This window comes from Vulpes lagopus, chromosome 4 (genome assembly GCF_018345385.1).
Source record: "Vulpes lagopus strain Blue_001 chromosome 4, ASM1834538v1, whole genome shotgun sequence".
NCBI lineage: Eukaryota > Metazoa > Chordata > Mammalia > Carnivora > Canidae > Vulpes > Vulpes lagopus.
Window position 1 is genome coordinate 42,887,318 of NC_054827.1, and position 118,350 is coordinate 43,005,667.

The 118,350-nt window shown below is 44.1% G+C and overlaps 1 protein-coding gene and 1 pseudogene across 6 annotated transcripts; both read right to left on the bottom strand.

The window, feature by feature from the left end:
• Positions 1–12,607: 12,607 nt before the first annotated feature.
• Positions 12,608–98,687, bottom strand: ACTR3B (actin related protein 3B). 6 transcript variants are annotated; one of them, XM_041752695.1, is made up of 12 exons: positions 98,544–98,687; positions 79,549–79,604; positions 64,124–64,248; positions 63,159–63,269; positions 52,856–52,951; positions 51,156–51,263; positions 48,340–48,483; positions 45,015–45,188; positions 43,168–43,260; positions 15,473–15,598; positions 14,075–14,158; positions 12,608–13,509 (listed from the first exon to the last, which is right to left on the bottom strand). In XM_041752695.1, exons 1-12 carry the CDS (start codon positions 98,585–98,587, stop codon positions 13,414–13,416), a joined length of 1,257 nt encoding a protein of 418 aa, XP_041608629.1. In that variant the 5' UTR covers positions 98,588–98,687; the 3' UTR covers positions 12,608–13,413. The 6 variants fall into 6 exon arrangements, with proteins under 6 accessions (XP_041608629.1, XP_041608635.1, XP_041608631.1 ...); XM_041752701.1 differs by lacking the exon at positions 79,549–79,604; XM_041752697.1 differs by lacking the exons at positions 63,159–63,269; positions 64,124–64,248; positions 79,549–79,604 and adding an exon at positions 53,831–53,908 and having other exon boundaries at positions 98,544–98,616.
• Positions 59,932–60,032, bottom strand: LOC121490219 (annotated as a pseudogene).
• Positions 98,688–118,350: the final 19,663 nt, after the last annotated feature.

Consider the following 118,350-nt stretch of genomic DNA (forward strand, 5'->3'; position numbering starts at 1 on the left):
TGAATAAATAAATAAAATCTTTAAAAATAAATAAATAAATTTGAAAGCATCAACAGATTCTACTCTTGCAAGATTCAGGGCAGATATTTCTTAAAACCCCCTTCCAACCCAACTCTGCTGAATGGACCCACTGCGTTTTCAGAGTATTCTATCCGCAGCCAACCAACGCGCTGTGCCAGCGGCCAGTTAGGGTACTCGGCTCTGAAGGACAGCCCCAACGCGGCCCAGCTCCAACACTTACTAACAGATGGCTCTTTGGGGATCAAAAGACAACCCTGTAAAAGTAAAAAAGTACATAGATGTTGTTTGAATGGATCAATGCTCATATAAACTCTCACCTGAAATCTGTGGACACCAGGGTTGAAATCCTGTCCTGGCTTCACTTTATGAAGACAAGCCTCCCTGGGTAAATGATTGCTACGCTCCGTGACCGCTCGGGATGCTGCCAATAAAATTTGTATATGCTCATCTTCACATATTTTTAAATTCTGCACCTTCCAACTTCTCTGATACAACCATGGAGTTTCAGCCAGATAATCGATTCGTACAAGACCCAAAGGAAAATGAAATCGAGTGGAGAAATGGGAGTAGGTCCACCGCTTGGGAGTGGCCCTGTGACCGACACTGTCTCTGTGCCATGGTTCAAAGCCATCGGCTTGGTCCATAAACTGCATGGTCTGCCCTCCCCTTTAATCTCCACCCTGGCTGAAAATTAGGATTCTAACAGTGAACTCTGAGAACACACTGCTGCTCACCTGCGGGGAGGTAGAGTGGGGGAAGAATAAGCAGGTGATGGGGATGAAGACTGCACGTGCTGCAAGGAGCCACAGGTGTCTCAGGGAAGGGTTGAGTCACCTGAAGCTAGTAACGTTGCTAGCGAGTTAATAGTAATGCTGTTAACTCATTGGAATTAAGATAAAAAGTTTGTTTTTTTAAAGATTTTATTTATTCATGAGAGACACAGAGAGAGGCAGAGACATAGGCAAAGGGAGAAGCAGGCTCCATGCAGGGAGCCCAATGTGGGACTCGACCCCAGGACCTCGGGATTATGACCTGAGCCAAAGGCAGACACTCAACCACTGAGCCACCCAGGCGCCCCTAAAAAGTTTTTTAAAATGATTGCGATTCTAGGGGCATCTGAGTGGCTCAGTGGGCTAAGCATCTCAGGTCAGGATCCCGGGATCAAACCCCAAGTCGGGCTCCCTGCTCATCAGGGAGTCGGCTTCTCCCTCTCCCTCTGACAAATCTTTAAAAAAAAATTTTTTTATGATTATGGTTCTAGAGAACAGGGACTATGTACTCTACACCTCTCCAGATGCCATGGGAATTTGTACATCATGAACAAACACTAAATATGTTTTAATAAACGAGTGATTCCAGAAGGAGCCCCACAGGTGGTTATAGTTTTCACCTAAGGGAAAAAGAAAGCTGCAACATGCCTGTGGCCCAGTCAGTACCAAAAGCAAATCATGGCAGAAGCCAAGTCATTGCTCAGGGCTGACGATATGTGTACACACCGAGGCTGAAGTCCAGCTGGGGGCAAAACGTACCCCAGGATGTGCATGAAAAGTCAAGAGACAACTTTTTAACTGGTTCTATTTACATGTAGGAGCTGCTCACAGAGGCAGCAGCTTTATTTCCTTTAAAAGTCAAACTAAGGGGGCACCTCGGTGGCTCAGCAGTTGAGCATCTGCCTTTGGCTCAGGTCATAATCCCGGGGTCCTGGGATGGAGCCTGCTTCTCCCTCTGCCTATGTCTCTGCCTCCCTCTGTGTCTCTCATGAATAAATACATCTTTTTAAAAATGATTTTTTAAAAAGTCAAACTAAGCCCCGAGTTTCCAACACGACCAACATCCAGAGCATGACTGCTTCCTTTCCCTTGGCCGGGCAGCTCAGAAGCCCACCCAACGGAGGGTGCCAGCCAGTGTCTGCCAGCCTGTGCTGCTGGGCTGGCCCTGGACACCCCCCCCCCCAGGGGCCTCCCATGCACCTCGCACCACTGCGGAGCCGGAGACCCGCTTCCCAGGCCCACCCCACCGCTCCTCTACTTGTGCTCAGGGACTCGCCCACCTCATTCCAGAAATGTGTGAAATCAGACACCCCAAGGGACAAACTTTGCCAGTGGGGGGCTGTGGGGGCACAGAAGCAGTGGATAAACGCTTCATCCTTACCCGCTGGGGCACGGGTGATTCTGAGACATGGCCAAATAGATTCCTGGGAACGCTTGGAATTCTGACCCAACCATGCAGTCAACAGCGAGTGCTTACAGGGTTTGGGGTCCCCACGAGTACCCTCGGTTTTGACAGTTCACTGGAAGGACTCACTGAAATCTGTTATGTTCCCACCATGGCTTCACTAGAGTGAACAGACACAGCCTGACAGCAGCCACGGGAGGAGGCCCAGGCAGGTGCAGAGCACGCGGGGGGAGGGGCATCCTTTCCCCCGGGGGCCATCCTCTCTCTCCTGGGGTGGGGGGTCCTCTCTTGGGCATGGGGGGTGGGGAGAGGGAGTCCTCTCCCAAGGGAGCCATGATGAGGAAGCACGGCTAGCTGAGGTCAAAGTACAGCTGACATCCCACAAACAACCCCTACCCAGGGTGGGAAATGTGGGACATTCTTCAGGAGGTTCCAGTTGTCTTAATGCCTTGCTAGAGGGAAAAACAATCTTTAACTTGACGATGGCAAGGCCTCCAGGATTTTGTAGGTCCTCCTTAGCATATGAAAATCCTTTTGAAATCTCTATTTATGCTTGCTTCCCCCAACCCTTGGGTATATAATGAGCCACCCTTATGGGGCAGCCACTCTTCGGCCCACGGTCCTGTCCCTCTGCTTTAATAAAACCACTATTTTGCACCAAAGATGACTCAAGAATTCTTTCTTGGTCATGGGCTCCGGACCTCACCTATATTCCAGAATTCATCAGGTGTGGATGGCGCTAACCCCTCCCGGCACCCACATGTGGCAGTCGCAGGGTACTGCCAACCCCAGCCGCCCCAAATCTTTGCGCTCAGGGACACATCCACGACTCTCAGGGTCCAGCCCCTCTGGAGGTCAAGCTCATGCCATGTGACCCAAGGCCCCACCCCAAATCCCACTGTCAGCAGAGACCATCTGGTGTGGCCCCAGGCCCCGGGGGCACAAGGACAGTCCACCCAGCGGGACATTCAGGTGGCTCAGAGACCAGGGCAGAGGCGGGACCTCTGTGGGGTCAATCCCCTGCAGTGCGAAAACTCCCCAGGAACTAATACAGGCTGCTAGGCACGTGGGGCAGCAGGTGCAACTGGGCACCAGCCCTGAACCTGGGGACACCTGAGCAGTGCAGGCAGGAAGAGCCCAGGACGGCTGCTCTCATTTATTATTCAGGTATAAAGTGTAATGGCTCCACTTAAGAAAATGTGTCTTCCAGCACATAATTGTTTCTCTTCTCCTCTGTGTTAGCAGCAGACTCGTGGAGCAATCAATCGTGGCCCGCACACCCCAGGGCATCTCCGTGCCCGAGTTGCTCGTCCCTCTGGTGCTCCTCTGGGGGGACGCAGCACCGGTAATAACGGGCAGCATTAAGAACCGAAGAAGGAGATCCCCGGGTGGCTCAGCGGTTTAGTGCCGCCTTCAGCTCAGGGCCTGATCCTGGAGTCCTGGGATCGGGTCCCACATCCGGCTCCCTGCATGGAGCCTGCTTCTCCCCCTGCCTGGGTCTCTCCCTCTCTCATGAATAAATAAATGGAATCTTACCAGAGCATTGAAGCAAAGTCACCTCCATCTGGGGAGGGATTCGCTTTCTGTGGCGGTCCCCCCCACCAGGTGACAGGTCAGGACACAGCACCATGCCTGTCCTTCCTGCAAGCTCTGCGTCCAGGGAGGCCACAAGTATTTTGCATTTTGTTTCTGGGGAATTCTGGCCTTAGGTGAGGGCACCCACGGCTGCATCGTGGGCCGTGCAATCACACAGGACCCTACACTCAGGCTCAACAATTGGCTTTCACTGTGTTGAAATTCTGGGGCACCTGGGTGGCTCAGCGGTTGAGCATCTGCCTTAGGCTCAAGTAATTATCCTGGGGTCCCGGGATCGAGTCCCACATCGGGCTCCCCGCAAGGAGCCTGCTTCTCCCTCTGCCTGTGTCTCTGCCTCTCTCTGTGTGTTTCTCATGAATAAATAAAATCTTTTAAAAAAAGAAATTCTGAATAATTTCCATACAAGGGGCCCGTGACCGGTCACCAGTTGCCCAGGGGGCTGGCCAAAGGCACTGGTATTGACTGTGTGCAGACAAGGCTGTGCCTGTGGGGATGGACCCAGGGGATCCCCTGGAGGAGCAGAGGTATGGAGAGGCAGCCCCAGCACTGGTGCCCAGGAGCCGTAGAGAAGGGACAGAGGCTGCGACGCAGCCTGCACGGAGCCTCCCGTCCGCTGGCTTCAGAGAGGCCAGGACGTAAGGTCTGCACCCTCCAGAGACCAGAGGAGGAGGAAGAAGCGAGTGTGCCCCAAACCTACACACCCGACCCCAGAGTCAGACACGCGCACCTCCTGCGCCTCCCAGCCCTGCAGCCCAGGAGCTCGGGCTGCGTTCCTAACAGCTGTAGCCACAGAGCCTCTGCACCCCAGACACTGCACCAAGGCCCTCCGTAATCCCCACCCCCACGCGGTGTGCCTCTGGCCCCCCCCCTCGCCCCCATTCACAGGACTGGGTAATGTGGCAAGGCCCATCCCGCTGCGGCCTCAGGCCTCCAGGGAATAGGTGGTCACCGTCACCCAAGGAACCCAAAGGGCGCTTGTGGTGGGTACTCACTACGAGCGTTCACGGATCCTGTGGGTCGAACTGCCTTCCCTAACACTCCTCGGATGAAGCCCAAACCCCCAGCACCTCTGAACGTGAGCGTATTTGGAAACAGGGCCACTGCAGATGTGACCAGTTAGGTGAAGATGGAGTTACACTGGAGGTGGTGGCCCTAATCCAGGGTGACTGGTGTCCTCACAGGGGAGTGCAGATGCCGACAGGTGCAGGGGAGTGCCGTCAGGGAACGGGGCTTCTGCAGCCACGAGCCCAGGGACCACTGAGACCACACCGTCCTTCCCTGGCGTCCACAGGCCAGCCCGGCCCGGTCACATCTGGATCTGGGACTTCTGGCCCCAGACTGAGAGACCAAGCATTTCCCGCGACTCCGCCCCGCGTGGCTTGCTTTGTCCCGACAGTCCCAGAAAACCAAGCCCAGGGCTGTGGTGATCTTCCAGGAAGAGTCACAGGGTGGCCCCCATCATACCCATCTTAACAGGACTCGAGGAAGGGGTTCCCCGGGACCGTGCTGCGCGCCAGGAGCAGAGGGGGGCCAGAAGTCGGCACCCCGTTTTCTCTGAGGCCCTGTCACCGGCTCTCGAGGCCATGGTCAGGAATCCAAATTCTTTCTGGGGAAAGCGTGTTATAGAGTAGAAACGCCTCAACTGTTTCATTTAAACAAGCAACAGCGGCCTTACAGCACAGACTTGGGACTGGCACAGTCAACGTCTGAGTTTTGAGTGATGACGCATAGAGACTGGACCAACCCTCCCCCCCCCACCCCATTTTCCAACGTTTCATCTCTCCAGTTCAGAGCACACACATAGGAGCCGTCAAGAGCCAGACTGGATGTGACAACAGAGCCACCAGCCAGGAAGCCAGGCCACAGTCCGCAGCCCTCGACCCCAAACGGCCGGACTTGGTCAGTAACTGGCGGCTGCCCTGGCTCTTCCCCAACCTGTCCCCTTCCCCCAGAGCCACGCACACTCCCTGGACCCACCCACCCCATAGGGACCTGCTTCCAGTTGGCCCCCCGTGTCCCTGTGCCCACGGCCCCCATCAGGGCACACCTGAGCCCTCCTAACTGGGGGACCGTCCCAGCCCTGGGCCTGCCTCCACGTCCCCCCCGGGCACCTGCGATGACCGCTGACACCCTCTGAATAAAACAGCCGTGACTGTTCTCATACAGTTCTTCCTTGGTTTCCACCCCACAAAGCTCGCCTTCTTTACCACAAATTATTTCTCCCAGAATTAAAAGGAGAGCAGTTTTCATTTTAAATTTTCCTCCACGTTCTGCAGATGCTGCCATAAATAAATAAATTTTCCTCCTTAAGAATATTCCCCAAATATTCGACAACTTAATGTAGAGAAAACCAGGGTTCTCACTCAGGGACCAAAGATGATTCAGCACAACATCACGTCATCCTTATCCTGCTCGTGAAAGGGGGTTGTTTTCAGCAAAAAGTAGAAATTAGACGTCACGGCGATTACCACCTGGCTGATACCATAGGAATCGCTGGCACCTCTAAATCCTGTCCCTTTGGGGCATTTTGCGTGTATTTGAAACAGAATTCCAACAAATGGAAATGATGACCTTAAGGAACGAATGTGCGGTCTGAAGGCAGTAAGACCGAGTCCGCGTTATCTCAGGTGAAACTGCAAGCAATGCCGGACAGCCCGTGAGGTTCATCTTTTGGCAAAATACCAAAATGTCCTCTGGAACTGAAATGTTCCTACTTATCGCCAGTGACCATCAGAACCACGATTATGATCTCTCTTCGCAATAAAAGTAATGTTCCAAAGGGGAAAAAAAATCCTCTAGAAATCTCAACTTCTCAGGATGCCTGGGGGGCTCAGCAGCTGAGCATCTGTCTTTGACTCAGGAAGTGATCCCGGGGTCCCGGGATCGAGTCCCACATCAGTCTCCCTGCATGGAGCCTACTTCTCCCTCTGCCTGTGTCTCTGCCTCTGTCTCTCTCATGAATGAATGAAGGAGTCTTTAGAAACCTCAACTTCTTTCTCACTCAACCATCCGCCAAGGGCAGGAACACAGCCAGCTCCCCCTCTGAAGGCAGCTGTCCCAGGGGGACCCCAGGGAGACAGGTCTCCCAAACGGTGGCCCCTGGAGCGGGGGGCAGCAGCCATCCCTGGCCTGGCACGAGGTGACAGACACGAAGGACTGGTGCCCCTCCACGGTGCTCCCGTGCAGGAGGACACGGTGCTTCTCAGCCCAGAGCTCTTGAGCACTTGAGTGTAGAGACACAAGGCTCCATAAACCTGTCTGGCCCTGGAACTCACTCCCCCTACCCCTGCTGTACCGAGCACACTCAGGTCCCACCACAGCTCACCAGGAGCAGGGCTGGTTCCCGTACACCCCAGCAAGCCTCACGCCCACGCACCCTGGGTCACAGCACAAGTCCTCAAGGGGACACAGTCATCGGGAGGGTCGGGGGCGGCGAACAAGCTGGTGTAACGCTCTGTATTTTGTCATCCCACAAACCATTTCATCCGTGATAAGGTGGTGAGAACACCCAGCCCATTTCCTGCCCACACAGGCCTCGAGCATTGCCCCTGGGTAGGGACTGAGCACACAGAATTCCAGTACTCACAGCCCCAGGCTTTCCAGAGCAATCCATCGCAAAGGCCGAGTTTAGGATTTAAGAAGAGAACTAGAAGCTCAAAAATGTGTATCTTTTAGTGTGAATGTATCGATGATTTCTATTTATTTTTTATTTATTTTTTATTTTGTTTTTAGGAAAAGCAAAAAATAAAACCCTGAAAAACTGTCCTAGGTTGTGGCGGTTAAGCCTTACCAAGACTGTTATTCCATATCACGTAGCTCACTTCCTCAGGTGTCACTGTGAGATCGGGCTCCTGCTCATACGGCATCACAGACAGAGACTCCTCAGGGCACTGGCGCTGCAAACTCATCCCACACATCCCTGCGCCTGGTTTGGTGGCCGCACCTCAGCGCACACTGCCACCTGGAAACAACGCTGTTGATAAAGTCTCTGGGCAGGTGCTGTTGGCTCTTTAAAAGCTGCTCAATTGTCGAAATAAGCCAATCGGAGAAAGACAAATACCAGGTGATTTCATGTGTGGAATTTAAGAAACAAATGGGGGGGGCAGTGGGGGGACAAGCCGGGATCCCTGGGTGGCTCAGTGGTTTGGTGCCTGCCTTCGGCCCAGGGCATGGTCCTGGGGTCCTGGGGTCAAGTTCCACATCGGGCTCCCTGCATGGATGGAGCTTGCTTCTCCCTCTGCCTCTCTCTCTCTCTCTCTCTCTCTCATGAATAAATAAAAATAAAAATCTTTAAAAAAAAAAAGACAAGCCAAAAAATGGGTCGCAAGGTGGGGGGGAGGTGAGAGCAGGGATTACAGAGCACACTCATCACGATAAGCATTGAGTACTGTGCAGAGTTGTTGAATCACTATATTGTACACCTGAAACTAATATAACCCTGTATGTTAACTACACGGGAATTAAAATTAAGACTTAATTAAAAAGGGGCTCCTGACTGGCTCAGTCTGAAGAGTGTGCAATGCCTGATCTCATGGTTGTGAGTTCAAACCCTACTTTGGGTGTAGAAAAAATATAAAAAAATAATAAAACAATTTTTTGAGATTTTATTTATTCATGAGAGACAAAGAGAGGCAGAGACATAGGCAGAGGAAGAAACCGGCTCCCTGCGGGGAGTCCAATGAGGGACTTGATCCCAGGACCCCCGGATCACGACCTAAGCCAAAGGCAGATCCTCAACTGCTGAGCCACAAGCATCCCACAAAATGATAAAATCTTAAAAAAAAAAAAAAAAAACCTTAATTTTAAAAAGTTACTCAACAGTCAAACAGGACATGAGCTGTGTTTTTCTAGAAGGTTTATAATGCTGCTCATCTCCACCATTAGGAGCCATTTAAGTCGTGTGTCCTACCGCAATAATAACATCCTCAACTCTCGGAGACCGGCAATTCTATCATGCAATTATGTTTCGATTACCTATAAAGTTTAATTTACTATGGACATAAGACCTAATGCATAAACATCAAAATGTACTAATTCAGCTCAAGAAGACAACCACACAATCCAAAACCCAAGTTCATAAACTAGCCCAACTGAGACGATACCCGTCAACAGAGTATCACCAGTCACCTGCACCTTTCTAGCTTATTTCTCTAGCTAGCTTATTTCTTTTTTTTAATATTTTATTTATTTATTCATGAGAGACACAGAGAGAGAGGCAGAGACACATGCAGAAGGAGAAGCGGGATCCCTGCAGGGAGCCCGATGCAGGACTCGATCCTGGACCCCCGGATCACGCCCTGAGCCAAAGGCAGATGCTCCACCACTGAGCCACCCAGGCGTCCCACATCTCTTCTTTCCACCAAACTCCCCTTCTGGGAGTGGGGACCAGAGACCCCTCTGGCCAGGTCACCGTCAGCTCACCAGGTAAGGGGGAGGGTAGATGGAGACAGAAGTGACCTGGTGTCAATGGGACCAAGAGCCTGGGGCTGTGAACTCAGGATTTCAAGCGACCTGTTCTCTGCTCCATCCCCCAGCAACACTGCACTAGTAACACAGAGCACCCCTCCTGAAACACTTCATCATCAGGGCGCAGGCACAGCTGTCAAGCACAAAGCAGAAGCAGGAAAAAAAGATTATATTCAAGACCAAAGTACACCTGGTGGTAAACTATTCAACATTTATCTGCAGTAAGTGCTAATGTAGCCAAGGGTAAATTAAGTGGAGCTCTGATCAATTATTACAGCTGATCTGACCCCTTAATATTGAAAACATAGCCAGGGCCTATCATTTAGGTTTTTGACATCATAAACCCTTAGGTTTCTAATTATTGACTTTTTAACAATTTAAAATTATATTCCTTTTTATCAATTAAAAATTCTGAAACTTTTGGTAGCAAATCCTACTAAAGTAATATATATTTGTGCCCACCCACACATAATTAGAAGTCTTCCATAGAAGCCCAAGCTAAAAACCAAAGGGTAAACACCTGAGAAATCAACCAGGGGATAAAGAGCTTACTTTTGAGCTGTAACACAGGGTAAAGAACTGGCATTTCAACATGAGAAAACTCCTTCCATGATACCAATATCAAGCTATAGTTTCTTCTCTCCTTTTTAAAAAGATTTATTTCCCTCTGACCATGTGAAATTGATGTAATTGCCAATTAGAGACCCCCACAATTATTTTGCCAATCAATTTATATTTCTACTTAACAAGCCTGACAGCAACTTTTAAAAGAAACATCATGAAATATTCTTCAATTAAGTTAAGAATTATTTAACAGATAAATATTCTTAATGGGGCTCTCTTGTGGTTTTAAATAAGCTGTGCACTTGATTAACCTCACAAGCTTGTTTGGCACAACCGTAATTTTTACAAATGAGATAGAATGGAGGGATCATAAAGAATGAATTAATCACAGAATGATCGGTACTTCAGTCACATGAGAGCTCTTTGTTCATATTAGTTAAGTTGGAGAATGAACTGGCTATTGCTACCATAAAATACACCCAGACCTTCCAGATTTCTGCAGGGCGGTTTCTTCCACTGGCTTCTTGGTAACGGTGCCAACAATGACTGCCGTGGAGGGGAGCCTGCACCCCGAGACCTGCTACAGCATCACACGTCCACCTTCTTGCTACACAGAACACCTACCAGAGCTACATTTTAGACTGAGATTTTATTAGAAGTCTTGAGGTAATGATAGTGTCCCAGACACTCAAAAACCAGCTTTCATATAAAGTTACCCAAACACATAATGCTTCTCAGTAGAGAGCACACACAGCCTGGGAAAACCAGGGAGGAGTGTGTGTGAACAGGAATCCAGTTCAGTATTTACTGTGCACTTACCATGTGCTAGGCAGTGGAAGGTTCCGGGGTCACAAAGGTCAGTCCCCCGATTTCAAGAACCTCAGTCTGGGCAGGGAGGTAGGGCATCTCTGGTGCATGGACAAGGAGAAGCTGGCTTGATAGGAGAGGTCAAAGGCAGCTTCGTCCAGAAGGGATGCTGGGGCCCTCCTGAGAAAGGGAACCCTTCTGGGAGCCGGTGGTTCCAGGACGCTGGCACCATCAGTGGTACCGAATCTCAGTGCATTCAACTAAAGCTCATCTGCAGAACATGCATGACCCAGACCAAAGACATCCTCGTGTTGGTTGTAAAAGGATGGCTCGCAGCACAGAGCTGGTTGGGAAGACAGCTGCTGAACAGGCGGCACAGGGAGGCTTTTAGGTGGATAATAAAAGTGATTCAATTACATCAACAATGTGATCTTAAAAGGCCAGGTAATGTTTAGATCCTACGACTCCATACAGAGGGCTTTTTAAGAAATATTTTCCTACTGAAAGTTCTAAAGGCCATTTAGCACAGGAACCTAAAATTCTTTTCTCCCGCCAAAACTGTTTTTTAATGCAGTTGTGATGAGTAGGGTTCTCAGGACACAATAATTGCTTTATAACAGAATAACAATGGCTGAAATTTATTGAATACTTACTATGGGCCCATTGTGGCTCAAAGTGCTCCAACAACTCTTTTTATCTTACTTGCCTTATGAAATACAACAGTCAATGCACATGACCAAACATACATTGGCAAAGCATTATGAACAAAAATGAAAATAACTCAACATCAAATGTCCTTTATGATAGCTTCCTAGAACACATTCCTCACCAAGGGGTTTGGATTAGACGGGGAATATTTGATAGCTCCTTGTGGCCATTTCCAATCTCTTTTTATTCCAGTATCTTATGGGAATCATTCGAGAGACCCATGCCACCGGGTCTGACTGCCCCGCCCCCACCTGGTTGGGGTTATCCTTGCACTTTTACTAGGATGGTTATGAAAGCACACTTTAGAACAGACGGAGCAATGACTCTGTTTCCTAGCTGGGCTCATGAGCATGTACTGAATTTTTCAGCCATGGTTTTCTACCTAGAAAATGGGGATCATATAATTCTGATGTCCTAGGGCTGTTAAAACTGAATTAGGTCATGTGTAGTCTGCACTTAGCAAAGTCCCACCTCGCACAGCGCTCTTGCTACCATGTGTCGCATGCACATGCGTGTCTGAAGGCAGAGAGCAGCCCGAACTCGGTGTGATCAAGACACTGGAGAAACCATGAGAAACCAAGACAGTCCCGTGATCCTGAGAAGCAGCAAAGCCCAGGGGGAAACAGAGAAACAGTTCAGACAAAGTAAGAACCAAGGGGTCTGAGACTCTCCAGTGGGAAGACAGAGAGTCTGGGGTCACTGACCATCAATCAAGAATAAGCAGCAGGGACTGCCAACTGCATGGGAAACTCAGATCTCACCAGGCTGGGCAGAGAATTTCATTATTATTCTCATACTTGTTTCTAAACTTAAATAATAGAACTAAATGTTTCTTTATGAGGGCAAATTTTCAGAGAATAAAACCTACTTCATGACTTGGAAGAAATAGCGTAGATCATAGTTTGTAAAGTAACATCAGTATGACATGAAGAATGGAGCAACACTAACTCTCAATTTAGCAAAGGATCTTTCAAGCCAGCGACCAACTCGGCAAACGTCAGAACAGCTACTAGCAGCTTAGCAATGACTGTGAATTCCCAGGAAGAGGCACTGGAAATCCGCAGGGGCGCCCGTCATGTGGGCATCCGCAGTGCTTCTGGGGACGCGGTGGTGGCTGAGGATGGGCCGTCCTTGTCACTCTGGGAAATTTCCTTCCCCAAACTTGGTACCTATCACGAGATCCTCCTGTGAGGTGAGGTCATTCTTTAAAAGAAGTAAGGACACAAAAGGGAAAACCAAAAGACGGGCACAGCACAACAGGAAATCTTTATAAAGAGTCTAACCGCTTTTATTACAATGGTGCAAGGCAGCATTTCATCCAACAGTCACCAACAGCAAACCGGCATCTTCTATAAAACAGTTCCAGAAAGTTCAAACAGGAAGATGAAAAGATACATTATCTGTAATGATTCTCATACAACAGTGTTTAGTGTTGAAACTTCATGTCACTCCAATAAAGTATAGTCAGTGTCTAGCAAACATGTGGCAAAAAAAGTTCGCTGTTTTATTTTGTTTGCCTACACACATATCAGAACATGCCTCACAATTAAAAACGTTTTTTTACGGCACTCCATGACACCAATATCTATTCGTGCTTAGGATCAGCCAGTTGTACCAAATACCAGAAAATACAAAATGATAGGAAATATAAACATCAATTTGTATTTCAAGTTTATAACATTTTATTTACAAAAATAGGCCGGGGGGGGGAAGGGTCTGCAGCCCCATATTCTCTCCTGGGGGGACTATTTTGCGTCATCTTCTGAGTTTTTTTATTTCCTTACAATTTTGAAAGTCGAAGGTGAATTCCTTCAGAATTCAATTCACCAACTAGAAGCTGGGGAGGCGGGGAGGCAGGGAGGTGGGGGCGGGCAGAGGAGTGACAGGAGGGGACGGCCGTCGGACAGCGGGCACACGGATGGCGTGCACTGGACTGCCTCATGCACTTGGCGACGCAAGCACGCTTCTCGACATCGACACCAGACGCCATTATTTACAGGAGCTGCGGTCTTGTCCGGGCTCTGACAGAACCTGCTCACCAGCACGACGGGACCGGGTGACCGTGTCGAGGTAACGCTAAGACATGACTCCAAAGACAGGATTGTGACGGCAGATGCTGGGGCCATACTCCTCGTAGTCCTTCTTGGTGTGGCACACCTGAAAGAACTCGGGCTGGGGTTGGGGGGGGAGTGATTAGCAAATAGGCCTTTCAGGAACAGGTAAGACTCATAAACCATGCCACAAGCAAGGGATTCTCCTGACCTGACACCCCTGCTCCACGGCCAGAGCACTGCAGGAAGGCTTGTGCCCCTCTGAGGGCCTGGGCTACAGTGCTGGAGTTTATTTCATTTCTTTAAAATATATCCAACTTCCACTTGGGATCAACTACATGCTCACCCTAATGAGCAATTTACTAGTTATTCACAAATTTGAGGAAAAAAAGGAATAATTGCTTTAAAAAGTCACTGGAATTAATGATTAATGCAAGACATCTGAGGTTATTTCTGGAATTCACTTATCCATATTACCTGTAACCCCTAATTAGCAAGGATGAATCCTGCTGTGCAGTGGGAATCACCACTATGTTTTATGTCTCTTAGAACTACAAGTGCCACTGTTGAGAGCCATGCACAATTAGAACACACGCTATTTATTTAACCTTCACAGGACAGTATTTATTCAAACTCAACAAAGAACGCAGAAATGAAAATACAGAATAATCTAGAAAAGGACTTACAGTTGAGGCCAGCATTGAGCCTCCAAACCACACTGCATAGCGCTGCATATGATGTGTTATCACCTGAACCTCCACAGGCTTGGGCTAGAAAGTAGAGTAAGGAACAGTTACCTCCCAAGGCAAATGACAGGTCCTCTAATAGCCTCTCAGCAGAAAGAGGACGCTGTGCTCAAGGTGCTGACCAACGTGGGGCCTCTGCCTAACCCGTGGCACGAGGCCCATCCCTTATGTTCAGCCACATGTGGCCTCTGAGGAAGGCTCTGAGCAGCTCCTGCTGTGACTCTGCCCAGCCCCCAGGCCCCAGGCCCCCAGCCCACCCCCAACCCTGGCCCCAGCTCCCCTACACTGCCCAACCCCCAGCCCCCAACCCCCAGCCCAGGTGCTGCAGAGAACATAGCACAAAAGTCAAAGAGGGCTTATCTTTCACCATGCTGAAGGCATTTTAAACAGCAAAAAATCCAAGCCATTAACCTGATTTTTTTTTTACTAAACAAACAAGATATGTTAGCATCACAGAGCCAGTCCCAAATACCATCAAGTGTCCCAAAACTACTGTGAGAAATACCCCTTTGTCAAGAGTGTGCATTTGCTCTCCCGATCCCATACCAAAGCCCAATCCAGCTCACTAAGGGTGATTATCTTAGAGGAACACATGCTATGGCCCTGCTACTGTCAGTTATCTCTGTTTAATGAGAACATTTCTGAAGTACATCAAAGACCCTCCCTGTAAACTGATCCCCTTTCCCTAGATGCCCCTCATCACACAACAGGCCTGATCCCCTGCAATACAAAGAAACTCTGCAGGCAGGACAGTGGCACAGGGGGTCAGCTTGGCCCCGAGGTGGCTGCAGCCAGCCCAGCAGGTCCACCAGCCTTAGCGCTTACACTCCTGGTAAGCTACACTCCTGGTAGCCGTTCAGGTAACAAATCTCTGACTGTAATTCATAGTGCCGCTGAAAGACTGATGAACCTGTGCCTACTTTAGGCCACAGACAGGGGACCCTGCTGGTACTCTGTGAGAGGGAGAGCTAGCGGCCTGGGGGGGGGGGGGGGGGGAGGAAGGAGGGAGGGAAAGCCTGGGAGGAAGAAGGGAGGCAGGGAGGGCCTGGGAGGGAAGGAAGGAGAGCCTGAGAGGGAGGGGGGAGGGGTGGGTAAGCAGGCCCAGGAGGGAAGGAAGGAGGGAGGGAAGGAGGGAGAAGAGCCTGGGAGAGAGGGAGGGAGGGAGGGAGGGAGGGAGGGAGGGGAGGAGGAAGAGTCTGGGTGGCAGGGAGGGTGATCAGGCCCAGGAGAAAGGAGGCAGGGAGGGAGGAGGGAGGGTGAGCAGGCCTAAGAGGAAGAAAGGGAGGGAGGGCCCTGGGAGAGAGGCCAGTCAGGTCTCAGGCCCCGTCCCCCTCCTACCTTGATTCGGCCCCCGCTCAGCTCCTCACTGAGTCTCAGCCTGGCATCCACCACCCGCTTCAGATCTCTCTGCAGCCGCCGACCAAAGTCCCTGAACATCGTGGAGCCTCCTGAAAGAACGACATTCTAAAAGACACAAGCAGAGGGGTTTCCTTTGATGACATCACCCCCACTCTGGCCTGGCACCCGCCCCACTGCTCCCACCACCACACCGCAACCATGCTAAGGTGGCGGTAGGTCGGAGCAAAGCCTAGGCAAGCAGGGTGCAGGTGCTCTTGGCACCCATCACCCAGCAGTGGCCTAGGGTGGTTCTCCACACACTCCCTGGACAAGAGCGTCACCAGCACTGGGCCAAACTGTGACTAATACACCAACTTGCTATGATGACCTAAGGCCACATTAGCAGTCTCTTTAGTTATTTTGCCTTAATAATTACTGGGGGGAGGATGGGCTTTCATTTACTATATGAACTGACTTAGAGCCGGGGACAAAGGTGCCTTGGGGGCTGCCCACTGGCCTCCCCCCACAGGCTGCTCAGTGGCCAAACAGTAGCCTGGGCGGGAGGAGAAGGGGGGCTTGTGACATCCCCTATCAGATTTCCAGGACATAAACGTCATGTGCTCTTGGGCTACAGGATATTGTTTAGGACACGAAAGCAAAAGTGAGTATATCTGACAACCTTTTTTTTTTCTTTTAACAGAAAACATCACTTGAGAAAGCTGTATACATGGAAAATGAAGCGACCCTTCCTGGAGCCAGGAAGCCCTAGCTGAAGATCCTGCGTGCCCACTGAACGCAGGAGAGCTGCCCGGCTCCCCCCAAGGTCACGCCCGGAGCACTGGGGTGACGGCAGGACTCCTCAGGGAGCTCGCCTCCCCAGCTGTCATGGAACAGGAAGGGGGAGCCTCCCCTCCCATCCCTGCTGACCCGGTCACAGGTGACAGGACAACACCGCGCTCCTGAGCCAGTGCTGAGGGGACCAAGACTGCCCCGTGTTGCTGACTCAAGTGGGCCACCTTAGACCCTGCAGAGGCTTGGGGCTGCGTCTCCTGCCTGGGGGTCTGCGCCACAGAGGTGGCACCATCATGACCCCTCAGCGGCCGGCCCGTCCACCAGCACACGCCCTGCGGTCACCAGGCCAAGGCTGCCAGCCGCCTTAGCTGGGGACAGGCCAGGGAAACTCAGGGAGCAGCCATAAAACTGAACCAACATGTTCTCACATCTCCAAAGCCTCACGTACACCTACTTTTAAGAGAGGATCCATGGGCGCCTGGGCAGCTCAGGGGGGTGAGGGTCCAACTCTTGATTTCAGCTCAGGTCAGGGTCTCAGGGTCTTGAGATCCAGCTCTGCTTCAGGCTCTGCGCTGCGCAGTGGAGTCAGCTCAAGAGTCTCTCTCTCTCTGCCCCACCCCCTGTTCACGCGCCCCCGCTCTCTCTCTCTCTCTCTCTTTTCTCTGTCAAGTAAATAAATCTTAAGAAGAGAAAGAGAACCTGAGCGTGGCCTTTACGGCCAGGAATGAGGGGTGATTCTGAGCTAAGGCGTGCACGGCCCTCCCCAGGAGCAGCCCAATAGAAGCCCAGGCCCTAAGCAACACCAGGGTGTGGCCCTTGCACCCCCTCCTTCCAACCTCCTACTGAAAGGAAAATGACGCTGCCCTTGGCAGACCCCTGAGCTGGGGGGGCCTCCCCAAAGAACACCCAGTAACAAACACACCACATGAAACACCGGTAAGGACTCCTTGCCCCCCAGAATTGTGCGCACACAGCCAGCCTTCACCCGTGCACATCAGTGTGCGTAAACTTGTTTGCTCTCAGAAAACCGTGGGCTCCACGCCCAGGGAGCCCAGCCTGCTGCCTCTTCCGTATCGTGAGGGGCACTCGTCCACTGACACCACTGCCACCCGCCCCCCCACAGACACACAGACTCAGGCACCTGTCTGTTCCCCACAAGTTGCAAACCCTGATGTCTCGAGCAACATCCTGCCCCACGATCCACGTCATGAAGAATCACTGTCACACTCCATCTCCTTGGGGAAAACTGTGTCAGGAACAACAGGAGATGGTCTGGTTCCTGTCAGAGTCCAGGGGCAGCCACCACAGCCGCAGCTACAGATACACAGACTTGGGGTCACCCAGGTGCTGACGCTCATGTCCTACACCCCAAGAGGTGAGGTCCGCAGGACCAAGTCCCTGATAGGGCAATCCCAAATAAAGCAGAATGATGGTCTTCTGACCCCATCTCCTGTCAGAGAGGTGTTGTCACCTGGTGACACAAACCACTTATCTGTTTGCCGTAAACAATCACAACTTGAAAGCACTCTTAATATTTTGGTCATCAGATGCCAGAACAAGCCTCAACTGGCAATGGTCCTGCTTTCTAAACACTGGTCAGTCCAGCTGGCCACCTTCTGGAAGGAAAGCCCTCAGCTGACATCAAGGAAGAATTAAGCAAGAACTGGGGGAGGGGCAGGGACAGCATATGCCCGACAAGTGACAATTCTAAGTGTGCCTTTAGCGATTAGTTTTTTGCTATTGTTTTCCAGTTACTTTTATTTCTAAATCCCACCACAGACAACTCCTCTAAAACCTTTCCAGGCTACATCTGCTACAGGCCTGCTCTGCGGCAGAGAGCTCAAAGCAACCACGGGGTATGCGGTGGCCCAAGGGTTCCTGAGGTCAACCAGGCTGTCTGTGAGCACCCCACCGACCCGCCTCGGCGTGGGCAAGAGGCCACAGTGGCCCCTCTGTGAGTTCATCCAGCCCTTGAATGACTATCAAAGATATGGAACTGCTTTTAACCAAACACCCAATAGTATCGGCCAAGAAGGTTGATATGAGTTGATATCAACCCAATCTCTAAATCAGTGGCTGTTCTTCTGAGGGGGAACCTGAAGGACATGTAGGGCCTTCCCGCTTCTGTCAGACAACTGTCAGTCAGGTTCCCCACCTTCAGAACGGGCCAGGGACGGGGCCTCACATGGAGACAGCGCATAAGATAGTCCGTGAAGGCCTAAGGCAGCTTCTCTTGGTTATCAGGGTCAGGAAAACTTACTGGCTTTGACCACATGCCTCAGAGGCCCTGTGCTCCAGTGATAGGCCTTCCCTGATGTGTGGACAGAAGCATGCTGTGTCCACTCTGTCCTTGTCCCACCCTGCTGTGCTACTCGGTGAGCCCCATCTTCCCTCACCTTACTGCTCTCAAACTCTGTCCTCAAACTCTGCTGGCTGAGGGGTGGGCGGGTGGCAAGCTGCTGGGGGGCAGACAAACACAGGGAAGCTGAAGCACAGAGAATGGGGCAAATAGCCAGACAAGATGAGGTTACAAAAGAATGCCTCATCTTTCTTTGAATTCCTTTTTTCCCTCCTCCCTTCCCGGCACAACCAACCTCGACAGCCTGGAGTCAGCTGTAAGCATCAGGGGCCTCCTACGCTCTTCCATGCACACCTGTTCTCACAGGGGCCAACAAGAATACCTCGTGGAGCAGAAACTGTAACTGGGTGGGTTCATTCACAGGCTGGAAGAAGGTGTCCGAATCTCTGGAATCTAGAGATTCTCAAAGGGGCCTGAGATCTCAAAAAAGCGAGAAGATGTAAAAGATGAAACTTTAAAACGCAACTTCCTATCACTGTGGAGATTTACATTTTAAAAAGTTAAAACTTTACATCTCTTGAAAGCATCTTAAAGTTGTTCATTTCAGATTTTTCTCTAAAAAGGAAATGTTTGTTTCTTACATAAGAAACTGCTCTGTGACTGAATCTTTGTTATTGCCTGAGGTGCCCAGGAAGGTCCCCGCGAGGTCAAGCTGTGGATGCACTCAACCGGCAGTGATGTGGCCCCACGAGCAGGGTCCCTGCACCTAGCGGCACTCCCCCCAAGCACCCACCCACCACCGCTAAGGGGAGCTACATATGTGCACCCACCCAACAGGCCCCTGAAAGAGAGATGAGACATTTTGGGAGCAGGCATCCATCTCAAGAGGATCTGTAAGGCCAGGTCACACCCAATGACAGGTAAAAGACAGACAAGCCCCTTTTCCACTGCTCTGCTTGTTATCTGGAATTACTTCGTCCTCATTTCATAATGGGTTGGAGCTCCATCCACACCATTATTATACTCTGTCACAGTTACTATGGTCAAAGTCGGTGAACTCAGACACCACACAACATAGGGAAACCTGAAGAGAATACCAGCGTGAATGCCGACAAGATCAGGATAGCCCTATCCATCAGGAAGATTCAGGAGAAGTCAGAAAATTCAGAAAATAATGTTATAAGCGCAGAAAGTACTCAGGAAATGATAGGAATGTGGAATAGGACACATAGCAAAGGAGCAGAACTAAAAAGACTGAATCAGGGGTGGTCTGAACTCAGGTTGTACTGAGATTTACTTACATAGAACGCTCTGTGTCAATGTATATTTAAAGTTCACGGTACGACCAGAGATGAAGAAAAGCAAGTCCCTGAACTAAGTCAAGTCAGTTAAGACACTCAAAGGGACAAATGGTAAGACAAAACACCAATAGGTCCCCCTGGTGGACAGGATGACTCTCACTGACCATGGGAAATGGGCAGGATGGCTCTCGCTGACCATAAGTGGACAGGATATCTCTTGGTTTTTTTGTTTTTTAAGATTTTAGTTATTTATTCATGAGAGACACAGAGAGAGAGAGGCAGAGACACAGGCAGAGGGAGAAGCAGGCTCCATGCAGGGAGCCCGATGTGGGACTCGATCACAGGACCCCAGGATCATGACCTGAGATGAAGGCAGACACTCAACACTGAGCCACCCAGGTGTCCCCCCAGGGTGGCTCTTGTTGATCATAGCAATGGACAAGATAAATCCCACGGACCATGGTAAGTGGACAAGATGGCTCTCATTGACCATGGTAAATGGACAAGATGGCTCTCATTGACTATAGTAAATGGACAGGATGACCCTCACTGACCATGGTAAGTAGACAGGGTGGATCCCACTGACTATAGTAAATGGACAACATGGCTCTCATTGACCATGGTAAATAGACAGGATGGCTCTCGGGGACCAGAATAAATAGACAAGATGGTTTTCATTGACCAGGACAGGTGGACAATATAGTTCTCATCGACCATTATAAGTGGACAAGCTGGCTCTCACTGACCACAGTAATGACTGAGGATGGCTCTCATTCACCAGGTCAACTAAGTATCACTTTATGAGACCTTACTGGCTATTGTGATTTCACTCTAAATCTTTCCCCATTTCTGCCCTAGAAGAGATCATCTGTATCTAGCAGATTATAAGGCTTCTTCTGTTGATTTTGTTGTGGGAGAAAATAGATTAAATACAAAATACAGTACTTGGTAAAACACAGCTAGGTTGACACTAAGTCCCAGGAGTGATGCCTGAACTTAACAATGATTCTATCTTCTTGACTAAGGTATACACAGGGATCTGTGCACAGGGCTCTTAATAATTTTAAATCATCACATCAATCAAACTAGTACTTCATCTAGAATGACCATTTATTTTTCAAGTAAATTTCTACTTACATTTCAAACAAGATAAGCACAGTAAACTAGCTTTAAAAAAATCACTGTTAATGGTTATTTTAATATATTTGATCCTACTTTTTTGGAAAAGACAAACAAGTTGATATAATGGATTTTTTTTTTACTTTTTATTTGAAAAGAAAAAACTTCATTTGGAAATAAGTAATTTCAAGGTAGCAAAAGTGGTACACACCCTTTATTCAGATATACCTGCTGCTAATAACACTTTACCACATCTGCTCCATCATTTGCACTCTTCTTCTACACACACACACACACACACACACTTTTTTAATCGTTTGAGAGTAAGTTATATGCATTATGGTCCTTTATTCCTGAATACTTCGGTGTGTATCTATTAAAAATAGGGACATTCTCAGGGAGACTGGGTGGCTCAGTTGGTTAAGTGTCTGCCTTTGGCTCAGGTCACAATCCTAGGGTCCTGGGATGGAGTCTCGTATCATGCTACCGGCTCAGCAAGGAATCTGCTTCTCCCTTTCCCTCTGCCCCTCACCTCTGCTTGTGCTTTTTTCTTTCTCTCAAATAAGTAAATAAAATCTTTAAAAAATAAAAATAAAAACATGAGGCCAGCATCACCTTAATTCCAAAACCAACAAAGACCCCACCAAAAAGGAGAATTACAGACCAATATCCCTGATGAACATGGACGCAAAAATTCTCAACAAGATACTAGCCAATAGGATCCAACAGTACATTAAGAAAATTATTCACCATGACCAAGTAGGATTCATCCCCGGGACACAAGGCTGGTTCAACACTCGTAAAACCATCAATGTGATTCATCGTATCAGCAAGAGAAAAACCAAGAACCATATGATCCTCTCATTAGATGCAGAGAAAGCATTTGACAAAATACAGCATCCATTCCTGATCAAAACTCTTCAGAGTGTAGGGATAGAGGGAACTTTCCTCGACATCTTAAAAGCCATCTACAAAAAGCCCACAGCAAATATCATTCTCAATGGGGAAGCACTGGGAGCCTTTCCCCTAAGATCAGGAACAAGACAGGGATGTCCACTCTCACCACTGCTATTCAGCATAGTACTGGAAGTCCTCGCCTCAGCAATCAGACAACAAAAAGACATTAAAGGCATTCAAATTGGCAAAGAAGAAGTCAAACTCTCCCTCTTCACCGATGACATGATACTCTACATAGAAAACCCAAAAGCCTCCACCCCAAGATTGCTAGAACTCATACAGCAATTTGGTAGCGTGGCAGGATACAAAAATCAATGCCGAGAAATCAGTGGCATTTTTATACACTAACAATAAGACTGAAGAAAGAGAAATTAAGGAGTCAATCCCATTTACAATTGCACCCAAAAGCATAAGATACCTAGGAATAAAGCTAACCAAAGAGGTAAAGGATCTATACCCTAAAAACTATAGAACACTTCTGAAAGAAATTGAGGAAGACACAAAGAGATGGAAAAATATTCCATGCTCATGGATTGGCAGAATTAATATTGTGAAAATGTCAATGTTACCCAGGGCAATTTACGCGTTTAATGCAATCCCTATCAAAATACCATGGACTTTCTTCAGAGAGTTAGAACACATTATTTTAAGATTTGTGTGGAATCAGAAAAGACCCTGAATAGCCAGGGGAATTTTAAAAAAGAAAACCATAGCTGGGGGCATCACAATGCCAGATTTCAGGTTGTACTACAAAGCTGTGGTCATCAAGACAGTGTGGTACTGGCACAAAAACAGACACATAGATCAATGGAACAGAACAGAGAACCCAGAAGTGGACCCTCAACTTTATGGTCAACTAATATTCGATAAAGGAGGAAAGACTATCCACTGGAAGGACAGTCTCTTCAATAAATGGTGCTGGGAAAATTGGACATCCACATGCAGAAGAATGAAACTAGACTACTCTCTTTCACCATACACAAAGATAAACTCAAAATGGATGAAAGATCTAAATGTGAGACAAGATTCCATCAAAATCCTAGAGGAGAACACAGGCAACACCCTTTCTGAACTCAGCCACAGTAACTTCTTGCAAGATACATCCACAAAGGCAAAAGAAACAAAAGCAAAAATGAACTATTGGGACTTCATCAAGATAAGAAGCTTTTGCACAGCAAAGGATACAGATCAACAAAACTAAAAGACAACCTACAGAACGGGAGAAGATATTAGCAAATGACATATCAGATAAAGGGTTAGTTTCCAAGATCTATAAAGAACTTATTAAACTCAACACCAAAGAAACAAACAATCCAATCATGAAATGGGCAAAGGACATGAAGAGAAATCTCACAGAGGAAGACATAGACATGGCCAACATGCACATGAGAAAATGCTCTGCATCACTTGCCATCAGGGAAATACAAATCAAAACCACAATGAGATACCACCTCACACCAGTGAGAAAATTAACATGGGGAAAATTAACAAGGCAGGAAACCACAAATGTTGGAGAGGATGTGGAGAAAAGGGAACCCTCTTACACTGCTGGTGGGAATGTGAAATGGTGCAGCCACTCTGGAAAATTGTGTGGAGGTTCCTCAAAGAGTTAAAAATAGACCTGCCCTACGACCCAGCAATTGCACTGTTGGGGATTTACCTCAAAGATACAGATGCAATGAAACGCCGGGACACCTGCATCCCGATGTTTCTATCAGCAATGGCCACAATAGCCAAACTGTGGAAGGAGCCTCGGTGTCCATCGAAAGATGAATGGATAAAGAAGATGTGGTTTATGTATACAATGGAATATTACTCAGCCATTAGAAACGACAAATACCCACCATTTGCTTCAACGTGGATGGAACTGGAGGGTATTATGCTGAGTGAAATAAGTCAATCGGAGAAGGACAAACATTATATGTTCTCATTCATTTGGGGAATATAAATAATAGTGAAAGGGAATATAAGGGAAAGGAGAAGAAATGGGTAGGAAATATCAGAAAGGGAGACAGAACATAAAGACTCCTAACTCTGGGAAACAAACTAGGGGTGGTGGAAGGGGAGGAGGGTAGGGGGTGGGGGTGAATGGGTGACGGGCACTGAGGGGGGCACTTGACGGGATGAGCACTGGGTGTTATTCTGTATGTTGGCAAATTGAACACCAATAAAAAATAAATTTATAATAAAAAATAAAGTAAAATAAAATAACAAGAGAGGGACACCTGGGTGGCGCAGTGATTGAACATCTACCTTCAGCTCAGGGTGTGATCCCGGGTCCAGGGATCGAGTCCCACATCGAGCTCCCTGTGAGAAGCTTGCTTCTCCCTCTGCCTATGTCTCTGCCTCTATGTGTCTCTCATGAACAAATAAATAAAATCTTAAAAATAAAAACTAAATAAAATAAAAATAGAGACATTCTTACATTACCACAGCACAACTATTAACTTTGTAAACTTATATGAACACAAAACTTGTGTCCAATCTATTATCCTTATTCTGGTTTTGTCACTTGACCTAATTAATAGTCTTTATAGGATTTTTATTTCTCCAGTCCAGGATCCGGTCTAGGGTTATTGCAATTATTTGTCATATCTCTGTAATGCAATTATTTGTCATATCTCTGTAACCTATTTTTTAATTAAGAAATAATTCACCAGAGTATGAACATGGATGTTCATTATGATACTTTAGAAATACTGCAAGATCTTGAGTTGCCTTCAGAGAAAGAATATGTAAGATTTTTCCACTCATGCAATAAAAGTGGTGTATACATGCACCCAAATGATTTTAGACAAAGTTGCCAAAGCACTTCAATAGAGAAAGAACCCTCTTTTTCAACAAATGAGGCTAGAATAACTGATACCCATGGGAGGATGTGAACACTTATTCACCAGGGACTTCATGTACACAATGTAATTCAGAATGGATTAGACTTGAATGAAAAAGCTAGAACTATAGAATCTCTAGAAGAAAATGTTTTCTAATCTTGATATAGATTAAATGTTAAATGTTTTCTACTTTGATGTAGGCAAAAAATTTCCTTGATGGCACATTAAAAAAACATTAACCATAAAAGATAAAAATGGATAAATCAGACTTCATAAAATGAAAAATTTCTGTTCTTCAAAAGATATCACCACAAAACTGGGGCCCTGACTCGCTCAGTTAGTGGAGTAAGCGATTCCTGATCTCAGGCCATGAGTTCAAGCCCCACGTTGAGGGTAGAGATTACAAGTAAATAAATAAATACACAAACAAATGAACAAAAGATATCACTAAGAAAATGAAGAGACAAGCCAGAGACTAGGAAAAAAATATTTGCAATACACATATCTGGCAAAGGACTTCTATCCAGAATAAAAAAATAACTCTCACGCAGCCCGAGTGGTTCAGTGGTTTAGCACCATCTTCAGCCCAGGGCACAATCCTGGAGTCCCGGGATTGAGTCCCACGTCGGGCTCCAGCATGGAACCTGCTTCTCCCTCGGCCTGTGCCTCTGCCTCTCTCTGTCTCTCATGATTAAAAATAAATAAAATCTTTTAAAAAATAACTCTTATAACTCAATAAAACAAATAATAAAATAGGCAAAAAGGTTAAACATTTCCTAAAAGAAGGTACACAAATGACCAATAAGGACATGAAAAGACAGTCAACAGCATCTGGAATCAGGATCATACTAATCAAATCCACTACACACCAAGTTCAGGTTAAGATAGGAACAAACAAAACTCTTACACGTTGTCAGTGGAAGCGTAAAGTGCACAGCCACTTGGGGGAAAATCTGCTGGTCTTTACAAAGTTAGACATACACTTACCGTATGACAAAGCAATTGCAGTCCTGGGTATTTGCCCAAGGAAAACAAAACATATATCCACACAGACTTGAACCCAAATGTTCAGAGCAGATTTTTTTGTGGTAGCCAAAAACTGGAAACAAGCCAAATAACATACCAGTGGGGAAGATACATTGTGAGGTATCATACAGCAGGTGCTAAGTGGTATGTTTATGACCCAAAGCACTGAGTACCAGAAACAGAGGACACCTGTATGATTCTACTGGCATGCAACCCCAGAAAGTCAAATCTGACCTGCAGTGACAAGGAGCAGGTCAGGGCTCTGCAGCACTAGGCTGAGGGTGGGGACGGGGACCTCGTCCAGGTGAATTCAAAGTTGAATTTTTACAAACAGGGCAATGTAATAGAAAGTGATGGAGGAAGGATTGTGGTGAATGGAGGACTCACCCAAGGGGTGGCCCCCACCCTGAGGCACACAACAGCAAGAAGCCTGAGGCTCCCTGGTCTCCGGCTCCTCCCTGCATTACTATCTGCTATGTGAGGAACGAAGCACACGGTCCAATCCAAGTGTACTAAACACTGACTCCCATGTGCTGCTGTGCACAATGGAAAAACAGGCCTTGTGGCTCAGGCCCACCCAGGAGCAAGCTCCAGGCCTCACCCCAGTTCCAAGCCTTGCTCTGAGCTGAGAAATTCTAACATGACCCAGTAACCTCAAAGGACTTATGGTGAACGAACCCTTGATCCCAGCCCACTCTCCCCTAATCCTGGACCCAGCTCAGGTTCCTCCACTCAGCGACTGCTGCTAAATTCTCTCCTTGCCATCATGCTGCACTTCCATCTAAAATGCAGGCTTTCCCTTGGACTTAAGCTCTATTTTGCACAAGAACTTGAGCCTCCAAGCCAGAGAGGTCCCCATGTGGGCACAGACTAGGGTGACCAGTCCCATGGAAGGCTGATAAGAACAGAGCTGCCTGGCAGGAGCATCCCACTGATAAAGGCTTCACTGCCCCAGGGCGCAACACCCACCCACCCACAGCACCCTTCTTGCTGATCCTGACACAACTGATTCCCACGCCCCGCGGCCTGGCAGCAGTTCTCAGGGCACAGGGAGCCCACCACACAGAATGGAGGGGGACAGAGTCTAAAGGAAGATATGCTTACTGTTGATACTGCATACAGCAGAAAGCTAGGCTATGAAATCCTTTTGCCTGAAAGGAATATGTGGCAAGAGCAAGGAAACGACTAGAGAACTACATTCTACAAAATGAGCAAACATGGATTTGAGTGATGCTGTGTTCCCGACAGGCATTCCAAGCTCTTCCCAGCCTGAACCCCAACCCCTGTCCTACTCCACAAGCGCCAAGAAATGACACTCCTGTCTATATGGGGCTCACCCTCTCCTCCACTGGTTCTGAGACCAAAGGGCTCACCTCTCCAGACTTCAATTTCCTCCTCTGCAAAATAACATAACCATGTAGCCCACAGGGTTGTTAAGAAAACTGCAGGAGGTGATGTGTGAGCAGCACCTGGCACGGGGCTGGTCCAGAGCAGGGGCACTCATGCCTCCCAACACTGGTGGGGCTGTCACCCACCCTGGGCCACACTCAGGACTGAGCAGTACACATCTGTCCAGCCCCCGAGATCCATCTACACTCTCTGCACTCCATCACTCAGCACAGGGCACAGAAGGCAGTCGGTCCTGAACAAAACATTTGTGGGTGAGTGGAGGGACCCAAGGGTGAGGGGTGTTTGCTTTACTGAACTCTGGAATAAAGGGAGAAAGGGAAGAGAACGGACTCCAGCAAGTAATTCAGGAGCCACAGATAAGAATAACTGATGGTCTCTACTGCGTTGTTGAACCTCAGTAATCTCATGCTCCTCCCCAAGGCACAGGATGAGATTGGCCCCGGGGGGCATTCAGGACTGTCCGGAGACATCTGTGATAGTCAGGGCGGAAACTGCGATGCTCCTGGCACCCAGCAGGTACACGCCAGGCAGGCTGTGGACCCTCTCAGCGTACACAGGGCAGCCCACAGGAGAGGATCTGGCCCAAATGTCCAGAGCACCAAGCAAGGAAACTCTGCTCCGGTGCTAAGCAACAAAACCAAAGAGACCTGCATAGCAGCAAAGCCAGGGGGCATCAGGGAAGGGGTGCCCACTCTGCAGCTAATTCCAGCTGAACAACCATCCCCAAAACAGCAGCTGCTGCAAAGAGAGAGCCAAGGAAACTAGGAAAATCCCTGGGAATTTGAAAAATAGAAAAGTCCATTAGCTGGAGCCCTGCATGGACACTGAAGACCCATCCACCTGGCCCGGGTGCAGGGGCATCTGGAACATTGCCAGCGGTCATTCAACAGAACACGGCAAGGTGCTGACAGCCTGGTGCTGGCGAAAGCACTTCCACATCCCAACTCGCACACCTTCCCAACAGCGGCACAAGGTGGGGACCAGCCTGCCAGACCTGCTGGTGAGGACACCAAGGCCTGGAGAGGTCAAGCAGCTGCCAAGGTCACCTAACTGAACAAACCCTGAGCCCCAGACCCCAGTGCTCACGGCATCCCTCCAATGACAGGGCACGTGGAACTGCTGCACCAGACGGACCAGGAGCTGAGGCCCACCTGCCACTGCACTGGGTCTGGCCGCCTACACCACCGCCCACCCCATTCAACCAAACTGCCCTCAGGGCTCCTCACCACCTTCCTTCTCAAGTCCCACAGGACCCTCAACCTCTCTCCAAGAGCAGCTCCACAGAACCTGTCCAAAACCGGGTGCCCCCGGCACACACTATGAAGCCGGGCAGCAAGCCTCCTGCACAGCGCCCCCACCCCCACCCGCGCACAGCACAGCACAGCACAGCGTAATGGGGTGGGCGCAGCCACAAAAATTACAACTGTAGAGGGGAAAGCAAGTCCGGCCTGGGGCAGCCAAAGCCAACTGACCTACCACCTCCTAAGAGCAAAACGCTCACCGTGGATACACAGCCACCACAGCCAAAGCAGCAGGGATTAGAGGACACAGTAACTCAGGTCCGTCCAGAGGAAAGAGGATGGATGAATTCTCACAATCGTCGACCGGCTGGACATTACAAACAGGAAATCAAAAATTGATTTTTTTTCCTCTACTAACCAAGAAAAAGCTTTCTCATCTCAACATTCAACTATAAAAATGTACCTTTGCCCCCACCCCAACCAAACTTTGAGTGGAAGAGTTCTACAAAGACAAGAAGGCAGACCTCACCTCGCCAGCCAACCTTTAGGCCAGCCAGCTGTCACCTGTCATCGTGCTGCTCTTGTGCATGATGACGCCAGAAACAAATCACACAAGGAGCCCAAGGAGGAGCCCATCCTGAGCCCCTCGGCCACGCTGGCCCCGGGCCACTCCGCAGTGTGAACCGCGTCGTTCTCACCAATGGACCACCCACTCTGCCAAGAAACAGCACAGCTAAGAGTTGGCCCTTCGCGCTTGACACATATCCCGGGGGTTCCTAAGAATGGGGACAGACAGGACAGACGGAAGCCATTACCAGGAGAAGCAGGCAGCCACAAGGAGGCGGCGCCCTCTGCCTGGATACCCCCAGCACTTCCCACCTGCCACCTGCAGCCTGCGAGCAAAGAAGCTGGTTTCCTAAGTAGTGCCTCAGGAGCAGTAAAGATTACCTGAACTTGCTATTTTCAACCCAAGTGAGTGTTCAGAGAGCTATCCCGACATTTCAGTTTTGCTTTTAGGCAGCACCTGTTCAGTTTACTGCCTGTTTCACTTTCAGAGCGAGGCGGGGGGGTGGGGGCAGCCAGGAACAGAGAGGAATCGGTGGAAGGACCAATATACGCATCCTTGCCATCTCACTGCGGAGGCCACAGTGACAGCACTCACAGCGATGGTTCTGTGCTCAGAGCACGAGCAACGCCGCATGGTGTTCCCGATCCATTCCCACACAGAGGAGTAAGTAAACATCCTCCATTCTGTCCACAGGTTACCACAAATAATGAAATTTTCATATTCTCCAATCAACCCCCTTACTTACAGAAAAAAAACAGACCCATGAAGGAGACAGAGAGCTCACAGCAAGCACCCAGCACAGAGAAAGCACTTAACATGCCCAACTTATCTAACATCACTTGCAAAGTTAAGGAAAAAAAAACAGTGTCTATCACTACTTTCACTGTCTGCAAAGCACAGGTCAACATGACCCCTTAAGGTAAGATGTTGAACTCAATGTTTATTTTAACAGTTTAACACCTCTTTACTGGGCCTGGTTTTCGAAACATGTTTTTCACCAAGATTCTAGATTTGGTCTTAATTAAGCCCAAACTCCATAGGAGCACATATAAAGCCCCCTACCCCCTTTTTTTAAGATTTACTTGAGAGAGAGCACCTGAGCAGATGGGGAGGCGGCAGAGGGAGAGGGAGAAGCCAGCTCCCCACTGAGCAGGAGCCCGACACGGGGCTCAATGCCAGGACATTGGGACCATGACCCTGAGCCCCCCAGGCGCCCCTACAAAGGCCGTCCTGACCTCGCTGGAGTCTAGAGCCCAGCTGTCTCATGGCCACGCCCACCTGGCCTCCGTGGCTGTGCACCATGGCACCTGTCCCAGAAAGCCAGTGCTCATCACCTCTTCAGGACTCACAATACCTCCCTCCCACCTTCTGCCCAAGCAGCAAAGGTGGCCGTCTCTGAGCTCACAAAGCTCTCTGTACTCCATGCATTTGTCCAGCAATACCTACTGACAGCCTACTGTGCACCAGAAACTGTTGGTCAGGGCTGAAGCTAACAGGTCAAAACGGGGAAGACACCAGAGATAAGGGCTGTGCAGGGCAAGGGAGGGTGAAATAGGTGTAGGAGCAGGGCAGACATGCTACTTTCAGCATGGTCAGAAGCCTCGTTAGAAGATGACATTTGAACAAGGAGTGGAAGGTATTGAGGAAGTCAGGTAGATACCTGGAAGAATTTCCCAGACAAAAGGAGTAGCAGGTACAAAGGCCCTGTGGTGGAAGCATGTTTGGTGTGTTTGTGAAACAGCAAGAAGGGAACAGAGGAGTCCAGACAGAGTGAAATGAGGCAGACAGGAAGAGCATGACATGGGCTTCTGAATTAACAGACCAGGTCACAGGGAGCTGTAGCCCTTACAGGACCAGCCTGGGATCTGAGAGAGCCAAGAAGGCTCTGGAAGGTCTTTGTCACAGGGCCTGATCTGACTGAGATGTTAACAGTACCTGTCTGGCCCTGCACTGAGGCTGAGTCAGAAGGGAGCCCAGTAAAGGACACTAATCTAGCTGGCCAAAGATGACAGTGGCTGGCACCGGGGTAGCAGCACACTTGGCAGTGAGAGATGCTTAGTTTGCACATGGCCTGAGAACATAACAGAACCTGATGAGGGGTAATGTGCAGTATGAGAGATAAAAGGAGTCAAGAAGACAATTTCCAAAGTTTCTGGCCTAAAACCTCACTGGAAGGGTGGAGCTACCACTAACCACAGGTGGCAGGGGTTTGAGGGGAAGATGGAGAACTCAGCTCAGGGTCTGCCAGACACCCGTGGGGGTGGAAGACGACAGCTGGTAGACAAGCCTGCAGTCTGGGCTGCGGGCCCCGAGTCTGGAGTCATCAGAGGACAAACAGTACAGCACAAGAAGGGAGTGGACAGAGCCACAAAGAGAAGGGCCCAGGAGCCCCATGTGGGGAGCAGCAGGGCAGGAAGGTGTGCGGGGGGTGGGGGGTGCTCCCAGGTGCCCTCGCTAACACATGGAGGTCACAGTGCCCATGCAGGAGCAGCACGGGGAGAGCCATGAGGGTGAAATCATGTCTGGAATATGCCGAGGAGAGAAATGTGAGGACAAGTGCACAGAAAAGCTTCCCAGGGCTTCTGCTGCACAAGAAGCGTGGGGGGGGGGGGGGGGTAGGTGCAGAGGGCTAAGACAGCTTCAAGGAGTTATGGCCTATTCCAAGCTGACTGGAAGGAGCCCCAGGGCAAGGGGTGACCACAGGAGTGACATTCAGGGGGAAGCATCCTCAAGTTTCTAGAGGGGAGGGGCCACAGGTGAGAATGGGAGGGGCTGCTAAGGCAGAAGGTGTGGATCTTCGGGGGCCATAGACCCCTCCCCACAATAATGCTCTAAAATGCATAAAATAAAATATGTAGGATCACCAAGGAAAACAATTATGCTGAAAAACAATTATCAAAAATCAAAAATATCAAGAGAACTTTCTAATGCGTGACTGTGATTTATGCGCTTCTCACTGAGCAACAAGAGCTAGCGGCAGGTTTCCTGAAGAAGTGATGTGCTCAAAACAACAGGTGACAGTATTAGCCACCACAGCTGGAATGTGGCATGACACCACAGGCACGACATCTAGCTAGTGATGGTGATTCCTTCTGCTTCTCACGCTGCACATCTACTTCTGAAAATCCTGTTGGTTCTAACCCCAAAACAGGACTCAAATCTGACCATTCCACAAGACCTCCATGACTATGTCTTCTGGGCGGTGGGGGTAACCTACCAGCTTGTTCGCGCCTTCAGTCCTGAGCCTACATTCTACTTCCAACATGGCAGCCATGACTGTTGTGTCAGAGCATGTCGTATCAGGTCACTGCCATACTTAGACCCCTCCAGGGTCTTCTCAGCTCTCTTGGGGCTTAAGACAAAGCCCTTCCAACAGTTCACAAGACCCACGGCCACTATGCAGATTGTGCACTGCATAATTCCAGGGCTGCCATTCACTTAGACCAAGGGTTGGCAACTCCATTCATGAACCCAAATTGGGCCAGTGACTGTTCTAGTACAGCTTAGGAGCTCAGAATGGCTTTTGCATTTCTAAAGGGGGGGAGCACAAGAATAATACTTCATGACACATGGAAATTGCAAGTCCGTGTCACCCACTACTTGGAGACTCACTTGGCCATGCCCCAAGCCCGCCACCCCCATCCTCTGCTGCTCCAGCTTCCTGAGCACTTCCGTATTTTACCCACATACTGATTTGTGTCGAATGCCCCCACAAGAGTGTAACCATCACAATGGCAGGGATTTTTTTTCCCTGTTTTGATCACAGCTGACCCCACAGGACCCAGAACAATGACCAGCACACAGCGGGTTCCCCACAAGTACTGCTCAATGAGTATGTGAACTGAGGGACCATGTAGGGCCCATGCAGCCACCAGGCATCCCCCTGCCAAGGTGTGATCACTCAGAGCCTCCCCTTGCCTCAGCCACCCCTTCTCCCACTGGTGAAAGGCTCTCCTGCCCTGGACTGTCAATCACTCGGCTTCAGCTGAGGAGAAATCTCTCCCCCTTGTATGTTCTTACTGCATAGTCTTTACTAATGCCAAGAAGAAAAACTCAAAATGCACTAATCTGCTGAAAGTCCTATCAAGTCTGACTGCTGATTTACTAAGTCACAGAATCCCTCCCTTCCCTCGTAACTCAGTCAATTCAAATAGAAAAATGCATATTTCATACAACTACTTTACTGGAATAAAACAGAACTGCAGCATTTCCTCTGAACTAAACCCACATCAATAACCTGTCATATCCAATTCCCGGTCTGCCACACTATGAGCAGTAATCAACATTCATGCACTCAGCAGAGGGCAGTTACCATGCTACAGCAGGAACTGCCCCATCCAAGCCTCATAACAACATTAAGTACATATCAGTTTATTATTTATTTACCCTTACAGATTAAAGTAGTCAAATAACTGGCCCAAAGCCACACAGCTAGTAAGTTGCACATTGGACTCCAAAGCCCATAGAATAACAGCATATGATAAAATAATAATATTTACTTAGTATTAACTGTAGTATGTACTGCGCTTTATCATTTGTCAGGATTATCTCAGCACATCCTCATGGTAATTCCATGAGACAGTCACACTAATTATGCCCATCCTACAGCAAAGGAAGCAGAGGCTGGGAGAGCCAGAATAATCACTGCCCTGTCATGATGCTCCCAAGTGGCTCAGGCAAAATGGTAACACGGCAGTTTGGCTCTGGAGCCTACATTCTTTCTTTTTTTTTTAGTATTTTCTTTCTTTATTTGAGAGAAAGATAGAAAGAGCACAAGCTTAGGGAAGGGGCAGAGGGAGAGGGAGAAGCAAGCTTCCTGCTGAGCAGGGAGCTGGATCCGAGGACCCCAGGATCATGACCTGAGCCAAAGGCAGCTGCTTAACAGACTGAGCCACCCAGGCATCCCTGGAGCCTACACTCTTAAGCATACTTTTCCAGAAATGTCATACAAAAGCCAACATTCGATGTGATTCATTCTAAAGGCAGTATAATTTAGAAAACAGACCAGGTGATTCTCCATCACAGAGAAAGCAACAGTCAATTTCCTGGGTGCCAGCAGTCAGGACACTCTAGACAGTCACCTTCCCAATCAGTACCCGACAGTATACCTCCTGCAAGCCCACTGAGATTTTGACTAGAAATCCACCAGTGATCAAAGACCCGCTGACCCAGACAAGCACCTGTTGGGCTCCTGTCCACAAATTCTCTCATCAGAACCAGCCAGCTCAGAAAGCATCACTAATGACATGCCGCTGTAAATGTCACATTACGTCCTGGAAAGAAAGAGATCTTGACCCAAGCTACAAAATATCAAAACCCTAATACCCTTAATGTAAGAAAAGAGTTGGATACAGAAACTGACACAGGACAGAGCCTTAGATCCCACTAAAATAATGTTTTTGAAGAATACTGAGTACTTAAAATGTGCACAACATAGTGCTAAGTTAATATACAGGATACAAAATATACATGTAGCATGATATATCTACCTATTATTCATGTTTCACAAACATGAATAAGGAAGGTAGTCAAAGTAATGATAAGCAATGAGAAGTGATTCTGTTTTCTTTATGAAAGATTTCAATATTTCTCAAATTTTCTAAATGCATTTTAAGTTGGAAATAATAATCTTTGCTCATCTAAAGAGTCTAAGCTTTCTAGACTAAAGTTGTATCTTACCGTGCAGTCCTCTGACTTGCTAGATGGCTCAAATCCTCACACTTCACGTGACTGTACCATCTGTTTATTCAGGTCACTGTGGTGGCTGGATTTTTTCAGTAGCCCTCAGCAATCATAATAATACCTTACTTGGCTGCACAAGTGTTTGTTTCATGTCAAATAAAAGTCTCAATTATAAAACACCTCCACATGAGGCACCTGGGTGGCTCAGTCAGTTAAGCATCTGCCTTCGGCTTGAGTTGTGGTCCTGGGGTCCCAGGATGGAGCCTTGCATCATGTTTCCCACTTGGCAGGGAATCTGCTTCTCCCACTGCCCCTCACCCTGCTTGTTCTCTCTCACTCTCTCTCCCAAATAAATAAAAAAAATAAATAAATCCTTAAAAAAATAAAATAACACACCTCCAGAAACAGAAGGGTCCTGCCTCTCTGCTGGTAAAGACCATGGCAGCAGATGCCATTATAAACACTACACATGGGCAGCCCCTGTGGCGCAGTGGTTTGGCGCCACCTGCAGCCCAGGGCCTGATCCTGGAGACCTGGGATCCAGTCCCGCGTCAGGCTCCCTGAATGGAACCTGCTTCTCCCTCTGCCTGTGTTTCTGCGCCTCTCTCTGTGTCTCTCATGAATGAATAAATAAAATCTTTTAAAAAAAATAAAAAATAAATAAACACTACACATAACCTGCTTGCCACCTGAAGCCTAAGTCAGAAAGACTTGAAATCAAGTATGTATTACCAGGAAATTCAGTTAACACCTAATATGGCATTAAAAATGACAAAAACTCACATTCCTGTAATGCTAAGCAGATTCTAGGCTGGAGACTCTTCTTATTTTCACCCAGTTTGACAGACAGACACTGCCACCTACCCACCATGCTGTGTAAGTCTAACCCGCTCGCTGCACTGCAGTGCACAGCAGAATGCTGGCAGAGGAGCGTCCACAGCTGCTCACTGCAGGTGAGGCAGAAGCACCATCAGGAGCCCCTGGGAACCAACCTGCACTGTATTCTTAAAGGAATGCCCCTCCTTAGGGACAAGAGCTTCTTGACTCTCGGGCGGAACCTGCAATCCCAGCAAAGTCTGAACGAGCCTATTTCTAAACCGTGGGCCACAGGATGCCACCCAGTGTCCTACAGAAAATCCAAGTGAATCTCCAGGGCTGGCTGTGAACAGCTGCCTGACCCGGGGGATGAAACAACTCCGAACAAGGTCTCCCAAGAATGTCTGCACACCCTCTCTCTCCCTTGTGACCCCTTTCCTGCCTGTGACTGCTGTAATCTGACTCCTGCCCAACTCCTTCCAGGCTGTTCGCCTCTCCACCCTCATCTTGCCACACGTGGCTAGTGGCAACTATATTAAACCACACAGACGTAGACCGTGTCCACCATCGCAGAAAAGTGCGTCAAGAGTGTGTGGGTTCAGACGCCGCTCACCAGGAGCTCTCCCTCACCCTCTGTTGGAGTGAGTGAGCATCCCCTTCCGCGCCCTCACAGCTCATCTGGCCTTCTCCAGGTGCTTAGTGCACATCTACTCAGATGTCAGAATAGTGGACACATCACTGATTCCTTCACCACTCGGGTAAAATGAGCTTCTGAAAGTCCTCAGCTTGGCAAGTCAATATCCAGTGGTGGGTTTCACTGCTCCTCCCCAGACACATGAGAACTGTGCAGCTCTGGCCACATCAGCAGGATGTACCACAGAGAGATACGGGGTACACAGGCATAAAGCCAAGGCTGAACCAGCAGAGCTCTGGAACCTTCTCTGCCCACTTCCTTTCCCCAAACAGAGCAGCTTCCCTCATATCCATTCACATGTCAGACTTGAATCAGGATCTCATCTGACTATTTTGAAAGGCCTATTTTGAAAAGGGATGGAAAAAATAATACCTTAAAATATATTTTTTTCTCTCTTAAATACTAAAGATATTTGAACTTCTTCAACATTAAGAATGAAAATAATAGGGCAGCCCAGGTGGCTCAGTGGTTCAGCGCCACCTTCAGCCCAGGATGTGATCCTGGAGACCCAGGATCCAGTCCTGCGTCGGGCTCCCTGCGTGGAGCCTGCTTCTCCCTCTGCCTGTGTCTGTGTCTCTGCCTCTCTCTCTCTCTCTCTCTCATGAATAAATGAATAAAATCTTAAAAAAAAAAAAAGACAAATTCTTTAAAAAAAATGAATGAAAATGATAAATATAATTCATTTACTTTGCAACATGCTTCTCTGATTTAAAAGACATTACCATAATTAAAATATATATACCCAACTCAAGGTATTTGTTACAGAAAAATTGTTCCTTGACCTATATCGAGATATATTCACATCTGCTTGACAAACATATTGAATAAGACTTTTTAACAACTTCCAACCCACTGCTAAAGCACATTTACCAGTATTTTATCGCTGGCCTTGCCAGATTTGTTTCTGACTAGATCTGTTTCTGACTACCATCAGTGCCTCCTTAGAATCCACCCAAAACAGGTTTCTGAAACACCTGCCCTGCTTTCCTTCCCACTGGCTACCTGTGAAGTTCTGTCTCCTGACTCACCCCCACCACCCCCCCAGGCCGAGCCCTCAGACACTGCTCAACTGCCACCTCTGCAGCCTTTCAGGATTCCCTCTAATTAAATGCAATCGGTCCCTTCTCTCAATTACCATAATTTGCATGACTCATTTTAATGACATTTAGCTTGTAGTGGTTCCATTAGAATCATTTCAGTATTATTTGTAGCTTTTTAATAAGCTCTTAAAGACAAGAACCACCTCTCAGACACACTCACATCTTCTAATTTAGCAACAGTAGGGTCTTGTATTGAGTGGTGCACTCAGCTGACAAACAGAGCAGAAATAGAAGACATCCAGTTACACTACAAAGAACTCAAGCTTGGCTTTGCCCTCAAGTAAAGCGTAAAAGTCACTAAACACTGACGAATCCAGGAGTGAACGAGTCACTAACAGTGGTTCTCAATTCAGCTGTACATTAGAATCATCTGGGAAGATTTTAAATTCCCAATGCCCAGGCCCAGCCTAGTTCTATCAGAATCTCCAGGGTGGGACCCGGGCAAGTGGATATGTTAGCACTCCAGGTGCTGGCCACAGGCAGCCAGGGATGAGCACTTCTGGTTTCCAGAAGCACCCGCTCCTTGTAATGACTTGGCCTTTTGGGGTAACCACAGGCCCAAGCAAGCCTGAGCCCTCATGGGAGACCCCACCGCCAGGCCCCCACCTCCATAATATAGCAGCTGAACACAGAATGGGGGCGTGTGAACACCTATCCTTTTACTCTACAGGCCAGGACGAAAAAAAAATAGATTATGATTACTTTTGTCTAAAAAATTATGGGGCTTCTGACTGGCTCAGTCAGTGGAACATGCAACTCTTGATCTCGGGGTTTTGAGTTCAAGCCCCACGTTGGGTGTAGAGATTACTTAAGAATAAAAATCTTTTAAAAGGCAAATAAAGGTAAAAATGAAAATCTGTTTTGTTTCTATAGATTCTAAATTTTTACAGCCACCTCTTATTCTGACTCATCCACCACCTCTTTCTTGTCTACGGGCCTGCATGAGGTGCCGATGCAAGGACCAGGAATGTCTCAGGTGTCTCCACAGAGCCTAAAGCAGGCCTCCCCCACTCCCTTCCTCCAAGAAACCCCCTGTGGTCACCAAGACTGCATCTGGTAAACATCAGAAGTCCTGGCCCAGCTGGGCTGGACAGCAGCACCATGACCAAGCTGGCCAAAGGGAAGGCCACTTCCCCTAAAGCCGAGGGCTAGCTCAGTGCTCCTTTCTGCTAGGTCTCTAGGGCCCTACTGCCACCGTGTTGGCCACCACAGAGGCCCGAGTGAGGCTGTGGGAACGGTGGGGACGGCGCACAGTGGCTGTGAGGTCAGAAGCCCACACCTACACCTGGGGGATACCCACCTAGGCAGCTTGTCCCTCAGGGCTCAGCACATGGGATACTTCCTCTTTCCAGTCATGAGCTTCTGTAGGTGAGGACCAGGTCTCCCCAACACTGCTGGAGCTCGTGGCAGGTGCTGAGGCCACTGACAAGGAGGCCTAGCAGGTGGGAAGCAGCAGCAGTGATGGGAAGAGAGTGGCAGAGCAGGAAGACTGAGCTGGAAGGATGCTGCCTCATGGCACTTGAGCAGGGCCACTGCCTGTTCTGCTCCAGTGTCTACAGTGCATCTTCCAACTAACAGTATCTTAGATCTAGTTGTTCAAACCCACAAACACACACATCTGTGCGTTTCACGAACACAGAAGCTTAGCTGAAAGGCTCGTGACAAAGCCAAGTCCACACTTAGCAGGAGGGGAGGGAGGAAAGCGGGACCAAAAGAACAGAATGAGTCTAAACCATAAAGCCCCAGGAGAACCCCTTCATGACACCATGCAGGGGCAGCTCAGGAAACTGAGTCCACTCTGTCCTTTGCTGGTGGGAGCCCCGAGTGCCTGGAAGCAAAAGGAGCCTGCTAGGAACTGTTTACGACATCCTTCCTTAGGGTGGCCCACCGAGGCCACACCTGACATCCAGCCTGTGAGACCTCGTAGGGAAGGCGTCCTGATGCTGGGCTTTCAGAAGCAATTCTCTCTCCAACAGGCTGACCATTTCCATCAAGTTCCTGGGAACAGCACCTCTGGCCAGCCGCATATCATCCCAGCAGCTTTGGCAGAGCTGAGTAAACGCAGCAGAATAGATGGTCTGGAAGCTGGAAACCTCTACCATCTGGCCTTTTGCAGGAAAATCACCCTGAGGAGAATGCGCTGTGACAGTCACTACCTGGCAGGTGTCTGGAGGCTTCTCTATTAAACTTCGACGCACCCAGCAAGCCCCGTGTTCTGGAAACAAGTCTCTTCTGTGGTGGCCAGGTAGAGGTGGGGTGCCCAGCGGACATTCAGTCACCCCTCCCCACCACCCAAGCCCAGGGATGCCACGGAGAACAGCCGAAGTGGCCTGCCAGCGCTGCGCAGGTGCCCAGTAAGGCGATGCTCTAGGTGGTGCCGCCCCACACGATGTGTCCCTTGAGCAAACACAGAAACCTTCACTGAGCATAGGGATCTCAGGGGCAGGGTTCCCTGTGATGCATTCTAATCTACTCCGGTATCTCATGAAAGCAGCAAAGGGGTGCGGTGCCCTCTGTGTCCCCCTCTCCCCACAGGGCACAGAGCCTGGCCACATGACAAAGGAGAAAAGCACGGTCAGTGCCTCCTGCCCCCAATCAAACCTACTTGAATTCTAGGCCACCTGCACAGCTGCAATAACCCTGCAGAGGCCACCACAGAAAAACTCGGGTGGCTGAGGGTGCACAAGTCTGACTCAGCACCAACACAATAACTGCGGCCCCTCCCAAGCCACGGGAGATGGCAGTCCTAAGGGTGGTCAGGGACAGGGCTTCTGTCTTTGGAGACTCATCCCCCTCCCACATTTGACATAATTTTCAGTGTCACGTGGTGAAACACAGATGAGTTTTCAAAGATGTGGGATGTGGCCTGGTCTCAAAATCCAGCTGCACCACTAAGTGGCTACATGACTCTCCTGCACTTAACTCCTCTCAAAGCTCAATCTTCTGATCTATAAACAAGATCATTGTCCTCAACACGTATGTGAGGAATAAAAGACCAAGTCCCTGCACGTGACAGGCCTCTGGGACACAGCAGGGCTGCCAGGCACCAGCGGCCACCTCACGGGAAGAGAAACCACAGCTACCTCACGACAAGGCTGTGAGGAACAGGTTTCATCCAGTTCTCAGCTCGTATCACTATTTACTAAATGCAAATAATGTAATTTCTTCAAGAGAAATCTGTTCACAGATGGAGATGCTCAAGGTTGTTTCTGAACAAGGTAAGGGGCACCCAGATACCAATTAGGCACAAAACAAATCTGAAATTTCCTACCATTTAAAAAATTACACTTAGAAGCTCAAGCACTTTCTCCAACTTCCTGAGCACAGCACTGATAGAAATCTGAAACTTTAAATATATGTTGGTATGCGGTCCCTGGGGGGCTTGGTCAGTTAAGCAACCGGCTCTTGGTTTTGGCTCAGGACATGATCTTAGGATCATGAGATCCAACCCCACAGCCAGCTCCATGCTCAGCATGGTATCTGCTGGAGATTCTCTCTCTGTATGCCCTTCCCTCAACTCATTCTCTCGCTGTAAATAAATACGTAAACAAAATCTTAAAAAATAATAATAAATTGAGAAATACTAATAGGGTTAATGTCCTTGCATTAGTGTCACTGCCGGTCCTGACTGTCCCCCAACCACATGCACAGCGGCCTCTGCATCCCATTGCCCAACCCTCTACACAGGCTCTATGCTCACCACCTCCAGCCCCCAGCCCATCCATGGGCACAGCCACCAGCACCAAGGGAAGGTCTCCCCACACTTCTCACCCACCTTCACCCCCTGGGTGGATGACCGTGAAGTGAAGTGACTAGCTGGTATCTCCTCACTTTCACTCCATGAGAGTCACCAGGTCTGACCAGCCTGGGGCTGCTGGTGATACAGCCCAACCTTTCTGTCAGGTGATGACAGGCAGGTCAACTTAGCAATTCAGGAGACAAAATGTAAGCAGGGACTACACATGTGTAGCTTCTGTGACAGCTATGGGGAAGTCACCTGGAAATGTCTAAAAAGCAGACAGAACTGGAAGCTAGATCCCCTGAGTGGTGAGGAGACAAAGTATCCGGATCTGAACAGCCTCTGCAGAAGACTTTCTCACTCCCAACCCCCAAAACTCCTTTTCCCTCCTCCACTTTATAAGTCATACTCTCTCCCACTTGTAATCCTTCTCTCTGATGACTCTGTTATTAGCACACTGTTGTTAGCAACTTAAAGATTCTGCACCTGGAAACGGCGTCCCAGTGTAACTACTGGTCACAGGAAGCAGCAGGCGCCCCACAAGGAAAGAGACGAGAGGCCGACTCCTCCAGGTGACCCCAGGGAAAAGAAAAGATGGTCGCATCTTTTCTAAGCAGCAGAGACTATCCCACTGCCCAACCTTACAGTCCCAGTCACTGGGGCTACAGCACCTGTCCTATGACAGGAGATGGCAAGTGGAGCCAAAGAAAGCCTGAGCACCATCTGCTCCACTTGGCCCACCTCTGGGGCCCGGTCCACACAGTCTCCGAGGCCATCTCTTCTTCAAGAAGCCTAGAAATCCACTGCTCATGAACTAAACTGTCCTGAGAAATGTAACCCCATGAGGAGCAATCCGCAGCAACTGGCAGAAGCTGCGCACACTCGCACATGGTGCACACGTGCTCCTCGCCTTCGGGGAGGAGATGGCATAGCCGGCAGCATCTAGTGGGAGTTAAGGAGGGGGAACAGCCTGGGTGATGCTCACAGTAAAAACAGGAGCACCTTAATCCCCTGGTCTGCCTTCAGTTCCCCTTCCTTGCACTTTTCACTGGAGGAGAAAGATGTTAAGAATATGCAACAACAACAACAACAACAAAAAAAAGAATATGCAACAAATAAAAAAGAATTATACTTTGTTTTCACCTATAAAAAGTTCTCTACATAGTGAATTTTTTCCAATCATAAAAATACAGCTTGTCTAACTAGAAAATTTCTAATAATTTTAAAATACAAAAGGTTGAAAGTAAAAGCTATCCATTCCTCACCCCCAAAGATCCTGCACAATCATTCAAATCGTTTTCTTATGAGCACAAACTCTATACCACATGGTAATACCATGTGTAAATTTTGTAACGTGCTTTCTCACTGACAATACACACTGTAGACATCACTCCATTTGAACCTAGCCTGATTTACCTCACTCTCCTCAAAAACCATTGTACACATGAAACAAGAATCACTGAGCCGGATTCTCTGTCCTGTCACATGCCACGCCTGGAGCATGGGTAAGGTAGGCCGGAGCCGGGGCCCCTGGCGGACAGTGGGACACACTCAGGGAGAAGTCAGTTCATGACAAAGACCAAGAGACCTCCACGTTCTGCTCTCAATATGTGGCTCAGCAATATTTCCTTTTATCCTATAATTACATGGGCTTTTCTCATTTCAAGTTCCAAAATTCCTTGCAATCAAAGAATTTTGGAGAAAATATTACATGAGCATTTTCTCTTTGACTGTTTCATCTCAGGCTCTAACTTCTTCTGGCAACACCACACTTGGCACCAAACCTAAATATGCAAGAAACAGGACCAGTGGATTTCACGGAAAGCATAAGAGGGAAGTATCACTCTTATCTTTCAATTAACACACATGGTCAAGTTGTCCAAGGGAAAATACAGCTTGCCAGGTAAGAGTAGAAAATACTAGAATATTTAAATATTTCCAGTTAAGTGAGTCATACATCCAAATATTTAAGTCATCCTCACTCTAAGAAAAATATCTTACCTTCACACTGGCCTTTAACAAAGCCTATCAAACAAGAGTGCAATAGGAATGTCTGCATAAATGTCTGATAGTCTTGAATGCTAAAGTGAATCAAAGCACCTTACCCAGGCAGCTTATACCTTATAGAGTGGACGCCGCACATCGATGGGGCAGTTCTGTATTACTTCATCAACGACATCTGAGATGGACTCCATAAAATCTGGGTTGGCAAACTAAATTTTATATAAATACAAAAAAAACATTATACACTTCTCTCAATAGGACAAAAGAAAAATTCTTTGAAAAAGTAACTTTAACAGACACAGAATCTACCATACCCCTAAAAACTTCACACTGGAATGTATAATATGTCAAATGAATTAAATGTGACTGTGTCTAAGGATGAAGACATCCCCTCGAGAGAGGAGATGGGTGGGTTTAGTGAAGGGAAATCATCAAATTGAACAGAGACCAGCCCTGCATTAGGAATACATGGTGTAAAAAAAAAAAAAAAAAAAGGAATACATGGTATATCATGCTGATAAGAGACTATAAAAGCCTGTGCATGGTGTGCATATATAAGGAGAAACACCATGAGTACATAATGAAAATGCTTATGAATATACACATTATGAAAAAAAAATTAGGATAGCCCGGGTGGCTCAGGGGTTTAGCGCCGCCTTCAGCCCAGGGCGTGATCCTGGAGACCCGGGATCGAGTCCCACATTGGGCTCCCTGTATGGAGCCTGCTTCTCCCTCTGCCTGTGTCTCTGCCTCTCTCTCTCTCTCTCTCTCTCTCTGTGTCTCTCATGAATAAATAAATAAATAAAATCTTAAAAAAAAAATTAGCCAAGATATAACAACAAAAACAAAAACCACAGTCAACGAAAGATCAGTGTGGTGGGCTAGGAGATCAGAGGAGGGGTGTCATATCTGATGATGGTGGCTTTTTTTTTTTTTTTTTTTTTAAAAGCAGGCTCCACACCCAGCTCACGACCTGACCTCAGAACTTATGACCCTGAGATCAAGACCTAAGCTGAGATCAAGAGTTAGACACAACCAACTGAGCCACCCAGGTGCCCCCGACCTGATGACAAAAGCTTTAAAATGAGGCAACGGACATGGTCATGATCAAGCTACTGAGTGAACAACCTTATACTTAATTCTATAAGCTGAATATGCTAAAGTATAAACAATTCAATTACATTTAAGCACATGTTAAAAATCAAGAAAAGCTTTAAGGTACTTTAGACTCAAGGGAGGAAGGTAACATTTAGTTACTCTCTGGCTGTTCACCAGACACCTTCAGTTTTATGTCTGTTTTAAGTCAGTATCACCAAAGGCACAGGTGAACGAGCATGTTATTAGATTACAGTAACTCAGACATTTGTGCCACTTCCACCAGAATACAAATAAAACTTAAAATGTTGCCTCATAATTACTGATCCTGCAAAAGTAATCATTCTTCGTGACTGATAGTCAAAATGATGACATCTGTAATTCTTGGAGATAATGTAACTAGTGGAAAGGCTGGTCCTCCTCGGACAGAAGCTCTAACTGCCCTGCAGGACCAACTGTCCTGGGTTAGAAACTGGCATTAGAAAGGATGGTCACAAAAGAGGGAAAGATTCTATGTGACCCCACTTTTTAAGAATGAGGCAACTTTCATTTGGTCCCTGAGACTAACTAATTTTCATATTCATGTGAGACTGATTGTAATTCCATTACCTTCTATTACTCTTCCCAACCACCCATGGTATGTATGATGGATCACTATTTAACTATCAGGTATGTCTGTGCAGATGCAAACTGTAACAGCCAGACAGACAGACCACACGAGGGCGCCATGTTGCTCGCACAGCACCCACGCGCACGCCAGTCTTCCTCAGGACAGGCCTGCACCCAGCGCTGATCTCAACGCACATGAGGTGGCAGTATTGCTCCACGCATGCCTTACTTTGGCAAACTCAAAAGGCAAACCCCTTACCTCTGGGTGAAAGAAAATTTCAGGCCCCAGGAATCTTTCATAGCCAACATCTATAATGAATTTCTTCTGGTTGATTGCATTGATACCCGTGTATTGCTTGATCCACTTCCGGGGATCCACATCATACTTGGCAAATTCCTTGACTATGTCAGGGCAAATATAACAGTATTTCTCCTGCAGCCAGGAACACAAAGACGTCACAAAGGATTAATGAGGCAGAGTGCCTTCCCTCCAACAAATACCCAGTGACCCCAAGCATTAAACACAGCAGAACTCCAGTGTGGACATGTTATCAGGCCTCCCACTATGTTGTCTTTCACAGCAGACAGGACTGGGCTTTGATTCTGGACATGCAAGTCTGTTTTCTTTGCAACTCAGCTAGAAATCTCAGCCTTCCTCTATTAGATTTTGTTGCCATTTCATCTGAAACAATGTCTAAACATGTCTACCAAATGTCCTGTCTCCTGTCATCTTTCCTTACGCCTCTGGGGTCCCCCATGGTGCTGACCCAGGCACTCACTGCTGTCCCTCTCTGGACCGGCAGACCCGCGCTGAGTGCAGTAGACTAATCCTGATGCCCATCACCAATGATGTGGCTGTTAACCTGCCATGCAATCTGACACGGCACAGCCATGGGCTCTGTGACAAGTATTTACTGGGTGCCTAGGCACACGGGAGGTTCAAAGGGACAAGCATACACACAAATTCCTGACCCCAGGAGCACACACTCTGAGAGCTGAACAATAAGCAACGGCCATAATAAATAAGTAAATGACACAGTATAAGGTGATAGATGCCACTGAAAAAATAGTAAAGTCAGATGTAGCCAGGAGGACTGGGGGTCCTATATGCTGCTGCAAGAGAGAGAGAGAGAACCTGTGGATAATCTTCATCCTGGCATTAGCGGCCAACCTGAAACGTACACAGCATTCCCTCAGCGTCTTGTAATGCTCAATTGGGAATCTCCGGCTGTGCCATTTGTCCTCACAGCTAACCTCAGCAAACCAACAGGTGGCACTTGGGTACCAGCTTCTGAAAGTAAGCTTCCTGTGGGTAGAGCCACGTGGGCTGTTCAACACCTGGCACAGTGTCAGGCACACAGCTGGTGCTCATTACACATTTTGGAAGTTCCTCAGCAGGTGTTTTCCTCATATTAAGTTCAAAGTGTTTTAGAATCCCCAAAACATATTCTAATACCATCCTTAATATACTCTAGCAGAATTAGACGACCAGAAGGCAAGGTGTGTTACCACGTTGGGTTCCCTAATGCTAGAGACGGTGAATCAGTCAATACAACGTTAAATCTACCAAGCTGGAGACAAGGACGTTCAGCTGTCAGAGGCCTGGTCGGTTCCTCATGGCATCTCAACTGCTCAACCGATGGCACGAAATGCCGTAGGAAAGCCAGGTGCAGTGTGGCAGTGTGAGTCTTAAATTCTGGACTCATGCTGCAAGGATGGTGTGCCATGAGCTCCACGGCCTCAGGCCTGCCCATGAGCATGGGAGATGGCCACAGTAGCCACACAGCACTGGGATACCATCCTCTTTCCAGGATCTCTTCCCTTACAGGAAGCTGAGAGGCGACAACAAATGCTGGGCTAATCCACACAACCGGACCAGCATAGCTCATCTGGAGGGTATGGGAAGACTCCCGGCCTTCACACCTGAGCAGGACGTGGTCATAACTTAAATGGCAATTTCAGAATCACAACTGGACCCCAGACAGCCTGTGAGTAAAGTAAATATTGTCACAGGGACCAGGATGCACATGTCATTTCACTCAGAAATCTTGACTAAAAATGGAACTCTCATGCTCACCAGACTGGCCCCTGAATGTCAGGAAAAGAAGTCTGATCCTGATTCACATCAGTAATAGATACAGGTAATGAAGGAACATGGGTCAAATATCCAAATCTCTTTCATTGAAGAAAGGCACAGAAAAGGGGAAAATCTTGGGAAATATTTTGGTCTCAAAACAAAGTCTTATAATACTTCTGTTAAACTCTGCTCTCGGGTTTGCTCAGGGCAAACTGTTCTAGCCCTGGAAGTACTCAATCCTGGACACTCCAGTCCCAGGGACACTGGGGCAGCTGGCCACCCTACTAGCAGGAACCCTGGCCTATCCCAGTGACCCTGTCCTAAAAGTACCACTGTTTTTACCAAGAGTGGTATGCAAAACGTGGGAGTCCTCTCTGGTGACTTTCTTCCAACTTGCCTATTACTGGTACTTCAATGGGAGGGAAGGGGGTTCAGGCTGGCCTCCCCTTAAATTCCACTGTGCTCAGCAAGCATGCCTTCATGACATGGGAGATGCTCATGATCACATGTCACACCTCACAATTACATTTCTCTCTAAAAACAAACAAGACCCTCTCCTCTTCATGCCCATGATAATTATTTTTGCATTACTAAAAATCTCTTGCATTTTGGCTAAAAAAATAATTTGTCCTGATTCTGAAACCTAGAAAGAGAAGTTACTTCAAAAAGGGTCCATCAGGGGATACCTGGATGGCATCGGTTAAGCACCTGCCTTTGGCTCAGGTCATGACCTCAGAGTCCTGGAACCAAGCCCCATATCCAGCTCCCTGCTCAGCAAGGAGTCTGCTTCTCCCTCTTACCCCTGCTTGTGCTCTCTCTTGCTCTCTCTCTCTCTCTCTCTCTCAAAAATAAAAATTAAAAAAAAAAAGACTAAACTGATGGGTCAGGTCAAATAGACCTTTTAAATAAGAACCAATGAGCCATTTTTCTTCTAATCGTACGGATTTAAATTCTAAAACTTCCTGTAACTTCTCCAGCTGAATAACCAGAGTCTAGGAAATACAGATGGTTTTTGTTTAACAACTTCAGATTTAAGAACAGTATCACTCTCCCCTGTAATTCTCAGGGCACAGAACCTCACACAACAGGTGCTAGACCACAGCCTGGGTACTGACTGACTGCAGAACTCCCAATACTGTTGGTGCTGGTGCTGGCTCCTTAGTCCAGACGTGAAGCCCAGAGGGAAGGTGCCCTCCACTACCTGAAGGTTCCATCCAATTAAATGATGCCCTACTCCGTGCACCTGTGCTCAATGCCAGCTACCAAGCTGTCCTCACTTACAGCTGGAACTTCTACAGTGTTTACATTTACAGGAAAAGGCTAAGCTTTGAGGCTTTCAGCCCCTCAACTCAAGTGGTAAACAGAGTACAACCCACATTCTCTGGAGGGAAGGGGAGGGGAGGGAAGGGGAGGGCAGGTGGGAGCAGGGGTGACAGTAGCAAGGGGAAGTGTCCAAACAACATTTCTCTCTCACCCCCAAACCGGCCCATTTCCCATCTGTTTTTACCTTAATGGCTTTTGCGGTCTCCAGTGATTGCTCAGGAGGGATTCCCACCTCCCTCTCCCTTAGCAGCTGCTGAATGAAATACGTAATATCTCTACCTGCAATCGGGATGTGTTTGATGCAGCTTCCAATGACATAGCCTTCTGCCTGGGGAGGAAGGAAGGCAGAACAATGGGAATGAGTAACTCCAGCAGGGAAGAGCTCCCAGGGCTCTGGTTCCTGGCCCTCATGGTACAACAAGCATTTACAGAATCCCACTCTGGGCCTCTGGGCAGCAGTGCTCAGGGCCCGAGGTTGTTTCAAATAACTGCCCACACCATTCTGTGAACACAACCTGAGACTCTCCGTAAGGCTTGAAATGGTTACATCAGGAACAAAAAGAGGAAAAACCAGTTCATTTCCAAAAAGTCATGTTGTCAGAGCAGGAGACTTTTATGTTCCTCTAACAAAAAGGAAAAAGCTTTACCTATAAACTATTAAACCAGTTGGTTATAAACCTACTTCTGTTTAACAGTCAACAATTTGGTTAAGTTCATAGGGATGAGACTCAGACAACCGAGTTCAAATCCTGGTCCCACGACTGAGTGACCACGGACAAGTGGGTCAGCCAGGTCACCCAAGGCCTTCACCCACAATATGGGCAAATAGTCCTGCACGTGCTTTACAGGGGGATGTAATGAAAGAGTAAGGCAGGCACGTAGCACCATCCGGGAGCATGTACTCGGTACTTGCTATGCGGTCCCATTTAGTGCACCAAGAGGTGCACTCGTGAGGCATAACTCTACTAAGTTAGCCTAAGCCCTGTGCTGTCTGAGGCCAGCGTTGGTCAGGGGTTGGGACCCTCTGGCTTGGCTGCACATCTAGGGTGCCAGCAGGGGAACTGCAGCCAGGAGTTCACGCACAGGCTGCCCCAGCCCAGCTCTCACCAGCCCTGAAGGCACAGCTTGGAAGCCAAGGCTTGGGCCCACACCCCACTTGCTCTCCGGGGGCTGGTAGCCAGAGTGGAGGGCTTCCTCCCACGGGTCCAGCAGAAAGAGGGGACACCCCAGGTTCCACATCACAGCACTGGCTTCTGTGCTGCCAGCTCACCTCACCTCACAGGCAGATCGGAGCTAATGATGCCAGCACTAGACACAACACAGTCAGCAGTTAAGCTGTCAGGACAGGTGCCTGAAATCCTCTCATGTGTTTTCTGATGTACCTGAACTCTAGAAGTAAAAGATTGGGCCTCTCCAAAGAGTCCAAGATATTTGTGAAATATTTTAAGATGGAAATAGAAGATATGCACAAATTATTAAAATAAAATGATCAACTTAAACTCACAAGAATACTAGCTAACACAAACTACTCACAATTATTATTTTCTATGCATTACATGTAACATTTTCTAAAATGAAGTTAACCAGTATTAAGTATTGGTTTCATCACAGCATTAAAAACATTAAAAAAAAAAAAAAAAACCCTACACGTCCAACAATAGGAAAACAAATGAGTGAATTACACCCCATACCTATATGATGGGCTATCATGCAATTATTAAATATTTCTTTACAGAATATTTAACCATAAGAAAAAACACTAGGGATAAGTCAATAAGCAAAATATGATTTCAAGATCCTATTACACAATTAGGATACAAAAGTAGACTTTAGAATATTCCAATTTTGCCTAAAATGTGCATATGTGTGCACCTAAGAAATAGAATCAGGAAAGCTCTCCAAACAAAAGCATAGTATGGTTCTCTGGGCAGGTTTATGGATCATATCATTTTCTTCTCCACATTTCTCTGTTTTATACAAATTTTGTACAACAAATGTAATTTTTATAATCAGAAAAAAACTGATAAAAAGACAACAGATAAAATTTTAGGACCACTTCCTCTGTGGGCCCGTACACGGTGTGAAAGCTGTTTTGTTTTCTTCTCCTCATTTAAGACATGGGATGGGCCAATCAACAGGCCCTCCAACATGTACCCCCAGGGCTTGGTCTGCACTAAGCTTTGAGGGCACAACCTCAGAGCAAAGGCCGATGCCAGGATTTCCCAGTCAACATCACACATCAAGTGGCACTAACACTTCACAATGACATAAAAGGAGGAAGTGTGCTGAGAGGGGACTGAAGGTGCTCCCAGCTCAGATTTGCAGGTGTCATCGGCTCCTGCCCCCGTCTCACCCTAACCCTCTCATGGCCCCAGGAGGGAGCATGGGACAATGTGGTTTTTCTTCTTCCTGACTACAAATGTCTCTTGAAGCCTGAATTAGAAATCACTTCTATAATGTTTTGAAAATTAAAACCAAAAAGTGACACTGCAGAGCATTCTGCAAGTCAAAATGTACAGTCTCTCCTTCTTCGTTCTTGAATACATTTTTTAAAAAACAAGAAGTAATTCCTCTAAAGCATAAGTGGTCAAAACCATACATATCCTGTCACAGAACACAGCGAGAATCCTTCACATGATTGTGCATCACACCAACAAGCTTAGATCCGAGATGATATTGACCCCAGCAGTGCGGCATATAAGCCGGGAAAATTCCACGGGTGACGCTACCCCTGGAGAAGCAAGCAGAGGCCACGGAGTCCAAACCACGGCCGGCATCCTGCCTGCAGACATTTGCCACCACAAATTTAAAACTGCCAATGCCACAGTTAAAGGGCATCTGTCTTTTCTCATCTACCTGGGTTTAAAACTTATTACCTTTTCTGAGTACAGCCATGACATTTAAAGCATTTAATTACAGGAGTTTTTTTCTTTAATTTCTTCCCTTACCTCAAAATTAGGTGAGGCCTACAGAGAGTGAAGCATTGAATGTCCTGCTTACCACTGGGATAGCGTGAGTGACCCCATCCCCACTGTCAATGACGATCCCGGTTAATGTACGTTCACCAACTTGTCGAGATGTCCACGATGCAGCCAAGGCCAGCACTGCCTGGATTGAAGACCCAGAAACCGTTGGCACACAGAGAAATTTCCCAAGTCTGCTGCTGTTTCTCAGGCTCATCCATAGTTCTTCCTTACTCAGTCCAAGTAACTCTCAACCATCCCAACCCTCCATCTCTGCCCTCCCCAAATTCAAATTCCAAATTGCACAACACACAAATTAGTCTACCGAAACTGGACGGGTCAAGTTTCCAATAAAATAAATCAAATTTTTACAAAGGAAAGCCCATGAAAAAGGAACTTTCACTACAGAGTAAGAAGATTTTAATGTGTAAACTACCAGGAACATTCCCAGTGTGGGTCCACAGATGGGCTGCAGTAAGAAGATCACTTGTGGAATTTATTTGGGCTGCAGTAAGAAGATCACTTGTGGAATTTATTAAAAAACAAACAAACAAAACAGATTACAAGGCCTCACACCCAGAAACTCTAATTTGGTAGGACTAGGGCAGCGGTTCTCAGCCAGGGGCAATGTCGTCCCACGGGGAATCTTTGGTGATGTCTCGAACCAGTCTGGATTGTCACTTAGGGAAGGGGAGGCTTGTGGTAGTGCTTCTTCTAGGGGGTAAAGGCCAGAAATGTTAAACATCTTGCAACACACAGGACAGCCTCCATCACAGAGAACTGCCGGAACTGCCCGTTCCGGAAACCCTGGTCTGAGATGAAGCCTGAGAATCCATACTTATATAAAACACTCTCCAGGCAGCCTTGATGCACTTGGCTGTGGTTCAGTGTTTTCTAAAGTATCTCCCTACTCCTTGCAATGTAAATAACCTAGGGGAAGAGGAGATTTCTGGTTAAATAAATTTGGAAGTGTTGGAATAAACAGATTTCTTCAATGCAGGCATTCTCAGGGCCTTTACTAATTAATGCTACTCACTAAGAACCACCACGTGCAGGCTACCATGCATGGGATCTCCCAAATTATTTTCCTATGCAACTCCTCTTCCTTTTCTTTAAAAGGAATTAGTACGATGCAGAACACATTTTGGGAAGCACCTATCTCATTATTCCCCTAAATTTCGGCCAATTCCTTTATATAGGATCACAGACAAATAACCACGGCCAAAACCAACAAAAACCCCCACACTGTGAACAAGTAACTTCAAAGGAAGTTCTCTAAGTTCGCAGAACCATAGGAGTCCAAAATCCATGGGGGGCGGGGGGACTCCTACAAGTATAAACCCCTAAAGGCATTTATTTTCTTTTTAAATAGACTCCTTAGTATCTTTCCTCTATTATGATCAGGAGTGAAAGAAGCCAAAAAAAAAAAAAAAACCCACATCTACATCCCAATCTTGTCACCTAAAGGGAAACACATTAGATTTTAATGCATGTGAAAGCAGCCATTGTATGTACACTGTACGGACAGTGTAAACATAAAAACATAAACCACAGAACATGTTCTCTACAGCATTTGAGTTCAAACCCAAATGGGGTGCGGTGTGGGTGGAGGGAGCGGGAGAAGAAAGCACACACAGCCCAACTCTCCCATGGAGAGCCCTTGGAATCACCGTTTGTTTCTTCCACTATAAGACAGCTAAAGTGTGCTGGGAATTGTAAAAATAACGTTGTTTTTACCTGAACCGCAATGTAGAGTCCTGGTACATTAAATGATTCAAACATAATTTCAGCAAGATATTCTCTGTTTTCTGGCGTGTTCAGTGGAGGCTCTGTCTGTAAGAAAACATTTGCTATATTTAGTGTTCACCCAAATTTCCTGTAATTACATCAGAGACATAAAAAAATTAACCTAAAAGCATGTTAATTAAGATGCTGTACAACTCCCTAATTTTACAGATAGAGTACATTTACAGTGATTAATTAAAGAAATCTGGCTGCAGGTAGGTCTTAAAAGCTTTAAGATGGCAAAGACCTCTCTAAACATTTCTGCTCTTATTAACCACCCCAAAACAAGAACAAGTCAAGAAAAGGAAATTCCTTCTTCAATAACATAACACCTACGACACCCTGAAATGGAAAAGACCAGCAGTAAGCTGCCAATGGCAGAAAAAAACTCAACCGAGACAAGCGAAGACAGACACTAAAAGGGAACACAAGTGACTCTTGAGTCCCAGGCGAAGAATAGAGCTCTCCACAGAGGAGCAAAAGCAGCCAGCCCTGGCTTGGAACAAGAAGGTCAGTTTGAACAGAAGAGCCTGAGGAGCCTCCCAAACCCCACCTGCCCTCAGTGCAGGAGGCAGGAAAGTGCAGGCAAGGGAGCTTCACCCAGAGGTCTCCCGGTCCCCAAACCAGCCTGAACTCATACACACAGTGAGTCCAGGAAGAACTGTTCCCCTTCAGAGGTGAGGAAAGGGTGCGCAGAAACCAGCCAGACACCGTATGGAAATGCTAAAAGGAAATGAGAGGGGAAAGAGAAAATAGGAAAAACGAACGACAGACAAAACACACATGCCCAGAAAGACATAAAGACAAAGCAAAAGCAGATACAAATCAAGACCAAGAACAGCTCGAAAACTTCAAATATCTATTCTGAAATCATCATCCCCATAATCAAATAGGAGGATTATAGAAAGATAAAAAGAATAAATAAACCTGCTTTTTGTCATTCAGCAATACGGTGTGAACATTTTTCCATGTCAATAAATACGGACATACATCACATACTTAAAGCTGCAAAAAGAAAAAAAGAAGAATAAATGAAAATTCTCTGGGCCTTTTGGCAAAAAAGTCCACATTACCCTTTATTATAGACAGAACTGTGTCCCCAAAATTCTTATGTTGAAGCCAACCCCCAAAGTGACCATATTTGGAGACATGGCCTCTCAGGAGGTGACCACGGTTTCATGAGGGCGTAAGAGTAGAGCACCAATGCCTTCCTGAGACAAGGAAGAGATACCTGAGAGCTCTGTTTCTGCATATCAACACAGAGGAAAGACCTCATGTGCATAGCGAGAAGGTGGCCACCTGCAAGCCAGGAAGAGAGCCCTCACCAGACACAACCCTGACAACGCTGGGATCCCGGACCTAAAGCCTCCAGAACCGTGAGAACACAAATGCCTGTTAAGACACCCACCCTTTGGTATTTTGTTACAGCAGTCTGCACAGACTTTGATACCTTTCAAATGAGGAAAGTACAGCTGGCCCCAGCCATTGGCATGACTTCATGTAACACTTGGGGTCATACTTATAGTCTTCTGATCCAAGAATTCTACAACTGGCCATACTGCCAATCAAGCACATTACAAAAAGAAAACCATCCTTAAACATACAAGAACTTGGAGAAGCCCTTGGTGAATTAACTCTATTAGATGATAAAGTTCGGCCAAACAAGAAGAATGCACAAACTACAGCCAAAGACTTACAGTGAGCAATTAGTCCATTTAGGATGTAGACCTAAAGACTGCTCCTTTCTGGGATTTATAGAACAGAATGTAAATGTTATAAATTAAAACAGCAGAAATAATATCAAGCTGAAAGGTGTAACAGGAGAGAATATAAAAACAATGATACCCTCTTATCATGGAATCAAACACACTGTTTTAGACTGATTAGGTATCAGAGGCATTAGTACACATAACATTATAAATGTTGATATCAAAACAAGCTCCAACCAAAAGCAGAAGGTAGAAGAAAGGAATATGGAATATGTACCAAATATGGAAATTCATATTTCCGTATGTCCATATTTTGGAAATGTACCAAACTGCTCATTAATCACAGCAGGAATAGTTAATCACCCCTAAACAAATACAGGGTAAGTATATACAATCATAGTTACACTGAAAAATGTTTTTAAAAATACCAAATTATTATAAAGCATACATACTCACTACAAAGCAAAGAGAAAACCAAGCCAGAGTTTTAAAAAATACATAAATAAAACACTTTAAACACAGAAAGTATAACATAGTGTAAAATAGCTCATCAAAGAGCAAACATGTCTGTCACAGAGCAGCATGCCAGATCTATGGAGTTCAAACAAGAGCTCTGAAGTCCTGGCAGTTAGGTTAAACCCCAGCCCTCGATTTTACTGTTTGGAAAGTGATTTTCTCTTTCTGTACGAAATTAGCACCTACCTCACAGAGGTGGAAAGATGGAGTCAAAGCAAACTGCTTACATCAACTCCTGGCATGTGGACTGTGCTCAATGAAAGTGAGTTATTATTACTAAAATAAAATCTTCAGCACACACAAGTGAGAAACTCACATACTAAAAAGAAAAAAAGTCTCTCAGCTAAGACCATGAAACAAAATCATATTACATTCCGCAGGTAAGAGAGCCATCTAAAGCAAGATGCTCCAGAGAGGTCAAAGGTCAGCACTGTGCATATTAGGGGATGAGAAACAACCTAAATGCCGTTGTGAAGGAAACAATTAAGTAACTTATGCCATGTCCATAATGTAAAACACTGTGCAGCAATTAGGAAGAATGAGCTCTATCTGAATACAATCCATGATAAACTGCTAAAGAAAAGACAAAGGCGTCTCCATGTAGTCTACATTCTTAAGTGTTCTTCAGTGTCCGTGATTTTTTAACGAAAACTTCAGAAAACAGAGTCTGGGGAGGGAAACAGGGAATTCCACAGGCTCGGAGGATGCTCTGCAAAAGCAGACAAGGGCCAGAGTTCTGCTTCACAACAATGTGAACAGTTAACACTATCGAAAGACAGGTTTAAAAATGATAGGGGGAGGGGTGCCTTAGTCAGTTAAGTATCTGCCTTCTGCTCAAGTTGTGATCTCACGGGATTCCTGGGTGGCTAAGCAGTTCAGCGCCGGCCTTCAGCCCAGGGTGTGATCCTGGAGTCCCAGGATCGAATCTCACGTCAGGCTCCCTGCATGGAGCCTGCTTCTCCCTCTGCCTGTGTCTCTGCCCCTCTTTCTCTGGGTCTCTCATGAATAAATAAATAAAATCTAAAAAAAAAAAAAAAAAAAGTTGTGACCTCAGGGTTCTGGGATGGAGCACCCCCCCCCCAATCGGGCTCCCTGCTCAGCCAGGGGTCTGCTTCCCCCTCTGCCCCTCCCCTGTCATGCTCTCTCTCACTCACTCTCTCTCTCAAATAAATAAAATTAAATGAAAAAATAAATCAGGAGAGTAAATTTCACATTAAAAACATTTTTGTCACATATTTATTTTCTTAAATAAAAAGAAAACAAGGGACGCCCGGGTGGCTCAGTGATTGAGGGTCTGCCTTTGGCTCAGGGCATGATCCCAGAGTCCCAGGATCGAGTCCCACATCGAGCTCCCAGCATGGAGCCTGCTTCTCCCTCTGCCTATGTCTCTGCCTCTCTCTCTCTCTCCCATGAATAAATAAATACAAATCTTGGAAGGAAGGAAGGAAGGAAGGAAGGAAGGAAGGAAGGAAGGAAGGAAGGAAACAAGGTGTACAAGTTGTATATTTTGTTACCATTCGTATAAAACAAGAGTTTGTGTGTAATCCATATGCCTGCATACAACTACCTCTGGAAAAAAAACAACTTATTAAGAATGGAAAAAGGCGGTTTCCTCTTGGAAGAGGGTCTGGGAACCAGAACAGAGGTGAGATGGGGACATAATTTACACTGGAAATCCTTCTGCATCTTTTGAATTCTATGCTCTATGCATGTATTACCTCATCAAACAAATCTAGCAACCCACCAGCTGCCTGCTCTGGTGTAGACTCCTGCACAGCAACTGGTACAAAGCTCAAACACACTGCCACAAAGAAGTTTTAATCACTGTAATTAGAATCAATGTATTCCCTGGAAGGGAAAGAGAAAGCAATCTTAAAGCACAGGAGAGAAATAATGAAATCATATGCAGAAGCAGGTTGTAAATAAGGAATCTGAAAATCACTCAACAATCACTTCTGGGCCTTTTGGCTAAGATCAAGTGAAAGTCACTCAACACTGTACTACATATGTGAAGTGCCCACCTCAAAGGGTGGAAAGTAAGTTTGTTAATACCTGTAAAGTATCCAGCACATGGTTAATGCTATAAATGTTAGTGTTTATTGTTATAGAGTTCTTTCATTTAAAGCACATGATCAATGGCAGCAGTCCAACAATATTGGCTACAATATCTCTTGCTTAAGGAACTTCCTATCCACCTGAAAAATGGGCCTAATATGTACCTACCTCAAGGTTGTTGGTGGAATTAAATAAATGAGTTAATATGTGTAAACACTGGAGGGTGAAGCCTGGGCACTCAGCACATACTCAAGAAATTCACCTATAAGTGTCAAAAAATGCTATTCATACTAGCAGAAATAACATACATTGACTAGAGAGATCTATACTTTTTTTCTATACTTTTTTTCTCACCTGGAACAGAAATCTAAGCACTTGTAATAATAAATTTGTTTAAAAAAATGGGGTGGTGGCATTTAATGGAAGAGAGACAGCATTGGGAGAGAAAAGGTTTAAAAGGTCTGAAGAGCATGAGCACAGGTCACATAGGTCAGGGAGTGCTTCCTGCCCACCAGGTAAGAGCTCCCTATATGGTCTGGAGCAAAAGGTGAGCCTACAGATGAACTCTGGCTCCCAAGATTTAAGTCCAGTGTCAAATCATGTTCCAAATAAACCCCAAATGGATAAAGATTTGTGTTTAATATATGTTAAAGTGACAGATGTTCAAAAAAACATAGCCTACAAAGGCAAGAAAAAAAATCAACTGAGAAAAACACATCTGGTGCTGACAAAAGCTTCCTACTATATGCAAGAGCTCAGAGGACAAACAAAACATGCATACAATGGGATCTTACTCAGTCCTAAAAAGGAAGAATATGCAGTTACCAGCTATAACATGGAGGACATCAGGCTGAGAGGCAGAAGCCAGTGACAGAAGGACAAACCCTATGTGATTCCATGTATGTGAGGGCCCTGGAGCAGTCAGATTTCACAGATATGGAGGGTAGCAGGGTGAGGGCCAGGGGCTGGCAGATGGCGACAGGGATGAGTGTTTAATGGGACCGTTTCAGTTTGGGATGATGAGAAGTTCTGGATGAGATGGTAATGATGGTTGCACAACAGTGTGAATGTACTTAATGCCCCAAACTGTACATTCCAAAATGGTTACAATGATAAAATTTACAGTGTGTACCTTCTATCACAAAAAAAAGAATTCTAAGAAAAAAGTTCATTGGAATCAGCTGTGAGAGAAGCAACAGCGATGCTGAAATGCACAAGAGCACAGAACATGAATGGCAACTCATGGGAGGAAATAAAACTAATACATGCGTGAAAAAATGTTTATGGTCCAAGTTCTCAAAAAATGCAAATTAAAAACAAATCGAATCTTTATCACATCAAATAATGAAAAATGGTACCAACCAACACTGACAAGTGCGCACAGTGGCCTCTGTACACTGCAGATAGAGCATGAGATGGTAAGCTGAAGACTCATACGGTATTAATACTTCTATACCCCAAAATCAAACACAGAGTTATAGAAAAAAAAAATGTTCTAAATGTAGAAACTGTATGTGCCAAGATAGTTTCTAGTAAAAATCAAGAAACTGGAAACATAGTAAACATCTACAAAGAGCAGAACCACTCACCAGACTCAGACAAGAAGCCTCCCCTAGACAGATGGAAGCCTTGCAGGGAGGGGGAGAGATGGGGCCTGTGCTGCATGTGCATCATCTGCACATGGGAGCGCAAGGGTTACATGGAAAGATGGCAGGTGTTAAGAATTCCAAGCAGCATCCCAGAGAGCGCCTCCGAACATTATCCTGCCCACAATTCTGTAAAGGAAGAAAATCTTGCCACAGCAGGTGAAGCTTCCTACTATATGCAAGAGCATATAGTAGGAAGTTTCAGTGAAACTCCCAAGACAACCTCCTGACTGCTGCTAGATCTACACCCGGGGGAGACGCAACAGGGGCAGGACAGCGCACCGCACAGGAGGAACCACACCATGGCCTGTGGGCTCCCCAGGGCAGGTGGCGCTCTCTGCACAGGCAGCATCCAGCCAAGGTTTCAGAAACAGCTAGATTCTTGTTTTGCCACCTTTGCCACCGTGCTCACACCTGTGGTCACATTATCTCCACTCTCCCCGCCGCCACACTGACGAAACAGCAATCACTCATAGATAGGAGGTGGCCACGAGCCCACAGGAAAAGCATTTCCTACACGTCCTTGTGGACAGGGGTGACCAAGTGAACAAGTTTAGGCCAATAAGAAGCAATAGCTGATAGTGCATGGCTTCTAGGAAAGCTCCTTATAAAGTTAGGACTTAAGGAGTAGACTCCTCCTTACCCTTCTCTCCTGGAATACAGATGTGATGACTGGAGCTGCAGTAGCCAACTTGTGATCAAGAGGCATCCTTAGAATAGAAGCCATATGCTCAAGATACTGAAGCCCAGAGATCTCCAATAATACCAGAGAACTACCATACCAGCACTGGCCTCCCTACTATTTCTATCAAAGAAAAATAAAACCTCTAACTTGTTTAAATGACTGTTTTTTACACTTCTATTACTTGCTGCCAAACAATTCACCACCTGTGAAGAATTTACACTAAAATCTATGCATTCCATTTAAGGGAATGTTTATAGTATAATTAGGTTCACCTGGTTCTTGAATCAAATTCAGCATTAAGGGCAACATCCTCAAGGGTTCTGAGAAACATAATCACAAATTCATTTCTTCCTCAATCCTCCATTTCTCCTATGCTTCCTACCAGTAGCTGTTCCTTTAAGAGATCAATTTATTTATTTTAAATAGGAACACTTCACGAATTTGCATGTCATCCCTGCACAGGGGCCATGCTAATCTTCCCTGTATCATTACCACATTAGTGTACACTCTGCCAAAGCCACCACAGATCAATTTAAATACAACTTTCCCAACATTATGTAGAACAAGATCTAAAATACAAATATTGTTTTTATTATCTTTAAATACTGAAGCATATGATTAAAACATCACACGAATAAACGTTTTTATCCATAACAATGGTAAAATATAATCTGGTATTGATTTAGAAATGAATAATTAATCAGTACCATAAAAATTAACCCATATTTCTAGATAAAGATGGCAAAATAAACACATGTACCTAATATTGCTCCACTCCCATATGCCTCTATAACGGCAATAAAGAAACCTTTCTAAAAACATAAATCCTCAAGAAAGGGAGAGTGGGAGAGGAAAATACACTGGAATCTGGAAAGCACATGGCCAGTGGTGACTAACTGAGCAAACCCAAGTAAGTCAAGCTCTGCACTGGCTGGTGGCTACTGTACTGGACGAGCAGGTCCAAATCATCCTGCGAACCAGGAAGGAGACTATTATAACAAGTCAGGAGTACCATGTGTGACCATTAATTTTATGTCTCAACTTCACTAGTCTAAGGATGCACAGAGAGCTGGTTTAAACAGTATCTCTGAGCGTGCTATGAGGCTGTTTCTGCAGGAGGTTAGCATTCAGCCGACTAAGATCTGTCCTCAATAATGTGTATGCAACCAGAATAGAACAAAAAGACAGAAGATGGGTGATTCTCTCTCTCTCCCTCCTCCTTCCCACCTTACCTCTCTCCCCCTGCCTCTCCCTCCCTCTCCCCACCCTCTCAGTTGGGATGTCCATCCTCCCTGCTCTTGGACACTGGAGCTCCTTTTTCTCAGGCTTCTTGAGCAGCATGTGCTGCTTGCTCATTCTTGCTTGATTCATATTCAAAAAATTTGCAAATCTCTTCTGAAGTTATAACTCAATTTCTACTCAAAAGCACTGCAATTCTTTAAAATACACGATTCTATTTTAAACTCTGGGCAACTCAGTATTGAAAAGAGTACAGTTCCCATTTGCTATCTGCTCATTCCACATGACCAATTTGACTTGAGTCTCTGAAACTTCTTGAAAAATATAAGCTGTAATGAGCTCATCCTCACCCTGTATGTTCAGATGTCTGCTCACTGCAGTCAGAAAGAACAATTCTGTGAGCTACTGAGGGACCTATAATCTATACCTCTGAGACTCCCTAACACCAAAAACCTCTCGTCTGATGTAGCGGTTCAGTAAATGTCTTCAATTAACTTCTGTGACTTGGCCATAAATCTCTATTCTTGCTTTACTTCCCTTTAACTGTCCTATTAACTGATGATTAAGGGTATAAACCTGAAAGAAATTTACCATTCTCACCATTTCCTCAAGCACCTCCTGCAACAAATGGACTTGCAGAATTGAAAGCACAATGAACAGAGTATATTTTCTTATCTTCAATTTAATAAACTTGATTTTTTTTTTTTAACATTCATTACAGATACTCATTTTTGGCAAAAGTTTGCTTTTCCATATGCAAACACCTCCATTTCCTTCCTGGCGAGTGGTTTTTTTACCTTACTGGCCTATATCTATGCCAGCTAAATCAGAAAAAAATTTCTTTTAGGAAAAACTTCCTGTGTGGCTACGTCCTGGTGGTACATGTTTGCTCCACAGGCCTGCTCTGCCTAGAGTGAGAGGGATGGCTCCTAGCATAGCAAGCCAGGGCAGACAGAAGGAAGCAGCTGGGCACAATGCCTGGCCCTAAAATCCTATCCAACAGGTAGTTATGTGATGTGCAGGAGAAGGAAAAATGCCAAATATGACAGGTGGGAATCTGTGATTTGTTTTGGCTATAAAGACAAAGCCACTCAGACAGTGTCAGTTTCCTGGCTCCAATATCTTACATAAACCACTATAGACACAGAGTGTAGAAAATGTACAATGGCCTGTAAAACACTGGACACAGGACCCATAGTTGGCAATTCCCAGTTGTGAAGGTACAACCAGAAAAAAGATCAGAGCACTTTCTACTTTCAGGAACTTGCTTTAAAATAGATATTAAATATATGGATTCCACTAACTACCATAATAGCCTTATAGCTACCACATTTTAAGTTTGATGATTCTAAAGAACACTCCATATTTAACATTAGGAAGAATTACGTAATTGGATCTAGGACCATTTGACGACAATATACTTGCATGGAAAAAATCCAAAGCTAAATTACGTATGTTTTAATATGCAGCTTCTGTTACATGCAACTGCTCTTTATATATATTAAAGCAAGTATTATGAACATGTAATTAATTTTAACTTAAAAAGGACATTTCATGGGAGGAAACACATAATGTTGGTAGAACTAGAAAAGATTCTATAACCAAGAGACATTTCTCATTTTTCTGCAATGTTTTATTTGAACAAGACCAATTAAGTACCGTAATCAGGGCCCATAACTCAGCTCAACTGGCTCAGTCGGAAGAGCATGAGCCTCTTGATCTCGAAAGTCATGAGTTCAAGCCCCACAGAGTGTAGAGATTACTTAAGAATAAACAAATTAAATAAACTAAAAGAGACTCCTAATTCTTACGAAGTGCTTCAACCTCTGAAAGTATATAAACCAAGAGGTGGCACAAGGGGGCTTGGGTGGTCACCCTGGGGGCCTGCAGAAAACCAACACAAGAAGCCCCACTGGAGCCCTAGGGTACCCAGCCTCGGAACCACTCCACTCTGGCCTTCCTGTGCTGAGAGACAATGAGCCCCCTCAGATTTTAGACGCTTCTGTTGAGCCTTCTGTTACTTGCCAAAAAAGCACCCAATTCATACAAATAGATTTAACAAGAATTAAAAACTCTCCAGAGAAGAATATCTTGAGTTTAAAATCTAAGATGGCTCAGTGGTTGAGCGTCTGCCTTTGGCTCAGGTCATGATCCCAGGGTCCTGGGATCCAGTCCTGCATAGGGCTCCCTACTCAACAGGAGCCTGCTTCTCCCTCTGCCCCTCTCCCCTGCTCATGCTCGCTCTCACTATCCTTCTCACTCTCTCAAATAATAAAATCTTTAAAATCTTTAAAAATTTAAAAAATAAATAAGAATAAAAAATACAATCTAAGTAATCTGAAAAAATAATATCTAAGTAACTTGGAATATTGAGGGATATAGTCCTCTTAGCTGCAGTTACTCACCATTAAAAAGTAATGATCCTCAGGCTCAGCTCGAAGATACTTAAAAATCACTTGTTCCATGAACCTTTCCATAAGATCCCAGTCCTCAATAATTCCATGTCTTATTGGCCACTATGGCAAGAGAGAGCAGAATACGTCAAGCTTGAGCTCAAAGCAGTAAGAGCAGGAGCCCAACAACGCTGGCCCAGGACAGGCTGGCCTGGTAGGCAGCACAGCCTGGTGCACAGGCACTGATGCTCATTCATGGGAAGAAACAAGAGGCACATTAGCAGAAACATTCACTATACTACAGTTGATACTCTACTGTGCTCACCTCTAAGCATGAAGAACCATCTTTACTGTGGGTAACAGATGGAAAAGTGCACACCATCCACTGCGCACTTCAATCTGGAGCTTTTTTTTTTCTAGAACAAATGTCTACTTAATTTTTGTCCTTTTTTTTTTTTTTTCCCTAAATTAACCAATCTGTAACTTCCCATATCTGACAGGTTAATTAATCAACCTGAAATTTTCCACAGGAGCAGATCTTGCTTCCGCGTAACCCAGCACTGCCTGTGTTAGTTCTACCTTCCAGAGTTCTGTAAGTTCACTGGATCCCCTGCATCAAAAATACCCCATTCAAAAACAACAAACCTTCTTTTAAAACATAAGAATAAAAAATATAGGGCAGCCTGGGTGGCTCAGCGGTTTAGCGCTGCCTTCAGCCCAGAGTGTGATCCTGGAGACCTGGGATCAAGTCCCACATCAGGCTCCCTCCTTGGAGACTGCTTCTCCCTCTACCTGTGTCTCTGCCTCTCTCTCTCTCTCTGTCTCTCTCATGAATAAATAAAGTCTTTAAAAAAATAAAAATATACCCATAGCCCATAAAGTACAATTTCTAGATAATCTGCCATTCTGCATTATTCATTCTACTGCTCTGCTCTTGGCTACACAGTTAAAGAAGTAAATTCCTCTGAGGAGCTCACCTTCGTGGCATACGTGGGCTTATCTATGGCCTCATCCCCTATGAAAAAGTCCAGGTCGTCGACTCCCCTCAACACCCTTCTCTGGGCTTGATCAACTACCTTTGCCGACTCTCTGATGGCAATACCTTAAAAAAAAAAGGCACAAAGACGTCCATCACTATTCACATTAAAGGATAATATAATACCCATGTATGTACAAGCACATTTTCAATGTTAGGGTTTTATTGGGGGTGGAGGCAGTTCACAGAAAAGACAATATCAATGAGTACATAAAATACAGGAACGAGTTTTATGTTGCAGTGTTATTTTTAAAATGGTACAAAGGAACTTAGCTGATCTGCCTTTAATCAGACAGAAATGACATCACTAAATCTCTTACTTTCACCTAGAGAAATCCTTCAAGATAGTAAATGAAATGCCCATGGACTGTATTATAGGCTCCAAATTTTAAAATACAATACAGAAGTAGACAAAGTTAAAGATATGATAAAAAGAGAAAACTGAAAAATAATACCTATACACAAGTCATTTTACCAAAACTCTGTATCAGACAGATTTAAAATATGTATTTTTAATCTTATTATAGAAAGATAACTGATTACCTTAGTAGGAAAATAAAGAGATTGGTGGTGAATATCCATTGTGAAAAGTACAATAATCAAACAGCTGTATTAGGTAAACATATCAATGTTTTTATGATACATTATCGTAATAAGAGATTAACCTTGACATTTGGGAATATAATTAGTAAATAAATACACAGGACTCCACTCTAGAATTTAACATCTAATGAAATGTAGAAGCTTCACAAAGATTCAATTCTCCATTTAAATTCCTAACTCCTGGGCACCTGGGTGGCTCAATTGGTTAAGCGTCTATTTTTGGCTCAAGTCATGATCCCAGCGTCCTGGGATTGAGCTTCCTGCTCAGCATGGAGTCTGTGTCCCTTTCCCTCGCCCCTCTCCCTGTTTGTGCTCACTCTCACTATCTCAAATAAATAAATTCCTAACCTCTGGTCTAACCGCTGAGCTCCCATTAACTCATCTTCATCAAATTTATTCCAAATTATTTTTAAAGCAGACTATCTGAAATCCCCAATTTATTACAAATGAAGAATCACAATAAAGATATACAAGTGAATTTGAATTCTTTTCCTCAGAAAGGCATTGTTTGCAGTAGCAGGTGGAAGAGGTGAAAAGGAAAAGGTCCAGGAAAGAAACCACCTCCTTTCCTCACTCCAACTCACTGCCACGTTTGGACTCAAAGCTTCTGAGTTACAAAAGGGGGCACAAATGTAAGGGACAGGATTTCTGCAAGACTGAAGAAGCAGGTGTGGTGTGAAAATGCCAGGGGCAGAGCCTAGTGAGTGTGTTCATGTCAGAGCCAGTGAGCATGTCCAGAGCCCTGAGGCTGGCAACAGGGCAGAAAAGTCTGATGGGCCCTACCTGACTGAGGCGATCTGTAGAAACAAACAAAACGACCTCCAAAAACTGACCACGCCACTCAATGGCACAGGGACAGACCTCACACAGAACCATCTGATGCCCCCCCCCCAAAAAAAGAACCATCTGATGCACACATCATGTATTACAAAGGGCCCCTAGCAAGATGGCTTGAAGCAGACCTCAAAGTCTTCATGCAGTGTGCCAGTACAAGTGACAGATTCTATCCTCTGGGCAAGATCAAACTTAATTATGCATGAATTTAGAATTAAACTGCCAAGTCAAAATAAAAAATTGTGAAGAGACAAGGGCAAAAAGATTCTGCAATTCATGACATCATTCAAATTTACCAAGAATTTGGGGGCAATATATTAACCACAAAAAAAATCACCACCTTGAGGGAAAAAATGCCAAACTTTGTGAGGTGACACTACCACACTCAAAAACCTAAATGAAAACAAGGTAAATCTTATCCTTCCGAAAAAGGCAATCAAAGTACTCTGGCCCTTGGGATGCCTAAGTGGCTCAGCAGCTGAGCATCTGCCATCGGCTCAGGTCGTGATCCCGGGGTCCTGGGATTGAATCCCACACTGGGCTCCCCATGGGGAGCCTGCTTCTCCCTCTGCCTATGTCTCTGCCTCTCTCTGTGTGTCTCTCATGAATAAATAAATAAAATCTTTAAAAACAACAACAACAACAAAGTACTCTGGCCCCAGATCATAGCAGATCTATGTTTTAGTGGCCATCAGAAATAAGAAAAATTTTAAAAACCATAAAGTATACTTCTTTTAAACATTATTAACTATTATACATGAAGCAACTGAATCCATGAAACAGAATAAAGGTATACAGAGCTTATATTCAACATCTTTTGTTTATGCCCATGAAAAGCAAGATGTGGTCCAAACAGTCCTTAAGAACATGACAGAGAACTGTGTCTAAGAGAGTAGCTATCAAAGACTATCTATGAGTATTCAGATTGTGTGACTCATTGCAGAGTAAGGCCACGTCACCCCAGCAGCAATCTCCAGCCTTCCGCAACATATGGTAACAGACCCTGACTCAGGTGTGAGTAGGGAAGACTCTGAGATCGGAAGACAATGAATATAACAAATAATGGAGTCAACTGGTTACACATAGGTGGCCTCTCCACACAATGGAATATAATATAGCCATGGGGAAAAATGAAGCAGGTCTTCATATATTTATTTTAAAAGGATCACTAAGGTGTGGTGTTATGAGAAAAAACACAAGGTGCAAAACAGTGGATATGCATGAAAGATGTCTGTGTATACCTGCTGGTATGTGCAGATTATCTCAGAAAGAACACACAAGAAACCAGAAACGACCATTGTTATCTAAGAGGGGAAGTTAGTGGGAGACGTTAATTTTCTGTGTGTATCCTGTTATACCATTTAACTTTCATGGTATATGAATATATTATCTACAAAATTAATTAAACTTGGACTTCTGCTTCTGCAAGGATAGAGTTAACATATTTTTCTGCTGCTCTCACTAAATACAGCCGGAATCCCTGGACTTTATGTACAAAAGAAACATAGAGTCTGAAGAGTGAAGAGCAGGCTGACTGGCTGGGGACTGCAGGACCCCAGGACCAACACAGTGGGGAGTTTCCTGGGTCTTCTTTTCATCTCATATGGTCCATACTGGGTGCTGGGGAAGCTGGCAACTCAGGACCACCAAAGAGTTCAAAACAAAAAAGGAAAAAAAAATAAAAATAAAAAATAAATAAAAATAAACAAAAAAGGTACCTCCAAAAAAGCCTGCTATCTCCAGCCAAAGAAGATAAAAGGGGCAATCTAAAAAGATTTAAAAAAAAAAAAAAAAACTTCCAAACAATATCTGCTTCACTCTAGTCAAACACCATAGCACAGATGCTGCATGGGGAAGCTGGCCTTCCATCCTACTCAGCAGAATCAACCCATCCCTCTGCTTCCATGCTTGAATTTCTTCAGAGAAGGCCTAGTAGAAAGTCAAGACTTCCATCACCATGTGCCCCCGTCCCTCCTGGCCAGGATACTACCTGCTGAGGCCGAGTGTGGAGGCTGAGCTCCCATCTTCAGTGAGCAGTAACAAGGAGCCCTCTCCCACAGTGTGTCAACAGAGGCCAAGAGAAGATCCTAAGCTTCAACCCCAAACTGGCATCCACATGGGGCATCCCCCTTTCCTTGCTGGAGCAGTATCAGAAATGACCTGCTAAAATGTCAGATTTAAACAAGACCCAGAATCTCAGAATATATCTTAAATGTCCATGTTTCAATAAAAATAATCCTCACCATAGTGAGAACAAGAAACACCTCAGCTGAAATGAAAAAAGACAATCAACAGATACCAACATCAAGATGACACAGATAAAGGAATTATTAAACAAGATTTCAGGAGCCATCTTACAACGCCTCAATGAGCAATTACAAACACATTCGAAACAATGGAAATACAAGGAAGTCTCAGCAAAGAAACACAACATGAAAAGCAAAGATAGAAGACAGAGACAAAACTGCACAGAAATCTTGGAACTAAAAAAACACAATACCTGTAATAAATATCTCAGTGGATGAATTCAACAGCAGAAAAGGATAGAGGAGGGGATCCCTGGGTGGCTCAGCGGTTTAGCGCCTGCCATTGGCTCAGGGTGTGATCCTGGAGTCCCGGGATCAAGTCCCGCATCAGGCTCCCTGCATGGAGCCTGCTTCTTCCTCTGCCTGTGTCTCTGCCTCTCTCTCTCTCTCTTTGTGTGTGTCTCTCATGAACAAATAAATAAATAAAATCTTAAAAAAAAGAAAAAAGAAAAGGATAGAGAAAAGAATCACTGATCTCAAAGATATAATAGAAATTATCCAATCTGAACGACAAAGAAAACAGACTAAAAAGCAAATGAACTGGGCCTCAGGAACATGTAAGATATATAATAAAGCATGAGCATTCGTGCATTCCAAGTCCCAAAAGGAGAAGAAAAAGGAGGTGGGGCTGGAAACGTACTCAAAGAAATAATGGCTAAAAATCTGCCAAATTTGACTAAAAAAAGACATAAGCCTACAGATTCAACACTGAACAAACCCCAAACAGGATAAACCCAAAGAAACCCATGCCAAGACATATTACAGCCAAACTTCTAAAAACTGAAGACTGAAGAAAAAATTCTGAAAGCCTCCAACAAATTTCACATCAGAAATTGGGGCACCCAGAAAAAAATGGCATATTTTTCACTTGCTGAGAGAACTGTCCACTCAGAATTCTATATTCAGCCAAAATATCCCTCAAAAATGCAGGGCAAATCAAGACATTCTCAGATAAACAAAAGCCAACAGAATTTGTCGTCAGCATACCTACTTGGAAAGAATGGCTCAAGAAAGTTCTCTAAACAGAGAGGAAATGAGAATCTTGGAACATCAGGAGGAAAGAAAAATGGAAAGAGCAAAAATAAGCATTACTTTTCTTCTCCTCTCGAGTTTTTCTAAATTACGTTTGGCAGTTAAAGCAAAAATTATAACACTGATGTCCTTCTCAATGTATGAAGAATTATTTGAAACAATTATATTAGAAATATGGGAAGATAAAGGGCCTTTCACTCAGGTAAGGTGTTGACACCAGTAGAATTAGGAAAGTTATGTATAGATAATGTAATAGACCAGCCACTTAAAAAGCTATACAAACAGATGCACTCAAAAAAACAATACATAGGGATGCCTGGGTGGCTCAGCGGTTTAGTGCCCACATTCAGCCCAGGGCATGATCCTGGAGTCCTGGGATCGAATCCCACATCGGGCTCCCTGCATGGAGCTTGCTTCTCCCTCTGCCTATGTCTCTGCTTCTCTCTCTCTCTGTGTCTTTCATGAATAAATAAATAAAATCTTTTTTAAAAATACATAAATCAAGATAAAATTCTAAAAATGTTCAAATAATCTCCAGAAACTTAGATAAAACAAAACAAAGAAACAAAAAACAGAAAGAACAAACAGGAAAAGCACTAATCAATAATTACAATAAATGTAAGTGGTCTAACTACATCAATTAAAAGATATTGGCAGAGGTAGTTTAAAAAAACCTGACTGTATTTTATGCTGTCTACAAGAAACTCTCTTCAATTGTAAGGCTATATGTAGGATGAAAGTAGAAGGACAGGAAAAGATATTTACACAAACGTTAATCAAAGAAAGCATGAGTGGCTATATTGCTTCAGAAAAAGTAAACTTTATAGCAAAGAAAGAGAAGATAGAGAAGAACATTAAAAAAAAAAAGGGGGGGGGGTCAGTCCATCAAGAAGACACAGGACATCTGTGAGCGTCCGCCTTCAGCTCAGGTTGTGGTCCTGGAGCTCCAGGGTAGAGATGCGCATCAGGCTCCCTGCAGGGAGCCTGCCTCTCCTTCTCCCTCTGCCTATGTCTCTGCCTCTCTCATGAATAAATAAATAAAAATCGTTAAAAAAAAAAAAAAAGAAAGAAAGAAAGAAAGAGCAATCTTAAATGTGCATGAAACAAAGAATGGAAATATAAAATAAGGGGGTACCTGGGTGGCTCAGTGTGTGAGGGCTGCCTATGGCTCAGGTCATGATCCTGGGATCCTGGTATTGAATCCCCCATCAGGCTCCCTCTTGGGAGCCTGCCTCTCCTTCTCCTTCTGCCTATGTCTCTGCCTCTTTCTCTATGTCTCTCATGAATAAATAAGTAAGATCTTAAAAAAAAAAAAAAAAAAAGAAAAGAAAAGAAAAAAAGGAAATGTAAAGCACGTGAGACAAAAACTGATGGGAGGGGTATCTGGATGGCTCAGTCAATGAAGCACCTGCCTTCAGCTCAGGTCATGATCCTGGATTCCCAGAATCCAGCCTGTCAGGCTCCCTGCCCAGCAAGAAGTCTGGTTCTTTCTCTCCTTCTGCCACTCCCCCTGCTCCTTCTCTCAATCTCTCTCTCTCTCAAATAAATTTTTTAAAAATTGTTTTAATTTCAAAACTGATGGGAGAAACAGATTCACAATTATACTTGTAAACTTCAATACCTCTTTCTCAACAATTGATAGAACAAGGACAGAAGAACTCAACAATACCATCAACCTACAGAAGCTAAGCAACATATACAGAACACTCCACCCAATAAGAACAGAATATATACAGTTTACAAGTGCCCATGGAACCAAAATAAACCTTAACTAGGCCATAAAAGAAACCTTAATCATTTTATAATAATTAAAGTCATACAGAACATGCTTTCTGACTACAATGGAATAAACTCAAAAATCAATAACAGAAAGATAACAAGAAACCCCCCTCTCCACAACAGTTGGAAATGAAACCACATAGTTGTTTTTTTTTAAGATTTTATTTATTTATTCATGATAGTCACACAGAGAGAGAGAGAGAGAGGCAGAGACACAGGCAGAGGGAGAAGCAGGCTCCATGAAGGGAGCCTGACGTGGGATTCGATCCTGGGTCTCCAGGATCAGGCCCTGGGCCAAAGGCAGGTGCCAAACCGCTGCGCCACCCAGGGATCCCTGAAACCACATAGTTCTTAATAGGTTAAAGAGAAAATGTCAGGGAGACTAAAAACTACATGAATGGAATGGAAACAAAAATGCAAAATATAAAAATGTGTGGACACAGCAAAAGCAGTGCTAACTGGGAAAATTTAAACACTAAATGCTGACATCAGGAAAGAGAAAAAGTCTCAAATTAATAATCCTAAGGTCGCAACTTAAAAACCTAGGAAAAAAAAGAAACTAGAAAAAGAAGAACAAAATAAATCCAAAGCAAGAAAAAGGAAATAAATGTGGGTAAGAACAGAAATCAATGAAATTAAAAAAAAAAAAAAAGAAGAAGAAGAAGAAGAAATCAATGAAATTTAAAACAGAAAAACAGAGAAAAACCAATGAATCCAAAAGCTGGTGTATCAAAAGTTAAGCCTCCTGCTTTGCAGAAAACCCTGGGAAGATGGAAAGAGAAGCTACACAATGGGAGAAATTATTTGGAAACCACATATCTGACAAAGGACTCATATCTAGCATATATAAAGAACTCTCAAAACCTCACAGTAAAAATATAAGCAAGCCAGTTAGAAAATGACCAAAAGATATGAAGTGACATTTAATGGAAGAGGATACTCAGATGGAAAATAAGCACATGAGATATTCACCACCACCAGTCATTAGAGAAATGAAGATTAAGACCATGATAATATATCACTACACACTTATGAGAACAGCTAAAATAAAAAACTGTAATAATACCAAATGCTGGCAAGGATGCAGTGAAGCTGGCTCTCATACACAGCTGGCAGAAATGCAAAATGGTCTAGCCACTATGGGAAAGACTTTGGCAGTTTCTTAATAATACTAAACATAAACTTGTCATACAATGCAGCAATTACACTACACAGCATTTAACTAGGGAAATGAAAAATTATGTCCACACAAAAACCTGTATACAATATTCTTTTTTTTCATACGATTTGCATAGCAGCTTTATTTTTAATAGCTGAAAATTGGAAATAACAAGATGTCCCTTAGTAGATGGATGTTTAAACACTGTGGTACATTCATACACTGAAGCTCTACTCAGATAAAAAAAAAAGTACCATCTACTGATACATACAACAATTTGGATGGATCTCAAGGGCATTATGCCAAGTGAAAAAGTCAGTCTCAAAAGGACACATACTGTATGATTCCAGTTATAAAACATTCTCAAAAAACAAAATTATAGAAAGAGATTAGTAGATGTCAAAGTTTAGGAATGGTGGAGGGGAAGACAAGTGTAATTATAAAGAAATAGCACTGAAGAGATTATTATGGTCATGTGATAGTTCTACATCTTGACTGTAGTGGTGATTATAGGAATCTACATGAGATAAAATGACAGAATTGCACACACATTGGATTCATGTCTGGTCCCTGGTGTTAATGCTGTGCTATAGCAGTCGGAAGGAAAAAAAAAAAAAATGCTGTACTATAATCATGTAAGATGTAGCCAGGGATGGAACAGGGAGAAGGTACATGAGACCCCTCCAAACTGTTTTTTACACGACCTGTGAGTCTGTAATTATTTCAAAGTAACATATCTGAAGACAAATAAAATATAATTTGTAAACTATTTAAAGAAATTAAAAAATAAAACCCCGAGTTAGTGTCATTAGTGTCATGATGAACCAAAACTCATAAAATTAAACTTAATAAAGAAAAATGTAAATGTTATGCAGGTTTTTAAAAATTGTATGAGTACAGAATGAGGGTAACCAGAAGAGATGGATTATTTTCCCAATGCCAAAAAGTCATCTGAGGGTAATTTAAGAAAGATTATCAGAAAAGTGTGTTTAAGGCAGAGTGCATCTAAAGAGATAGATATAAATTCCGTATCTTAGAAACACTTGCTACATAATTACCAGACAACAGTAATTAATATATACAGTACATTTCCCAAAAGAATGTCATATATTTGACTAAGCCTTCAAGGAATAAATAATTCCTATCTTACATAAATTATTCCAAAGAACAGAAAAGAAAGCTGAAAAACTCATTTTTTAAGGCCAGTATAATTTTGATTTTCAAACCAAATCAAAAAAGTACAGGAAAGGAAAATCATACACCAACTTCACTTTTGAACACTGATGCAAAAACCCAAATAAATATTGGCAAATACAATCCAGCATGTAGTGGTATTTCATAACCAAGTAGAACTTATCTCAAGAATGAAATAAAAGACTGTTTAATGTATGAAAATATATTAATGTAATTCATATATATATATTCATATATAATTCATCATATCAGGAGCTTAAATGTCCAAAACCATATGATCATCTCAATAGATACACAAAAAGCCTTAAATGTTAATATCCATCCACAATTTTTTTTAAAATTTTAACTCTTAGTAAACTAGGAATAGAAAGGGTACTGAAAAGAACATTTCCACAAACCCAAGAGTAATCACTAGTGTCCCACTAATATCATTGCTTTTAGAATCAGAAAGACAGGCATGTGGGTGGTTCAGTCTGCTGAGCATCCAATTCTTGATTTGGGCTCAGGTCATGATCTCAGGGTCATAAGATCCAGCTCCACAGATGGGCTCCGCATTCAGCCTAGCAGGGAGTCTGCTTGAGATTCTCTCCTCCACCCTCTCCCCCTCCCAACCCCCTACTCCACACTCGCACACACACATGCACTCTCTCAAATAAATAAACCTTTGAAAACAAAAGTTTTTTAAAAATTAAAAATTAAATCAGAAAGACAAAAACACCCACTAGAACCTCTAGTTCTAGTCACTATGGCAGAAAAGTTCTAGCCGGTACAAAAGACCAAGAAAAAAAATATGAAATACTAGAATTGAAACAAATAACCATAATTTGCAATTAACAGTCTGCATAGAAAACTTACAAGAATCTGCAAGCTAATAGAATAAGAGAAGTTGTTGGATTGAAACACACACACACACAAAAAAAAAAACCTCAATTGCATTCTTATATGCTAGGAGTAACTAAATATAAAATGTATTTTTAGAAAATTCACAACAGGAACAAATGCATAAAGGTACCTAAAATTAAATCTAGCAAAAAGTATATGAGCTTGGGACGCCTAGGTGGCTCAGTTGGTTAAGCAGCTGACTCTTGGTTTTGGCTCAGGTCATGATCTCAAGGGAATGGGGCTGCCTCACTGGGCTCTCTGCTCAGTAGGGAGTATGCCTGGGGATTCTCTCTCTCCCTCTCTGACCCTCCCTCTGCTGGCACATGCTCTCTCTCTCTGAAACAAATAAATAAATCTTTTTCAAAAAAAAAGGTTTGAGCTTTATGAAGATTATTATAAAACATTACTAAAAAACATGAGAATCATGAATAAACAATACAACATATATACCATATTCATAGATAGAAAAACTCAACTTATAAAGATGTCAAATTTTTCCCAAATTAATCTATGAACTGAATGTGTCTCTAATCAAAACTCCATTACAATTTTTCATGGAGCTTAAACTGATTTTAAAATCTATTATATAGAGTAAGGGTCTAAAAATAGCCAAGGTTATTCTGAGAAAGAAAAAGAAGGGAAGAACCACACCTACCAGATATCGAGACACTTGCTAAAATAATAGTATTTAAGATACCATGAATTTGGAGCAGAGATAAACAAATGTATGCATGAAACAAAATAAAAGACCAGAAATACTCCCAAGCATATATGGTACCTATGATTGAAAAGGAAAGACAAATTAAAATTCACTCTTTAATTAAGGGTGCTGGGACAAGTGTCCTTCCATTTGGAAAATAAGTAAAATAAGTATCCCACACTATATTCAAAAAATAAACTCAAAATTTTATAAGAAAATTTAGAAAATCTTTATGACTTTGGAACAGAAATGTATTTTTTTAAAATGGAAATTATAAATAGAAAATACTGAATATTTTAACTATATCAAAATTTTAAATTTCTACATTTAAAAAATCATTTAAAAAGATGTCATAAAGTAGGAGACAATATTTGCAACAAATTAATATTCAAAGTATACATATACGGCCCCATAAAACTCCATAAAAAAGACCAAAAAATGCAACAGAAAAATGGGCAAAGATGTGAACAGGCAATGAAAGGTGTTCAACCTTACTAGTCATTAGAGAAGTGGACATTATAAATGCAAATTTATAAAACCTAGTCATCAGAGAAATGCACATTCATGAGACTGGTGAAAATTTAAGTCTACCAACATCAACTATTGTCAAAGCTGTGCAGAAACAGAAACCTTCTGCCACCAGTGATGGGAGTTTAAATCAACACAACAATCACAGCCTGGCAACAGCTGAGAAGGCTGAAGAGGTGCACACCCAGACAACATGTGCATTATTTTCTCTTGGGAAACTAGCACATGTGGATAAAGAGAGGTTTATTGCACCATTTTGTATAATACAGAAAACTAGAAAATGCCCAAGTGAAAAAAAAAAATTGTTGAGATTCAAATGCTAGAACTCTGATGGAGAACTGAGGATATTAACACTGATAAATCTTAAAAACACATTATTGAGGGATTTCTTTTTAAAGGACAATGCAGAAAGTGGTTTACAGTACGGTATCATTTGGAAATATTTAAACGACAGACCAATGCTACGTACTCTGCACCTAAAAGGTCAGGGTAGAACATACCGGCCACAGGAAGTACCTGGCAGAGCAGGGATTGAAAGGAAGGGGATGGGCTGGAGGCAGAGGAAGAGGACCACACCCACTCTGATGCGTGTGTTTACTACATATGTACAGGATGAAATCAGGTCAGCATTTGTTCATTCAGGGTGATGGGTATATGGGTCTATGCAATATCATCTTCTGCAAAACTTTTTGGCTGAAATAAAAATTTTAAAGAACTCTTCAATTAAAAAAAAAAAAATGAAAACATCTCTGGGCTCAGTCTCCATCTTCGGTCTAGACCTTCCCCTGAGCATGCACCTTTCACCTGATGCCTATAGTACCCTTATAACTGAACTCTTCAAACACAGAATGTCTAAAATGTACTTACTTTCCCCTGATCCCTCCTTGCACCTCCCACGTGCTCCTTCTATGGATGTGATCACCACATATACTTAGCCCTCTGCAGAAAACTTTTCAACAACTCTCAATATACTCCAACAATGTAAAGACAAAAAAAGGTAGGGAAAACCTTTCAAACAATCAAGAAAATCCTGCACACAAGTGCAAACAAATCAGGTACAAGACGAAACGGGGCTCAGTACCTCTCCAGCCCAGGGGGCCAGGCCCAGGGGAGCCCCTCAAGGAACAATCTGAAAATTCCCAGAGGCAAAATAAAATTAAAATTCCTTAAGAGGACAAAGTCTTTCATGACCTGGCCCTCCTCCACATTTCCAACCACGTTTCCTGCCACTGTCTGTTCAGAGCTGGGACTTCCAACACCAGCGGAACACTATTCTTCACATGCCCCATGTGTATCGCCTCCATGTCCAGCAGCATCAGAGAGCCTTACCACACATCCACACAAGCTCCACCTTTACTCTGTGGGTGCTACCTCAGCATGTGTGACTTGAACTTCACCTTGTAAACAGAGCCTCTAGAGCCAGAAACATGATTCAGCTCCCAGAACTAAGGCTAGCAGTGAAGCCAACAGCCTGCGGTAACCAAGCCCTCTACCTAGTCCAACATCTTCACTTCTGCCCAAACATCTTCTCACCTCGCCTCCTGGGGCTTCTCTATCTCTTGCAACAAATGTAGCCAACAATATAACTGTTCTTTTACTCCTACCTCTGACATTTTTATGCTCTTTCTAGCTTCTGCTACTGTGAAGGTTGACAGCACCAATCTGAGAGCTGCTTTGCTGTCTGACAGTGAATGAAATCCTGCTAATAAGTGACTTCAGTTCTCCTCCCTGTTAATGATGACAGGTTAAATGGGCCAGCCAGCTGAATGCTGCTGGCAGTTTTAAATGGCAGCACATTAAAGCAAAAGGTGCAAGGTCAGCCTTTTCGCGCTGTGGCATTTAACAAGGTTAAAATCCAATGTGTTCTGAGAAGTCAGAAAGTCCAAATTATCAATCTAGCATGGAATGATCAAGTTCCAGGGCATTCGTGATAATAAAATTCACAGAAGACCGATCTAGCCTACAAAGTGCCAACTGTGACTTCACTGTGTCCCCTCAAACTCCTATGTTGAAGCCCTTACCCTCAGTGTGACTGCATTTAGAGATGGAGACTATAAGATGGAGACTATGGTAATCAAAGCTAACAGGTCATAAAGTGGGGCCTTAATCTAAATGAAATTGTTAGAAGAAGAGGAGGAAGAAACAACAGAGATCTCTCTTTGGCTTTTTTTTTTAAAGGCCTTTTGACAATTTTTTTTTTTTAAGATTTTATTTATTTATTCATGAGAGACACACAGAGAGAGGCAGAGACACAGGCAGAGGGAAGCAGGCTCCATTCAGGGAGCCCAACGTGGGACTCGATCCTAGGACCCCAGGATCACACCCTAGACTGAAGGCAGCACTAAACCGCTGAGCCACCAGGGCTGCCCTCTCTTTGGCTTTGATTATGATCACAGTCATCCTATTCGAGTGTGGCTTTTTTAAAAGAAAACACCAACACCTGAACTTGGACAGCACCAGGAAGGCCCAGCTGAATTCAGAGAATATGCTAACAGAAGAAAATTAGGACCAGCTTCCTCATCTGTTGGGAGAGGACGTCAACAACCAGTCTTTGAACTTCTAAAGTGTTGTTCCCTTTTTTTTTTTTTTAAGATGATCTAGAGTAGAATCTAACAAATTGTGGAATATTATTTTTTAGCCATACATTGTCCCAAAAGTGGTGTTGTACAGAAAGTAAACTTGGGGAACATATAATATTAAATTAAATTAAACTCTTCTTTTAAAAAAAAAGCGGGGGGGAGGCCATGTGAGGACACAGTGAGAAGGTGTCATCTGCAGACCAAGGAGGGAGGCCTCACCAGAAGCCAATCCTGACCATACTTTGATCTCAGACTTTAAGCCTCCATTCTGTGATCAAATATATTTCTGTAATGGTATTTTGTAATGGCAGCCCTAGTGAATGATTACACTAAATTATGAATTGTGAATAAAGATACAGCAGACGAATCATGCCTCTTATTGAGGACACCCCATCATGGCACCAAGGTATTCAAACCTAGAAATCAAATTCATGATTAACTTCATCCAGCAAGGAAGGATGTAGAATGAGGTAAATGAAATGTGCTCAAGGAACCCGACAGAGGCTTTAGTCTTCCCTTGAATAAATGCTAAGAACCTTGTCTCCAGCTCTCCAAAGCTTTCCATGGTCCATACTGCTCACAAGAGCCTGTCATTACAATGTCACTGACCCTGTAACAACTCAATTTCTAAGATCACAACTCATCTCACAAGAGTTACATTTAGGAGACAGAGTTTCCCTTCACTCTGGATGGATATACGTTACTCTGGTCAACTGCCTCCAAATAATAATTAGAAATTTAAATAGTTTCAGGAAAAAATTCTGCCCTATAAACAACTGACCTGACCCTGGAAGCTGCCATGGGAAACAAAGAGTGGGTAGGGGGCACTCCTGCCAAAATTTCTTAAGTTTATCATTCTTTAGCGACTAAAATTTGAACAAAAGCAGACACTCTGAACACAATAAAACAGTCATCAACCCTCTCATTTCAAAAAATAAAAAGATATTTCAATAAAGTGAATAGTACAATACAATGGATATTCAGTCCATGGAGTTGCTAATAAAACTGCACTTAGGGCAGCCCCAGTGGCTCAGCAGTTTAGCGCCATCTTCAGCCCAAGGCGTGATCCTAGAGACCCCGGATTGAGTCCCACATCGGGCTCCCTACATGGAGCCTACTTCTCCCTCTGCCTCTGCCTCTGTGTGTGTGTGTGTCCCTCATGAATAAATAAAATCTTTAAAAAAAAAAAAAACTGCACTTACTTAAAATTACAAATTAGGGGATCCCTGGGTGGTGCAGCGGTTTGGCGCCTGCCTTTGGCCCAGGGCGCGATCCTAGAGACCCAGGATCAAATCCCACGTCAGGCTCCCGGTGCATGGAGCCTGCTTCTCCCTCTGCCTGTGTCTCTGTGTCTCTGCCTCTCTCTCTCTCTCTCTCTCTCTCTGTGTGTGACTATCATAAATAAATAAAAATTAAAAAAAAAATTACAAATTAACCTTAAAGGACTAGATATACCTCTTCAAAGTAGCGCAGACCTTTATGGCTGAATGAAAAGTCCCTGCCAACCACCAAAGCGGAAACTCTAATGACAGGGACAAGGGGCTTAACAGAAGACAATCAAAGTGTCAGAAATTTGGGGGGGTGGGGGAGTTAGGGTACAGCCACAGTCCACAGCATATTCAGCAACCAGGTGTCAACATTAACAACCCTCCCCAGTCACCATAACAGTCTTCTAAAAGCAGATGGCAAGTCAGTTAATATGCCTGGAAAAACAATCAGAATGTTGAGAACCCCAATCCTTTAGAAATGCGAGGGTGGAGCTGTACTTACATGAAGGAATAATGAACTGTGGCTCAGTGTTGCCTGCGTAGCCAAGCTTGGTATACCTAAAAGCACAAAGTCATCAACACAGGTTTAGATAATAATACTCTCCCCTGTATCCCATTAGCGTCTTTAATTATAAGCTCTCCAAGTCCTAAGATATCAAGCCTCAGAATATCCAATTGAAATTTAATTAATAAATAAATAAATAAAGCTTATGATGACTGCGAATCACTCATTTCAGACAAGCAAGCTGCTATCAAAACATAAAATGTTATGCTTGTTTCTATTGGGAAAAATCTTGCACACATGCATTAACACATGTTATATTTGTGTATTCCTATCAACTTTACAAGTGCTTTTACACTCTTTTACTTTTTTGACAAAAATCCTGTCAAGAAAGTAAATATTATCCCTATTTTGCAGATGAGAACACTGAGGTACTGGGAAGTCAATTCGGCTGCCCAAAGCCAAGCAGCTGGTGAACAGAAAAAAAAAAAAAAAAAAAAGGAAAAAAAAATCTAAATATGCAGGCTAAATCCCAGAGTTGGCTCTCAAAGAAGTGTACTTCTCAAACTTCATGAACTTTTGGGGGGAGGGGGGCTTAAAAATGATTATATAATTTTCTTAAAATGTCATGGCATATGTCTAGAAACAGCTACTGCCACCTCCTGAGAATATCTGACAGGAGCATCTCTTATCATCTCATTTCAGAAGGAGCCCATTTTCTGTCAAGATACTCTGTGTGATGGATTCCAAAAGTCTTAACTAAAACAAATGCCAAAATACTACTATCTGTTCCAAAGCATTTGCTAATCTCTTAAATATATATATATATATATATATATATATATATATATATATATATATAAAAGAAAAAGAAAGAAAGAAAAGTAGCAGGGGGAGACCGCCACTGAGAACCATCTGCTGGAAATAAAAAATTGAAAACTGAAAAGACTCATCAGCTCCTCCTTTATTAGGCTACTGTAATGAATAGTAAAGTCTGGACAACTGAGCCATCGTCCTGCAGTAATGCCTGTAATGAAGAAAAACACTGCTCAGCGGTGTGGAAAGTAGCTCTATTAACTCATTCTAGTTTATAAATTCTTTCAAGATGCTCAATACTAAAAATTTTTCATGCAGTATTGCATTTCGAATTTAATAAATCATTTTTATGATTTTTCTATGTATTTTACCATATGCTAATTTTACTAATTTTGAACACATAGTGAATGAATGAGCTTTGGTGAGCCAAAAATGGCAAGTCAGCTCCATTTAAATTACGCCCTACTGTTCAGTCTCCAAGGATCCGACGTCTTGGTTCCATAAGAATCTAGGCAGGGCAGAGCTCTGAAACCCACTGGACCCTACAAGAAGTTTCTGAGACCCACCTGAGGGCCCCCAAGTCCCACAAGTTACCTGACACACAAACCAAGTGGACTCCACTCCAGGGCTCACCAGACCCAAAGGGAGATTTCAAAGTTGACCCAGGCCCAGGGACTTTCCAGGAGGAAGGCAATATACACTCAATTTTTTAAAATTCCCAATTCAATCACCATTCTGGAAGTATATTCCAGACAATAAATATAAATAAACTGAACTGCTGACCCAAGGCTAAAGAAACAAGTAGGTCAGAAATCACTAAACTCCTCAAATTAAAGACTGTATTTTGGGAGGTGGGCGGGGGGTGGGGGTGACTGGGTGACAGGCACTGAGGTGGGCACTTGACGGGATGAGCACTGGGTGTTATTCTATATGTTGGCAAATTGAACACCAATAAAAAATAAATTCATAAAAATAACAAAAAAAATTAACTACTCATCAATAAAAATAAATAAATAAATAAATGAATAAATAAATAGATAATAAAGACTGTATTTTTTAAAAGGCCATATCACTCCCCTCTAAAAAATATGTAATTTGGACTTAAAAAAATCTGTCTTCCCACGTTGTTAGATTACAAGTTGTAGGGATCCCTGGGAGGCGCAGCGCTTTGGCGCCTGCCTTTGGCCCAGGGCACGATCCTGGAGAACCGGGATCGAATCCACATCCGGCTCCCGGTGCATGGAGCCTGCTTCTCCCTCTGCTTGTGTCTCTGCCTCTCTCTCTCTCTCTCTCTCTGTGACTACCATAAATAAAATAAAATAAAATAATTTTTAAAAAAATTAAAAAAAAGATTACAAGTTGTATGATGTACCTCCACTCTTGGCATGGTGCCAGGCACTCCATAAATATCTGCTGAATGAGTTCTTACCAATGTAAGGAAAGATACTTGCTGTCTAACTGCTGGGGAAAGGAATGGAGTGGGAGGGGGGATGCTGAAAGTCAGAAACAAGGGGAGGGAACCACAAAAGGCCAGACCCATCATCTAGCACAATCTTTCATTTATAGATGACAAAATACTTGTTTGTGTGATGAGATTATTTCCAAAAAAGAAAAAAACCTGGAATACAGTAAAATATTAACATTTATTAATATCAGGTACTAAGTATCATTTCTATATTTTTTTAATATTTCTGAAAGTCAAGAATGTATGTATTGGCTAAGACCAGACATGCACTCTGGCACCAGACCGCTCGGGTTCAAGTCCAGCTCTGTTATTTACCAAATGTGTGACTTTGGGCAAGTTACTTTACCTATCTGTATCTCAGTTTCTCCATCTGTAAAACGGAGATAATAATACAACCTATTTCACAGGGTGAGTTTGATAAATAAATAGGGAAACAGAGAAAGCACTAGAACAGTGCTATATCTACATAAGTTTTGGTTTTTTACTATTATTACTTTTCTGTACGTTTGAAATATTTCCTAATTTAAAATTTTGAAAAGCTCAGAAAACACACACGTAGTATGCTCTGTGGCCACGTTCCATCTTTCTGGTGTACACAACTCTACACACCACAGACACACTACCTTAAGTTGTGGTGGAAATAAAATGCACAAAGGTAAACCCTGCAGATCCCCAGATATCCTTCCGCAACTGTCCCCCGAAATCATGAACTATGGCCCAGAGCAGCAAAGGTCAGACCACAAAAACGGGCTGGTGCACATTTAGACCCACAGCTCCAAAATTCAACTGGATACTGATGATGTCGCCATCACCAGGTGCCACTTGCCAGCAGGTGCTGGAATGTTGAGACCCTGAAGGCACAGTGCTCTCAGACAGCCCTCAAGGGATGCCTCTGTCACAGAGTCACACAGATAACGAAGCATTGACAAATATAAGCAAACAACGATTTTCATGAGTGAGGGAAACTAACATTAAGATATATTAATGTTTTTATGTATAAATAAATTACAATGAAATCCTCCCCTATCGCCCTATCAAAACTGAAACCATTAAAAATAGTGGCAAAAGCATAAGCTATTCAGATCATTTATGGTAACTTCATATCTTTAGATTTTTCTGTGCAACTCCTTACAGAGGATCAAATATACTTAAGGTTGTTAGTTTGAATAATCACAATGTAATGAATGTCTAACAAGATTTTTTTTAAAAAGACATTCAAAATTTTAATAAAATGTTCATCAACCCAGGCTCATACCAAACTTCAATAAGAACATATTAAATATAACACTGTCAATGTAATCTAACAAGTGCTCATCCTGGGCAGCCCGGGTGGCTCAGCAGTTTAGCACTGCCTTTGGCCCAGGGCATGGTCCTGGAGACCTGGGATCGAGTCCCACGTTGGGCTCACTGCATGGAGCCTGCTTCTCCCTCTGCCTGTGTCCCTCTGCCTCTCTCTCTCTGTCTCTCATGAGTGAATGAATAAATAAAATCTTTAAAAAAAAAAATGCTCATCCTAAAATCCTCTCCTAGGAGGACAATCCAATGCTAACTGGCATGCCTCCTTAGAGACAATCTAAGAGGCAATCTTAGAGGCTCAACCATTTAGGGGCAGAACCAAAAAAAAAAAAAAAAATCAACAAGCAAAACATAATTATTAAATATGGACTGTGTTCAAGACATCATTTATGAAAATGAAGCATTTTTTTATCCCAAGTAGTTTACTAGCTAGAAACATATAGCAGGCATACTATGAGGATACTAAGAAAGGAGGGCCCCAATCCTCAAAGTACTCGTCAAAATGTTTACCTATTAAAAAGAGGATTTCAAATTGATTTTTTTTTTTTTTTATTGCAGTATGGTCTACTTTCTCTGGCAGGCAAGTAAGTTTAAGATCACCTGGGTAGGCTTCCAGAAAAAATGTACCAAACCTGAACAGATCACCAGGGAAACTTCTAAAATACCTATTTCTAGTACCTGTCCTAGAATCACTAATGGGAAATCTCCAGACAAGGAACCTGGGCACTTGCATGTTTTACATCTCCTGTCCCAACCCCATGGTTCTGACGGTCAACGTGCTTAGAAATCACTAGATAATATGAATCACAAAGAATAAAAGGAGTCACACTGGGAAGGAGGAGACAAAAATTTATTTGTACATGATCATTGCAGACCTGGACAGTCTGAGGAAATTCAGTAGAATATTAAAGGAAACGGGATATCCAGTAAGATGGCCAGTTGCTAAATAAAAGACAAAAATTAACAACTTTCCTGACAAGAAGTGAGAATACACATGGGATAGAAGGATCCCATTCACAATGGCAACAACACGGAATCATGCTACCTTCAAGACTAAACTACACAGACAAAGAGAGATATGGACATGGGTAGAGAGATGTGTGCCAAGAACAATCGATATACGTGCGGGCAAATAAATTGAGACGGGCCTTACTCTCACATAAGAAGAATATTTTTTTAAGAAACATCAAATATCATTAAATTCACCCATAAATTTGGGCCAATACTCAAGATCTGGGCCAATACTCAAGAAGGTGGTAGTAAATTATACGTGAGTGATAGTAAAAGGCTGACGAGTCATTTTACAGGGAAGCTTCACATTATCTATGAGAATTTTAAATGCATATACCCCATTGTCCAAATGGCACATTTCTGGGAATTTACCCGCAGAAGCACTCTCAGATGTAGGCAAAAATAGGAAGAGAAACCATCCACTGCTGCAGTACAACAGCAAAACAACAACAAAACACTGGAAACACCCAAATGCGTCAACAGAGGACATAGTAGGTAAATGATTATAATTCCATAAAATGCTATATAGCCATCAAAAAAGAGGCAGACTGATGGCCATACACAGATAGGCATTCAATACTGTTTGAAATAGCATATATTTATGATATGAGGGAGTTTAATGGGGCTTGCAGTGTTGAGTTCAAAACACAGCACTATGTGACTTTAGGCAAGTAAATTAATCCCTCCATACTTCAGTTTCTTCAACCATAAAAGGTTAATCACAATAATCCCTATCTAATATTAAATACTACCATTTCCAGAAAATACTTCAAAATAATTCAAAAAGTAAAAGGATCCATTATTTGATAATTCTCTTTACTGTTAAATGTTTTTTGAGAGGCACCTGGGTTGCTTAGTGGGTTCAGCATCCAACTCTTGATTTCAGTTCATGATCTCAGGGTCGTGAGATTGAGCCCCAACACGGGCTCCACAGTCCTGGCAGAGTCTGCTTGAGTCTCTCTCCCTCTGCCCCTCCCCCTGCTCACACATGCGTGCACACACAAACATATTCTCTCTAAATAAATAATTTTTTTAAATGTTATTTGAGGTATATGAGCCATCTATATTTTTCCACATACTATCTTTAGATAATTTTCTACTAGGACCTTAGTATCTTACCAATTTGCGCAAACCCTCATGTACCAAGGATACAAATCCTTGCTCTTACACATTACCAATTTTTCCCAGTTACACATTTCCTGGAATATAACTGTTGACAGTTTAGACGATCAAATCTACCAATTATCTTCCCGAATAACTTCCTGTGTAGTTTTCACTGTGAAAGCCTCTTGCTATACTAAAATTTCATATTGTTTCTCTTCCAGTTCTATGTATATCTTTTCATCCAAAAGGGAAGAGCCATGTCAATCAAATTCTCCCAAATGTGTACATAAGGAATCAAAACCAACAGTTTTTATGGTAAAAGCCTTTGATTTTTGTTTGTTTGAACACTATCTTCCAAAAGGATAGCCAGCACAGTAAAGGTAGGCAATCATTCTCAAAAACACACATTCTCAAACTCAGTGCCTCTGAGACCCCTGTCCTGAGACCCTTTCCCACGTGGCAACAGAGTGAATAGCTGCATAAAGCAATACCAAGTTACAATTCTGCCTTTTAAACGAGTATGTTCTCATAGTTCAAACTTCAAAACACCCTAAAAAGGTACCCATTCAGAAGTCTCACTCCCAATCCTATACCGTCCACCCCACTCCTGCCTTACACCACCTCCTATTCTTATGTATCCTTCCAAAGTCTCTTTCTGTAAATAAAATATATCCTCATTTGCCCCAAACGTTTTAAACAGCCCTTGCACAAAGCTTCTTTCACTCTTCTGTTAAACGCCACTATTTTTCCACAGCAGTAAAACACAGACTTTTCAATTCTGCCGTCAAGAGAATTAATCTGACTACTGTCAACTCAACATATTTATATATAGTTAAAATTCCTCCTACAACCATGTGTCTAGAGCAGAAGGTGACAACTTAAGCTCAATTAATCTATGTTTAAAAGTGGAAATGTCACATCCTAGAACAGTGTTTTTCAAGCTGTATCCTGTAGGGAGGTTCTTTCGACTGAGACCCCTTATGAAGTCCAGTCTCAAATCCCAAACTTCGGCCAAAACAGCTCTACTCCTTCCTAAGGTTTTCAGTTAAAAAAAAGTGACTATAACTGCCTTGAATATGGTTCTGATAAAACTAAAAATATCCCCAGATCTCAATTATAGTTTCTAAAGAACATATACCCTCTCTACACTATACACTGTAAATTAATATATGATCAAACTCAAAATGATTTTTTTTTATATATGAAGCCATAACAATAAGAAGAAAAGAAGAGGAGGCAAAACCAAAGATATGGTCCTGGAGAGCCAAGGATCAGTGTTAACTGGCTTTGGGAGAAGAAAACAGAGGCAAAAGCTGCAAACCAGCCCAACACACGCACCTGCATCTGAAAAGGCTCCCCAAAACTGGTAGCTGCACGGCAGCCTGTGGAAGTGAAAATGAAGGGTCCACACACGGGACCCAGTGAGCGTTCCTCCCCTGCTGGGGGCCATGGCTCCTCCCTGACTCCAGCACTCTCTGGATGTTGACTCTCTGGAGAAGCGTCTCTGGACTCAAAATCACTGGGCATGGGTGAAACCATCAGCATCCTGACAACAAAGGTTTTCCCAACTGCATCTATAATAAACAGTGATGGCTCAGACACCCTGTCCCATCTCCTCCTCTCTCCCCCTTTCAGCTCTCAGAACACCAGCACCCAGACCCAGCCCTCCAGGCAAAGGAGCCCAAGTACAGTCTCTGGAGAAATGAGCAGTTCAAAAGAAAAGACTGGAAGACCCTAAAACCAGGAGACCCCCGTAAACGACCTGCCTATATCACCCATGGTGAAGCTCAAAATCAGTAAGTCAACTTACACATTCAGAGAGTCCAATGAGCGTTTTTTTTTTTAATTTAATTTAATTTTATTTTATTTTATTTTTTTTTTTACCAATGAGCTTTTTAATTTTCTGACTTTTCATCATGAGCAGACAGCCAGAAACTACCAACATCTAAGGAAAGCCTCTACCACAAAGCAGATGAAAACACACAAATCAAAAACCAACTTAAAAGGGCAGTCCCAGTGGCACAGCAGTTTAGCGTTGCCTGCAGCCCAGGGTGTGATCCTGGAGACCCTGGATTGAGTCCCACGTCAGGCTCCCTGCATGGAGCCTGCTTCTCCCTCTGCCTGTGTCTCTGCCCCTCTCTCTCTCTCTCTCTCTCTCTATCATAAATAAATTTTTAAAAAAAAAATTTTTAAGTGTCTTTAAAAAAAAAAAAAAAACTTAAAAGAAACAAAACTTACATAGGGAAAGACCTCACCAGCACAACCACCAAAAAAAATCACCATCCTCAAACCTCTATGATTAGATACCACAACCAAGAAACAAAACAAGAGGATACTAATAAAAGAACATTTAGAAAACAAAAAGAATTCTTGGAAATTGAAAATAAGAGCATAAATGGAAGAGAAGGGCTAGAAGACAAGGCGAGGCATATCCTAGAAACAAAGAACTGAGACCAGATGATGGAAAACGAGAGAAAATACAAGAAAATCAGAGAAACAGCCCAAGAATTCAACACGGGAACCAGAGGTTACACAGCATGCCCACAAGCACGTGCAGACACACACACTTGGTGGAGGATGAAATAATCTAGAAGTATTACCCATAATTCAGAGAGGCTAGTCTCCAGACTAGAGGAGCTCACAAAACACCCAGAACAATGAAGACAAACCCACTCCAAGGCACATTGTTGTGAAATTCTAAAAGCTCCCAGAAAGGAGAACGGGAGAATCAAAGTCATTTACAAAGCCTTCTAACTTCTCAGCAGCAAAACCAGAAGCAAGAAAACAAAGAATCAGTGTCTTAAAAATTCTGAAGGAAAATTATTTCCAACGCTGAATACTACACCCAACAATTCAACCAAGTGAGGGATTAGAGATAAAACATTTCAGAAAAGCAAGACGTTTTAAAAATTTACCTCCCACACATCATTTCTCAGAAAGCTACTGGAGGATGCTCTCTACCAAAATGAAGGAGAAAACCAAAAAAGAAGACCTGGAAGAGAACGCCCAAGAGAGAGGTTTGTGAACGCCTGGAATGATGGTAGAAGATGCCAGGACGACAAATGTGCACCAGTCAGATGGGCAGAGGTGAGACTCAGGAGACAGGCACATCAAAGGCAGCCACCAAGAACCACTGCCCCGCTGGGTTACCTTCCCAGCCTCGCAAAGTTGGCTACTGAAGGACCACCAGCAGGGACCAAAGGAGACAGCAGGAAGGAATGGACGTGAGAAACAGATTCAATCCAAGAGAAAGGTAAAGGAAAGGCCTACAAGGTTGTAAGCAAAGTCCCAGACTGGCAGCCCTGGAAAGCAACCACCCCAGAGACAAAGACAGATGGCTGCAAAAGACGGATGTCCTCAAAAACCAACTGGATCTGCAATGTGATTAACCTTATGGAAAACAGCACTGAGACACAGGCTACCTGAAAACGTGGAAAATAGTGGGCAGTGGATATAAGGAAAATAAAACAAGGAAGGCAATCATTAACTTCCATAAAAACAAAATTGAAGAGAAAAAACACAGTACCCTTTCATGAATGAGGACTGGTTTGCATAGGCATAGTAATGTAAACTCTGATCACAAATCAACTGGAAAATGCAATAATATATTTCTACTGGGAGGACAGGGAAGGAGAAACAGAAGGCAAATGCGGGATGAGAGAACTAAACCATCATCTAACAACATTAGATCAACAGATGATGTAAAAAATTGATAATCAATAGATTGAAGTGCACTCTATTTAGAAACATGGAAATCCATAAAGGCTGGAAGATACAGAATTAAAAGCTGAAAGCAGCTGTTTCTGGGCAAAGACAGAGAATAGTAAGCAGAACAACACTCCATGTGTTTTCACATTAGCTTCCGAGCACCTTTTGAGTTTCTTAATTAATGTGCATACTATGATAAAATCAAAATTTTATGTGAACCCCAAAATAAATAAATGAACTACTTGCTTCATCTAAAACTTTTTACATTGTGTTTATATAATACACCTGCGTTCTGTTAGTTTGCGTCTGTTTGGTATGTTTTCAACCATCCTTTACAAAGTAGATCTCAGACTTTCAGGGCACTGAAAGCCCCCCCCTCCCCCCCCGGAAACAGGATACCACACTAGAGCAACAGCTCAGGGAGACACAAATATTAACACACAGGCACTCAACGAGGCAACAGTCCCTTTCATAAAACAAAGGGAAGTAATAATGGAAGACTTAACACACCCTGCTCAATCCAACACAGAGGAAGATGGGGAAAAAAAAACAGAAGACCTAAATAAAATCATTAATAAGGGAGCTCACGTACATAGATAGACGTCAACCTCTGGACATACTAATACAGAACAGATTTTCACGTAGTGCAGAACATGCACAAAACTGATCAGGCCTTAGCCGCCATGAAGTCCAAAGAATAGAAATAAAGCAAACAGCATTCTCTGAACATAACACAGTAACACTAGAGATTAAAACCAAAATTTAAAAAAGAAAAGAAACAGGCCCTTATACCTGAACATTTTAAAACATGCTACCATAGAAATACTGAGTTATGGGGGAAACTCAAAACAAAAATATAGAAATCTCTTGAAATTTATAATGAAAAAAATGTATCTAAATCTAAAGGAAAGATACAGCTTAAGATGTAACAGCCAAAATTCTGTAGTAATAAGTATCTTCAATTAAAGAAAAAATAAAAATTAACATCCAACTCACAAACACAAAGACAAAAACAAAGGAAAGTAGAAAAAAAAAAAGAAATAAAGATAAAAGCAGGATAAATGAGTCAAAAAAAAAAAAAACAGAATAATAAGTAAACCCCAAAGCTCATTCCTTGAAAAAAGATACACAGGACAAATTAGGTAAATCAAGAAAAAGGATGAAACAAAACACATAAATGTGAGGGACAAAAGGGAAAATAAGCATAAATGTAGAGGATATTTTTTAGAATCATGAGACTATACAATACACTTGAAAAATCTAGATTTAATGAAAAATGTTTAGACAAATGCAACACAACAAAATTGGTTCCACTAGAGATGGAAAGTCCAACAGACTTCAAAGAAATAGAGTAGCAGGGGGATCCCTGGGTGGCGCAGCGGTTTGGCGCCTGCCTTTGGCCCAGGGCGCGATCCTGGAGACCCGGGATCGAATCCCACGTCGGGCTCCCGGTGCATGGAGCCTGCTTCTCCTCCCTCTGCCTGTGTCTCTGCCTCTCTCTCTCTCTCTCTGTGACTATCATAAATAAAATAAAAAATTCTTTAAAAAAAAAAAGAAAGAAAGAAATAGAGTAACAGAAGTCTCCCCACAAGCAAGCACCAAGTCTAGACAGTTTCATGGGGAAATTCTAGCAAGACCTTAAAAACGTCATCCCAATACTACAACAGACTATTCCAGAGCACAGAAAAGGAAAGGAAACTTCTTAATTTCTTTATAAAGAGAGTGTAATACTGATCTCAAAAACTGACAGGCAGTGAACCAAAAAACTAAATTATAAATCACTCTCACTTCTATTTCATGCAAAAATCTAAATAAAATATTGACAATTTACCTACACATCAAAAAATAATACATCAGGGAATCCCTGGGTGGCTCAGTGGTTTAGCACCTGCCTTCGGCTCAGGGCATGATCCTGGAGTCCTGAGATCAAGTCCCACACTGGGCTCCCTGCATGGAGCCTGCTTCTCCCTCTGCCTGTGTCTCTACCCCTCTCTCTCTCTGTGTGTCTCTCATGAATAAATAAAATCTTTTTAAAAATTTTTTTAAAATACATCATAATCAAATGAGGATTATGCCAGAATACAGTAGTGGTTCACTATGAGGAAATCCATTAACATAACCCATCATCATAACTGGCTTAGGAAAAAAACTACACATTCCATTTATGATAAAGGTTTCTGACAATGTCCAACACCCATACGAACATTCCAAAAAATAGAAACAGACTAACATGATACATGTGTGTGTGCATGTGTGCATGCAGACATACACACACACTAGCCCAAAAGCCAGCATCTTATTTTTTTTAATTCAATTTAATTAACATATAGCTTATCATCTAGTTTCAGGGGTATAATTCAGTGATTCATCCATTGCATAGAACACCCAGTGCTCATCACATCCCGTGCCTCCTTCATGCCCATCACTCAGTTACCCCATCCATCTCCCCTCCAGGGACCCTGTTTGTTCCCCAGAGTTAAGAGTCTATTCTGGGGATGCCTGGGTGTGGCTCAGTGGTTGAGCATTTGCCTTTGGTTCAGGGCATGAGTCTCAGGATCAAGTCCCACATCAGGCTCCCCGCATGGAGTCTGCTTCTCCCTCTACCTGTATCTCTACCTCTCTATCTCTCATGAATAAATAAATAAAATCTTTTTTTTTAATTTATTTATGATAGTCACACAGAGAGAGAGAGAGGCAGAGACACAGGCAGAGGGAGAGGCAGGCTCCATGCACCGGGAGCCCGATGTGGGATTCGATCCCGGGTCTCCAGGATCGCGCCCTGGGTCAAAGGCAGGCGCCAAACCGCTGCGCCACCCAGGGATCCCAATAAAATCTTTTTTTAAAAAAAGAGTCTATTCTGGTTTGTCTCCCTCTCTGATTTTGTCTTATTTTTCCTTTCCTTCTCCTATGTTCATCTGTTTTGTTTCTTAACTCCCACATATGAGTAAACTCATATGGTTATTTATCTTTCCCCGATTGACTTATTTCACTGAGCATAATACCCTCTAGTCCCATCTGTCATTGCAAATGGCAAGATTTCATTTTTTGATGGCTGAGTAATATTCCATTATATATATTTTGTATCCCTTGAACAAATACCTAGAAGTGCAATTGTCGGGTTGTAGGGTAGCTCTATTTTCAACTTTTTGAGGAACCTCCACACTGTCTTCCACAGTGGCTGCACCAATTTGCATTCCTACCAAGAGTGTACGAGGGTTTCCCTTACTCTGCATCCTCGCCAACATCTGTCATTTCCTGACTTGTTCATTTTAGCCATTCTGACTGGTGTGAGGTGGTATCTCATTGTGGTTTTGATTTGTATTTCCCTGATGCTGAGTGATGTGGAGGCATTTTTTTCATGTGTCTGTTGGCCATTTGTAGATCTTCTTTGGAGAAATGTCTGTTCATGTCTTCTAACCATTTCTTGACTGGATTTTTGGGCGTTGAGTTTGATAAATTCTTTGTAGATATTTGCAACATGTCATTTGCAAATATCTTCTCCCATTCCATAGGTCAGTATCTTATTTTAGAAACACCAGAAGCTGCTCCACTAAAATAAAGAACAAAAGAATAATGTCCACTAACTCCATTCCTATTTAATATTATTTTGGAAGTAATGGTCACTATAGTGTGTCAAAAAAAAAAAAAAATAGAGTCCCTACCAACAGAAAGAAAGGGGTAAAACCTTCTCTGTTTGCCAAAGATTTCATATCTGGAAAACCCTAAAGATCAAGGGAAAAATCATACAACCCAACAGTATTTTGTAAAATAGCAGTTTACAAAATTAACACAAAAAAAACTAAAACCCTTTATTCAAGAAAAACAGAAAACATAATGAAAAAGAAGACATCATTTATGATAGCAAAGCAGAAATCAAATACCTAGGCATAAACTTAACAAGAAATCTACCTGAGGGAAACACAGTATCCTAAAAGACACAAAACAGACTGATCTAGTGGACAGAGATGCATGTTCTTCCACGGGAGGAGTCACTCATCACAGAGACGATGGCCCTCACTAAATTAAATTAAATAGAATCCAAATAAAAATGCCATCAGGCATTCTCCCTCTGGAACTAGAGAAGCTGACTATAAGCCCATTTGGAGGAACAAGCAAAAATTTACTGGAAAGCCCTAAATAAAGAAAGAGATGTGTAGGAGAGGCCAGCCCCACCAAGTATAAAATCATTCTAAAGCCTCAGTAATTAAAACTCTGTGGTGGTGGTGGTGTGTGAATAGATTAATGCAACTCAAAACAAAATCTAGAAATAAACACAACTGCATAGACAAATTTAGTATATAATAAAGGCAGCATCTTCAAGCACAGAGGTTTTTTTTTTTTTTCATAAATGATGTTGAGATAAATGGGATAGCCAGAAGGAAAAAAGACAGAAATAGTTCCAACTGGGTCCTTCCCTCCTATCATATCCCAGAAAACATTCCAAATGTATTAAAGATTTAAATACAGAGGGCAAAATGAAACCATTAGAAAAAAACACCATATAGCTTGGGAATGGAGAGGGACAGGACTTTCTTAACTATGACTCAAAATCTAGAAACAAAAAGGAAAAAACAAATGAATTTGGTTCTTCAAAAAAAAAAAAAAAAAATCCTTGCATGGCAAAAGACAAATGATACACAGAGAAAATGCATTTGTGACTTACATCATAAAGAGCTAATGCCCCAACATGCAGAAAAGAGTTAACAGGCCCAAGACTGCTCTCTTTAGAAAGTCCTGCTTGCAAGCTTGGCCTTCTGGCTGGCACCTGGAAACCCCGGTTTCAGGAGGGTTCCTACCATTCCCTAAATGGTATTCACTGTGCCTAAACCATGCAAACAATAGTTTAAGCTGAACATCTGCTTTCCTTCTGGGGCTCTAAAATTTTGGTTTGTGCCCGACAGGGGTGCCATGGCCAGCCTGATAACTCGGCACCAGATCTTCACTGAGCTTCTGTGGTTTGCTGTCAGAACCGAATGCTGATTTAACGCGTCCACGTGGCTCCAGTGCGAGAGGACTCTGGAAGCTTGCTCCTGGTTTCCTCCTTACTCGGCCTCATGCGCCTTTTCCCTTGGCTGATTTTCACTACAGTCCTGGAACCGATCCTAGCAAATCACGGAAGCGGTCTGCGGAATCTCCAACACACCCTAATACATGAAGAGCTTCCAAAATCAAAGCACAAAGCAAAAAACACACAGGAAAATGGGCTAGAGAAATGACGAGACAGAACACAGAAATGTAAATGCCTCTTAACCAAAAGAAAAGATGCCCATCTTCCCACATAAGAAGAAACTCAAATTAAAACTATAGTATCACTTCTTACTCTCTAGATTGATAAAAATAAAAATAAATTTTGACAATATACTGTTAGTGAGTCTGTAAGAAGACACAAGTACTTTTCATACATTGCTGGTGAGGATACACACTGCTGAGTGGGATTTCACGGACTAGCAAAATTATATATGCAATTGCTCTTTGACCCAGAAATCCCACTTCTAGAACACATTCCCAGAGACACCCAGCAAAAGATTCAAAAAAGTGTACACATGCACAAGACTATCATTGCAGTCTACTAATAATAACATGCTCAAAAAAATATAGGGACATGCCCAAGGAATGCCAGAAAACAGTTTGAATGGGCTCTTATTGGTCAAATCTCAAACAATTTAAGCATTCAAAACAAATAATGGCAATAACTGATAATAACCCATTGAATATAGTAAGAATGACATAATGGATTATAACCTTTTGAGTAAAGTAATAACCCACACAAATGATAAATAAATAGATGAGAAGAATGGAAAAGTATGCCCTTATAGTAAAACATTAACTAAGAAATGTAGATACATCACTGGAGTTAAATAATCACAATTTGGCAACCATCATGGCAATTACCAATTACAGCAAAAATCACCAATCAATACTAAAACTACTGGGTGAAAGTTTACGGAAGAACAGGTATTTTACATAAGCTCAAAACAATTCTCCGTAGATGACATTATTAGGGAAAAACTATGCAGTGGAGAAATCTAATGGCCATCACCTTATCCAAATAATTCAAGTGAACATCAAAAAGGAGGCATACCATTATTTTAAGCCTTTCAACTAGAGGGATCTCATGTACAGTACAGTGACTACAGTCAATAATACTGTATTATAAACCTTAAAGTTCCTAAGAGAATAGAACTTAGATGTTCTCACCACAAAAAAGAAATGGCAACTATGCGATGTGAGGGAGGTGTGAGCTAAAGCTATACATTTATATATTTTGCAATATATAAATATATCAAATCAAAATGTTGTATACCTTAAACTCACACAATGTTAGATGTCAATTAAATCTCAGTCATGCTGGGGGTGGGAAGATTCTGGTGGGATGCACTAAGAAATACTGGTGTCACTTCTGTGGTATTCCTGACAAAATGCATACCCTGTATCTATCATGAGGAAACACCAGACAAGCTGATACTGAGGGACAATATACATAGCAACTGGCTCCCAATAATGTCAGCATCCTGAAAACTAGAGAAAGGCTAAGGGACCAGTCCAGTCGGATGAGACCTAAAAGACTGGCTGACCACCAAACAAGAGGCAGTGCTGGACAAGGAAGGGGAAGAAGAGTCCACAAGACATAAATGAGACCATTCATGGGAGTCTTAGATAGCATATTAGAGAACACCACCACATAAATGTCAGACGTTTTTACTTTAGTCACTGGCCTGTGATTGGATAAAAGGAAACCCCTCTTCTCAGTATGCGCTAAAGTATTTTGATACAAAAGGGCACAATACCTGCAACTTACTCTCAAACAGTGCAGAAAAATAATATGCATAGACTATCCAGAGAATGATAAAGCAAATGTTAATAGCTGGTGAAACAGGATGAAGAATATATAGTAGAGGGGGGGCCTGGGTGGCTCAGTTGGGTAAGCATTCGACTCTTGATTTCAGCTCACTTCATGATCTCAGGGGTGTGAGATCCAGCCCCACGTCAGGCTCCACACTCAGTGTGGAACCTATTTAAGATTCTCTCTCTGCCCATCCTACTGCACCTGCCTCTCTCTCTCTCCACTCCCCACCCCCCCCAAAAGAAAATATATATATATACATATATAGTAGGTTTTTTGGTACTGTTCTTGAAGTTTTTCAGTAGATCTGAAATTTTTTCAAAATAAGTTTAAAAATGCAAGAAAAGGGGCACCTGGCCAGCTTAGTCAGTGGAGCATTCAGCTCTTGATGTCAGGAATATGGGTTCAAGCCCTGTAATGGGTGTAGAGATTGCTTAAAAAAAAAAAATCTTTTTAAAAACAATGCAAAAAAAGACAAGAGAAGTGAAACTAGAATTTGTGGAAAATTCTCTGAAAACTATGCAGCCCATAGTAATCCTTTTAAATAAACAAAGCTTTATCTTTGGATCAAACAGGTACCTTGGTCCACACTATCCTGGCCCCTGGCACACTTGCAGTCACTGAATTGGTTTCAGCGACTATCAGAGGAGTATGCATGGCTACAAGGATGAAATAAATTTATTTACTATTAAAAAAATACCATTTGGTACATGGTCTACTAAATAACTACTATTCACTATGTATAGTTCCACGTGAATTTTCTATTAGAATTTAGTGCTAGACAAAAAGCCTTTTCACCCAAGAAGGCTATTTCTCTTTCTCCTTGATGACAAGAACTGCATAACCGACAATGATGCCAACAATTTTGTCAGACAGGCAGACAAAGGCCAAATGTGAGGCCCATCTACAGCAACCAGTGGTCTACAGTTTAGGATGACTACCTAGGTCTTTTTCTTGGTCCTAGTTATTTTTACATCTATTTTACCCTTTTTGAATCCTATTTTGACATAAAAGTTAATCCAAAAACAATTTCCACTATCTGAGAAATGTAAGAACTAAGAAGTATTGATATGACCTCCCAGGCTGCTCCTTCTGACCAAATATTGGACCCTGGATATTCATGGTAAATCACAGTCACTTCCACAACAGAACACATCCGCGTGAAACATAGTGGGAAGATTCCCTGCCACTGTCTACCACAGAATGCCAAAGCCCACACCAGACCAAAAAAAAAAAAAAAAAACTGCATTGATTTGGGGATCATAAAACATTGATATAATGAAGTTGTATCTCCACATAAGCCAAGTTACATTCCCACTTACCTCAAAAGGTCAAACCAGCACATTTTAGACAGAGCAAGAACAAGGAGTGAAGCCTCCAGCTTACTAATATTAAAGGTACTGACAAACTCTGCGGGCATTACCTAGTGCTACTACCAAAAATGCTTTAGATTTCAATAGGTTTACAAGACTGAAAATACAAAAGCAAAAATTTCACATGCACATGTGGAAAAAACAGGTTCACCTGCTGCCTTCACTGTAGATACAACCAGACATCAGGAGGGCATGGGATGAAGACACCTACCAGGGGATGAGGGAATGCATAAGGAGCCAAAAACTCAGGGGCAAGGGGCAGGTTCCCAATCCAAATTTTGATTTTGGCTTGTGTTCTCCGCAGCAAAACAACTTCTAAAATAAAGAGCCACAAAACTTCTGATACAACACTTATCTCAAAAAACATTAGCACAAGCCAAGAGGCAGCTTTTTCCAGCCTGGAACCAATAGTACAGGCTTCAGCAGCAAAAGGAAAGCATGATCAGTAGGAGATGGACTGTAACAAATTAAAGACACCCCCACAAGGTTGTCAAGGAAACCAAACCAAGTGCATTTTTCTACAGAAAAGAATCAAGGCTAAGGTGAACATGCCATGGAAGATTTTCTGACAAAAATTTGTAAAAATCACGTGTAGGAAAATCTTCAGGACACTAAATCTGCTTCTGGGTTATTTCATTGAGTACTTCATCTACAAAGCAAGGAGGCATGCCCGAATTTCCCAACTACCAGCTAGACGGATTCACGTTCCTACAATCAGCTGAGCTTGGACCACTGAACCGGAGATTTCCTAAGGTAGCTAGCTCTTCTGCACGTTGTAACATCAAAAGACACCATCTCAACCAAAAAGTAAAGAAGAAAAAAAAAAAAAAAACTACACCACAAAGAGGCTTTCCCAAATTGAGACTTTGTTTTTCAAAATGGAGCCTTTTTAACGTGTTTTTTAAGCGAGAAGGCAAGTGCACGCAAACTGAAGCAAGAGCTCAGCCGAGCGAGGCATTCAACACTCAGAGGCAGCAAAGCATGCTGCACACGAGGTGTCAAGTAGAGCGACGTGAAAACCTCCACAAGTGGTCAAGAAGGACGAGCAAGAAAGGCCATGCACTGGGGGACACAGGTCGGGGCACGGCCGGGCAGGTGGAAGGTCCGCCTGGGCCCGCGCGCGGGAGGAAGGCCAGGCCAGGTGCGCGCGCCGATGCCGAGCGCCGCGCCCAGCCAGGTGAGCGGCGGCGGCGCGCGGCCCGGGGCCGAGAGGAGGGGGCGGGGCGCACAGGTGGCCAGCGCAGAGCCCGGCCGGGCCCGGCCCCGCGAGGGGCGCTCTGCGGCCCCCAGGTGAGCCGGGGCGGGCCGCGGAGCAGGTGCTCGGCGCCGGGGCGGGGGCGGGCCGCGCGGAAGCGGGGCGGGCGCCGGCGGCTCTTACCCGGTGCCGCAGTCGACCACGCAGGGAGGCAGGGAGCCCGCCATGCTCGGCACGCGTGCCGCTTGGCCCACGCGGGCGGCCCGGGAGGCGCCGCCGCCGTCCGCTCGCCGCGCCGCCCGCTCCCGGGAGCCTCCGCAGCGCCGCCGCCGGGAGCCCGGATGCTCGGCGGCCGCCCACGTGACGCTGCCCGGCCGGCCAATCAGGCCGCGGGCACGCCCCGCTCCGCCCCGCCGCCCGCCCGCCATCTTTACTGCTGGCGGCGACGCCGCCTAGCGCGGTCGTCCAATAGGGCTGCGGGAGCGGTAGGGGGCTATTTTTAACTGCCTTACGGTAAACTTGACATCGTTTCCGGGCCTGGCGCCTTCTCATCCTTTAAATCTCGGCTAAAACGTCACCTTCTCCGGAAGTCGTCCCTAACCACCCTAACTGGCTCCCCTCCCTGCACCTTTCTCTATCTTGCTCTCATTGACAGCACTTGGAATAGATTTTAATACTAATTGATTGGCGCACCTGGGTGGCTCAGCGGTTGAGCGTCTGTCTTTGGCTCAAGTCGTGATCCTGGAGACCCGGGATGGCGCCCCACATCGGGCTCCCTGCATGGAGCCTGCTTCTCCCTCTGCAAGTCTCTCTGCCTCTCTCTGTGTGTGTCTTTCATGAATAAATAAATAAAATATTTTTTAAAATTATCTCCAGAGTAAAGAAGGTTAAAATCAGGTGTTGGCAACCCTGTACCCTCTCTGAAGACTCTAGGGGAGAATCTGTTCCATGCATTTCTCTGTTTCTGGTGTTGCCAGAAATCCTTGGTGTTCCTTGGCTTGTTAGATGCATCACTCCAATCTATGCCTCTACCTTTCACATAGTGTTCTCCCCGTGTGTCTGCATCAACACATGGCACTCTCCTCTTCTTAGAAGGATACCAGTCACATTGGATTAAGGCCCACTCTATTGACATCATCTTAACTTGATGACGTCTATCAAGGCCTTCTTTCCAAGGATAAGATCACATTCACAGGTACTAGGAGTTAGGACTCCAGCATGTCTTTTTAGGGACACAGTTCAACTCATAACAGCAGCCTACACTGAAAGCAGATCATCGTAAGGGGAACTGATGTACTGCAATGGGCTAACACTATTTTTTTTTGTATTATTATTTTTTTTATGATAGGCACACAGTGAGAGAGAGAGAGAGGCAGAGACATAGGCAGAGGGAGAAGCAGGCCCCATGCACCGGGAGCCCGACGTGGGATTCGATCCCGGGTCTCCAGGATCGCGCCCTGGGTCAAAGGCAGGCACTAAAACGCTGCGCCACCCAGGGATCCCTGGGCTAACACTATTAAAGGGACCTTGCATCTCTGAAGCTTGTGGCTGCCAATACCTAGCTGGAATTGGGTTTGAACAACAAGAAGGGGAATGGCAATCAATAATTGCTGCCTTGCTCATAATTTTCCCAGTTAAACCATATATTCTCACTCATTCTATGCCTTTTCACCCTCTAGCCTCTGCTTGGAACTGTCACTGAAACAAGTCATCTGTGTTGACCAAGCTCAAGCTGTGCCACCTCCGTGAAGCTTTCCCTCTGCTCATCACTCTCTTCTCTGTGCTCCCAAAGAGCCTAGTGTACCCTTCCACCTTGGCCTTATTTGGTGGCATCGTGATGTGATAGCTACACTTCCATCACTCCCATACACTGGAGCTCCCTGGTAGTTGATGTCTTTTATATAATTTTTTTAATAAATTTATTTTTTATTGGTGTTCAATTTACCAACATACAGAATAACACCCAGTGCTCATCCCGTCAAGTGCCCCCCTCAGTGCCCGTCACCCATTCACCCCCACCCCCCACCCTCCTCCCCTTCCACCAGTTCGTTTCCCAGAGTTAGGAGTCTTTATGTTCTGTCTCCCTTTCTGATATTTCCCACACATTTCTTCTCCCTTCCCTTATATTCCCTTTCACTATTATTTATATTCCCCAAATGAATGAGAACATATAATGTTTGTCCTTCTCCGATTGACTTACTTCACTCAGCATAATACCAGCCACGTTGAAGCAAATGGTGGGTATTTGTCGTTTCTAATGGCTGAGTAATATTCCATTGTATACGTAAACCACATCTTCTTTATCCATTCATCTTTTGATGGACACCAAGGCTCCTTCCACAGTTTAGCTATTGTGGACATTGCTGCTAGAACCATCGGGGTGCAGGTGTCCCCGCGTTTCATTGCATCTGTATCTTTGGGGTAAATCCCCAACAGTGCAATTGCTGGGTCGTAGGGCAGGTCTATTCTTAACTCTTTGAGGAACCTCCACACAGTTTTCCAGAGTGGCTGCACCAGTTCACATTCTCACAACAGTGTAAGAGGGTTCCCTTTTCTCCGCATCCTCCCCAACATTTGTGGTTTCCTGCCTTGTTAATTTTCCCCATTCTCACTGGTGTGAGGTGGTATCTCATTGTGGTTTTGATTTGTATTTCCCTGATGGCAAGTGATGCAGAGCATTTTCTCATGTGCATGTTGGCCATGTCTATATACTTCTATCTCCAATTCATTAGACACTACCTAGCATCCTGTAGCCACTATCAATGAATGATTATTGAATAAATAAAAGCCATCAGGAAATGTTTAAAGCTCAATTACACATAATATTTGCTTTTATTTACTTTTTTGTTGTCATCAAAAGCAACAGGGACACCTGGGTGACTTAGCAGTTGAGCGTCTTCATTTGGCTCAGGGCGTGATCCTGGAGTTCCGGGATTGAGTCCCACATCAGGCTTCCTACATGGAGCTTGCTTCTCCCTCTGCCTATGTCTCTGCCTCTCTCTGTGTGTCTTTCATAAATAAATAATTTTTTTAAAAAAAGGCAACATTGATTAAAAATGAAAGCAAACATTAGAAGTAATTTCTATGTTTGTACTTTTGCTGTTTTCCCCATATATTATCACATGTCCTTCTATGTTATTCTTCTTAGGCTATAAATTATACATCAGAGACCAATAGCATCACTTTTGACAGTGGTAGGACAAAATACCCACAGAGAAACAAACCTCATGTTCTGCAAGGAATGCTTCGAGTACAGTATCTACTAATTATATTGCTAAAGAGGTTTATTCCTTCCAACATACTTTGCAAAATTATACTCATTCTATTTGTAGTTGGCTTTCTTAAGCAGAAAGAGGCATCTCTTTATTATGTTTCTCCCCAACGAGGGCTCCTGCTCCACTTTCTCCCAACAGGCAGAAATGTGGAAGCCAGGACACTTCCTGTATAGAGTTCAGCATCTCTTTCACGGCACATAATGTGACTATTTTTACAACTGCTACTCTGAATCCTGAATAACTCAGGACTACTTTCTTTTCTTTTTTTTTTTTTTTAAGATGTATTCATTTGAGAGAGAGAGAGAGCACGAGCAGGAGCAGCAGGGGGAGAGGGAGAAAGAATCATAAGCAGCAAACTCCACACAGAGCGCAGAGTCCAATGCAGGGGTTGATCTTAGGATCCTGAGATCACAACCTGAGCCAAAACCAAGAGTTGGTGGCTCAACTGACTGTGTCACACAGGCGCCCCAGGACTACTTTCAAAAGAACTTTTAACAAACACCTTTTGAGGCTAGGAATGATGCATACTTATGCACATGAAGATGACTTTAAAACAAAATAATCAGGGCTTAAAGATTGTCAATCTAATGCAGTTTAATCAGTGAGCAACCAGACAATGTGATCTTAATTTCCTGTATTCAACTAGTTGTGCTGGGCCAAGAAGGAAAAAGAAAACAAAAACCAAAGGTTGTCTTCAAAAACTGCCCACCCACCTGCTCTGTGAATCTTAAATCGCGGAGCTCTAAGCAGGACTGATCTGTGTGTTCTCTGTTGCCATGAGATCACAAATAGAGAAGAGTACCAAAAAATCAGTACCCATTCCTTTGAAAGTAGCTGGCATTCTCCTTTAAGAGGAAGGGCCCGTCACTGTACTCAATGGGCTTCCTGGAGGTCTTGGCAACAGCTGGAGAAAATGGGCCAAACCAGAGCTGACTGGCCACAGTATGCATTGAGTGTGTCAGAGAGTTGATAACAGACCCCAGCCATGGGACGGGTAAGGAAATCACCTAGAACGTGGGTGTATTCGGACCAACTCTGCTGTGTTCCCACCTCCAGACTGGAAGTCCTCCTCTGCTTCTGGTTTTTGTTTTGTTTTGTTTTGTTTTGTTTTGTTTTGTTTTGTTTTGCAAACTATTCTTGCTTAGAATTCATCTTGCAGCACTATTCAGTGGCTTCCCATGAGCCACCATGTCTCCATGCTTTGCCTGTCTAAGACATCTCTTGGGCAAGTTATTTTGACATGAGAGGCATCATGGCAAAATACAGAAGACTTGTACATTTCTCCACAGCCTTCGGTGAATCCCTATGAATTACCAGGGAATTTGACACAAATCCTGACTGTGGCATTCAAGGTCCTCCACCATCTGCTCCTGGGTTACCTTTCTAATTTCATCTCACATTATGCCCTTAACACATTAGGGCACACCAGACCACACACCAAACACTCTGTATCATCAGGTCCGTCTAGAACATTCTTCTTCCCCTACCTAGCCTCTTCATCTGCCAAGACTCCATTTAAAGTTCACCCATCCTTCAATTTCAATTAGAAACCACTTCCTTGGGATCCCTGGGTGGCGCAGCGGTTTGGCGCCTGCCTTTGGCCCAGGGCGCGATCCTGGAGACCCCGGATCAAATCCCACGTCAGGCTCCCGGTGCATGGAGCCTGCTTCTCCCTCTGCCTATGTCTCTGCTTCTCTCTCTCTCTCTCTGTATGACTCTCATAAATAAATAATAAAAAATTATAAAAAAAAAAAGAAAGAAACCACTTCCTTTATTTGTCAAATAGGGCGAGTACATCTTTACGTCTCTAATCAGATCAATCACTAGTTCTATGATGGCAGTCAGACTCTAGAAACCATCTATAGGGATCCCTGGGTGGCGCAGCGGTTTGGCGCCTGCCTTTGGCCCAGGGCACGATCCTGGAGACCCGGGATCGAATCCCACATCGGGCTCCCGGTGCATGGAGCCTGCTTCTCCCTCTGCCTGTGTCTCTGCCTCTCTCTCTCTCTCTCTGTGACTATCATAAATAAAAAAAAAAAAAGAAAAAGAAACCATCTATAGAGGTGCATATTAATAAGGCCCTCTGTTGTACCAAACACTATTATAATTTCATTTGTGACAATGTCATATTCAACTCCTATGAGAACTGAATAACGATGATATATTGGTTTACAAAGCATTTTCAGTACAACATCCCATGAATACCTCTTTTAATCAAATAAGAAAACTGAGGCTTATACTTTTCAAATTAGGATATATCAAAGATTCAGTTTTGTTCTGGGCACCTTCTTTCGGCCCTCTTGAGAAAAAAGGGAAATGCTAACACGTCACAATGCCAGCATCTGGGAAGCACAGAGAGAATATGTGTATGGGAGCCAGGAAGGATCCCAACAGCCTGCCCTTCAGACTGACCTGGTCCTTTGAACATTCCAAACACATTTTGAAAATTTTGAGCTCTTCACCTTGAATATTTTCTATTTCCAGTAACAATTGCCCACGGGTTTCCATTAGGCAATCACTATATGTTTAAAGACTGAGTAGCATCCAATAAAAACCTAATTCTTTTACCAATAGGAATAAAACTGCTGAGCAGTGTAATTGGATACCAAGCACTCTGGACAGAGCGTACCGCCAACAGCAAAGTCCAAATGTCTCTTGCAGTTGTGCAACCTCGCAAGCAACAGGTTTTGGAGGAGTCAGTTGCCCAGGGGCCTCTTTCTTATTGATGCTCATTCTAGAACATTGTTTTAGAAGCAACACAGCAGGGTCTCTTATGTGACTAGAGTGAACGAAGCAAGACTGTGCCACTTCAAAATATCTTCACCACAGGTTAACTTGGTCCTTTTGGGCCGGAGATGTTGTGCAGGAAAACTCAAAGAGGTCATAGTGAATGATGTGGAGCACCGAGCAGTGGCAGGTGGGAGGGTAGGGAGTGAGACCCCGGCAAGCTAAGTCTTTCCATCAGCCAAAATTCTGGTTACAACAATGCATAACTGAACTATGTCTTATCTTACTATTCCCTTTGCTGGCCTTAGGTGCAAGACGAATTCTAAGCAAGAACAGTTTGCAAAAAAAGAGTCACCGTGTTCCTGGTACATGTAACTGATAACAAATAGCCATCAGTTAACATAAAAATCATGCTGTATTCTTAATCCAGACATTTTCAGTTATATTACTTTATACCAATAAAAAATGTATAAAATTAGCTTTAACTTCTTAGAGTATGGACAGAGCCCAGATTTTGAAGTCTTTGTGGGTGTGTTCAAATGCCATCTCAGAAACTTAAATATGTTTTCTGCATGAGTTATTTACTATCTCCGAGCTTTAGTTTCCTTATTGGTAAGGAAGGGTTTTTCTGAGCCACATGGTGAGTTTACAAAAATGCCAAGCACCATTACACTGTCCTCACTGTCCTGGCTCCCCTCTGATCAGTAATTCTCATATTCTTAGATTTATGTGCCCACAATCTATGGCCTCTATTCTGGCTATTTGGATGATAACTAAGGTATTAAAAATCATTGAAATGAACTGATCCTCACTATTAAGATTTGAGACATTTTGCCATTCATAAGACATGAGCTGTGTTGAGTCATTTGTGTCCTCTCACTAGCTCTCCCTAATTCTCATGATGCTGAAGCTTGTCTAATTCAGAGCTAGTTTATAATGGTAAAAGGTATAGGCTCTGAAGTCAAATGGCCTGAGTTTGAATTTCAGCACTGATTTTACAAATCTATGACCTTAGGCAAGTTATTTAATCTCTCTGTGCCTCAATTTCCATCTTGGTAAAATTAAGGAAATAATATCACCTGCTTCCTGAGGGCTGGTGCGAAGAATAAAGAGATAATTTATGTAAAACACTTACAGTGGTGCCTGGTACCTGACAGGTATTAAATAAATGATAATTATTATCATTATAATGTTATAATTACTGTTGCTATATGGGAATCAAGTATTTCAGGTTGACCTCATTAGTACTTGGAGTTTTGTGTTGTTGTTTTTGTTTAAGATTTTATTTATTCATTCATGAGAGACAGAGAGAGAGAGAGAGAGAAAGAGGCAGAGACACAGGCAGAGGGAGAAGCAGGCTCCATGCAGGGAGGCCTATGCAAGACTCGATCCCAAGGCCTGGGGATCACGACCTGAACCGAAAACAGATGCTCAATCACTGAGCCACCCAGGTGCCCCTGAGTTTTTTTGTTTTTGAGAAAGTGTGCACACCCATGCAGGCACAGGGGTGGGGGTGGGGAGCTGGAGATGGAGAGAGAGAAAGAAGATATTAAGCAGCCTACATGCCAAGGATGGAGCATGTTTCAAGAGGCTGGATCTCACAACCCTGAGATCATGACTTGAACCAGAATCAAGAGTTGGACACTTAACCAACTGAACCACCCAGGCGCCCCAGTACTTAGTTTTCAACCCATCCAGTGGAAAATTTCTCAGTCATTCCAAGCTGAATACCTCATTTCTGCTTTGAAAAAGAAAGTAAGCTCTACTTAAAAGCACTTAGCACCCATGGAAAGCTATGTGTTGCTCTACACTCGTAAGGTGCAAAAGGCTGTGGGGCTTACTTGTGCTCACCTAGGAAGCAGTCCCGTCCAGAGGAGCCTTGGTCAGGCATCTAAATCACTTAGAGCCGGGATCCCTGGGTGGCGCAGCGGTTTGGCGCCTGCCTTTGGCCCAGGGCGCGATCCCGGAGACCCAGGATCGAATCCCACGTCAGGCTCCCGGTGCATGGAGCCTGCTTCTCCCTCTGCCTGTGTCTCTGCCTCTCTCTCGCTCTCTGTGTGACTATCATAAATAAATAAAAAAAAAAAATTAAAAAAAAAAAAAAAATAAATAAATCACTTAGAGCCTAAAGCAAGTGGCGACCTCCTAAGCAAACAGGAAAGAGGGGGATGGGCGTGAGGGCCTGCAGGACCCCACCCTGCAGACTGGCCCAAAGCCCCTCCCACCAGCTCATTCTCACAGTCTGCCACCCCACAGCTCCAGTTCAGCCCACACAGACCTACCACTACTCATTTCTCCCATCAGTAACTTTGTCCTTGCAAAATTCACCCATCTAGTTCTTGAGTTTTGTCTTTTCTCCCTAAAACAAATAATAAAATGGCAATAAATACATATCTATCAATAATTACTTTGAACTTAAATGGACTAAATGCTCCATCAAAAGCCATAGGGTGACAGCATGGATTAAAAAAAAAAAACAGGGATCCCTAGGGGGCGCAGCGGTTTGGCGCCTGCCTTTGGCCCGGGATGCGATCCTGGAGACCCGGGATCGAATCCCACGTCAGGCTCCCGGTGCATGGAGCCTGCTTCTCCCTCTGCCTGTGTCTCTGCCTCTCTCTCTCTGTGTGTGACTATCATAAATAAATAAAAATTTAAAAAAAAACCCAAGACCCATCTATATGGTACCTGCAAAAGACTCATTTTAGACCTAAAGACACCTGCAGATTGAAAGTGAGGGGATGGAGAAATATTTATCATGCCTGTCAAAAGAAAGCTGGAGTCACCATACTTATATCAGACAAAATAGATTTAGCTCTTTTTGTTATTAGTAGGCCCTAAGCCCAACGTGGGCCTTGAATTCAAGACCCTGTGATCAAGAGTCGGATGCTCTACCGGCTGAGCCAGCTAAGCACCCCACATAAAATTAACTTTAGAACAGAGACTGTAGTAAGTTTCATCTTTTCTGTTCCCGTCTGTAGGTCTTGCTTCCAGAAGAAAATGGTTATTAACAGCAGTAGCTCAGACTAGTCTCAGCTGAAATCCTCCCCAACACTCTCCTTATTGGGCAAAGAGGAGGTTGCTCATGTTCTCTCTCTCCCACAGTTCATATATAAATATGAATATTGATGCCATCATGATACAGATTTCTCTATCACTCAGGAGTTAGTACAACTGCAGTTTTACACTTTTGAAGTGTCTGGATATACAAGTTCACAAAATCAGATTGTGGTTCCCACAAACCTGCCTACCACAGGAGCTGGTCACCTCTGGTCTATTAACAGTGAACCCTGTCACCCGTGTAGGGACATCCATCTCACAGCTGAATACACAGCTCCATTCAGCACTCAGTCAACTAACAGAACTGCTGCCAATCAAATTCTCGCTGGCCAGTTTTGGAAAATGTCATCTTCAGTCAAGTATCAGAACTTTCTCCCCTTCTTCACACCCCTCCCCACGCGCTCCCTTCTCCTGACCCAGCTTTGGTGCATAGAGATCAGAAGACAGTGTCCTCCCCTATATGAAATGATAAAAAACTGGAAGGATGACAACAGAAGGCCCTGTGGATGTGATTCTGCAAATAACCAAGGGATCAGGACACTTACTGTAAGAAAAAAGACAATGGGCCTTTTGTGGGTGGTTAGTGTGGATGGAAGCCGAGGAGGGTTTCAGCTACCTTCTTCTCCCCCTCCTTTTGTTACAGCCTCTCTCTTGCCTCCCCACTCCCTTCTGCCCCTCAGGTCACCGGGCAGGAACACAGTGCACAGCAGGGCTGGCTGTGTTGGCCACCCTCTGAAGGGCCCCATGCTCTTAAGCAGTAGTTTAAGACTCCACTGCTGCAACTGTCCCAAAATTCTTTTTTTTTTTTTTAAGATTTTATTTATTTATTCATAGAGACACACAGAGAGAGAGAGAGAGGCAGAGACACAGGCAGAGGGAGAAGCAGGCTCCATGCAGGGAGCCCTATGTGGGACTCGATCCAGGGTCCCCAGGATCACGCCCTGGGCTGCAGGCAGCGCCAAACTGCTGCGCCACCGGGGCTGCCCCCAACCCAAAATTCTTAATAATCTTTTTAACAAAGGGCCTGGCTCTTCCATTCTGCTGGCTGGCCCTAGCACCTGGTGTCACAGTGGTGACCTTCCAGGACAGTCACCCTGATTTCCATCCCTAGCTGGCAAGGGAGAAATGAAGGTCAGGCTGCTGGACACGGGGATCCTACCCTGCCTGGCTCTGAATCAATACCCAGCACCCAGCAGGGGCCTGGCACATGATGCAAACCAACAACTCTTTGTGGAGGGAAGGAGGTGGGGGAGTGGGAGAGAATAGAAGGAAAGGACTATAGGATTCATTCAAGCACAATTTTTTTTTTTTTTTTTTTTTTTTTTAGATTTTATTTATTTAGTCAGCTTAGAGAGAGCTTGAGCAGAGGGAGAGGGACGGGAGAGCAGAGGGGGAAAGAGAGGGGAGGGGAAAAGAATCCCAAGTAGACTCCGCATTGTGCTCAGAGCTTGATCCCACATCATGATCTGAGCCAAAACTGAGATCACCCACTTAAGCGACTGAGCTACCCAGGCACCCCTCACTCAAGCACCATTTTCACTAAACACTCCCCAAAAGAAAAATAACTCACTTTTTGTTACATGAAGTGAAGGAGGGGCAGGGGTCTTCTGTCTGAGAACCATAACCAAACCTGACAGTGTCTACTCAAATGAGAGTCACCTCCTCGTGGATACGGAGTGAATTTCCCCTTAACAAGCTCATTTAACTGGCCAGTATTTGGCCACTTCATGGATTTGTGTACCGACTGGCCTGAAGGCAGCCACCCACTTGGAGAACAGATGCACCCCGCACCCCCTTCTACCATGCACCATCCGCACAGACCTGACATACTCGGCCCAACAGGACATACTCTCTCCCACTACAGATGGTTTCCTGAGCTTCTGCTTCAAAAGTCCCTCCCCAGTTTCCACCTTCAAGACTCACTTGGCAAAGCTTCCAGGCTGGACTCCCCGCAGCTCACCTTTGTGGTTGCTGCTTGACTTGCCTGAGCCTCCCTGAGGACCACCACTCTGTCCCTCACCTCTCTTGCCCCTGAACTCACCCTTATCTCTCCCCTCCCAAATGCAGACCATCTGGTCCTCTAGCCTGGCCATAGCGCTCCAGCATCACCATTCTTTGCAGGTTTTAGTCAAGAAATGAGTTCTCCAAGAGCCCACCATGGCAATGCGGTTATCTTGAGATCAACCTATTATCCATAATTGCTGAGTAGGAATCAGCACGAAGTGAATCATCTTTGAGAGACAATGGTCAGAACACAGTGAAGGGCAAGTGAGAGGACATGGGGCCCACACTGGGGAGTTTGGAGCCCCAAGGAGCTGCCCCCCAACCAGGCATTAAAAAGGGCCACATGGCTAGAAGGGAGGATTGTACCCTGAGGCAGGAAGTGAGGGACAAGAGAACCGTGTCTGTCAACATTTGTTTGCCCAGCTGGAAGTGTAGGGGAGAGAAAAATATGGTTCCTCCACCCTCTTAGGTTTGTGACTGAGACACATGAATTAAATGGACAGAAGACAGATGAACAGGAGAAAGGTTTGTTTCATATACACACAAGAAACCTCACCAAAAAAAGAAGTGAAAACCCTAAAAACCAATTAGGCCTGAGAGCTTATATACCATGTTAACAGAAGGCAATAAATGGGGGAAAGTGACAAGATGAATAAAAGAGGTTTGGGCCTCTCTGGGCAGTCAATTATGGGAAGGTAAATATACCGGGAAATTAATGGAAAACAAGGATTATTTACTAAGGTTTGTTTAGGCAGACTCATCTCAGTGCTGACTTTCTGTCTCCTGGGATTGGGTTGCTCCATTCCTCTTGACTCAGGAGAGGGGTGGGGGGCAGGCAGGGGGGACACCTGCACAGAAGGAAATTTATGTCCTGCTTTTAAGCAGAAAGGGAGATAGCAAAGAGTTCCTCCTGTAGCTGCTGCTGCCTAATCACCTTCAGCTCAAAATAATTGTAAGCCAACGTGGCATATTTTGGGGGTGGCAGATTCTGGCCCAAACTTCACAGATATGGAAGAAGGTGTCCCCAAGATGCAGTTGCTCTCTGCCAAAGTAAAAGATTTTCAACACATTCTATAGACATTTATTAAGTCCCTTTTAAATGCTGGGATTGGGGTCTAAAGATGAACAGCCACAAGGGTGCATAGAGGATGATGTGTGCACAAGTGGGTCTGTTAACATGAGAGGACAGAGGGCGGACATTTTAGGGAGCAACAGGGACAGAACAATTCTTTTTTTAAAAAAGATTTATTTATTCACAAGAGACACAGAGAGAGAGGAAGAGACACAGGTAGAGGGAGAAACAGGCTCTCTGCAGGGAGCCCAATGCAGGACTTGATCCCAGACCCTGGGACGATGCCCTGAGCATCGTCATGTGCTCAACCACTGGGCCACCCAGGTGCCCTGAAAACAGTTAATACTGCTTAGAAGAACTAGGATGAGCTCCACTGAGGGATAAATAATTAAAAATAAAATAACGAAAGTGGGAAAAGAAGAGTAGCATTTGCAGAGGCAGAGAAGCTTATTTCAGGAAATGGCTAGTAGTCCAGGGTGAGGGATCACAGGATGCATTGACTGAGATGAAATTGGAAAGAAGGTTTGAAACCATGTTGGGAAAAATCTTCAATGCTATCCTATGACACGTGTACTTTATTCTAGACAATGAACAGGCAAAGGTTTTTTAGGAGGGAGGGATATGTGTGTGGCTCAAAGAGGTGGGGAAAAGAGGAAATTATTTATGAAACCACGGAGGGGGAATGCCTGGGTGGCTCAGTTGGTTAAGCATCTGCCTTCAGCTCAAGTCATGATCTTAGGGTCCTGGGATTGAACCCCATGTCCAGCTCCCTGCTCAGTAGGGAGCCTGCTTCTCCCTCTCTTCCTCACTTGTGCTCTCACTATCTCTTTCTCTCTCTCAAATAAATAAATAAATAAATCTTTAAAAAAAAGAAAAAAAGGAAACCACCAAGGTAGTCTGAATAGAGGATCTTTATGGCACTAGGGGATAAACGAGATATTTCTGAGGTAGAAACAAAAAGTCTCAGGGAATAATAATTAGGTAAAAATAATAATAATAAGTGAGGAGGAGAAAGATGAAATTCATTGCTATTTTTAGCTCAGATGGCTCTGCGCATGGTGAAGCCATGACCTGAACCCAGAGAAGGATGAGCAGGATCATGTTGAGGCACTTCTAGGATGTCCGGGGAAACATGCTCAAGAAGCAGTTAGAAAGATTGGCCAGGAGCTAATCAGAGAGGACCACGCACCGGTCACAGCTCCACCACCATTAAAAAGACGAACTAATTCTCTGTTATGTTTGGAAGGGGCACGAGGCATGGCTGGGTCGCCCATCCCTGTGTCTGTCTAGACGTGGGATCAGAAATGTCAGAGTCCTGCCCACTGCGCTGCCACCCACCCTTGCCAGCCATCGCCCAGCTCTTTCAGCTGCCATCTCTTTGGCCCGTATCCCAGTTTCAATGATTCGGCCCCATTGTCCCCGTAAATTTATTTGTTCTTGTCAGATTGCGTGTCCCAATTCGGGGCTTAGACAATACAAGTACCCAAGTCATCAGTTATCCATAACCCACACATTCTGTCACTGGCTTGAATGTACTCCTGTGTCCCACAGATAATGGGCAATCCCAGGCTCAGCCACTGACGATGCACAGACCCCGTCAGGGGTCCCAGGGTCTGCCAGAGTCTTTCCACCTTGCAGCAATCTGAAAAACTGCAGGGGCTCTGGGAAAACTGCTTTAAGGAATGGGAGAGGGGCACCTGGGTGGCTCAGCGGCTTAGCATCTGCCTTCAGGTCAGGGTGTGATCCTGGGGTCCTGGGATCGAGTCCCACATCGGGGTCCCCGCAAGGACCCTACTTCTCCCTCTGCTGAGTCTTTGCCTCTCTCTGAGTGTGTCTCTCATGGATAAATAAATAAATAAATAAATAAATAAATAAATAAATAAATATCTTTAAAAAAAAGGGAATGGGGGAAGGAAAGAGGTGAAGAGGACAGTGAGGCCTGCTCAGGGGAGAGGATCCCCAGGGGCCAGCTGGTCAGCTTCCAGGTACCATCGGCCAAGGTGTTATGAAGGAAACGGAGGTGAGGATCAAGTTGACCCTGTCAGAGGGGCCGCAAAACAATGTTGTAGGAAGGGCATGCTAAGTGTCCCAGTGACACAGATTCTGGGCTCGCTCTCTGTGTCACCACCTGAAATTCTAGATTCCATTTCTTTAAAAATGTCAACAACTTTGGGAAGGGGAAGGGATTGGGGGCATTCACCTATCACCATAAATTAGTGGTTGCCTCCCTAGGCCAGCTACCGAGGAAATGGGACCCCCAGCCGTGGGGCGCAGAGGGGAAAGGTGATGGGAAGGAGAGGGGTGTTTATTTTTTTAAGGTCTGGCCAACTGCCAGAGGCCCTGAATATTTCATTACCCCGGCAGGAAGGAAATCATATTGAGGCAGAAAACCTGCAGGAGAGCAGGAGCTGGAGGCGGCGTGAGGGCTCTTGCACTCAGCACCCTGAGGAGGACATCCCTGGGGTACGTACCTTCCCACACTGCAGCAGCCCCACCCACCCCCACCCCCGTTTCTGGATGCAAATCCAGGCTGATGCTCCATCAGCCACACTAGTATTCATGGGTCATCACATCAAATGCTCAATATTCTTTATGTGGGCAAATACGTTCTGAGTTCAAAGAGCTGAATGGAAAATGAGCCTTTGGAGCTCAATCCACGTGTCAGTTGGCAGCTGTCTAATAGTAAAAACAGCGAACGCTTTTAAACACGTCACTGCACTAAATGCTTTCCATGGGTGATTCCATTCCATCCCCACCGCGGCTCTGTGAGATCGATGCTTCGTTGTGATGTTCACTTTATAGACGCGGAAGCTGTGGTGGATCTGAGGTTCAAATACAGTGATCAGACTCCAAACAGCATGCTCCCTGGGCAGGATACTTGTATTCACTTGTTTCCATTCCCGGATGGAGAGGAGATGGTCAATCCACAAGGCATTTCTGGGTGCTGTCTTCACAGGTGGTGGTATGAGGCATGATTAAGGATAGGGGTGTGGGTTTGAGTTCTGACTCTGCCACTTACAATCTAAGTTACCCTGGGCAAGCTTCTTGTTGTCTCTGAAATGTAATACCTTCACCTGTAAAATGGGGAAATAATAGGAAGTCAGGGCACCTGGGTGGCTCAGCAGTTGAGCGTCTGCCTTCGGCTCAGGTCGTGATCCCAGGGTCCTGGGATAGAGTTCCACATCGGACTCCCTGCAGGGAACCTGCTTCTCCTTCTGCCTGTGTCTCTGCCTCTCTTTCTGTGTCTCTCATGAATAAATAAATAACATCCTTTTTAAAAAATGGGAAGTTAAGGAGAACATACGTGTGCCTGCATTGGCTACGCATTCAATAAATAGCAATAACCCCTCTGCCCGCCACCCCTACTCTGGTGGCACAAGTCTCAGCTCAGCAGTGAGGACCAAGGGTTCTGCCAGAATTGTCAAGTCAGATAATGCCTTCTTGTTCTTCTCTCCATTCTTAGGAAGTTTATCAAGACAGGTTACCTAGAATTTCCCCACAAGCAGCACGCAGGCAGACGGGTCACCAGAACCATTTACACCCCGCCAACAGCAGTAGCCTTCTTCACAATAATTCAGTTGCATCTACAGCCTTCACTGGGATTACCCACAGTTGGCAAAAGGCAAACACAATCCATGTTCTCAGGCTAAATCGGTTGGGTCAGAGAAATGAGTTGCTAGGTGGAAAAACAGCTACCCCTTGTATTTGGCTTTGCTATTTGGGGAATAGAAGGTACAGGACTATAAAGGCAAAAATATAAAATATAAAAGAGTATGAAATGTTCTAGAAACTGGTATTCAGTCTTACGAAGAATAGAGATTTCTGCAGGTGCCCAAACCAGCTGGCAAAGCTGGGTTTCCAGGCCCCACTCTTACCCCTGGCAAACTTTTTGGCTATAAAACGTGACCTGTTTTTAAGCCTTTATCCTACTTAGTGTAAAAAAAATACATGTTTTGCTGCAGAAATATTAGCATAAATGATTACCGGGTCTGCTCCAGACCCTGCTGCTGTTACATAATGGCCAATATGTGCACCATTTTTATGTCCAAACAGTTCTGAATTCTGAGATACAGCTCCTATGACAGGGTATGGATAAAGGATTGTAGAAAGGTATTAGATATTTTCTCTTTGCAGTGTTTGAAATAAAGGAATAAGAAGGGACAGATAGCATTTATGAATGGAACTAAATTTGCAGAAGTAGTTAACATAGACTATCTTTTCATTTTGTAGAATTAAGGGATTTCTTCGAGCAGGATTGCCTCTTCTAACCCCTTCACTTTGCAAACGAGGAAGCTGAGACCTAAGGAGGCTATGTGCTTTGCTTAACGTCTCATATTTTGAAACTGATAAAGGACATTCAAAATTATTTTCTCTTGACTTATTATTATTAGCTTTGTCCAAGTGAAGAACTGAACGTCTCATCAATAGCTTTGTCCAAGTGCAGAATTGAACGTCTGTGACCATTAAATTTGGTCCTGCCTAATCCCTAAATTCATGAGAAAAAAACTAAAAACTATTAGAGTTCCATTCATCCCAGGTGGGTGGGTGAGGAATTTGTTCACTTGCCCTCCCTCCTGGGACCTGGTGCACACTGCATCATGGCTTGGGGCTTGGCAGCCTGCCGAGCTACCATCATCATGCTGGGTTACAAGCCCGAAGCTTGGTGCATGGACCAGCTTGGTGCATGGACCCTTTACAACCTATTGAGTGACCACCTCCCTTTTACTGGAGCATTGGTCCCCAAACTGTGATATATGTCAGTCAATCTATGAGGTTGAAGGGAAATATAAAGAAATCTGATTGTCCCTATTTTTATATAAACAGAAACAAAACACAATTTTGCTAATATCTAATAGCTTGGTGGACACAGGCCGATGCCTTAGCTGGCCGTGTGTCCCGGATGGAAAGTGGAAGAAGAGTGGGCATTCGCAGGAGCTGACAGCAGCCCTTGTGAAGTCCCCTGTTTGCATTCATGGGGTCTATGGATGGCACTATTTTAAATTGTGTGATTCGCCACAGAAGTTTTGTGATGAGATGCAGAACGGCCCTGAAAATATTTTGTACTGCACATAGGCCCAGTGGATATTTCATTGTAGAGTACTTCAAAGAATCTTTGAGCTTAAAGACAAGCCATTCATTTCTCCATTTTTGTGAAAAATATCTTTTTCAGCAATGCAGGCAAGTTTCAGTAATGAAAACAAGCACAGAAGGAAACCAAATTTGATGCCAGACTTTGAATAATTATCATAGTGTTAAATAAAGATCTTGTGAAATAGTGAAGCATAATCGATCACAAAGTAAAATGCTTTTTGTTCCATTAATAGATGAAATTAAATATGAATTATTTAAAGATATTTCAGGGGTACCTGGGTGACTCAGTCAGTTAAGCATCTGCCTTCAGCTCAGGTCATGATCTCAGGGTCCTGGGATCAAGCCCCACATCCGGCTCCCTGCTCCGAAGGGAATCTGCTTCTCCCTCTGCCTCTGCCTGCCACTCCCCCTGCTTGTGTTCTCTCTCTCTGTCAAATAAATAAATAAAATATTTTTATTTTTATTTTTTTAAATTTTTATTTATTTATTATAGTCACATAGAGAGAGAGAGAGGCAGAGACATAGGCAGAGGGAGAAGCAGGCTCCATCCACCAGGAGCCCGATGTGGGATTCGATCCCGGGTCTCCAGGATCGCGCCCTGGGCCAAAGACAGGCTGCGCCACCCAGGGATCCCATAAAATATTTTTAAAAATTATTTTATTCTTTTATATTTCTGTTTTTTGTGAATGTTTTACAATAATATTTACACAGTAGCATGTATGTGTGTATAGGGCATATACACAAAATAAATCTATAGTACAAGTTCAAAAAAATTTTTTTATTTAAATTCAAGTTAGTTAACACATATAATGTACTATTAGTTTCAGGAGTAGAATTTAGTGATTCATCACTTACATGTAACACCGAGTCTCATCCAAATAACTGCCCTGTTTAATGCCCATCCCCCGTTTAACACATCCCCCACCCTCATTCCCTCCAGCAACCCTCAGTTTGTTCTCTAGAGTTAAGTCTCTTATGATTTGCCTCCCTCTCTGTTTTTATCTTATTTTTCCTTCCCTCCATGTTCATCTGTTTTGTTTCTTAAATTCTACATATAAGTGAAATCATATGACATTTGTCTTTCTCTGACAGACTTGTTTCACTTGGCATAATACCATAATAGTTCCATCCACATTGTTGCAATAGCAAGACTTCATTCCTTTTGATGGCTGAGTAACATTCCATTGTGTATATATACCACCTCTTCTTCCTCTATTCATTAATTGGACACTTGGGTTCTTTCTGTAATTTGTCTATTGTTGATAATGCTGCTATAAACACCGGAGCAGGCGCCCCTTCAAATCAGCATTTCTGTATCCTTTAGGTAACTAGTAGTGCAATTGCTGGGTCATAGGGTAGTTCTATTTTTAACTTTTTGTTGAACCTCCATACTGTTTCTAGAGTGGCTGCATCAGTTTCCATTTGCACCAACAGTGCAAAAGGGTTTCCCCTTTCTCCACATGCTCACCAACACTTATTGTTTCTCAACATTTGAGATTTTTGCAAGTGGCTTTCTGAACATTTTTGGAATTGCAATTCAGTGGACTGGACTGGAATCTGTAATTGTATTCTTTTTCCTCACTTTCTAAATCCAGGTGCTGAATTTGTCTATCAGCACCAACTCTTCCTGCTTTGGACTCCTAATAACTGACACCGAGTTAAACCAGAGCTGCCACAGACACTCGCCATATCAATAGCAAGTATGGGCATCTCACTCCAAAGGAATAAAAACAGTCTGGAAAAAATGTGGACAGAGATATTTAAGAAGCATCCTATTCTCTTCTCCTGAAGGAAACCTTCCCATAGTTTCTGATTTCATTACTACCTGTAAACAGTAGACAAGAAATTGCAAGTCTTTGCTCAAATATTCCCTTTTACTCAGAACATGTTCATGTGTATTACAGTTTGCTTTCCATTGTTGACATGAAATGGGGGAGAAACATGTATTTTCACTGACTATTATAACCATCTGTTCTCAAAAATACTAAAAAGCAGCAATGTTAATTTTCAGTTACTTTTATTGTCTATTCTCAACCCACCTTCAAGTGGAAATCCTAATGACTTTAAACTCTCATCCCACTGGCTCTTAAGAGGAAGAGAAACAAGAAGCCTGAATTAGTCTCAAAATCAAGACATGTAACTAGCAAGAAACCATTTGCTCCTCTTACTTTATGACATCATATCTAGAACAATAGCATGGATCCAAAGGCATTTAAATTTAATATCTGTTTTTTTAATTTATAGTTGCTACTGTGTTATTCAAAATATGGAACTTAAATGCTCCATCAAAATCAAATATTGTGTATCTTTTGCTCATGATACCTAGCAATCAAAACAGTCACTCCATTGGAGAAGAGAATTAAAATCCACTGACAAGCCTTGTTCTCATAATTGTGCTTTATGATTGATTGATTGATTGCTGTCAGCCATTGATACCATTCTACTGTCGGTCAATGTCTTTGATGGATAAATGGAAAATTAGAACATTGAATTAGTTAATATGATTACTTACAAGGAGATAAGTAAAATTCAAGTGAAATAGTACAATATTTCCTTAATCACAAGGTACACCCTCAATTTACAAGAGCTTTTTGTGGGGGAAAAACTGGTTTAAATAACATTTAGAAAATTTATTTTTTTAATTTTTATTTATTTATGATAGTCAGAGAGAGAGAGAGAGAGAGAGAGAGAGAGAGAGAGGCAGAGACACAGGCAGAGGGAGAAGCAGGCTCCATGCACCGGGAGCCCGACGTGGGATTCGATC

What these genes read in the sequence shown, in the direction of transcription:
- ACTR3B (XM_041752695.1), bottom strand. Translation starts at nt 98,587, where the DNA reads ATGGCGGGCTCCCTGCCTCCCTGCGTGGTCGACTGCGGCACCGG. An exon ending in ACAGTTCATTATTCCTTCAT is followed by an intron (nt 64,249 to 79,548) that starts GTAAGTACAGCT and finishes TTTTTTTTTAAG; the next exon opens with GTATTGCCATCAGAGAGTCG. An exon ending in TGCGGCGTCCACTCTATAAG is followed by an intron (nt 15,599 to 43,167) that starts GTATAAGCTGCC and finishes TGTGTCTTTTAG; the next exon opens with AATGTCGTTCTTTCAGGAGG.